The 143,048-nt window shown below is 46.7% G+C and overlaps 4 protein-coding genes across 10 annotated transcripts in view; 1 reads left to right on the plus strand and 3 right to left on the minus strand.

Annotated features, from left to right (window-relative positions):
• Window positions 1-5,439: 5,439 nt before the first annotated feature.
• GSG1L2 (GSG1 like 2) lies at window positions 5,440-24,971 on the minus strand. Its single transcript, XM_017950347.3, has 5 exons — window positions 24,389-24,971; window positions 14,804-14,851; window positions 13,125-13,277; window positions 11,791-11,902; window positions 5,440-6,632 (listed from the first exon to the last, which is right to left on the minus strand). The coding sequence occupies exons 1-5, from the start codon at window positions 24,696-24,698 to the stop codon at window positions 6,374-6,376; spliced, it is 882 nt and encodes a 293-aa protein (XP_017805836.2). The 5' UTR covers window positions 24,699-24,971; the 3' UTR covers window positions 5,440-6,373.
• A 2,926-nt stretch (window positions 24,972-27,897) lies between these two features.
• Window positions 27,898-94,838, plus strand: GLP2R (glucagon like peptide 2 receptor). Its single transcript, XM_031657223.1, is given in 14 exon segments — window positions 27,898-28,822; window positions 36,369-36,456; window positions 38,552-38,656; window positions 44,903-45,024; window positions 56,842-56,948; window positions 59,779-59,932; window positions 62,553-62,712; window positions 63,769-63,829; window positions 64,638-64,707; window positions 75,126-75,214; window positions 84,327-84,465; window positions 91,668-91,709; window positions 93,116-93,206; window positions 93,209-94,838. Coding segments are annotated over 14 exon segments (1,593 nt in total). The 5' UTR covers window positions 27,898-28,633; the 3' UTR covers window positions 93,385-94,838.
• Window positions 94,839-103,501: 8,663 nt separating this feature from the next.
• On the minus strand, window positions 103,502-114,726 carry RCVRN (recoverin). Its single transcript, XM_003912338.5, has 3 exons — window positions 113,166-114,726; window positions 106,988-107,099; window positions 103,502-103,967 (listed from the first exon to the last, which is right to left on the minus strand). The coding sequence occupies exons 1-3, from the start codon at window positions 113,544-113,546 to the stop codon at window positions 103,858-103,860; spliced, it is 603 nt and encodes a 200-aa protein (XP_003912387.1). The 5' UTR covers window positions 113,547-114,726; the 3' UTR covers window positions 103,502-103,857.
• A 4,297-nt stretch (window positions 114,727-119,023) lies between these two features.
• The window catches only part of GAS7 (growth arrest specific 7), a 284,928-nt gene continuing 260,903 nt past the window's right edge, over window positions 119,024-143,048 (minus strand). For 3 of the 7 annotated variants that reach the window (XM_021928735.2, XM_009189670.4, XM_017950348.3), the window contains exons 9-14: window positions 142,957-143,035; window positions 135,093-135,221; window positions 133,917-134,040; window positions 127,984-128,063; window positions 126,358-126,456; window positions 125,304-125,698 (exon numbers count right to left, since the gene is read on the minus strand). In XM_021928735.2, the coding sequence (XP_021784427.1) occupies window positions 125,585-125,698; window positions 126,358-126,456; window positions 127,984-128,063; window positions 133,917-134,040; window positions 135,093-135,221; window positions 142,957-143,035 (625 nt within the window). In that variant the 3' untranslated portion in view covers window positions 125,304-125,584. Of the gene's footprint in view, window positions 125,699-126,357; window positions 126,457-127,983; window positions 128,064-133,916; window positions 134,041-135,092; window positions 135,222-142,956; window positions 143,036-143,048 lie in introns of all 7 variants that reach the window. The other 4 variants (XM_003912340.5, XM_003912339.5, XM_031657376.1 and 1 more) reach the window with 3 other exon arrangements.

Here is a 143,048-nt window from a genome sequence, read left to right on the forward strand (position 1 = left end):
GCGTGTGCGTGTGTGTGTGTGCAGGGGGTAAGGAAGACTGTATTTCTTTCTTGGAAATTAGAAATAACCAGGAAAATTTAAAAAGTCTCAGCATTTTATTGACATTTAATATACATATTAGAAACACACACGTAAATGTAGAGCTTGGTGAATCTTCATAGACTGAACATATTCACGTGACCAGCACGCAGATCAAGAAACAGAACATTGCCGACATGCCCCACCATGTCTCTCTGCAGCCCTGAGGGTAGCTACTTCCTAACTTTTAAAAGCCTATATACAGTTTTGCCTGTATGTGCATTTTCTTTGCTCAAACAAACTCTTGTCTAAAGTTTTTCTTTCTTTTTTTTTTTTGAGAAGGAGTCTTGCTCTGTCACCAGGCTGAGGTGCAGTGGCACGATCTCGGCTCACTGCAACCTCCACTTCCTGGGTTCAAGTGATTCCCCTGCCTCAGCCTCCCGAATACCTGGGACTATAGGTGCCCACCACCACACCTGGCTAATTTTAGTATTTTAGTAGAGATGGGGTTTCATCATATTGGCCAGGATGATCTTGATCTCCTGACCTTGTGATCTGCCCACCTCGGCCTCCCAAAGTGCTGGGATTACAGGCATAAGCCACTGCACCTGGTCTCTTTTCTTTTTAAAAAGAGAGATCTGTGGCAGCTATGACAGTATTTACTTCTGTCATAATTTCCTTATATTAAATAGTTTTCTATATATTGAAATATTTCATAATTGAAAAGAAAAAACAAAATAGAGAGAGAACATTAGAAACAGATGGATCCTGGCATTCTTCCTATTTACCTGTCCTCCCAAATGCTCTTGTTTTTAAATTTCTTTCTCTTTCTTTCTCTCTTTCTTTCTTTCTCTCTCTCTCTTTCTCTCTCTTTCTTTCTTTCTTTCCTTTCTCTTTCTCTCTTTCTTTCTTTTCTCTCTTTCTCTCTTTCTCTCTTTCTTTCTTTCTTTCTTTCTTTCTTTCTTTCTTTCTTTCTTTCTTTCTTTCTCTCTCTCTCTCTCTCTCTTTCTTTCCTTCTTTCTTCTTTCTTTTTTTCTTTTTTTTGTTTTTGAGACAGAGTCTCACTCTATTGCCCAGACTGGAGTGCAGTGGCGTGATCTCGGTTCACTGCAACTTCCGCTTGCTGGGTTCAAGTGATTCTCCTGCCTCAGCCTCCCTAGTAGCTGGGACTACAGGCACGCGCCACCATGCTTGGCTAATGTTTGTATTTTTAGTAGAGACTGGGTTTCACCATGTTGGCCAGGCTGGTCTTGAACTCCTGACCTCAGGTGATCTGCTTGCCTCAGCCTCTCAAAGTGCTGGGATTACAGGCATGGACCACCGCGCCTAGCTAATTTTTGTATTTTTAGTAGAGACGGGGTTTCATTATGTTGGTCAGTCAAATCGCTCTTTTTCTTTTCTCCCAAATTTTCATTGTGTGGATGGTGTCTGCTTCCTGCATCACATGGCAACTCAAAAAGAAAACGAAAACAAAAACAAAAAAACACCTGATTTCCTCATGCCCCATCTTTATATTCTGTCTTTCAGATGCAATGCAGACTTAACACGAGTGACTGGCAATGCTGGTCAGCATCTACATGATTGAAATGTCCTTTAACCTTCAGATAATTTGGCAATTTTCTGATCTTCCCACAACCCCCCACCCCACCTCACCTGCCACACCACACTAACTTGTTTCTATAGCTGGCCCCTTGAGGTCAGGCAGAGCCTGTGTCTCCCGTGCCTCCCGCATCATGCTTTATATACACATATTCTTCAGACGCGTTTAATGAGTCAAAAATATTTACATGAGCAAACCTAATTCCTGTCTCATTAACTAGGCTAACTGATGTTTTCCTGGTCTTCAGAGAAGTCCCTATCAGCCCAGATGGTTCCAAGGGGGTTCACCAGAAAAGCAGTTATGCTGTCAGTGTTGTGCAGACTCTGAGCCAGTCTAACAAGTTTAGGGCTGAATTCGTGAATTCTGGAAAAATAGTTGGCTTCCTGGGGTCAGACTACCGCATTCTCAGTTCTTCCTCTGTGAATACCTTGTTCATTCCTGCCAAACCATCTTGAGTTAGCCGCCATCTTTCTTTGCTGCCTCGTAAGAGGGAACATGGACTCTTGCTCCTGAGTTCCCCAAACCTGGTTGGGGAAGATCACTGAGGACCAGAGCTGGCTCCATTTAATGATGTGTTTGTTGTTTAGAACAATGGACACCCTGGAGACGGCCTTGTCTGTGGGTGTAGTAAGTAGACCGTAGACCTGGACAGCTGACCTCAGCAGGCATTGTCTTTCCCAGAAATGAAAGGGGTTTTGATTCCTTCCTTCCAGGAGAAATGGCACAGTTCCCAGAACATTGTAAACACCTGATAAAATTCACTGACTGATTCTCTAAGGACCGATGACTTTCAGGCTAAAAATGATTGGCGGGTTTGCACTCACTTGATCCTGCCTTTCTCTCAGACACGGTTACTGAGCCTTTCACCAGTGCTTCCCCAACTCACTGACAAAGACTCAGACCCCGCAACATCTCTTTGTCACCCACAGGACCTAACAGTGCTTTGCATCCGGGAGATGCTAGCAGTGAATCTTTCCATTGTGCCTACTAAGTAAGTGCCAGGCATAATTCTCAGATCATAATTCTCTTCACATATACTAACACACTTAGTCCTCACAGCTCTTAAAATAGGAAGGAGGGCCAGGCGGGGTGGCTCAAACCTATAATCCCAGCACTTTGGGAGGCTGAGGCGGGGCGATCACCTGAGGTCAGGAGTTCAAGACCAGCCTGGCCAACATGGCGAAATCCCATTTCTACTAAAAATACAAAAATTAGCTGGACGTGGTGGCAGGCACCTGTAATCCTAGCTACTCAGGAGGTCTGAGGCAGGAGAATCATGTGAACCTGGTAGGTAGAGGTTGTGGTGAGCCGAGGTCGCGCCACTGCACTCTAGCCTGGGTGACAGAGCGAGACTCTGTCTCAGAAAAAAAAAAAAAAAAATAGGAGGATTGTTTTTACAGGTAACAAAACTGAGGTGTAGAGAGATTAAGTGGCTTGCTCAAGGTCAAAGTGAGGAACCAGGATGTATATGCAGATTGTCTGACTCCAGAGTCCATGCTCTCAATCATGAGCTATATTATTTCCCATATAAAGCTAAAAAGGAGGCCGGGTGTGGTGGCTCACACCTGTAATCCCAGCACTTTGGGAGACCGAGGCGAGCAGATCACCTGAGGTCAAGAGTTCGAGACCAGCCTGACCACCTGACCAACATGGTGAAACCTCATCTCTACTAAAAATACAAAAATTAGCCGGGCGTGGTGGCAGGATACTCGGGAGGCTGAGGCACGAGAATTGCTTGAACCCGGGAGGCGGGGGTTGCAGTGAGCCGAGATCGTGCCACTGCACTCCAGCCTGGGCGACAGACTGAGACTTTGTCTCAAAAATAAAATAAAATAAAATAGAAAGCTAAAAAGAGTCTATTTGACAGTGTCTGTGTGCATGTGTGTGTGTATACAAACATGCATATTCATATGCGTACATATACATATGAGTATATACAAATATAACCTTTTCCACTGCCAACCATAGATGCTGGGGGTACAGAGAACAGTTTTTGCATAGAAAAATGTAGCATGTGTGAGGGGGGAAAATGAAAAGAGATGATTTCATTATACCAAATGAAAATCCAACTGGGTGTGTATTGCAGCAAAGACAGATGAAATGAGGCGCCTTGGTTCTGTTTCTTGAGGTGGAGGGCGGATACCTGGGCGTGTTCACTTTCCAAACATTTATGAAGCTGTACACTTGTGATTTGTCTACTTTTCTCTCCGTGTGTTATACTTCGATAAAATTGATATTTAAAACATTTATAAGGAAGCAAAGTGCCTTGTGAGCTCAGAGGATGTAGCAAATAATGGTTTTTTGACTTAAGCCTCAGTGACCAGTCGCCTTCTGTCCCGCCCTGGTGTTTGATTGACCACTGGCTTTGTTCTCTAGGGGCCAAGTGTACCATCTGATGATGCCAGTTGCCCTCACATGGCTCCAAAAATTCCTTCCTTTCTCCATTCCTCCCTTCCTCCCTTCCTCCCTTCCTTCCTTCCTTCCTTCCTTCCTTCCTTCCTTCCTTCCTTCCTTCCTTCCTTCCTTCCTTCCTTCCTTCCTTCTTTCCTTTCTTCCTCTCTCTCTCTCTCTCTCTCTCTTTTTTTTGGAGTTTTCCTTTTGTTGCCCAGGCTGGAGTGCAGTGGCATGATCTTGACTCATTGCAACCTCCACCTCCTGGGTTCAACTGATTCTCCTGTCTCAGCCTCCCGAGTAGCTGGAATTACAGGCATCCGCCACCACGCCTGGCTAATTTTTTGTATTTTTAGTAGAGATGGGGTTTCACCATGTTGGCCAGGCTGGTCTCGAACTCCTGACCTCGGGTGATCCACCTGCCTGGGCCTCCCAAAGTGCTGGGATTACAGGCGTGAGCCACCGCGCCCAGCCAAAAATGTATTTCTTTACCCATGTAACAAACCTGCACATGTATCCCGCTCTGAACCTGAAATAAAAGTTGATGAAGAAAATAAATAAATAAAAACAAAAACTGGTCCAAATAGTTTTAAAAAATTCATTTCTTCCCTGGCATCCTCAGCCACAGTGTTCACAGGTGTTTTTCACAAGAGAGAATTCAGGGAAGTCTCTCTCCAGTGTATTTCCGTCCCTGTAAGATGAGACTTTGACTTGAGAATGTGACAGTCACACAGGACCTGCCTACATGAATACATAGGGACGAAAAACCATCTGAAAGTACATGCACCCTGCAAAGGGCAGAGGCTTGTGGGTATAAACTCTCCTGCTGTAGGTGAGCAAATGGCCCAGGGAACCCCAGCAGACATTCTCTGGGTTGGGTTTATTCCAGCAAGAATCCACTGTATTCATATATGCTTAGCGCAATGAAACACGAAATTCCACAGAACCAACGTTTGTCAGGCAGGTGCTCACGTTGAGCCCCAAACACACAAAGGTAGCTGGATTTTTTTTTTTTTTTCATTTATTTTAGGACAGTGTAAGTTCTACAGTTCAGCATCAACAGATTTTTATTGGATTTAATTTTCCCAGAAATGATGTTTATAAAACATATGAATATCATTTTTAAAATGGATCTGAGCAAGGACATATTGAAGGTTGTTAGTTTGTAGTCCCTTTCTTTTCTTTTCGAGACAGGGTCTCACTCTATTGCCCAGGCTGGAGTGCGGTAGCGCGATCTCTGCTCACTGCAACGTCCACCTCCCAGGTTCAAGTGATTCTCCTGCCTCAGGCTCTTGAGTAGCTGGGATTACAGACATGTGCCACCATGCTCAGCTATTTCTGTTTTGTTTGTTTGTTTGTTTGTTTTTTAGTAGAGACAGGGTTTCACCATGTTGGCCAGGCTGGTCTCGAACTCCTGACCTCAAGTGATCTGCCCACCTTGGTCTCACAAAATGCTGGGATTACAGGCATGAGCCACTATGCCCACCCCCCCCCCTTTTTTTTTCCAAAAAACCAAATTATATGTGGAACAAACTGTGGCCTGCATAACATGGTAGCAAGACATGGGATGAATTGACACAATATTGCAGCTGACCGGATTAGGAATCCTGCAGCCCACCACTGCCTCCAGCAAGACCTACATGTTTGGTAATGTTTATTTTTAGAAGCAAAAGTGGCTGGCGATTTAATTTAAGCAGAACAATTCAAACATGTGTTCCACTTAAACTAAGATAAGATGTCATTCCATTTGACTGTGTGTTCATTTCTATCATTCGACTGTCCTTCCAAACTGATTTTACGATAAGTAGAAACACAAAATTTCCAAGAAAAAATATTTTAAAAAATAACAGGAAACATATTTTGAAATTTCTGTCTTCTTGATTCAAATGAAAAAGAAAGTATGAATAGTCGCACGTACTTTATTGTGTGTGTCAACTAGGAGGAAACATTTTTCTGGATTTTTCTGTCAACAAACCTATGCAGGCAACACATTTTGCCTCCTTTGTAGTTAAAAAGACTTGCTTTCCCCTTTCTTCAACTCCTCTTCCCCTTAGTACTGGCATCCTCCCTCTTTCTTTGGTATCCTTATCAAATTCACTGTCATTAAGAAGCTCTCTTTTATACTAGAGTGTCAATGGTTGATATCTTCGGTAAGCAATATCGCACTTCAAGGTACTGGCATTTTAACAGGAATCAAAGGCTGAAGCCAAAGGTGTTTAGTAAAAGGTGAGATGTGGAGGGGTGGGGATGGAAGCTCTCCCTGGACAACAGTCTCCTGAAGTCCAACCCAGAGGCAGGGTGTACATTGTGAGTGTCAGCGCCTGGCTTGTTTGCCTGTGCAGATGTGGCAGCCATGGACACTGGCTAGCATATGGACACCTTGCCTGGGGCGCCTGATGGGAGATGCCCAGAAACATTCCTGAAGGCTTGTCCAGCAGGGCGAGGAGCAGCTCCTGTTTTCCAAACGCTCTCTGAAGCTTCGGGTTCCGGGAAGCTCTGTTGAGAGTGCTGACTGCCGTTCTGTGCGCGCTGCTTCTCGGTGAATTCCAGGCGGGCTGCCGTGAACCTGCTCATGGCCGTGACCGACACAGCCAGGCAGAGGGCGAAAGAACCCCAGGCGAGGCTGTCAACAGAAGGCACCGTTAGGAGAGGGCTGAGGGCTGTGATTCCGGGACTTCCTGCTGGGGGTCAATCTGGAGGAAAAAACAGCTCCTCGTTCTACTCAATTTGGACCTGCATTTTGGATCACAAATCCCAGAGTCTAGTCAACGTATTGTTTAGCCCAAGGGTTAAGAGAATGGATTCTGGCGTCATTGTGCTGGCTTTGCACTGTGGCCCCACCTCGTATTAACCGTATGACCTTGAGCTGGTTGCTTTACCTCTTTGAATCAGTTTCCTCATCTGCAAAACTGGAATAATATCAGTGCTGCCACCAGGGTGGCTGTGAGGAATTCAATGAGTGAATGCGTGGGACGTATTAATACTTAGTATGGCATCTGCTGCATAGAAGTTTACAAATTGTTGCTGTTGTTGGTTCTAACCCAGGACAGTGGCATTGGTGTCTTTCTTTTTTTTGACGGAGTCTCTGTCACCCAGACTGGAGTGCAATGGCATGATCTTGGCTCATTGCAACCTCTGCCTCCCGGTTCAAGCAATTCTCTTGCCTCAGCCTCCCGAGTAGCTGGGACTACAGGCGTGTGCCACCACATCTGGCTAATTTTTGGATTTTTAGTAGAGACGGGGTTTCACCATGTTGGCCAGGATGGTCTTGAACTCCCGACCTCAGGTGATCTGCCCGCCTTGGCCTCCCACAGTGCTGGGATGACAGACATGAGCCACCGCGCCCAACCAGCATCGTTATTCTTATATCCCCATCCAGACTGTAAGCCCGTTGCATACTGAGATGATGGGCTACACTTTTCATCCTTCATAGAACCCAGCACTGTGTTGGGAACATGGTAATTAGCATCTACTTTATACCAAAGGGTGTTCAAATGTTTGCATTATTATGAGATGAAGAGGTGGACAAAGAACCTAGAGAAGTAAAGCAAAATGTAGGGCTAACCAGAGACACTTCCCCATGGATAATAGTAAGATTAACAATAATAAATAGTCTTGCATGTATGCCAGATGCCGTGATGGGTACCGGGTTATCTAACTGAACACCTCAGAGCGACCCCCTGATGGGGGCACTGTAATAAGCTCCATTTTACAGATGAGGAAACTGAGACACAGAGAAGTTAAGCAACTTGTCCACGACCACCAGTTAGAAAGTGGGACATCCTGGATGCGGCTGCAAACGCTGTGAGTCCGGGTACTGCTGGCCAACTTGCGAGACGTTGCTGCCTCCTGATGCCGTGGGCTCGGTTAACCAGGGACACACGTCAGGGTTCTGGGGTGGGCCTGCCCTTGCTTCATCTTTTCTTTAAGTAGGTGATTATTTTGGTTTAAATGAGGGCAGAAACTCACTGCATCTCTCCACACCCCCACTGAAATGAGAGTAAAGGGATGTGTACTAGTGTGAACAGACAAGGACAAGGAGAATTGGAGAGGAGACACAAGAGGATGGAAACGGCTGGGAGAGGGATGACTAATTCATAGAGTGAGGGATGCGACACAGAAAGTGTCTGCAATGAGGGCCACCCACAAGACAAGAAGGATACCTGTTATATCAGCACCGCTGTATCCTTGAGAGGTGCAGAACCTTGAGGCACAAATACGGCACAAAAAATCCGGCCTTTTCCCCAGTCTCCTCCTTACCACAGACACTCTCCCCCACCTCCCTTTCCCCCAGGAGAGCAAAGTTTTATTCTCTGGAGAAGGTGAATGGAAGGAAAGCCTCCAGATTCAGAGACAGGAGGTCCAAAGGAAGGCAAGGAAGGGGGCTGATCTGAAAATGGGATTGTATGGAAATCTGCACAGGAGTGGGAAGCTGTCCAGCCCTTTCCTATGCCTAACCTCAGAAATGATCAGCCAGGCATACGAGTTCACTCCACTTCCTGCAGATATTGGATGATTCCCTTCTGAAGACACTGACAGGTTGCGGATGGAACCTCTACAAACTGATATATGTGTGTGTTTTTGTGGAGTGGAATTCCAAGATTAAATAGATGGTGCCATACCCAATCACATGCCAAAACAACAACAACAAAAGAGCCTACCAGTAGATAAATGCCAACCCTGCTCCAGAGCTTCCAATTATCCTTGACAATCAAGGATGCCAAGATTGTTGGGGGAAAGGTCCAACAACAAAGTGGGGAGGAGAAAGAATTCTCAAGGAAAGAGATAACACAAGGAACAAAAGAAAACAGCAACAAAAAACAAACCCTTTGGTTAATATCCTCAGAGGAACATGAGAAGAGAAGATGCTGTATCAATAAAACAAGATCAGGATATTATGAAAAAGGAACAGCTAGAAAACAAGGAAGAGCTTGGAAAATTAAAATAAGTGCAAAATAAGAATTCAATAGAAAGACTGGAAGACAAGTAAGGAAAATTTTTCAGAAAATATAATAAAAAGAGAAACAAAATATAAAGAAAGTAATAAGGTCCTTGAATAATAAACCCCAAAGACCTAATATCTAACTAACAAGAGTTTCCTAAAAGGAGAACAAAAAACTGAGGAAAGGAAACAATCAAAGGAATAATACAAATACAAAAATCACCATAATTCCAGGACACGAATATTCAGATTAAAGGCTCCCCGCCCCAACCCCAAGCACATAGATGAAGGATGAATGTGGAGAAAAGAGAATCCTCACCAAAGGATATCATCATGACATTTCAGAACATTGGTCATAAAGAGAAGAAAACAACAGGCCACCTACAAAGGCACATGAATCAGAATGGTGCTGGACTCTTGACAGAAACTATGAATGCTAGAAGAAAATGGAGTACGGCCATCAAAATTCTATGGGAAAATGATTTCTAACAGAGAATTCTGCACTGTGCCAAACGATCAATCAAATATGTAGTATTGAATTTCCAGGCATGCAAGGAGTAAAATAATTTATCTCTCATTGGATCCTTTCTTAGGAAGCTACTGAACGATGTACTCCCAGAAAAGGTAGATGTAAACTAAATAAGATAAGGCAATGGGACCTAAGAAACAGCATTCAAAGATAAGGGAGTGGTGCAGGGAAGTCTCATAACAGCTCTAGACAGTAACCAGCCTGGAATAGGGCTGGAAGTCTGAGGGCTTTGGGGGTTGGAAGTGAAACTGAGAAGCTAATCTGATTAGGTCCACCAAACCTAACCTGCCCTGCTTGCTTTCAGTTGCTTGCTTTTTTTCCTCCCCATGTAACTAAAAGCCACACCACTAAATTCTATAACTTAACCTTCACTGGCTTCCTTACAGATAACATTTATGATGTATATGTCACCATGGTAATGGTTGCTTGTTTTTCAGGAACTTGGGGTAGCTCCTATCCAGTTCAAACTGGTTGAGACCACCGATCCTTCAGCTGATCCTGTGCAAGTGCCTGAGAGGTGGCCTTTTGATGTCAGAAGGCCAAAAACTCTACCCTCAGAACATGCTAATGCTACCATTTCCTGAACATGGATCCTGTGAAAAGCCATGAACCCTGGCTATGCTTGCACAGATCACCAATAACTTTATTTTTCCCCACTGCCAATCACCTTTCCTCTTTGCCTTAGACCACCCCGCTTCTTTAACCCATAAATATCCCTAAGCCTTATCTTCAGGGAGGTGGATTTTAGAGCTGTTCTCCCACCTCCTTATCAGACTGCCCTGTGAATAAATGTTTTATCTGCCCTGTGAATAAATCTTTTGTAAGATCCATCGTCACAGTAACTGGTTTACTAAGCGCAAACAGAATGAACTTGGTGGGTATCAGAAGGGTGGCACAGGGAGAGAATGGAATCGATCGATTTTTATTCTTAGTGCTATTTGATTTTTAACGACCATTTACATACTTCTTTTGCTAAATATTAAGTAATTGAAAGTAATAGAAAGCAAAAACAAAACAAAATGATATTGGAAACAAACAGACCATTCTTCAGGCTCCTTTAGTGTTTGGAATTTGCTTCTATCCATAGCAAAAGGAGTGCAGTACAAATTGGCCAGAGTTGAGAATCCACCTACGATTCATCTGAGTTCTGCTGCAACTAAACTCTCAACTGTGTAAGGTGCCAGTGATAGCCCCTCAGAACCAACAGCCCTAATTCAAAGGGGGGCAGCTAAGTGACAAACAGGTGGAGGGACAGGTGCCCAGAGAAACAGTTGTAAAAATTAACATCTTCAGACTGGGAAGATGAAGACTAAGAAAAGTTCAGACTCTAACAACTCATGAAGCATATGGCTCACAGTAACACACATGCGTTCACTGAATCCGAGAATAGTAGGATGAGGGAGTGAGCCCTGAACGTGTTATGCGTTTTACAAAGAGGAAAGTAACATAAGAGGTTGTTATATAAGATGAAAATGTAAGTTATGTACATCTATTTTTAAGATACGACATGCTTCAGAGGTCCACATCAAAGAGAACCCCTGTGGTCTTGCAGAATGTGGTCGAGTCCGTTAGAGACAGAATTCCCATGTCATGACCTTGTCTTTGTATTAGAAACAGGGGCTGGATCTCCCCCCGTTGAAGTATTTATTAGGAGTTATAGATCAAGACACTTCCTCCCACATCATGTTTAAGAATTGAACATCAACAATGTCTCCATTTCTCGGGGACTTTACTAGTTGCAAAGAGTTTTATAAACATAATCTCTTTAAATCCCTATACAAATGTTTGAGGCAGGTATCCTCACTTTATAGATGAGGGAATTGGCTACAGATGGGTCACAGAATTCACCCAAAGTCACATACCGGCAGATGCCAGCACCATGACGAAGGTTGGTCATCCTATAAAACTTATGTTTGGCCGGGCGCGGTAGCTCACGCCTGTAATCCCAGCGCTTTGGGAGGCCGAGGCAGGCGGATCACAAGGTCAGGAGATCGAGACCATCTTGGCTAACATGGTGAAACCCTATCTCTACTAAAAAATACAAAAAAAAAAAAAAAAAAAATTAGCAGGGCGTGGTGGCAGGCGCCTGTAGTCCTAGCTACTCAGGAGGCTGAGTCAGGAGAATGGTGTGAACCTGGGAGGCGGAGCTTGCAGTGAGCCAAGACTGTGCCACTGCACTCCAGCCTGGGCGACAGAACAAGACTCCATCTCAAAACAAACAAACAAACAGACAAACAAAAACTTACGTTCATCTTTATGTGCATCTCTCCTGACCCTCCAGGACTTAAGCACCATGACCAAGCAACTTACCAATATGACCAGCCATAGTCCCAGGTCTGAGGCTTCCAATCTTCTGGTCCAAGGTTCACAGTGATTTGAAAAATGGTTGTGTACATCATGTGGGCCACCATGCCTAGGAGCCCTGCACAAGGAAAGCTCTGTGAGCCACAGTTAAGAACACACATGATGGAAGAACTCTATGCTGCATGTTTTGGCTGTAAGGAGCTCTCTAGCATTCATAAAGTCCTTTTGATGTATCTGCATATATTCATCCTTAAACATTCCGCTGGACATCTCTTTCCCACAATTGAAATTGAAGAGACATCCAGAAACACACAATCGAGGAGGACCTGTCAGAACCTGGGCAGGAGTCTCTATGGCCTGGTTCCTTCCTAAGAAGATCAGAAATTGGATTTTATCATCCCATTCGCTGAGGATAAGACTTGAGGGAGGTGGGCACGGTGGCATGCATCTGTAATCTCAGGTACTCGGGAGGCTGAGGAGGGAGGATTACTTAAGCTCAGGGGTTTGAAACCTCTGTGGGGGGACCTCATCCCAAAATAAATAAATAAGTAAAATAAAATAATGAAAAGGGACATTTAAAAAAAGGACTTAGAAAGATGCATTATACTTATCAGGCACAACAACAATGTACAAATTGGCCTGTTACATGATTAACTTAACATGAGTAACTTTTCGTATCCAGTTTGAGGACTAAAGGAAGTCATTCGTTCAGGGTTCTTTCTCCCTGGAAAGGCCCTCTTAGGAGACCCAACTAAGTGGCTTTAAAAGTTGCTTGGAGAACACAGAAGTAGAACTAAAAAAAAGGAGTTATTTATTTTAATGGAATATTTATGCCAAATGTGGATACTTTTTTTTAAACTACCATCTATTGAGTACTTTTTCTATATTAGGTGCACTCTTACTTAGTCATTGCCAAAGTGTTTTGAGATACATTATAGTGTTCTGTCTTAGAGAAGTTAAGTAACTTGCCTGAGGTCATACAACCGTTAAGGAGATGTCTGCACCTGGGCAGGATCCCTCCACAGACTCATGCCTAAGCACTGTTTTCAGTGAAGTGATGTCAGCTGTCAGAGCCAGGGCACCCTCTTCCCTGGTTGTGATAAAGATACACGGATAAATTTCACTTTCCATCTGTGCCTAGCCCCTTTTCCTCTGTCACCCTAGGAATATTGTCTCCATCCAGTGGAATTCATTGGTGACTGATCCAGTGGACCACCTGCCCTGCTCAAATGGCCATTGATGGGAAAGAGCCAGCCTGTTCTATGGCAATGAGCATGTCCAGCCCGACGCTCTGCTTTCCTTCTGGGGCAGCCTGTTCCAAGGATGCTGTTGGAAAGTACCTGCCAGTACCATGAAGATGGCTACCAAGGCATCCACCCTGAGGCAGTCAAACCCAGGGCTGCGACAACTCACTCTGGAGCCCAGGAGGATGGCGCTTGTCAGTATCAGAACGATATCCAGGACCTCACCCCCGATGGACAGCCACAAAACACCTGCCAAAGAAAAGGGATGTTGGAAACGCTGGGCATTTCTAATTCAGAAGTACTAAAATGTTCAGTCCTTTGATTTAGCTCATTTCTAAACAAAACATGAAAAACAGACATGCTGGAGTGAAAATCACAGATGCCTCTCTGCTGAATCTTAGAAAGCTGGCAATGGAAAGGCACTCCTCAGGGCTGAAAGAGACAGTTGTAGGGATTGCCCATAGCTGAGTGGAGGGGGGTAGAGTGGGGGAAACTAAGCAAAACCCTGCTGTGAGGGCATGAGTGGTGCTGCGGGTCTCCACGCCCTGGCTCAAAAACTACCATTGTGTCTGGAATTGGTTCCTGCCAGTGGGTTCATGGTCTCACTGACTGAAAGAACAAAGACACCGACCTTCGCAGTGAGTGTTACAGCTCTTAAAGGTGGCACAGACCCAAAGAGTGAGAGGTAGCAAGGTTTATTGTGAAGAGTGAAAGGACAAAGCTTCCAGACAGTGGAAGCGGACCTGAGAGCGTAGCCGCTGCCCGCTGGGGTGGCCAGATTTTTTATTCCCTTATTGGCCCCACCCATGTTCCATTTCTGTCCTATCAGAGTGCCCTTTTTTCAATCCTCCCCACGATTGGCTACTTTTAGAATTCTGCTGATTGGTGCATTTTACAGAGCACTGATTGGTGCGTTTTACAGAACGCTGATTGGTGTGTTTTACAAACCTCTTGTACGACAGAAAAGTTCCCCAAGTCCCCATTAGACCCAGGAAGTCCAGCTAGCCTCACCTCTCACCATGATGTTTTGATTTTACCAGGAGATATCATCTTTGCCTTTTGCAAGAAAAAGATGTACAAACATCGGGGCGGAGGGTCTGTGAGTTGGAAAGCCCTGCCTGCAGGTACCAAAACCTCATTTGTTTCTGTGGAAGTCACTTATTTACCTTCTGGAGAGGATCCCACCTGTGGCTTCAAGGAACTCTGTTGGCAGTGGAGGGCAGTGGAGAAAGGGGACAGAAAGGGAAACTCATCTTTGCAAAAGGACTCCGCTAAGGCAAGTTAGGTAATGAAGACACAGCAATGAATAGACGTGATCCATACCTTCACAAAACCTCTACTCCAGCTGGGAGAACAGACACTAAGAAAGTAATTACAAAGATACTGAGTGTTAGGGAGCTTTAGAGAGAAGAAAAACTGCTCTAGGCAGTGGTGTGCTGAAGCACATCTCACAGCTCTGCGTTCATCTTGCAACTGAGAGCTGTGTTCATCTTGCAATTGACATTGGCTGTGGTGGGAATATTTACACCGTGGAACATGGCCAATGCTGCCAATCAGGGCTTCCACTCACGCTACAAAGTAGGCTGTTAAACATTTGCTAGCACACCACTGGTTATAGGGCACAGGAAGAGAGCCTGTGGTTCTACCTTTTGGACTTGACTTCATGGAAAAATCATCAATGACTCCCTCATCATTTCCCCTATGCCCAATAAAACTATAAAAATAGTCTAAGCTATGAGGAGTGCTGGTGGGCAGAGCGTGAGTAAGGTATTTACCTTGTTCTTCAGCTGGCACTACGCTCTGGAAACTCCTACACTTTTCATCTGAAAGATAAAAATGCATCCAGAAGTGGGTTACCCTTCACAACCAGGGGGCAAAATGGTGTATTTCCAGCCCCTTAACTGGATGAGGAATGGGGAGTGTGCAGACTGCTTTACTTCACGTCAGGGACATGAGCTGCCCCTCTGTGTGGAAGCATGATATAATCCACCCTATTGGACTCTGGCTTGGCCACGTAACACTCTTTGACCAATGAACTGGGAGCAAAAATGAGATGGATCTGAGCAGCTTTAAGAGCCAATGTGTTTTCCCCTGGTTCTTGTTCCCTTGCTCTGTGATCCCAGAGGCCCATGTCAAGAGGGAGTCTCCATCAGCCCGGGTCCCTGAATAGCTACAATGAGGACAGACCCCTTGCCAACCTGAAAAGTCTATACAGAATGAGCTAAAAATAAATGTGTTGGCTTGAAGCACTGGAATTTGGGGGGTTGTTTGTTATTGCAGCCTAACCTAGCCTATCTGGACTAATACTGCAAGTCTTAGACCAGGGGTTCTCAGCTTTGGAAATAGCATTCATCATGATATGAATCTGAAATAATTGGCTTCTCGTTGAAGGGAAATGATCAAAGTTTGCAATTTATTTTTAAATGAGTGAGAGCAGATTCAGAGCCATGTCTGTTGCTAAGACTCTTAGCATGCGAGTCACACATTTGCTTGCATTTCTTCATGCTTTCTTGACTATGAAAGAAAGGGAGGAATCGTTGTGCATGTACCAGGTATTGGGCAGAACCCACCACCAGACTCATTTATATTTTCCAGAAGGACAAATATTATTTGTATGTGAGTGTCATCTGTCAGGTTGCACACATCAGGTGAAAAATCTTGAGTTACAGCCTTAGGTATGCAGTTCCCTTTAAAATTCGAAGTCCATGGATATCCACTTGGTGTGAAGATGTCACCAAATTCTGGTTTTGGGGGTGACAGATGGAGGATTGAGACCATGGCAAGTCACCCTCTGAGGTCCTGTCCCAGCTGAGTGTCCTGCTCTCTCTCTACTAACACGTCGGCCCAAAATAGAATCATGGACTGTTGAGTGGGAGCAGCCTGGGAAATCCTCTGGTTCATGCCCACACAGTTTAGAGCAGTGCATTCAAGGGCCTCTGAGGGAAAGTGACTTACTCAAGACAGCGCAGGTAGAGGCAGTTTCCTTGTTAGATCTCAGGGCTGCAGAGCCCGGGCCCAGTGCTGTCCCGCTACATCACTGACTTAATGCAATCAAGGAAAGGTGCCGGGGGTGCAAAGTTGCCTGAGACAAGGGAGCCGCCCCCAGTCTGACCCTGGTGGGAGCTAAAGCAGAGCACGGCGTGAAAGCTATGAGGCATTTCCCATGGACTCGTCAAAGCAATGGCATTCTTATCACCAGAATAGATCCAGTAGTCCCCACCTTAGCCTTGCTTTGAAGATTACATGAAACCATACTTAGGAAAGCTTCTACCACAGTTCATATGCATTTAAACCTTATTAGAATAAAATGAGTTCTATTAGAGTATTTTTGCGGTGGTTAGCATGAACCATTTATTTATTTCCAGACTCTAAGCAACCCCAAGGGCAAGCTACCGTTGCTGGAAGATTCCAGAAACAGAGGAAGTTTAGGGAGCATCTGTAGACTTCAAGAATTTTTTTTTTCTTTCATGGGAGAGAAAATCCCAAGTAATTTAATTTTCCTATTCAAGAACTCTCCATAGCCCCCTATTTCCCCTCTAGCATCAAGTCTAAATTCCTCCTGTTAGCTTTTATGTCCTCTCTCCATCAACCTGACTTCCCAACACAGAGCCCATCTTTTTGCCTCCCCAGCACCACCCAGCATTCACCTTCCACCTCCTCAGGGTCCGGTAGTGTCTTAGTCCTGTAACAAATTACCATAGACGGGGTTGTTTATCAACAACAGGAACAGCTTTTCAGATCTGGAGCCTGGAAGTCTGAGATGCCTGCATGGTTGGGTTCTGGTGAGGGCCCTCTTCCAGGTTGCAGAGAGCTTCTTTTATTTTTTTTTTATTTTTTGAGACAGGGCCTTGCTCTGTCACCCAGGCTGGAATGCAATGGATCACAGCTCACTGCAGCCAAAATCTCCTGGGCTCAAATGATCCTTCCATCTCAGCCTCCCAAGTAGCTAAGACCAGAGGTGCACGCCACCACACCTGGCTAATTTTTTTTTTTTTTTTGTAGAGATGGAGCCTCACTATGTTGAGCCAAGGCTGGTCTCAAACTCCTGGGTTCAAGCAATTTGCCCACCTCAGCCTCCCAAAGTGTTAGGATAATAGGCAAGGGCCACCATGCCTGGCCAGCAGACAGCTTCTTGTAGTAACCTCGCATGGTGGAAAGAGATCTGGCTAGCTCTCTAGCCTCCTCTTATAAGGGCACTAACTCCATCCGTGAGGGCTCCACCCTCATGACCTAATCACCACCCAAAGGCCCCCACCTCCTAATACCATTACACTGGGGTTAGGGTTTCAGCATATGAACCTGGGGAGGGGACACAAATATCCAGTCATAGCACATGGGAAGGATGATATGTGTGCAAGCATACGCTTCTGGCAGTGCATGTCTAATCCTTATAAACCTTAACATTTGCTGTGCCCATCCTCGTGAAACTCCAAGTACCTATGGGCCTCATTCCTTCACACTCCCGCACCGCCCCTCCGCTGAGCTATAGGGAGAAGAGAAACCCAGGTTGGGGTGATGATGGAACCATTTCCTGGAGCTTCTCCACTGGGACGCTTTCTGACTCAAATGTGCAGCCAGGGATTCGTGTGTCACATGATTGTCCATCCCAGGGGCCCCGAGGGAGAATATTTACACAGCCTGGGGTTGACGGCAACAGGATCGAGGACCTGTCAGTCCGTGGGCAGCCACAGTGGCGTCCGCAACATTAGAATTAAGTCACTTCGGATTAACGTGATTGGACATTTCTCCTGGTTGATTCTCTGATGTCAGCAGCAGTACCATGGTCACCGAGGAAATAATTCATCTGAGCCTCCCCAGTTATACCAAGGAGGTCACCAAAGCACTGGCAGCACCTCAGTCGTCACACCCCGTTCTCTCTCGGAGAACTTGGGGGCTGATGCAGAGCCTTCTTTCACGTCGCCTCATCCAGTCCTAACCATACCCTGGCGAGTCAGGTCAGCAGGTTGGCAGCAGAAGGATACCACAGGCAATGTGTGCCATTTACATCCACAAGGCCTGGCATCTCTGCATGGTCCTGCCATGGCCAGTCATCGTCGCAAGTTTCCTGGCCTCTCTGAGCCTCACTTTCCTCATCTGCAAAATGGGTCTAATAAAAGGACTCTGATGAGAAATTTGTGAAAGTATTTTGTGAACTGCATTCCACAGTTATTATTTATTTATTTATTTATTTATTGACGGAGTCCCACTCTGTTGCCAGGGCTGGAGTGCAGTGGCACGATATCACTGCAACCTCTGCCTCCTGGGTTCAAGCGATTCTCCTGCCTCAGCCTCCAGAGTAGCTGGGATTACAGGCACCCGCCACTATGCCCAGCTACTTTTTTGTGTTTTTTAGTAGAGACAGAGTTTCACCATGTTGACCAGGCTGATCTCAAACTCCTGACCTCGTGATCCGCCCGCCTCGGCCTCCCAAAGTGCTGGGATTACAAGCGTGAGCCACCGCTCCTGGCCTTTCCACGGTTTTGAGTGTTGGGTTATTAATAAAGGCAAGTACAATGATCTCGATTTTATGGACCTGGAGGAGACCAGGCTCACACGAGTTGGTAGAGTCAAGAATTAAAAACCGGAGTTTCTCACCTAAGACCTCAGAGGCCTTTACTGAATCGCTTCTTGTCTTTCTACCTAATGCACCGAGGAGTGAAGGTCTAACTTGTCCTTTAAAGAGAACTGCCTTTCCCACCAGGAATAGAGATGAGGCCAGCACAGAGCAAGGGCTGGGCAAAGAGAAGGTGGAGGCCAGCCAAGGAGATTAAGAGAATTCAGAATGGCTTAGACGGGTGAGTTTAGCTTGGGCCCAGAGTCAGAGCCTAGTGACCCCTTTGATGAATACGAATCCTCAGAAATGGGGTTCCTTTTGAATAAAGCCAGCAGGATTAAAAGAAAAAATCTGTATAAATCCCATGAAGCCGGGGAGGGAGGCGGGTGTTACATAGCTCGAGTGCTTCAGCAGCCAAGCAGGACAGCAAGCCAACCGAGGAAGTGGCGTCCAATCCCTCCGTGCCTGACTCTGACATCCTCTGTCAGTGTGTTCTCCTCCGACCCCCACTCCGCCCCTGTCCTTTCTGAGATGCCTGGGTCCCTCTGCCCTGAACTTTTTGAGTTTAGCAGAACAGCATAGAATCTAAAATCCACGCATTTTGTCGATGCACAGACTCGCCTAAGGAAAAGAACATTTCATGTAAGTACCGCCTGGGCCAGGAATGTTTGCCGCAAATTTTCATTTCAGAGTGTGGGATCAAAGGTGTGGGTTCCCTTTAAAGACATTCTAGGCACTGGGGAGAAAGGATAGAGTTCTTGGGGGTGGCTTGGGCAGAGGAGGTCTTAAAATGGCACTTCAGGTGGCCGGACGCAGTGGCTCACGCCTGTAATCCCAGCACTTTGGGAGGCCGAGGTGGGTGGATCACGAGGTCAGGAGAATGACACCATCCTGGCCAACACGGTGAGACCCCGTCTCTACTAAAAATACAAAAAAAAAAAAAAAAAAAACTAGCTGGGTGTGGTGGCGGGCGCCTGTAATCCCAGCTACTCAGGAGGCTGAGGCAGGAGAATTGCTTGAACCTGGGAGGAGGAGGTTGCAGTGAGCAGAGATTGCGCTGCCACTGCACTCCAGCCTGGGCGACAGAGTGAGACTCCGTAACAAACAAACAAACAGACAAACAAAAAAAAGCACTCCAGGTAAGGGCTTCCTGGAGGGTCAACTTTTAGGGACACGGAGCCCATTCAGAAGGAAAACACACAGGGAGACCCCACGGGGCAGCAGAGCTGGGGCAGTCAGACGCCCAGAAACCGCTTTCCTGGACTTGTTTAGGGCCGAGGCACATCCTCCCAGGATTGGAGCTCTGCTCTCCTCACCCCTCCTGACCCTCTCTCCAAAGGACTGTTTGGGCTCCAGCCCGTTTCCCTCCAGTTTGAGCCCTTTTCTTTCTTATGCCCCAAATCTCCTAAGTACTGCGACAAATCAGACTAAATGGCAGATGCCTTTGTGCTGTAGTCACCAGTTGGGAGCCCCAGCCACACTGTGCAGCACACATAATTTTTTTGGCTCATGCCATTTTTTAAAGATATTTTAAAATTCAGAAATTGGACAAAGAAATCCAAACATCTTGCTTCCCTTGAAGAATCAGAGCATCTGATAACACCGTAGCGGGCTTACAAGTGCACACGAGCATGAAGCTCATGGGAGCGAGAGGCTGCTGCTTTAGCTGAGGTATGGAGGTTCAAGGTCACCGGCATTCCCGTAGCCCAGCTCCACGCACTTTTGCTAGGACCTCCTATAAGCATTTGAGTTTGTAACTCCTTGATGTGTAGCTTTTGTTTTGTCCTCTAACATGTTTGGTATTACTTTATTCATTATGGACTAAAAATAATTAGTTAATTATTAATTCATTCTAAACTTTTTTGCTTTAGAAAAACAAGTAGGAGTGGCGGAGATGATCGGGGGAAGATGTCCTTCTTTCTTCCTTCTTAATAAAGTGACGACAATATTTAGAGACCCAGGTGTACCTGGATGACCTTAGTATATCAAGAAATATGTAAAATGTGAGCAGAGGTGTTTTGTGTGTTTGTGTGTGTTTGTTTTCCTTCCGCTTTTAAGTTCCGGGGCACATAGGCAGGATGTGCAGGTTTGTTACATAGGTAAACGTGTGCCTTGGTGATTGAGTAGAGATTTTTTGTTTTTAAATGATAGGCACAACATTGTTCATCAATAATTATAAGAGTTGTTGCCCTTCAGTTAAGGTGTGTGCATTGTGGGGTAACAGGCAAAGTCAGGGCTAAGTGTTATGCAATTTGAGTTCCAAGCCCAGCTCCTTCAGCTCCTACCTGTGCACTCTTCCGTGGGTCATGGGTCACTCACATCTCTAGAACTCAGTCTTCTCATCTGTAAAATGGCTCTAGTGTTCCAGGTCAGCCTTTCCCAAAGTGCGTTCCACTGAACAATCGTCTTATAGAATATTAATCCTTATTAGACATAAAAAGCCTCTTCTATGCACCATAAATTTGGGGAAACACTGGAATATATAACGTTAAACAAGTTTCTGTATCGGGGGACTTCTCAGAGATTTTGATGTGCTAATGTGTGTCGTGAATTTTCAAGAAGAAAATGTAATGTAATGTGGAATCTTTTCCAATTTGTTGGATTTCCAGACACTTTTTGTTTACTTTCACAAGGAGCATCTCAAAAGGCATCTCTGTGGAGTAATCTTTGAGGACATCCGGTGAGATACTTATGAAGAGCTCTTTCTGTCCTGATGCAAGAGTATAGTCACATGTAAGTCAGAAAGAAGTTGCTGTGGTTTGAATGTCCCCTCCCAAACTCATGTTGAAATTTCACCCCTGGTGTAGCAGTATTGAGAGGTGGGAGCCTTAAGAGCTGCTTGGGTCATGAGGGCTGTGCTCACGCGAATGGATTAATCCATTCATGAATTAATGGGTTCTCATGAGAAGTGGGACTAGTGGCTTTGTAAGAAGAGGAGGAGAGGGCCGAGCGAGAATGTTAGCACGCTCAGCACCCTCGCCATGGGCTGCCCTGCACCTCCCTGGGTCTCTGCGAAGAGTCCTCCCCAGCAAGAAGGCTCTCTCACCAGATGTGCTCCCTTGACCGTGGATTTCCCAGCTTCCGTAATTCTCAGTAATACATTTCTTTTCTTTATAAATTACCTAGTTTCTGGTATTCTGTTCTAAGCAACAGAGAATGGACGAAGACAGAAGTCAAGAAATGCATCCTTTATTTCCGCTTACTGTTGTCCATGAATCACGGAGAACACTAACCCTCTTTAGATTCAGTGTGTGCTCCTGACAACATAGGAAAAACCCTTCAGTGGTGTGTGTGATCCAGGAAAATGTGCACGTGCATGTGTGTCTCTGTGTGTGTGCGTGTGTGTCTGTGTGTGCGTGTGTGTGCGTGTCTATGTGTGTGCGTGTCTGTGTGTGTGTGCGTGTGTGTATCTGTGTGTGTGCATGTGTCTATGTGTGTGTGCGTGTCTGTGTGTGTGTGCGTGTGTGTATCTGTGTGTGTGCATGTGTCTGTGTGTGTGTGTGAAGTAAACACTCTGGGTTTGCAGAAGTGCCAAGCAGACCTTCCTCTAGAGGAAGGAAACTGAAACAGCCTCACACATCTCTTACTCCTGCTTTCAGCTCGTTTTAGGCTGAGAAGATGCCACCACTACCACCACCACTACCACCACCACCACCACCGCCACCACCGCCACCACCACCACCATCACACACACGCTGAGTTACACACACCAAGCTCTTGTTGCCCAAGCTGGAGTGCAGTGGTGCAGTCTCAGCTCACTGCAACCTCTGCCTCCCGGGCTCAGGCGATTCTCCCGCCTCAGCCTCCCTAGTAGCTGGGATTACAGGCACGCATCACTACACCCAGCTATTTTTCGTATTTTTAGCAGAGATGGAGTTTCACCATGTTGACTGGTCTCCAGCTCCTGACCTCAGGTGATCCGCCCGCCTCAGCTTTCCAAAGTGCTGGGATTATAGGCGTGAGCCACCACGCCTAGCCTGTATTCTTTTTCTTTAAAAAAAAGTTTCGGCAGGGCACAGTGACTCATGCCTGTAATCTCAGCTACTGGGGAAGCTGAGGCAGGATAATCGCTTAAAACCCGGGAGGTGGAGGTTGCAGTGAGCTGAGATTGTGCCGTTGCAATCCAGCCTGGGCAACAAGAGGGAAATTCTGTCTCAAAATAAATAAAATAAAATAAAGAATACAGACCTCTAGACTCCACCCTGGTTCTCTTAAATTAGAACCTCTAGGACTGGGTGCCTGGATTTACAATCTCCTTGGGTGATACATTTGATAACTGGTGTGACGCCTATATAGAGCTGTGGAAACAGAAGTACTATAGGCAGTCTTCATACGAGAGCTTGGAATGGAGGTGGAATTTCCCAAGTGATTTGCCTATAAGTATGGTGAATACAGTTTCCACACCAAAATTCTGGAACTGTCTTGGAAATCCTCCAGGACGCAGGGTCCTGAGACTTTTGCATCTGTCCATGAAGGTAGAGAAGAGACTCAGGAAGATAGCACTCCCTGAGAAGAGAGGAACTGGGAAGGTCCCTAAATAGCCTTAGCTCCAGGCGCTATGGCAGTGTCTGTACCACAGTTAAAGCACAAGACACAGGCACTGACCCGGATACATGGTAGGGTCAGTCAGGCTGGGGACTGCCCCACAGTGGCCACCGTGGGGAGAGAGGGTGGTGGGGAGGAACATACAGCATCTCAGAGTGTTTTTTTTTTTTTTTAGACAGGGTCTCGCTCTATCATTCAGGCTGGAGTGCGGTCACACGATCATGACTCACTGCAGCCTCAACCTCCTAGGCTCAAGAGATTCTCCCAGAATAGCTGGGACCACAGGCACACCCCACCATGCCCAGCTAATTTCTTTTAAACAAAGCTTTTGTAAAGAGAGGTCTCACTATGTTGCCTACGTTGCCAGGCTGGTCTCTAACTCCTGGTCTCAAGCAATTCTCCTGTCTCAGCTTCCCAAAGTGCTAGGATTACAGGAATGAGCCACTATGCTGGGCCTCAGGGGGTGCATTCTTGTTGCCTTTTACTTAAGCCTCAGGAATAAAAAACAAATGCTATGAGAATGGAAAAAGAAAAGGCAATAAGAAACTCCAGGAAAAGTACAAAGCTGCACAAGAAATTTACTGTAATAAGCTGAGGTCAGGAGAGAAATGGGGATGGGAGGAGGATTCCTCCTTTTTCTGCCTTGGAGGTTTTGCTTCCCAAGCAGAAAGGGGGGAGTATTCTGTCCCTGAGCATGGGTTTACAGCCAGGCTGCCTAATATAGAAGAGTCAAATTCCTCCCTCCTGAATTCTTGGAGAGGTAAAAACACTCTTCTTCTTTTAAAGATTTACTCCAAGATCATTCCAAGTGCAGGAGAAATAACAGGGACGCACCTCTGAGTTGGGTCAGGGCCACCTTTCATTCCCAAATAATTTTAAATACCAGGGATTGGGTGACAAGAGCAAATGAGAAAAGCTAATTTTAATAAACACTTGGAATGTGCCAGGCCCTATTGCAAGCACCGTATGTGAATCTGGTCATTTCATCTTTGCAATCACTCTTGGAGGTAAGTACTGCTATTATTCCCATTTTATAGATGAGAAAACCGAGGCTCAGAGAGGTGAAGGGACTTACTCAAGGATACCTAGACAGTCAGTGGAGATGCAGGATTTAAACCCAGACAGCCTGGCTTCAGAGCCCCTGCACCATCCCACACCTGTCACCCCCAGAATCTGCAGGATTCAAACCCAGACAGCCTGGCTCCAGAGCCCCGGCCCCATCCTGCACCTGTCACCCCCAGAATCTACAGGTTTCGCTCACCTTCACCATTGAGGCTCTCCTCGCAGGACTGCCAGAGCCCCACGTGGAACCCACGCTGAATGAACTTGTCATCGCCCAGCTCCCAAATGTACAGGACAGCCTGGCTGTCGTTGTCCATCCTGCCATTGCTGCTGTTGTCCGGTTTGAAGTGAATGCAGTGCTGCCCTCCCGGCTGGTCCTGGCACAGCGGCTTCACCACCCGCCGGATCCCCTCACACCAGTGGCTGCTGACCACGGCCGTGAGGGAGAAGGCGAAGGCGAGGCAGATGGGGAGGAGGAGCAGTGCCTGCTGCTGCCTGGTCCTGTCCATGGCTGAGTGAGGTGTGTGGGGCAGGATGAGCTGTGAGGCCCTCTCCTCCCGCCTCGTCGCAGTACCTGCCCCTCAGCTCTGCCATCTGGCATCCTCACACAGCCTCCTCTCACGTCCCCCTGGGGAGTTGCATGTGCTGCCACACCACATCCAGAGGCACGGAGCCGGGGCACGGTCCTGTCAAGGGTGCTGGCCCTGCCATTCTCCCCAGGAGGTAGGTGTGCAGGAGGGCATTGTTTTTTGTCGGTTTGCTTTATTTTATTTTATTTTATTTTTTGAGACGGAGTTTCGCTCTTGTTGCCCAGGCTGGAGTGCAGTGGCATGATCTTGGCTCACCTCAACCTCTGCCTCCCAGGTTCAAGCGATTCCCCTGCCTCAGCCTCCCAAGTAGCTGGGACCACAGGTGCATGCCACCATGCTGGGATAATTTTTTTGTATTTTAGTACAGATGGGGTTTCACCATGTTGCCCAGGATGGTCTCGATCTCCTGACCTCGTGATCTACCCGTTTCGGCCTCCCGAAGTGCTGGGATTACAGGCGTGAGCCACCGCGCCCCGCCAGAGGGCATTGTTTTTAATTGTGGTAAAACACACATAACGTGAAATTAACCATCTCAACCATTTTTTTTTTTTCTCTTTTTGAGACAGAGTTTCATTCTGTTGCCCAGGCTGGAGTGCAGTGACACGATCTTGGCTCACTGCAACCTCCACTTCCTGAGTTCAAGTGATTCTCCTACCTCAGCCTCCCAAGTAGCTGGAATTACAGGCGCCCACCACCATGCCCGGCTAATTTTTGTATTTTTAGTAGAGACGGGGTTTCACCATGTTGGCCAGGCTGTTCTCGAACTCCTGACCTCAGGTGATCCACCCACCTCTGCCTCCCAGAGTGCTGGAATTACAGGTGTGAGCCAACACACTGGGCCATCTCAACCTTTTTTTTTTTTTTTGAAGTGGAGTCTCGCTCTGTTGCCCAGGCTGGGGTGCAGTGGTGCGATCTTGGCTCCCTGCAGCCTCTGCCTCCGGAGTTCAAGCGATTCTCCTGCCTCACCCTCTCGAGTAGCTGGGATTACAGGCATGTGCCACCATGCCCGGCTAATTTTTGTATTTTTAGTAGAGACGGGGTTTCCCCATGTTGGTCAGGCTGGCGTCTCAACCATTTTTAAATGCAAAGTTTAGTGGCATTAACTACGCTCGCAGTGTTGTGCAACTATCACCACCATCCACCTCCAGAACTCTTTTCATCTTGCATCATCTGTACCCGTCACATAACTCCCATTGCCCTTCCTCCCCCGCTTGGCAGCCACCATTCTTCTCTCTGTCTCTATTAATTTGACTACTCTAGGTGCCTCCTGTAGGTGGATCATACAGTGTCCATCCCTCTGTGACTTGCTTACTTCACTCAGCATCATGTCCTCAAGCTTCATGCATGTCATAGCATGTGTCAGAATGTCCTTCCTTTTTCAAGGCAGAATAATATTCCCTGTGTTTATTGAATCACATTTTTTTCATCTATTCGGACACCTGTGTTGCTTCCACCTTTTGGCTGTTGTGGAGGGTGCTGATTTTGATGGAAGACCAGGGGCTGTGTGGGTGGCTGTCTTGGTGAGACAGCCTCACCCTTGCCTTTTGCATGGAGCAGGGTCCTCAGTGTTGGATTCTGGAATCAAGTAATCCCGAGGACCTCACAGGACTGTTTCTTGTTCAGTTCTATGTAGAGAAGGACTACAGAAAACAGATGCTGGTTCCAGGGACCCTGGGCAATGCGAGGCACAGGCAGGCTGCCTCAGGGCCGAGGTGCTGTGCAGAATGGGGAGGGCGGCATGCATCCCACTTGGGTGCAGAGTTCTGAGGCCAGGGGCCTCAGATGCTAGAAGACAGAACCCTGGGCACCATCTCTCAGGCCCTCACTGAAGGGGGCACTGGCAGGAGCAGTGACGCTGAAGATTTTTAGGGAGCTCCTTGGGCAGAGGACACTGATGAAGGAGTGAGGGCAGGAGAAGATTCTGCAGAGCATCCTGAAAACACACAGGCTCTTGATGACGTGTTAGACACCTCCTGAATACCCCCAGACAGAATCTGGAATCTATGTGCCTGGGCTAGACAGTGATACTGAGTTAATATCACTCCATCTATACTTTGCCACTGGCCAAGTCTGAGCACCTGTGTCCTGCTCTCTCACTGGCCTGGTGGGGTCCCCAGTCTCGAGGGAAGAGGCCTTACCACGTTTCATCGCTAGAGGGCACCCGCCCAATGGGTGGGGAAGTCAGGTGCGGCCCCCAACCTTCATCCTTTCAGAAATAAAGGATGTTTTTGAGAAAAAGTTGCAAGAGATGAGACAGAATATTCTTGCAAAGCAGGTATTTTCTTTCAAGACAGACCATCTTCCAGCATGCATCTTGGAAGATGATCTTTCATGAGCACTCACAGAACAGAGTTGCAGCCACATTCAATAACCAAAGTCCATCCCTTTGGTACTTTCTCCCTCTGGGTCTCTCTGCCGTCCCAGAGAGATGACACGTCGATTCCAGAGGTGACACCACCCTGAGTCCATTTCTAGGGCCTTTGTTCTAGTTGAGCGTTTCATTGTTAAGGTCTAAAATCTTGCCACATGGAGCTTTTAAGATTTCTAGGGATTTCTATTAAGAAAAGCACGGCTGCTTTTCCCAACTGTTCAGAATTCATCCAGTTGAAAAGTTACCCAGGAGGAGCCCCTATGTTTGACTTGAAGAGGGAAGGAAAAAATAAAACAAAACCAAAACCAAAAACGAAGTGAAAACACGTTCTTCTTGCCTCTTGCTAACTCACTGTTCCATCCAATCAAGATACCTTCCACCTGGGCCTCCAATTTGGGACGCTGGGAGCTGGCCTGGGAGAGGTGGGGTAAGAAGTTCCAAAGCAGAGCCTTTCGGAGGCACGGCGATGAGCCTGCTAAGAACTCACTGGAGAGGGCAGGGGCAGGACAGGGTACCTTCCCAAGTAGCTCTGCTCAGGCACCTCTGGTCAGAAGACCTGCCTAGTACTTGCTGTGTGGCTTTGGGCAAGCCATCCAACCTCTCTGAGCCTCAATGTTTCTCAGCTGTCAGATGAAGAGCTCATCGTATCCTCACGGGGTTATTATCAGGCTGAGTGAAATAAGATGGTGGATTAAAAGATGTTGCCAATGCGAGTTGCGGGGAGAGCGTACACCTGTGCTGGATCTATCATCAACTCCATAAAAGGGTTGTCAGGTGGGCTGAGCCACGTGTGCTTAGAACAAGTAGGCATTCAAGACGAGTGAATGTTGGACTTTTCAACACGTTTTGCTATTGTGTAGGCATAACGTAAGCCGCTGATTGGGTTTTTGCTTCACGGCCTGGGTTGGGAGCTGTACTCTCCTGAGCTGAGCAACCATCTCTCCTGCAGTCTCTGCATAAACAGGACCCAAGGAGATTCTGCCTTTGTGGTTAGTCTCAGCCCAGCCTGGACAAGCTTAATGCTCTAGAAAGAAATACCCTGCCTCAAAAAGACACCTGCCTCTAAACTGGCTCGAGGCCCATCGCCTTCTACCAGCCATTCCTCTGCAGCTCGGACCCCAGCCTGTCTCAGCCCAGCCTTGTGCATTGAGCAGAACCTTCAGGGTGGAGCCCGCTGACCGCCTTGTTCTTTCTCCTTGGCCTGTCGAGGAAGTCTCAGAAAGCACAGCTGACTTAGGGAAGGTCTGGGAAAAATCTCCCTGCTTTTGGGGGGGTAGGGGCGGGGGATGAGCCAGGGCTGAGGAGGAACTCTGAAGACTTTGTAGATTGCTCTCGACCGCCTCAGACACTCTCGGCACGGCGTGGAGAGGATTTGTGCAAACATTTCCTCTTTGGACCAGGAGGAATGCAAGAGGAGACAGCCTGCGGTGCATCTTGGACTGCTAGAGAGATGTACCCTCACTTGTGAAGGTGCACGAGGAAGATGAAGCTGGGATCAAGCAGGGCAGGGCCTGGGAGAGGAAACGCGGGACTCCTGCCTGGCGTCCCCCAGCTGCCCATGGGCATCCCTGCTCCCTGGGGGACCAGTCCTCTCTCCTTACACAGGAAGTGCTCTCTCTGGGCCCCTGGGAGGCCCTTCCTCACCCTGGTCCTGCTGGTTTCCATCAAGCAAGTAAGAGCAGTTCATTATTATTGTTATTATTATTATCGGTTGTGTGTGTTTCCTGATTTTTTTTTTTTAAAGAAGCAATTTAGGCCTCATGTAAGCAATCTGGAAAAGAGAAAACAGTATTAAGAATATAATGAGCCACCATAATCCTAGCATTCAAAATCACTGTTTATATTTGGCATATTGTCCTCAAATATTTTCTCTATGCTTTTTTTTTTCTTCTTTTTTTAACAACAGCTGGTATTAGGTAGTATAAAACACATTGTATCCTGGTCCCCCCCCCCCACACCCCACATCATATTATAAGCATTTCCCCACATCAATGTGAATTCTGCAAACAGCATTTACAATTGCCACATATATCCTTCTGTTTGTCTTCAGTATTCTCCCAGGTTTGAGTATTTAGGTTGAGCAAATCCATTTTTCTTTTTCCTTTCCTTTCCTTTCCTTTCCTTTTCCTTTTCCTTTTCCTTTTCTTTCATTTCCCTTCCGTTTCCTTTTCCCTTTCCATTACAAAAATATAGAATGCTAATTGTTTTTTTAAAAATATGATTCAAAGAAGTGAAATGAAAACTACAAATCACTCTACTTCCAACAGCTAGAGATCACCCTCATTCACACTTGGGGGCTTGTACTTCCAGACATTTTTCTACCATCGTTTATGTACAGTTTTTTGTTTGTTTTTTGAGATGGGGTCTCGCTCTGTTGCCCAGGCTGGAGTGCAGTGGTGCAGTCTTGACTGACTGCAACCCCCACCTCCCAGGTTCAAGTGATTTTCCTGCCTCAGCCTCCTGAGTATCTGGGATTACAATCACCCATCACCACCTGGCTATTTTTTGTATTTTAATAGAGACGGGGTTGGCCAGGCTGGTCTTGAACTCCTGACCTCAATTGATCTACCCGCCTTGGCCTCCCAAAGTGCTGCGATTACAGGCGTGAGCTGCCGTACCAGGTCTCCATACAGTTTTTTCTTTTCTTTTTTTTTTTTTTTTCCAAAAAAAACCAAACACAGGCACATACTGTAAATATTATTTTGTAATCTGCTTTCTTCGTAACAAAATACACTAATAACACAACTGACATTATTATGGAGCACTTGCTCTGCACTGGTTTGAGTGCCAGGTGCCCTCCATTCCTCATATTATCTCCTTCTGTGTTCTCAGCAACCCTGTAGTCGGAGGTTCTCTTGTTAATCCCCTTTTACAGATGAGTAAACTGAGTCTCGGAGAAGTTGAGCAACATTCTTCCATGTCAGTAGATGTAGATCTGTGGTATGATATTTAAGGGCTTTAAGGATTTGTTGTAATGTATTTAACTATCCTCTATAGTTGGGCATGCTGGTAGCTTGCTTTATTCTATCCAAGAAGATTAGACCTTCGTCCTCTTTCCAAGTTTCCATTTGGATACCGGGCTATGGGCAGTATAAAAGGATGACGGGAAGGAACCCCAGTTCCACTCGTCTGAGTAAAGAAAGTAGCCTAAGGAATGGCTCAGGCCGGGCACGGTAGCTCACGCCTGTAACTCCAGCACTTTGGGAAGCTGAGGCAGGCAGATCACAAGGTCAGGAGTTCAAGTCCAGCCTGGCCAACATGGTGAAACCCCATGTCTACTAAAAAATGCAAAAATTAGCTGGGCATGGTGGCACGCACCTGTCATGCCAGCGACTCGGGAGGCTGAGGCAGGAGAATTGCTTGAACCAGGAGGTGGAGGTTGCAGTGAGCCTAGATCACACCATTGCACTCCAGCCAGGGCAGTAGAGTGAGGATCTGTCTAAAAAAAAAAAGGAATGGCTGTCTTCCTCCTTTGTTCCATGGGCAGGGTGAGTCCCTGTTCATGGTCTTGGAATTCTAAACCCCTCCAGCCCCCATGTAGGGCAGGCTGTGGTACCAGGTCTCATGAGGGTTCACCTCAGGCTTTCTTTGCTGCAAGCCTGGGGCTACAGACACAGATAACCCCTGCCAGATTTCCTACATCCAGGATCCCCTAGAGGCTGCCTTCAAGCCCTCATGGATTGTAAATGTGAGCCCAATGAATGGTTTCATGGAATTCTTACCATCATGGCAGCCTCTCCCCTAGTGATCAGAACATCCTTAAGGCAGGTGGCCCTGGCCTGCCTCTGGTCCCAGGACTTCAGTCTGTTAGTGGTGGGGCCAGTGGTGGGAGACTTGATTCAGAACCTTTATCCTTGCTTCCATTCTCTGGATATCTCATATCAACACTGAGTGAGCACACCCAGCTTATCGTGTAGTTTTGTTCACAAATGTGAACAATGGCCGACCACATGCCGAGCCCTGAGACTGCACTCGGGATATTATCATAACATGCTTCCTCACACCTCATCTTACTTAATCCTCAACACAAGCCTCTGAGACCCATGTTATTACTGAGCCCCTTTTACAGATGGGCAAACTAAGCTTCAGAGGAGTTAAATGGTTGCCTGCAATGCTGTAGCTCCTAAGTACTGGAGCCGCTGTGCCTACCCGGGGTGTTTGAAGCCCTGTGAGTTTTCTTCTGTAGCGTTCTTGGGAGTTGTTGATGTATGAATATTTATGTTACAACAGCGGAATCTGCAGAGCCTCAGGCCGGCTTACCAGGCTGAGAAAGCCACACCTTGGCCCTTTCACTCTGGTATTTTTATAATCAGTAACATGCCCGCTGGCAGCGTCTGCTTCTACTCTCTGCCACCCAGTCTGCGTTTTCAGAGCCTTTCTGGCTGGCTGTCCTCTGCGTGTGTCTGTAATTCTGATAGCCTTACTCTTGGTTCTCCATCTTAACCCCGTATTCCTTTTCTAGATGTTTCTATTACAAGGCTTTGGGAAGACTTTGATGATGAATTCTGCTCATAGCCTCTTTCCCTGCATGGAATATAAATGACTGTGGTGTGTGTTTTGGCAGGAAGTCTTCAAAAAATTCACTTAATGAGAAATTCTCAGGGATAGTTTAGTTTCTAAATTCAAGCAGGGAAGTAGTGTTATCCCCCACGCCATCCTCTCCCACACTCATTTATTTAGCAGTTGCTTTGGCATCAAAAACACAAACAAAGGATTTTTGAGAAGCACATTGTGGCCCTTTTATACATGGATGGCAGGAGGGTAAAATGGTGCATATTTAAAATTTTAAATTTTTTTTTTTTTTTTTTTTTTTTGGCGAGGGTAGACAGTTTGACAATCAAAAACCTTTAAAACTATGTGTATTCTGTGACCCAGAAATTCAAATTCAAAGAATTTCTAAGAAAATAAAGATGTGCTCTCAAATGTTCAACTATGAGGATTTTAATTACAGCATCATTTATATCAGTAAACATCTTAAAACAACATAGACATTCAATGCTAGAGGATTTAAAAACTAAATTATATCACATTTTTTTTCATAGAATATTATGCAGCTGTTAAAAGGATGCTTTACTTCATTTATCATTTATTTCTTGAAATGGAAATATATTCACGATATGGGTCTTCTAATGAAACATAAAAGGCTTTGAAACAATATTATTCCCTTTGAAGTTACAAAAGAAAAGAAAGAATGAATGTGTACAGAGAGAAGAATCTGGAAGTAGATGGTAATTTCTGAGTAATGAGATGATAATTCCACCTTCTCCCCTTTTTGCAGAGCTGTGACTTCTATTTCATCTACAGTGAAGTGTATTCCTTCTCTAACAAAGAAAAACAGATTTATTTAAAGAGAGTCAGTACAAGGATTTCTCTTTCCTTTTCCTCAATCCCTTATGGCCAAGTTCGTTGCTGATGCTGGTTGCCTATGCAAGGGAAGAGAAACCAAGGTCAAGCTGGACTTCTCCAGTTGGAAAAAAAATCACCCGTATATCTTCTTTCCTCGTGACTTTGGGAATCTGGCTGTGATTGAACTTGGATGTACCTCTTGTGTTTTTTATATCTTTAGGGCAAGGACTGGGAAGACAGTCTGAGTTTGTCCAGCTCCCCTAGACTGACAAAATTCCGTACTTTTTAGTTTTAGTTTGTTTTTCTGCTTTTGGTTATGGCTATTGGCCATGGCAAAGAATGGAGGATAGGGGAACATTACACCAGAGACTGATTTTATTGTCTCTTCCTTAATCAGGTCCCGGGGAGGTCCCTGGGGCCATAAATAGTACCGTGTCCCCCAGTGGATCTTACATTGATGACCTGAAGGATTCTAGAGGCTAATTATTTGTTTGGCAACTCATCTGCTAAATTTGTAAAAATGATTTAGAGTCAGTTACGGTGCCATTAAAGATGTTTACATCTTTAAACAATATGTTAATAACTTACACGCTTCCTCTTGGGCCATAACTCAGAGAGATATATTAATAGAGATTCCAAACTCATAGGAAACGGAAATCAAGGGATAAATGCCAATTATTGTACCATTATTATTACTTATTGGATAATTGCATGGTTCTCAAACTGTGTGCTTGTATAGCCGAGGGCACCACTGTGAACTCACAGGGGTGCTATGAGATACTTTAATTTTTCAAGGGAAGTACAGTGATATGTAGCATTTTCCAGACACCATGCAAACTACTAGCTCAAGGTATTCATGGTGTTAATATTAGATCTCACCTCCTCCCTTTTGATGATGCCGTTTCTTTGCAAAGCTGGGTTTTCCACAGGTCCTGTGATTAAAAACCAAGTAGTGCACAAAAATCAGTGTGGAACAGGAAATAAAGGTGGTGGCATCCGATCTGATCCTAAAGCTTGAGAAGTTGTGCAATGCACAGCAGGCACTAAGCTGTTAAGGCATAAATATTTATTAAGTTGTTTGGACTGACTTACTTAATGAGTGGGGCTTTAGATATCTCTTTTGGCCTGGAAGTACTGTGGAAAAATTACTGAGTCAATAAGTTTGGGAACTGCTGGTCTAATGACCACACTAGCTCTTCTTCAAAAAGTTGGCTGTGTGATTGCTGCTGCACTCCCTACTGGTATACCAGTTCTACCTCATTCTTTTGGGATAACCCTAAGTCTACCTGGCCCTAGAAAGCATTTGAGTTTGTTGCCCCTTGTGAGAAGAGAGAAAACCTTAAAGCCAACTGCTTAACTGGGCGATCTTAGCCCAGATCATTTATTGAACCCTTCCTCATCCTCCATCCCACAACTGAGCCTCTGAAAATGGACAGTAAGAGCATTAACTCCTGCCCTGTGCTGGGGGCTTGTATTCAGAGATGAAAGACACATCTCAGTCCTCAAGGAGCTTATGCAGTAGGGAGGAAGATGGATAAGTGGCCCACCAATGACACTGCAGTGTGATGGGCCATAGGGATCGGTCATGCAGGGGAAGGGTGACAAGTTCAAGACTCAGGGAGACAGGTGGTTAAGTATGGCCAAGGGTCTCTGGGCTTGAGTTGGGCTTTGAAGGATGAATAGGAGTTCACCAGGTGAAAATGAGGGCAGAAGCGAGTGCCAGTGGGAAGTACAAGGATGAGAAGTCATGAAGGAGCACGACTTGGGACAAGGATGGCTGAGAGGCTAAATCCTGAGGCCACAGGCCTTAAGTAAAAGACTGTAGGCAGGAGAGCCCTGGGCTTAGCTCTGTCCTGTTCTCCTGTCACTGTGGAACAGTGTGTAGGGTGGATGGTGGCCCCAGGCCAGAGGAGGAAAGGAAAGACAGGGTTGGACAGGAGAGACGTTAAGGAGGTGGGATCGATGGAACCTGGACAAGGGAAAGGAAATTGCTGTGGACGACTCCTAGTTTCAGGTTTGTAATGGAGAGAACTGAGCCACACAGGGCAGAAGCTCGTAGGGAAGCCAAGGACAACAGACCAGAATGCCCTTGGCCTTGTATGCCAGCCAGTTATATAGCTGCCATCTCTGAAACAGATTCTAAGTCCTTTTTAGGGCAGGGGCTGTGTCTCCCTCATCTTTGTATCCTAATTCCTCCTTAACACAAGGCCTGGCGCACAATAGGTGCCTGATGAAAAACAGAAGAGAAAGTCCTTTTTAAAATCAAAGGCCAGGCATGGTGGCCTTTGAGAGGCCAAGGCAGGAGGATCATTTGAGCCCAGGAATTTGAGACCAGCCTGGGAAATGTAGCGAAATCCTCTTTCTACAAAAAATACAAAAATTAGGGCCGGGCGTGGTGGCTCATGCCTGTAATCCCAGCACTTTGGGAGGCCGAGGAGGGCAGATCACAAGGTCAGGCGTTCGAGACCAGCCTGACCAACATGGTGAAACCCTGTCTCTACTAAAAATACAAAAATTAGCCGAGTGTGGTGGTGCATGCCTGTAATTCACCTACTCAGGAGGTGAGGCAGGAGAATCCCTTGAACCCAGGAGGCGGAGGTTGCAGTGAGCCGAGATCACGCCACTGCACTCCAGCCTGGGCGACAGAGGGAGACTCCATCTAAACAACAACAAAAATTAGCCGAGCATGGTGGCATGTGCCTGTAGTCCCAGCTACTCAGGGTGCTGAGATGCAAGGATCACTTGAGCCTGGGAGGCAAGGGTTGCAGTGAGCCGAGATTGTCCTACCACACTCCAGCCTGGGCAACAGAGTGAGGAGACCCTGTCTCAAAAAAGTAAATAAATAAAAGTGAAATAAAAAGAAGTGGTACAGGTACACAAGTAGAAGCTGTGACACAGCCCAGTCATCTGGAAAGCCCAAAACGTGCTGTATTTCCAAGATTCAATGGCATGAAATAGTTAATGTCAGAAAGGAAAAAATCCCAAGTCCTCAGTAGCTTGAGTAAGTCTCTCAGACTTCTCTTTGTACTGAACCCACTTCCAAATTGACTTCTCAAGAATAGATACGGGCCAGGTGTGGTTGCTCGTGCCTGTAATCCCAGCACTTTGGGAGTTAGGCAGGCAGATCATGAGGTCAGGAGATCGAGCTCATCCTGGCCAACATGGCGAAACCCCATCTCTACTAAAAATATGAAAAAAATTAGCTGAGCATGGTGGTGTGCACCTGTAGTCCCAACTACTCGGGGAGGCTGAGGCAGGAGAACCGCTTGAACCCAGAGGGCAGAGGTTGCAGTGAGTCAAGATCGCGCCACTGCACTCCAGCCTGGTAACAGATTGAGACTCCATCTAAAAAAAAAAGAAAAAAGAAAAGATCCTATAATCTGAGCAGAAAAAATCATGGTCACCTCCAGAGCAGAGAATCTGTCTACTCAGAACCTTTGACTTTGCACCTGCAGACACCTGGGTGATGCAGGTTCCAGCAATTATCTGGCCCTTCTGTCACATTGTTGCATCTTAGTGTGATGCGTCTCTCTTTGGGATCTACATAGTCTCAGAAGCATGCAACTATTCATGTGGGAGGATGCAAAAGTTTAGGATAAGAATATTGTGTACTCTTGAAATGTCAACTTCACTTAAAGGTTTTTAAATTTTTTTCACATTTGTATTAAAGTCAATATGATTAAATTATGGAGTGAATGTAAAATTTGTATGTACTCTTAAGATAGAATATAAGATGCCGAAGAAAGGCTGTTTCTTTGCTGTGGGCCACTGTGGGCACTTCAGTGGGAAGGTTGGAGAATCATAGTGTGAGGTGACAACAAGGCCACATCTGTACTTGGTCACTGGGGGTGACCATGTTTTTGTTTGCTCAGGTTACAGGATCCCTCCTTGAGGAAACGACTCGGAAGTGGGCTCAGTACAAACAGGCGTGTCTGAGAGACTTACTCAAGGAACCTTCTGGTAAGCATGTGTATTAGTTATCCGTGGCTGTGTAACAAATTGTCCCAAAGCTTAGTGGTTCAAAACAGGAACCAGTCATTTATTACCTCTCATAGTTTCTGTGGGTGAGGAATTTAGACAGGGCACACTGGGGATGGCTTGTTTCTGCTCTATAATGTCTGGAGTTTAGCTGGAAGACTCCCATGGCCTCTACACTTGACCAGGGCTTCCATACAGCATGATGGTGGGGTCTTAAGGGCCTGCCTAACCAAAGACTTTCATGCCTTGGCCTTGAAAGTCATACAAGATCACTTCGGCCATGTTCAACTGGTCAGACAGCTACAAAGCTCTACCCAGGGTAAAGGAGCAGAAACACAGACCCCATGCCCCATTGTAAGGAAACATAAGAAACCAGATGTATGTGGATGTGACCATCTTTGATAAAAGCCATCTGCCATGGCACACTCATCACCTGATCACATGACATGATTAGCTGCCGTATATTAGCCTGGGAATCTGTTAAAGGAATGGGGGTGGGGGATGCCCCATCTCCCAGGGCGTTAACTAAATCTGAAGAGTAACATTTCTCTTATCCAAGGCGACACTAAGTTCAGAACATTCTAGCAAATATGTAATAGTTGTCTGCAGGCTGACTCTTTGGGTGCAGCCACGTGCACCATGCCATCTCCAAAGGAAAAAAAGAAGAAAGTATCTTGGCCCATTGCCTCTGAGCCCACTGAGGACAATCCCCAGCTCTGGCTTCTTTCAGATCATTTAATTCAGAGGCCTTAAGATTGACAGGACACTGAACTCTCCCTTTCTTTCTTCACCCAAAGGCAGTCCCAGGCTTCAAGCCCTTGTCAGCTCCCTCTGAAGACCTCATGGGTCCGGGCAGGTTGTAGTCAAACCTTGAGGTCAGCTGCAGGAACCACCTCTCGTTTTGGAGAACGCTGCTTTCTGAGGTCCAGGTAAGGCAGGCCTTCATCCAGAGCCATGCCATGCACAGCTCAGGTGAGCACTGCCTTACCAGGTGCTGACACCTGGCAGCCAGGTCGATACAGTGTCCCAAGCCAGCTCATAACACCATGGTGTTTCTCGGGCTTCAATGCCAGGAAGCTGGCCTTCTGTTTTTTTTTGAGACGGAGTATCGCTCTGTCGCCCAGGCTGGAGTGCGGTAGCGCGATCTCAGCTCACTGCAACCTCCAACTCCCGGGTTCAAGCGATTCTCCTGCCTCAGCCTCCCGAGTAGCTGGGATTACAGGCACACGCCACCACGCCCGGCTAATTTTTGTATTTTTAGTAGAGATGGGGTTTCACCATGTTGGCCAGGATGGTCTTGATCCCCTGACCTCGTGATCTGGAAACCTGGCCATTTTAGCCTAATAGGGAGCAGATGGTGGGGAATGGTGCTCAGCTTCCGGGACGTCAGGAGCTTACAATATTAGAAGTTTGGGACCTAGTCTGAAATACTTCCATTTGATTCCGGGAGGCCCATAATGCAGAGTTTTAAGATTGTTGCTTCCTGTTGCCAAACGCCAGGGGTAAATCATCCCTTGAGATGGTCCAAGTATCTAATAATGATCATTGAATTAGTGCTCAAATGGAGAGAGATGACTATACAGTACTTGTATTGGATCTGTGTGACCAAGGACCTTGAGTGGGTAGATCCCCTCATTCTCCTGGTCTTTTTGTACATTCACAGAGTAAATGTATCCTGGGATCTAACTGGTGAAGGTTTGATGATTATTTAGCTGATTGTGGAACATAAGGGACCGGCTGAGCCTCCAAGTGTCCTCCTGTCCCCAAGTTTCTGTGAAAGTTTAGTTCATGTCAAATAAAGTAAAATCGGTATCATGTGTACATTGACGTAATTGATCAGAAGTCAAGTTGGGCAGACAAATGCACGTTGTTTGGGGCTGCATTCAGCATTCCTGTGGTCCCCAAATCATTCCCCATCCTTGACTCATCTAGAGAGTGGGCCACCCATGCTGGTTTCTGCACAGGTTACAACAGCTTCCAGTGCCAGGAAGGTGGGCTCCCATGGTGCCTCTGCCTCCATCAGTGGCATCCCTGTGCTGAAACACCGATGTTCATCAGACCCTTCTTCTCTCTATAGGCGTATTTTGTAATGGGACGTTTGATCAGTACGTATGTTGGCCTCATTCTTCTCCTGGAAATGTCTCTGTACCCTGCCCTTCATACTTACCTTGGTGGAGTGAAGGTAATAAGTCTTGTTTTTATCAATTTTCCCCAACCAAGTGCTTTTCTCAAATCCTCTTTCCCCACACACAGTCCCTGTCTAAGCTCTCAGGAATACATCTTCCTTCTCCTCTTCTGTAATTCTTCTATTCTGGATGTTCCATTTATTTTTATGTATGTATGTATGTATGTATATATTTTTGTGGTTACATAGTAGGTGTATATATTTGTGGGGTACATGAGATGTTTTGTTACAGGCATGCAATGTGAATAGGCATGGAGAATGGGGTATCCATCTCCTCAAGCATTTATCTTTTCAGTTACAAACAATCCAATTACACTCCTTAAGTTATTTAAAAATGTACGATTAAGTTATTATTATTATTACATATATATTTTTTGAGATGGAGTCTCGCTCTGTTGCCCAGGCTACAGTGAAGTGGCACAATCTTAGCTCATTGCAACCTTCGCCTCCCAAATTCAAGCCATTCTCCTGCCTCACCCTCCCGAGTAGCTGGGACTACAGGCGCCTGCACTCAGCTAATTTTTTTGTATTTTTAGTAGAGACGGGATTTCACCGTGTTAGCCAGGCTGATCTCAATCTCCTGACCTCAGGTGATCCGCCTGCCTCGGCCTCCCAAATTGCTGGGATTACAGGCATGAGCACCGTGCCTGGCCAATGAAGTTACTATTGATGATCGTAACCAGTTGTGCTATCAAATAGTAGGTCTTATTCATTCTTTCTATTTTTTGTACCCCTTATCCCTCCCAGCCACCCACTACCCTTCCCAACCTCTGGCAACCATCCTTCTACTCTCTATGTCCATGAGTTCAATTGTTTTGATTTTTAGATCTTACAAATAAGTAGCTCTCCTACTTCAAAGCTTCTAGAGTACAGATCCAACAGCCACTAAATTTGGCTTCTGTTGGGGTAAGAATGGCCACTGTCATGGAGAGGAGAAACAGGTGAGGGAGAAAGATTGGGATGCTAACCTCCACACAATTTTTGACTTGTTCGATGGGGAGGAAGGATTTTCAAAGTACCCTCTGCATTCACATCGAAAGGAGGTGCCAATGGGTTAGTGCTTTTAACTCCCATGGGACTTGGATGGAGAATGTAACCACTTAGCTTGCTCTGATCCTGTTTCAAGGAAATAAACATGACTTAGATACCCCAGATAACATCCCATCCCTACCAGCCCCAGAAGCCCGACCTCTTCGTTATTTTATTCCGGAAGAGGAGGGAGGTGATTCCTGGTTAGATTCCTGTTGCCTTTGACCACAGACCACCGGCAAATATAAGGACAACTAAAAGTGTTCTCAGGAAACGTAAGTGGTTACAAAGCTCCAGGCAAAACGAGGTGAGAACCAGCTTCTGAGAGGGTGAGATGTATTTTCATATTTAATTTCAGCCCCATTAATCATCCCATCGTGCAACTTTGGTTTCAATGTTTTGAGCCTCTGGAGCAGAGAGAGAGAGTGTTTAGAAGGAAGATCCATTTCTGGGTGGGAGAGTTACTGACCTATTTTATGGAAGTGTTCTCTGATGAAATCCAGTGGCAATCAGCCCAAGAAGCATGAGAATGTGAGATTTTAGGGAGGTTGGAAGAGATAGCTCGCTGGATCGGAGGGCTCTGAATGACTCAGGCACAGTGCCCCTGGGAACAGCTGAGTGAGGGGAAAGAGCACTGGGTGTGGAGTCAGGAGCCCCGAGGTCAGACCCAGTCCCTCTATTTTACACTTTTGGAGACTTTGGGCAAATTCCCACAGCCCTCTGAGCTTCCGCTTCCTCATCTATGAAAGGAAGGAGACTTGCTAATTCTGAAGGTCACTCTGAGGAGTAAACGAGAAGGCACTCACAGGGCGCGTCGCAGAGCCGCCGCTCGGTCCGTGGGAGCTGAAGCTGAGTCCAGGAAGGAGCCCCTTGGATTCCTTCAAGTCTTGAGGCCCCAAACACCCAGACTCTTCAGTAGCACGTGGAGCCGATCCCCACTTCTCTGCTCACTGTCTACCTGTCCCTTTCCAAGAGCTAAAAACACAGATCCATTCCACTGTAAGAGAAAATCAAGTGTTCAAAAAGCACTGTAACATTTACAAAGAAGTTAAATTAAAGGCTCTTTAAAAAAAAATAGGTTGTGGGCTTCTGGAATGTGAAGGCAGTGTGATTTGCAAAAGGTAGGAAGTTACTCTTCCACCTGCCATTCTGTGCACTAAATCTTTAGAATCCAAACGGATCCCTGCAGCGAAAAGAGAATGTGGAGACCATGGAAGGGCGCAGAGAAGCACTTGTGCAAATGCACAGAGTGGAGGAGAGAGTCCTTGTGAGATGGGAGAGAGAAATGAGCATGGTCATATCAGAAGAGGGAGCGCCTGGCCTGTAGTCCCAGCTACTCGGGAGGCTGAGGCAGGAGGATGGCGTGAACCCGGGAGGCGGAGCTTGCAGTGAGATGAGATTGGCCACTGAGTGCCTGATGGCAAACAGAAGCTGTAACTGATGACTGAGGCTGGGGGCTGATGACGAAGGAAACTGGGTGTTAGTCACTAGGGTTTCAAACTCTTTTCTGTAGAGGAGGATTATGTGGAGCCCCAGAAGGTGTTAAGGCATAAAAATGGAGCTCAAGTTGTAGTCTGGGAGAATGACGTTGAGCGCATGTAGCTATTGGACCGAGAAATGGAGGAAGCAGGGAGGAGAGTGGCGAGACTACTATAGTGTCCCAGAAAACATCATGCTAAGGGTGTGGATTCGGCCAAGGGCAAGAGGGCGGAGAGAAGGAGAAAGATTAAAGAAAAGTGTTGGAGGTGGAATGCTCAAGACTTGTCATCAATTGGAGTAGAAACTGAGGGACAGACAGGAGTAGAAAATGGAGGAGAGGAAAACAAACTCCTCTTCCTTCTCCTCCTCCCCGTCTCTTCCCCATCTAAGGAATGGTCTCAGGGTCCACCTGGCCCCACCCAAGCCCACATCTCAACCAGTGGGTAGCCAGGTCCTCTGGCTCCTCCTTTCCTCCATCCCTCACTGCTGTGGGTTCACCAGCACCCTCTGCTGCTTTTCCATGGCCTCCTCATGAGTCCTTGCCTCACATCTGGCCCCCTCTAGGCACCTTTGGAAAAGCTTTCTACAATATCATTCATATTCTGTCTCCCCCTCGCATACAAGACCCCCTGCTGCCTGACCCCGCAGACCTCGTTAGCACTCTCCCCCACATTCAGGATTCTCTGCACTTCAGCCCAATGAGCAACGCCCAGGCTCTGCACCTGGTCCAGCTCTTGCCACTCAGTACCTCGGCTCGCACACCTGCCCAGGAGGCCTCCTCACAGGCTCTGGCCATGCTCCTCTGCCTAGAAAGCCCCTTGCAATTCTCAGCTCCATCCTTTCCTCCTTCTAGAAGGTTTTTCAGACCTCACCCCTCAACTACAGACCTCTCCTCTCTGCGGCCTCTTTTTTTTTTTTTTTTTTTTTTGAGACAGAGTCTTGCTCTGTTGCCCAGGCTGAGTGCGCCAGTCTTGACTCACTGCAACCTCTGCCTCCTGGGTTCAAACAGTTCTCCTGACTCAGCCTCCCCAGTAGCTGGGATTATAGGTGTGTGCCACCGTACCCAGCTAATCTGTGTATTTTTAATAGAGACAGGGTTTCACTATGTTGGCCAGGCTGGTCTCAAACTCCTGACCTCGTGATCCTCCTGCCTTGGCCTCCCAAAGTGCTGGGAATACAGGCGTGAGCCACCACGCCCGGCCTCTGAGGCCTTTTCTATACCTGTGCAGTCTTCTGTCTTAGCATTTATAATCGTTTATGGCGATTTTTCTTTGCACTCCCCCAGCCAGAGCTGAGCCCTCTTCATATGTTTGCATTCCCAGCACAAAGCATTATGGCTAGCACAGACAATGCAAGTGGCAAGAGACATTCTTGCCATTCACTCATTCAACTAATATGTATTAAGCACCTGTTGTATGCCATGCATTATTTTTAAGTGCTTGGGATATATTAGTGACAAAAACCAAGTAAGATCTCCTCGTGGGGCTCACATTCTCGCAGGAGAGACAGACAGTTATCAATAAGCATCATAAATAAGTGCAGACGATGTTTGAATGTGATCTGTGTTAAACAAGATGGGGAAGGGATGGGAAGGTTGGAGTGGGGTGATGAGTCGCAGCTGTAAACTGGATAGTTAAGGAAGTCTTCGATGGCAAGGTGACGTTTTGGTGAAGATGTAAAGAAGGTAAAGGTTTTAGAAGAAGCGTGTTCAGGATGGAAGGAGACAGCAGGTCAATGGCTCTATATGGGGACCATGGCTGGCCTGTTGCATGAAGAGAAGGAGGCAGACGTGGCTGTGGTGAAGAGGGGAGAGAAGCAACAGGTTATGGCAGAGAGTTACGGGCCAGGTCTTAGGGGGCTTTGTGAAAGGCCGGAAGAGTTTTTTTCAGAAAGCCCTTGGAAGATCTGGAGAGAAGTGTGACGTGATATGGCTGATTTTTTTTTTTTTTTTTTTTTTGAGACAGAGTCTCCCTCTGTCACCTGGGCTAGAGTGCAGCGGCGCGATCTCAGCTCACTGTAACCTCTGCCTTCCGGGTTCAAGTGATTCTCCTGCCTCAGCCTCCCGAGTAGCTGGGATTACAGGCATGTGCCACCACACCTGGCTAATTTTTTTTTTTTGTATTTTTAGTAGAGACGGGGTTTCACCACACTGGGCAGGCTGGTCTCGAACTCCTGACCTCACGTGATCCACCCGCCTTGGCCTCCCAAATTGCTAGGGTTACAGGCATGAGCCACCGCACCCGGCCTATGTGGCTGGTATTTTATTCAGCTTGCTCTGACTGCTGGGTTGCCCACAGATGTGAGGGGCAGGACTGTCAGAGAAGTCCCATCTCCCGGTGAGAGATGATAGTTCCACGGGATGGGAGCAGGAAGTGAAAGTGGCAGTCAGATTCCATGTACAGAAGAAGGCCGGGATGACAGATTAGCTAGAGGACCTAAGGAGGGCTATGAGAGACAGAAGGGGAGGGTGAGTCTGAGGTTTAGGGCCAGGGGACTGGAAGGATGGGTTTGCCATCCACTGAGGTGGTAAAATAGGTGGGTGGAACAAATTTTGAAAAGAAGAAAAAGAGTTTGGTTTGGAGTGTGTTGTTTGAGATGTCAGTGAGACACCCTACCTAGCAAAGCTGTCAGGGGAGCAGGGGGCTGTACCCTTTGGTTGTCCATTCATTAAATTCAGCAGATGGTTACTGTTGGCCCATGATGTGCAGGGCCAGGACTAGGAAGGACCAACAGATTTTGACTTTTCGTTTGCAAGCCCAGCCTCTAATCCTCCAGGTGGGAGGACCTTCTGGGACAGATGTGACTGAGTCACAATGGCAGTCTGTCTGGGCACAGGGATTTTTCTCATCGTTTTCACACACCCTTTCATTTCTTCCCAAATCCTTCCCAAATCATGGAGAGTTGGTAGTAATTATTATCCCCAGTTCCTGATGAAAACGCAGGAAGGTGGCCGGGCGCGGTGGCTCATGCCTGTAATCCCAGCACTTTGGGAGGCTGAGGTGGGCGGATCACGAGGTCAGGAGATCGAGACCATCCCGGCTAACACGGTGAAAACCCGTCTCTACTAAAATTGCAAAAAATTAGCCGGGCGTGGCGACGGGCGCCTGTAGTCCCAGCTACTCGGGAGGCTGAGGCAGGAGAATGGCGTGAACCCGGGAGGCGGAGCTTGCAGTGAGCTGAGATCGCGCCCCTGCACTCCAGCCTGGGCGACAGAGAGAGACCCCGTCTCAAAAAAAAAAAAAAAAAAAAAAAAAAAAAGAAAACGCAGGAAAGCTTAGAGGTTTAGGAGAGCTAGGCCCAGGACACACTCATGCATGGATGGTGCATCCGGCGTCAGTCCCGGTCTGTCAGCCACGTGCCCACCACTTTCTCTTCTTCATGGCATGAGTCTCAGGAAGAGATGCCCCACCTAGCAAGCATCGGGAACGCAGATTGGCGTCTCCCAGCTGGGCTGAACCTTGGAGGGCTTGTAACATCTCTGAGTCACCAGAGGCTGTTCGAATTCCAGAGACTTTGGGTAAACACAGCAGACATTAGCAGACCATGGTGTGTTACAAAATTGAGAAGCTTCCATGTTTTTCCCTTCCATCCCAAATAAACAGTGAGGATGTTAATGAGCCCCCAAAAGGGGAAGTGAAAATCCCTTGTCCCTGGGATTTTCCGCAGCTCTGTGGCATGCTCAGGGGAACGGGCTGTGCATTCTGACCTTTCCTCCGGAGCTTTGTTTACTTTCAGAGAGCTCAGGAAGGGCCTACAGGCACTGTTTGGCTCAGGGGACTTGGCAGACGATAGAGAACGCCACGGATATTTGGCAGGATGACTCCGAATGCTCCGAGAACCACAGCTTCAAGCAAAACGTGAGTTTGCTCAGCTCAGTGAGGAGGCATCCTGGGTCCAAACCACCCTCCTCCGGGACACCCCAGTGGCCTGCTGGCTCCAGGGGCCACACAAAGAGGCTTCTCCCAGCGCCTCTCCCCGGGGAAGCTAAGGAAGGTCCTGCAAAGCAGCAACCCTCTTGGCGGCCGTGGAATTTCTTCCACGACTAGGCTGACTTGCAAAATCCTAAGAGAAGTCAGTCTTCCAGGGTCGATCCTGGCATTTGCGCTTGCTGTCCCCCGTCCTGGAGCACCTGTCTGAGCTCCACTGTGGCCGGTTCCTTCTCACCATCCAGGGTTCAGTCCAAATGTCTCCTTCATAGAGAGATCTTCCAGGATCCACCTGATCCAGAGGGTGCCCTCTGTGGTTGCTTTCCTACCACATCCCCCCAACCCACCACCCACAACTTTGACCCCTTTATGGCGCCTGCCCCTCCCTGAAATTCTCACATGTTGCCTATTTGTTATCTAGCCCTCTCACCCCAATGTAGCTCCACTGGTGACAGAGGACTTGCTGCCTCGAGGGAGTGGCATGGCACAGGGTCTTTAGGGTCAGCCAGTCCTATTTGCATTTCAAATAGTAAGAAAGTTAATGAGCCCCCAAAAGGGAAAACGAAACGTCGCTTATCCCTGGGATTTTCCACAGCTCTGTGGCATGCTCAGGGGAACCGTCCGTGTATTCATATCCAGACTCTGCTCTTCCTGGCTGTGAACCTGGTGCAAGTTGCCTCATCAACTTGGGCCTCTGCTTCCTCATTCATGCCACAGGGGTCATGTTTGCTGCATGTGACGCTGTGAGGATTTAGTCATCAGACATCAGTTTCTTAGGAGAAAACCCGATACACGGTCAGCACGGTCTATGCAGGCATTCCTGCCCCATCCCCAGGGTCTACCACGGTAGCTGGTCCGCAAATCCCCGTGGCTTCCCAGGAAAGGTTCTTTGGATGAACAAACAAATCCATGCTTCAGACTTCTCTCCACGTGTGTTCTTTCCAGGGTCCTTCTGCACCGTGCTTTCTCATTGGGCTCTTGCTCTTCTCCCTGAGGACCTCCTGTTTGTCCAACATCTGCTCACTTTCCTTCAAGGCGTAGTGCAACAGGCTGCGCAAAGCAGAGGAACGGGTGTTTGGGGATCAGACAGATATCTACAGCCACACCTTGGTTTCTTTCGTTCAGATGGTCAGGCCACACACAGTAATGAAACATCTATGATGGGTTAGGTTTTTGCACCAGGCACTGGGAATAAACAGGGTATAGCACGCGGATATTGCCTCCAGGGAGCTCAGAGTCTCGTGAGGTATAGGGACAGTGTGATCGTTGCTGGGAGGGAAGTGCCAGATGCCCAGGGTCAGGGAGGAGGGGGAAGCTAATGTAGACGGGGGGCCAGGAAGAGTGCTTAAGCCTTGCTCTGCAGGGCTGGAAGGAGATGGCCATAGGAAGAGAGAGAGCAAGAGGGAGAAACGCACCTAGGGTCAAAGAACACGCAGGGCTCTGGGACCACTTTGAGTGCTGCTGGGCAGGTGAGGTAGGGCCTGAGGAGGACACAGGTGAAGGTGGAAGCCTCAGGAGAGGTAGGTGATGCAGGCCTCCTGTGCCCGGTGAAGGACTTAGGACTTTGCGTGTTGAAGTAGGGGAGGGACATTACTAACTCATGTGTTGACAGGTTCGCTTTGGCAGATTGGAGAGGGGTGAGCCTGTCAACACATGGGTTAGTTATGGAGATTGGAGACTGGGGCCATGCTGGAGGCAGAAGGCAGGGAGAATAGGCAGGAACTGTGGCAGCAACTCAGGCCAGATGGGAAGAGAGCGCCCACGGGGTGGAAGAAGTGGGAGGGTGAACTCACAGGTTTGCCAAGGAGCAAAACAGTAGGACCTGGCTAGTGCTGGCGGCTGTGAGAGGGTAGAGTCAAGGACAAGATCGCAGGCTTCTGGCTTGGACCCTTGAAGAGACTTAAAAATGCCCCTCCCTGAGAAGAAGGATACAGGGAGAGGCCTTGCCCTTTGGGTTCTCAATATTTTGCTACATAATTCTTTTTTTTTTTTTTTTTTTTGAGACAGAGTCTCGCTCTGTCACCCAGGCTGGAGTGCAGTGGTATGATCTCAGCTCACTGCAACCTCTGCCTCCCGGGTTCAAGCAATTCTCCTGCCTCAGCCTCCCGAGTAGCTGGGACTACAGGTGCACGCCACCACGCCTGGCTAATTTTTGTATCTTTAGTAGATATGGGATTTCACCATGTTGTCCAGGCTGGTCTCGGACTCCTGACCTCAGGTGATCCACCTGCCTTGGCCTCCCAAAGTGTTGGGATTACAGGCGGGAGCCACCGCACCTGCTCTTTGCTACCTAATTCTGTGCCCTAATCTGAACCTGTAAAACACCCCCACTCTCCGCCACCCCCAAAATTGTGGTTTTTTTCCTGAGATAGAATCTGCCTCTGTTCTCTGGGATGGAGTGCAGTGACACGATCATGGCCCACTGCAGCCTCAACCTTCCAGGCTCAAGTGATCCTCCCTGAGTAGCTGGGACTACAGGTGTACACCACCACATCTGGTATTTTTTGTAGAGACAGGGTTTCACCATATTGCCCAGGCTGAATTGTGGCTTTATTTCATGATTTAGTTGGAATTCTTTAGCTTTCTAAAGTCATTTAAATATTCTCCCATTAAACGTTAAAGATATTTTATATAGTTTAAAGTCTGGGGATGGGAAAGGCAAGGAGTTCAGTTTTAGAAACACTATCCATGTCGCTTGTGCAACCTAGCCTCTCTGCAGGCATCTGTAAGATGGGGTTGAAAATACCCGCTTTGCAGGCCTAGTTGTGAGGTTTCAGAGGGTAATGAATGTGGAGTGATTCATCCACCTCCTGGCACACAGTAGGCCTTTGATAATTGTGATTATTGCGTTTCTTTTCTTTTCGGAGTATCTTCCCTGGACCCTACAAACACTTCTCTCCCTCCCTAGCCTCTCTGGTTCAGTCCTAAGGCTGTGATCATAGTTTACTTGACATTGTGAGTTTTTTTGGTGTCTGTGATGGTAGCTTTTCTGCATTGGCTACTTGGTTGGATTGGTGTGTGTGTGTGTGTGTGTGTAATATTTCATTTGACTTTCAAAACCCAAAAACCTAACTTTTTGTTAATTTATTAAGGTCAACTCTATTTTATACAGTTTATTATTCTATTTATACATCTAGTAAGTAAAGCTACTTTCGTAGAGGTCCCCGATTAATTGTTGTTGACACAAACTAGTTATTTACATATCCTTTTACATTTTAAGCTGTGTTATTACATTTGATATGCCTTAGACGTTTAAACTATGTTAAATAATTGTTATAACAAGAAAATCTTTCTTGTTTTTAAATAATTCTGGTTCACTGAATACATCAAATTTATATGATGAGTGTTAAATTTTCCTAAATATGTCAATACTCTTTTCATCACAGTTTCAACTTAAAGTTGAAAATCAGGTACCCTTCGATGTATTTCATATTGGAATCTTAATACTAACCTATTAGATCCTCTAATACATCGTATTTTCTAAATAATACCAATTACATATAGATTGTGCAAGTAATTTAAAAAACCGCTCTATGAGGGATAGACCGAGGGGCAGCTATGTGACGATACCACATAAAGTTTAATGTTTGTTAGAGGCTGGGTGCAGTGGCTCAGGCCTGTAATCCCAGCACTTTGGGAAGCCGAAGTGGGAGGATTGCTGGAGCCCAGGAGTTTGAGACCAGCCTGGGCAACATGGCAAAATCCCGTCTCTCTTTTAAAAAAAAAAAAAAAAATACAAAAATGAGCTGGGCATGGTTGTGTGCACCTGTAGTCTCAGCTACTTGGGAGGCTGAGGTGGGAGGATCACTTAAACCCCAGGAGGTTGAGACTGTAAGGAGCCATGATTGTGCCACTGCACTCCAGCCTGGGTGACAGAGCGAGACTCTGTCTCAAAAAACAAACAAACAAACAAATAGTTTAATGTTAGAATCTAACTGGTGGATATACAGATGTTCTTCATAAAGTTTCTTTAACTTTGGTATATGTTTAAAATTTTCATAATAAATATTGAGGAAAAATAAGAAAAAACTATACATGAATTTAACGCAAAACATTCACAAATATAGTGGTGTGATCAAACTTTGCCAAGATTGAGACACAAAACAAAAACTTTCATGCTAAGGAGACAACCTGGCCCAAGAAAGGAGGGGTTTCCATCTCAGGAGACATGGTTGCCTATAGACCAAGATTGATTTGTTCTGATTATCAATACCAGTGGTGCAGGTGTGTTAGTAAATGTTAGCAACAGGCTCCCTGCTTCCACCCCTGAAGAAAGAAAGGCTATGATTTGTTAACACCTGCCAATTTCGGTGGCATTAATGACCCCCCCATGGTCAATTTCAAGCTACCAGTGTGACCACAGAGTATGCACAGTAGCGCAGCGTTAGACATGTTTCTCCTCATGCAGATACAACAGCAAAAATAACCCCAGTAGCACTGAACATGGACGTGTAGAAATGTAATTAGGAAGTGATTTTGAGTATTTATTGCTTTTATTCTGAATATAATTTACTCATTGCAAATTTACATCATTTAATTTTTTTTTTTTTTGAGATGGAGTTTCGCCCTTGTTGCCCAGGCTGGAGTGCAGTGGCATAATCTCGGCTCACTGCAACCTCCGCCTTCTGGTTTCAAGTGATTCTCCTGCCTCCGCCTCCCAAGTCACTGGGACTACAGGCGCCCACCACCATACCCAGCTAATTTTTGTATTTTTAGTAGAGAAGGGGTTTTACCATGTTGGCCAGTCTGGTCTCAAACTCCTGACCTCATGATCTGCCCGCCTCGGCCTCCCAAAGTGCTGGGATTACTGGGCGTGAGCCACCACGCCCGGCCATCATTTAATTTTTAAGATTATCAATACCAGCTCGTGTTTTACAACTGGTTCCCTGAAAATTTGCCAATCGGTTCTCACAAGCCAGGATGACCACACCACGGGGTCTACCAGGGTGATTGTATTCACTCTTGCCAACAAGTTGAGCCCCAGGTTCACGTCTGTTAGAGGAGGCTGATCGTATTCAGGTTCAACACGTTTCATAACCTAGCTATTTGCTCTAACGGGAGCCACCTGGCTGGGGCTCTGTTCCTTCAGAACCTCGTGGGTGTTGGCATGTCCTTGGTTCCCTTAAGTGTATCCTAATCTTCCATCAAGGCTCAGTGGCTCATAACTATAATCCCAGTGCGTTGGGAGGCTGAGATGGGAGGGCTACTTGAGGCCAGGAGTTTGAGACCGGCCTGCACAACACAGCAAGATTCTATGTCTAATCTTGCATCAGACATGAGAAACCTTCAAATGGATCCTCCATGTCCTCGGGGAATTCTTTCTAACCCTCTTACTTTCCTACTGGATGTGAGTTAACAGAATTCTGTGATCCTTATACGGCTTTACTGTGTGAGAGGTCACACCTCTGAAAGGGATCAGAAGGACACCTGTAGTTGGATTGGATCCGGTTTATCTCAAGAATTTGACTTTTTTTCACACCAAAGTTATGCTAATGGCAGGCCTTGAATTAGGCAAATTGTGTATATATTTTTTTTCTCCTGGGCTGCAAACTGTTTGAGAACAACGACAAAGTCATAGTCATATTTGAATATCACCCCTAAACCTCTGACCTAGTACTGGGGTGCACAGTGGCCTTTGCATACAGTAGGCACTTAATACATACTGCATGAATGGCTTCACAAATTCTGAGTCAATTGGTCTGTGGTGGGGCCTAGCTATCAATACTAGTTGCGAAGTTCCCCAGATGATTCTAATATGCAGCCAGGGTTGAGGACCACGAGTGTGCGGACACAGTAGCACCATTCCCAAGTCAGCAAATGGGGAGCACTAAGCAAGGTTTGAAAACTGCACTTTTTTCAAAGACAGGAAGGAAAGATTCTCTCTTTGGAAAAGTGAGGACAAGGGCATTGCCTCCTCCCCTCTGCAAATGGCCACATTTCCAAGAATTCAAATACTTAACAACAAAAAAAAACAACTTCTGGCCATGTTTACCTGTGTTTCTAATAGAGGGTTGAAATTTTGCCCAAAAAAGGCCAGTGTTAGTAAATCTTTGCCCTTCAGAGTTTTAGCAAACAAAATATGTTATGTTCTTCCAACTAACGAGATGCTGGGGGTCCTTATGCATATTAAATGGCACTGTTAAAGGAGATTTTGTGTGTGTGTGTGTGTGCACGCATAAGCATTAACAAGTGTGTTTAGATGACTTAGTATGGAATCGTGTTTAATGGAATGAAAATAAATGATTATGCCTTATGTTGTCCTTTAAAAAGTACTTTTTATTCTTAAATACATAATTTAATTAATACATATGAATTGATATATCTGTATATAATTTTAATATATGGTATATAATTTTAATACATTTTAATTTTCAATATAATTTATAATAGAGCCATTGATTATATATTTTCCAACATTTTATTTTGAACTATTGAAACATAGAAAAATTAAAAATAATATAGTAGACACTCATATACCCACTATTTAGATTCAAAATGTAATAACATTTTGCCACATTTGCTTTCTGTTTCTCTCTTTCTGAAATATTTAAAACTAATTTGTAGACATCATGAGATTTCACCCCCAAATTCACTGGGTACCTCCTAAAATTAAGGACATCATTCTACACAACTACATTACCATTATTTCAACCAAGTAAAATTAACAGTGATTTTTATCACATGGCCTATTTCATCCGTATTTAATATTTTTTCCAATTGCTTTCCCAAACTTTTATAGCTTTTCTGCACTGTAAATATTTATCTCTCTTTTTTACAGCTGCATAGTATTTCACTTAGCATATCCACCAGTTTGTTCAGCCACTGTCCTATGGCCATCTGGGTTATTTCCAATATATATATATTTTTGGTGGAGGACAGAGTCTTGATCTGTTGCCCAGGCCGGAGTGCAGTGGCGTGATCTCGGCTTACTGCAAGCTCCGCCACCCGGGTTCATGCCATTCTGCTGCCTCAGCCTCCCGAGTAGCTGGAACTACAGGCACCCACCACCACACCCGGCTAATTTTTTGTATTTTTAGTAGAGACGGGGTTTCACCGTGTCAGCCAGGATGGCCTCGATCTCCTGACCTTGTGATCTGCTCACCTCAGCCTCCCAAAGTGCTGGGATTACAGGCGTGAGCCACCGTACCCGGCTAATTTCCAATCTTTTGTTCCTAAAAACGCCACAGTGAAAAACCTCAGATGTGTGTGTAGACTACTATTTGTGGCAGTATATCTTTTGGAAGATTTCTAGAAGTGGGATCGCTGGATTAAAGGTAGATGCATATATAATTTTGTTAGATATTGCCATCGGGGTTATACATTTGTCCTCCCTTCAGCTATGTACGAGAGTACCTGTTTCCTCATTGGGTGTGTATCACATATTGGTTAGGAAGTTTCTCATAAGGGTGTCTAAGTGACATAACGTTCACCTGTTGGTACTAAGAGTGAGCTGGAGACCTGATGCTTTGGAGCCTCTAGGAAAGTAGCCAGGTTTTGTTAGAGACCTTAATGTAGAGGACAGTTGAAGAAAATCCTCTAAAGAAGTACAATGAAACCAACTGTAGCAGGTGCTTTTGGTGCCCTGCCCACATCCCCTCACCCTAATTAATTCAGTACACAGCTGCTTAACTTCTCACCGCGAGTGCATGCATTTCTTTGCTGGTTCTCTGGTTCCTGAAGCCCACTTGTTTGTTGAAATTCAGGCCATAAGTGCCATGGAATTAATGTGCCTTGGAAGCCACCTTCAATCAATGGCTGGCAAGATTTGGTATGTTTCCACACCAACTCCCTTGGTCTTGGGGTTAGTTGACTCTGAGGATTCCCAGAGCTTCCCCAGTGGGATTAAGCTGCAGCTTCCCACCATAGTAGCTGGCTTGATAACTCACCCTTTATTTGTCCTGACTAATGATTTTTTTTCACTTTTTTTTTTTTTTTTTTGGAGGCAAAGTCTCTCTCTTGCCCAGGCTGGAGTGCAATGGCTCAATCTTGGCTCACTGCAACCTCCACCTCCAGGGTTCACGCGATTCTCCTGCCTCAGCCTCCCAAGTAGCTGGGATTACAGGCGCCTGCCACCATGCCCAGCTAATTTTTGTATTTTTAGTAGAGACGGGGTTTTGCCATATTGGCCAGGGTGGTCTCGAACTCCTGACCTCAGGTGATCCGCCTGCCTGGGCTTCCCGAAGTGCTGGGATTACAGGCGCGTGAGGCGCCGTGCCCAGCCAGTTTTTTTCACTTCCTATGCAAACTGCCTGCATTCCAATTCCTGTCTCAGGATCTGCTTCTTGGAAACCCAAACTAATTAGGACACAGATGGAAAAAAAAAAAAAAAAAAGACATTTCCCCTAATTTGTTCCTAGAAAGCATAAAACAAACACGTTTTAAAAATAAATAATTAGGTTATTTAATTAAATGTGTTAGCCTCATATCTCCAATAAAATAAATCATGCTCAATGACCCAGTAACGTCTTGATGTGCCACAGAAATAGTTTAAAGAAACTACACCGCTCTGTGTGCAGAAGCACAAAACACTTCTTTACTTTCAAGGTGTTTCATAGTCTATCTGGAGAGACAAGATAAATGTAAGCAAAGCATTAATGAATAATACAACTGACACCCCTATTTGTGAAGCAAACCACAAGTACGTTGACAATAAGAGTTGACAATAAGCAGAGAGGCATTTGAGGAGGATTTCTTATAGGGGGTAGGTTTGTGCTGGTCTTAGAAGGAAAGATTTAGTTTCAAGGAGAGGCAAACAAGCGCAACCGGAGGTTGACAAGATTATAGGGATCTTGATGAAGTCCATAGAGAATAATTTTAGAGAGAAACGTGGTTGGGATTGATCTGGAAGAGCTCAAAGGTTACACTGAGAGTTCTGCCTCCAGACCACCACTGCAAAAAATGTTAACAGAGAAAGAAAAAAACATACCACGTAGACATTTTCATCTACATAAAGGAATGAAGAGCACTAGAAATCGTACATATAAAGATACATGTTTTATCTCATTTAAAAAATATTATTTAAAGAGATTTAGTTTTTAAAACTACAAAATATATTAGAAATCAGTAACAGTAAGATGTCTGGAAAAAGCCCTAAATATTTTTTTAAAATAACAATATACTTCTAAATAACCCATAAGTCAAGTAAAAAAGTATAAGATAAATTAGTAAATATTTTAACTAAATAAAAATGAAAATATATCAATAATTTTGTGATGCAACCAAAGCAGTCATGGAGAGAAATGTATAACATTATTATTATTATTTACTTTAAGTTCTGGGATACACGTGCAGAACGGGCAGGTTTGTTACGTAGGTATACATGTGCCATGGTGGTTTGCTGTACCTATCAACCCGTCATCTAGGTTTTAAGTCCTGTATGCTTAGGTATTTGTTAGCCTCATATCGCCAATAAAATAATGCCTATATCTCCAATAAAGTAATGATTAATTACATTAATTCCCTCCCCTTGCCCCCCACTCCCTGACAGGCCCCCGTGTGTGACGTTCCCTTCCCTGTGTCCATGTGTTCTCATTGTTTAACTCCCACTTAGGGGTGACAGCGTGTGGTGTTTGGTTTTCTGTTACTGTGTTAGTTTGCTGAGAATGATGGCTTCCGGCTTCATCCATGTCCCTGCAAAGGACATGACCTCATTCTTTTTTATGGCTGCATAGTATTCCATGGTGTATATGTGCCACCTTTTCTTTATCCAGTCTATAGCATTCTTATATTAGAAAATCATAAAAATATCAAGTTAGTGGTCCAACTTCCACCTTAAGAAACTAGGAAAAAAACCTCAGCAAATTAAAGTCAAAGTAAGCAAAAGAAAAGAATTAGAAAGTATGAATAGAATTTAATTAAATGGGAGGCAGAAAAATAATAGGAAAATAAATAAATAAAACCCAAACTTAGTTGTTTAATCTTGGTGTTGATGGTTTTGAGTCTTTCCCATTCTGGTTTGATTTTTGTGCATTTTTGGCTGGAGTATCTCATAGATTTCTTCACTGGTGCTTTTTCTTCAGTTTCCTCATCATCAAAATCATCATCATCTTCTTCAGCAGCATCATCTTCATCACCACCATCTTCTTCATCAGCCACAAGTTTTAATTTTTTCTGTGGAATCTTGCTACCACCTCCAGGGGCAAATTGTTTTCCAGATTATACTTAAGGGTTTCACATTCTCCTCCTCTTCATCTGCTGACTCTGCATCTTCCTCCCCAGCTACTAAGTGCTGTCCACTAATCAGCCCTGAACCACGCTTCAACTGTAAGGCCATGTGTGGTGTGATTTGAAAGCCCCCAACAGAAACCATTGGCTGTACAGACATTTTCAAAGTTGCCAGGGTTACTCTAATTGGACTGCCTTCGTATTTCATTGTCTCTGCATCAGCAATGTGCAATCATCCTTTGCACCAGCCCCTAAACTGACCGTTCTTAAAGATAAGTGGTGTTCCTTTTCATCATTTTCTACCTTAAAGGGATCATCTTTGTTGCTCTTTAGTTCACAACCGAAAAGATAGTTCTGGGGCCTCAGGGGGCTCATGTCCAGTCCGTTGAGTCCTTCATGGGATGGTGGCATGTACTTAGGTGGGAGAGAAGACGGACAGAGGTAAATGATCACTGCTCCAGGGAACAGTTGGGCAGGACAGAATCACACCAGCCAAACTTGGTTATTTAAGAAGATCAATAAATTTGGTAAACCTCTAGAAAAATGAACCTTAAAAAGGGAAAGAATTAAAGATAAGAGAGAGAGAGAAAGTGAGAGAGAGGTCATGAATTACATTAAGCGAGATGGGACATCACTACTGATACTTTATAGACATTAAAAGGATAATAAGAGATTTTTATGAATGCTTTTCTATCAATAATTTCTACATGTTGGATACAATGGATACATTTTTAAAAGAAACAAGCACAATTTCACTAAAGATGGACTAGATAACTAGAATAGTCCTATATCTATTATTAAAATTGCCTTGTAGTTAAAACTCTCTCACAGAGAAAACTTCGGACCTGTGTAACTCCAATATGTAAAGAAAAAATAATGCCAATGCTACATGAACTCTCCAGAAAATTGAAAAGGAGGAACTACTTCCCAACTCAGCTATGTGGCCATCGTTAAACAGATGCCAAGACCAGACAAACACATTACAAGAAAATAAAACTACAGACTAAAATCTCTCATGAACATAGAACAAAAATCACATTTAATAACACAGAATTTCCAGTAAATTATCCTTTGTTCACAATCAGGCTACCTGGGACTCAGAGAAAATATTGCAATGTTTCATTGAGTCTTCCTCCAAGAGGTCATCTATGAAGACTTATTTTAGAAAGAAAATATTCACACAGAAATCTGGCCCTGTCCTCCAGAAGGAAGGACCCATAGACCCTAGGGACAGTGCTCCCAAGGGCAAAGAGCCTGTCTTCATTCCCAAGGCACCCTCTTGTTCTGAACACAATTCCTTTATGATATTGTGGCTTTTGGTGTATCAGTGCTGGGCTGTGGGACCGGTCACAGGGGTGAGACCCACCGTGGGCTCTTCACTTGTTAAGGCTCCTTGGCCTCTGAGATGTACCAGAGAGCAGTCTAAACTACGCTATTTGGGTGTCAACAAGGATTGGGAAGGAAAAGTTTAAAAAAATGTTGGGAGTCCATGCCTAGGCCCTTGGTGGCCCTGGGTGTGGAGCTGGGGGTTGTGGCCATAGTCTCATGGCTTGGTGGTCATGTCTGCTCTTCCTCTGTGTTCAGGTGGATCATTATGCCTTGCTGTCAACCTTGCAGCTGATGTACACCGTGGGATACTCTGTCTCTCTTATCTCCCTCTTCCTGGCTCTCACCCTCCTCTTGTTTCTTCGGTGAGTAGAACTTCTGCAGACATGTGTTCAGGCAGGTGTAGTAGTCCTCCTTCATCTACAAGGGATATGTTCTAAGAGTTCCAGTAGATGCCTGAAACCAGAGGTAGAACCAAACATAGTGTTCAAACCAGGGATAGAACCAACCCTATGTTTGGTTCTATCCCCATGTTTTTTCCTATACATACATACCTCTGATAAAGTTTAATTTATAAATTAGACACAGTGAGAGATTAACAATAACAATATTAAAATAGAACAATTATAATGCTATACTATAATAAGAGTTATGTGAATGTGGCCTCTCTCAAAATATCTTATTGCACTATGTTCACCCTTCTTTTTGTGATGATCAAAGGATGGAGCTGGTCAGTGTTTGATTTCATCACTTAGAATGGCACATAATGTAAAACTAATGAACTATTTATTTAATTATTTATGTCTGGAAGGTTTTTGTTTAATATTTTTGAGCTGCAGTGCACCATGATTGACCGCAGGTAACTAAAACAGTGGAAAGCAAAAGTGTGGATAATGGGGGAATTATGGTATTGTGTCATTTGCTCACTGGCTACCTCTAGAAGGCGCTGGAAGACTGGGCTGGATGTGTCATGAATCATCAAAGCTGGAAATGACCTGAGAGAGGATGAGGCCCATCCCTCCCATTCTGCAGATGAAGGGGAAGAAAGGGATGGCAATGTCCCAATCAGAGGCATTGAGTCGCCTCTGGCCATAAAGCCAGTTGGCTACACAGCTAGAACTTGAACCCAAGACTCCTGATAGCTTTACCTCCTTTGGATTAGACACCTGCTGTGTGCCCGGCTCTGGTGTAAATCCCTAATCACGCCCGTTACCACCACAGCCCATTCCCACCACAACTCAATCAGAGGCATTCTTTTTACAGAAGAGATTAAGAATCTTCCCCAAGGCAAACAAGTGGGTGGAAGAGCTGGGATTTTAATTCAGGGCCCTGGGACTCCAATTAGCTATCAAATTTAAGTTCTTACTCCTAAATGCATTACATGCATTAGGTCGTTAAATGTCATCCCTAATTCAAATTAGGATTCATTCTATTCCTAGGAGCTTAGCATTATTATTATCCCCACTTTATACGTGAGTTAATTGAAATATGGAGAGACGAAGTAACTTGCCCAAGATCGCCAGCTGGTGGGTAATGAAGCCAGGATCACAAGCAGGCAGTCCAGGATCTGAGCACTTTCCCTCCCTAAACTTTCAGCATTCCAAAGCCTGAGTGCCTTTTACTAAATCATGTTTTTAGAAATCACCCAAGTGAGACATTTATGGACCCACTAGAAAGCTCTCCAAAGCTGTCTCTTGTCTCAGGAATGTAAGCGGATATAATGTGGCAGAAGGAGCATTTGACATAAGTGTAGGAGATCTGGATACCAGCTCCAGAGCACCTCTCCACCTGGGCTCTGCTAGCCCTAGGTTGGGCCTCATGTGACTCCTCAATCCTGAGATGTTCTGGAGCTCCTAGGGTAGAGTCATGACCATCTATCCCACTGGGAGAACCATGCTTGAGCTACGGGAGAACTCTGCAACTTGTACCCACTGATTATCTGTGACCTCCTTCCTCCATGCCCTGTCCCAAAGTTCCAGCACCAAGCCAGGAGAAAATAACTGCCCAGCCCTGCAGAAAGTCACTTCAGCCAAGCCTGGGACAACCAAGTGTCAGTTCTGCCTAAGGCTTGGGGAAAAGTGAGGTCCAGTCACTGCCCTCAAATAGCCCGCAATCTAGTTAGAAGAATGCATAAATCCTAAGACAGAAGAATCTGCCTCAAGTTCTTTTTGGAAATTAAAAATGTAACAATAGCTCTAAAGCAAAACAGGACAGGGTATGTGCTGCCCAGGGAGCACAGTGGGGGAAGAGTTCTTTCCTCTGGCGACAGCAAGGATAAATGTCACATCACACACAAAGAGCCTGCAGGAGACTCCAGGTGTGTAAGGAAGAGGTGATGAGCACTAACAATTTTCTGGACACTTACTTATGTGCACAGATTAACGGATTTAATCATCCCACAACCCCTGGAGGTAAGTGCTCTTGTTCTCAGAGGCAGAAGAATCTGGGAGACCTATACTTTGGCCTGAGAGTTTCTGTGTCTGAATCTCAGCTCTACGACTTGCTGCTCTGGGACTTTGGACAGATGACTTCATCCTTCTGCTTTAATTCTTTCATTTATAAAATCAGGGTAATAATGGTGCCTATACCTCCAGTGGTGGTAAGGAGTAAGATACTCAAAAGTAGCTGCGTATGTAAATAATTTCGAACACGGTTGGCATGTTGAAGATGCTTTGTAGGTGATAGCTATTTTTTTTTTTTTTTTTTTTTTTTGAGGCAGAGTCTCGCTCTGTCACCAGGCTGGAGTGCAGTGGCACGATCTCAGCTCACTGCAACCTCTGACTCCCTGGTTCAAGCGATTCTCCTGCCTCAGCCTCCCAAGTAGCTGGGATTACAGGCACACGCCACCACACCCAGCTATTTTTTATATTTTTAGTAGAGACAGGGTTTCACCATGTTGGCTAGGGTGGTCTCAATCTCCTGACCTCATGATCTGCGCATCTTGGTCTCCCAAAGTGCTGGGATTACAGGCATGAGTCACTGCACCTGGCCAGTGATAACTATTATTACTCCCATTTTACAAATGAGGAAAATGAGGCAGAGAGATTTAAGGTCACATAATCCAGTAGTCCAGCTCTGCAGGCTATACTATGACCCTCTGTCTTTAGTGAGAGATACACAGACATAAAAGGCATAGGCCTGTTGGTCAGAGCCATTCTTTCCTGAGGGAAGGCATTTGGTTTTCTCCTTGCACAGAAAACTCCACTGCACACGCAACTACATCCACATGAACTTGTTTGCTTCTTTCATCCTGAGAACCCTGGCTGTACTGGTGAAGGACGTCGTCTTCTACAACTCTTACTCCAAGAGGCCTGACAATGAGAATGGGTGGATGTCCTATCTGTCAGAGGTAATTCCCTTCCCCACTGTTTAAAGTGGGCTCCCCACCTGATGGGTCACTACTAGGAATCAGAAGGCAGGCAGGTGGGACTAGGGAGGGGCAGGGGGAGATAAGAGGATTTCCAAGACCTTCTGGCTAGAGAAGCAGTACGTGACTTAACAAAACCACCACCTGCCCAGGTGAAGGAAACCACAAGCAGAAGGGTTCACCATGGCTGCTGTGTGTCTTTGGGTGGGAATTTCTTCATGTGCAAACAAAAGAATTGGACTAGATCAACGCATTTTACAATTATAGCTGGCTGTCTGTATCCGTGAGTTCTGCATTCATGAATTTAACCAACTAGGGATAGAAGGTTTTGGGAACAAAAAGGAAGATTGTGTCTGAACTGAATATGTACGGACCTTTTTCCTTGTCATTATTCCCTAAACAATACAGTATAACAACTATTCACATAGCATTACATTGTATTAAGTATTACAAGCAATCTAGCTATGATTTAAAGTATATGAAAGGATGTGCATAGGTTATAGGCAAATACTCCACCATTTTATAGAAGGGACTTGAGCATCTGTGGATTTTGGTGTCCACAGGGGATCCTAGAAACAATCCCTTAAGGATATTGAGGGACAATTTTACTATTTTCTTAAAGCAGCAATGCTTTTCCACATTGAAATCTGCATCTATTGAGATGGTTTTTCCTTTATCCTGCTAATGATGCAGTAACCTATTAAACTAACCTTGCATTCCTGGAATAAATCCAACAAGGTTTTGACATATTATTTTCTTTCTCCTAAGTTGCTGTCTTTAGTTTGCTAATACTGTGTTTTGTTGAGTATTTCCTTGTTGACATTCATGAGAAAGATTGGCCTGTAATGCCTTTGTCAGGCTGGGGATCAAGTTTGTGCTATCCTCCTAAAACAAATTAGAACTTGTTTCCTCTTTCACTATTCTCTGGAAGAATTTATTAAAGATAAGTGTTATTTCTTCCTTAAATGTTTGATTGATTGTGCCAGTGAAGCATTTTGGACCCAGAGGTTTCTTTATTGGAAAGTTATTTATTTATTTTGAGATGGAGTCTTGCTCTGTCACCCAGGCTGGAGTGCAGTGGTGTGATCTCAGCTCACTGCAAGCTCTGCCTCCCAGGTTCACACCATTCTCCTGCCTCAGCCTCCCGAGTAACTGGGACTACAGGTGCCTGCCACCACACCCAGCTAATTTTTTGTATTTTTAGTAGACACAGGATTTCACTATGTTAGGATGGTCTTGATCTCCTGACCTTGTGATCTGCCTGCCTCGAGCTCCCAAAATGCTGGGATTACAGGCGTGAGCCACCGCGCCCGGCCCTGGAAGGTTTTAAACTATGGATTAATTATGAATCTTATATCCAGATTCTATTTCTTCTGTCAGCTGTAGTAAATGAGTTTTCCTAGGAATTTGTCTATTTCATCTAACTGTTCAAATTTATTGGCATAATATTGTTCATGATATTCTCTTCAGATCTTTTTCAAGTCCATTGGATCTGTAAGAGTGTTGTCATTTTCATTCCTGATATTGATAATTTTATCTTTGCTCTTTTTCCTACCCTTTGATCATCTTGGCAACAAGTTTCTCAATTGGACTTTTCAAAGAATAAACTTTCGGCATTGTTGATTATCTTTATTTCATGTTTTCTATTTCATTAACTTCTGCTTTTATTATTTCCTCCCATGTACTTTCTTGGGCTTAATTTGCTATGCTTTTTCTAACTTTTTTTTTTACATGATCCTTAAAATAATTGATATTCAGCTTTTTTCTTTTTTAAAAAATGCACTTAAGGCTATAAGTTTTATTAGATAAGGTTTGGTATTAACCATATACTGTAAGTTCGTGCAATATTTTGTTTCATTTGGTTAAGAAATACTTTCTAATTTCTGTTTTATTTTTTTTCTTTGATCCATGGATTACTTAGAAGTCTATTTTCTAATTTCCAATCATGAAAATTTTTTAATTATTGATTTTAGTTTAATTGAACTGAGGTTAGAGAACATACTCTTCAGTGTTTCCATTAGGGCAATTGCTGATGGTGAATTTTCTACATTTTTGTTTGTCTGAAAATGTCTAGAACGTTAAAGAGGAGGCTGGCCTTGAAAACCTACATGAAGCCCTCCTTCCTTCACGTTTTGATATTATTGCCAACCTCCCTGAAATGGTCAGCAAGGGTCTGGGAGAGACCAGAGCAAAGAAGGAGGGTGCTGGGCATGGTGGCTCGCACCTGTAATCCCAGCATTTTGGGAGGCCAAGGCAGGTGGATCACAAGGTCAGGAGATCAAGACCATCCTGGTCAACATGGTGAAACACCATCTCTACTAAAAAAATACAAAAATTAGCTGGGTGTGGTGGCACGCGCCTGTAATCCCAGCTACTCAGGAGGCTGATGCAGGAGAATCACTTGAACCAGGGAGTTGGAAGTTGCAGTGTGAGCCCAGATCACACCACTACACTCCAGCCTGGTGACACAGTGAGACTCCATCTCAAAAAAAAAAAAAAAAAAAAAAAAAAAGGGGTTGTCCCTGGGAGGTCCTTCTCCCCCTGACTTGGAGTCAGATGCAGGGGAGCCTGGACTCACCCTCAGGTGTTTTGTCTTCTGCAGATGTCCACCTCCTGCCGCTCAGTCCAGGTTCTCTTGCACTACTCTGTGGGTGCCAATTACTTATGGCTACTGGTTGAAGGCCTCTACCTCCATGCGCTGCTGGAACCCACAGTGCTTCCTGAGAGGCGGCTGTGGCCCAGATACCTGCTGTTAGGTTGGGGTAAGTGACCTGACCACCAGCCTCCTCTCTTGGGGATCCATCAAAATATGGGAGCCCAATAAAGACTTTAGTTGGACTTAGAAACCTAACTGGAGGTTGCTTCCGGGACATATAAATCCTCAAGGACAGGAAGCCTTGAAGAGGGATGTGTGTGTGTGTGTGTGTGTGTGTGTGCACAAATGTGCATATATGCACAGGTGCTACAGGCCCAACAGCCCAATGGACACATTCAAAAATTGAGAAAGTCTGGTGGAATCTGATGATATTCCTCCTACCCTGTCCCCAACTGTATTAGTCTGCTTGTAATGTCAAAACAAAATACCAGTGTAGTTTAAACAACAGACATTGATTTCTTATGGTTCTGCAGGCTGGGAAGTTCAGCATGCTTGGGTTCTAGTGAGGGCTCTCTTCCCGTCTTGCAGTCAGCTGCCTTCTTCCTGTATTCTCATATGGTGAGGAGAGAGAGAAAGCAAGCTCTCTGGTCTCTTTTTATAAGGGCACTAATCCTGTCATAAGGACCCCACCCTCATGACCTCAGCTAAACCTAAGTACTCACCACCAAAGGCCCTGTCTCCAAGTTCCATCGCATCGGGGGTAGTGCTTTAACATATGACTTTTGGGAGGACACCTATATTTAGTTCATAATACCAGGTCTTCAAGAAGAGGTTTTCTGATTAAAAGTAATACGACCAAGAGTATCCAGATTTGGACCCCCTACCTCCACAAACCCTTTGGAGAATTTGGTGCTGCAGGATTCAGAGGAAATAACCTGGGCCAGTCATTCAGGAGATTTGGGTTAATACCCTTGGATTTATTCTCAGCTGCTTTGTGACAAGTATCAAGTCACTTTCCCTCTCTGGGCCCTGGTTTCTTGGGTGGTAAAACAATGGATCGGCCCTGTGCTACTCTGGGTCTCTCCAGCTCTCACAGTCCACAACTCCATGATGTTAGGTTTGATGTTTTAACCACCTGTGATTAGCCCCATCAGCTGTGGTGTGAGGCAGGCAGGTTTGGCCAACCAACTCCTAACTACATTTCCCTGTGTTTTCTCCCCAGCCTTCCCTGTGCTATTTGTTGTGCCCTGGGGTTTTGCCCGTGCACACCTGGAGAACACGGGGTAGGTAATTTACCGGATTTTACTCTTTCATGAGCCAGTAATTCCCAGGCATGCCTAAATACAAAGAATTACATCATTTTACCAAAGAAAATATCCATCCCTTCTCATTTTGGCCATCTAGAATATTCTTAGGAATGGGAGATAAGATAATCAAAGATCTTATAGCAATTAGTTTATTCATTTAGTTACGCATGCAAATTAGCTCAAAGATGCTGTGTAGGTTAGCTGCAGCCCTGGGTATGTAAGGACAAAAATACAAGAATGATTATTGCAGCATTGTTCATAGTGAGGAAAAAAAAAATAGAAAAACCAAACAAACAAAAAACCACTGAATGCTGGTCAACATGGGAATCATTGAACAAACTGTAATATACCTATATTGCAGGATATTATGAGACTACTTAAAGAAAAACAAGTTAGTTTTGATGGGAACTTTTAGGCACTGATTCTCAACAGCCTATTTTAAGCCTATTGCTGAAACGTATATCGTGTGATCCCATTTTATAGCACACACACACAAAAACTACGTATTTAGGAATTTATGTTTGTATGAACATGGAGGAAAATTTTGGAAAGATTTACACACTAGGCTGTTACCACTGAAGAGCAATTTAATGTTAAGGAAAGTAAACGGTACCAGTGCTAACAGGAAGGGATTTTAGTTCTCTCTTCTGCAGCTCCCACCCCTCGGGGGAATGATTGGTGGGAAGTAGGGCTTGAGTGCAAGCATCCTTCTAGACAGCATGAGACTTTGACTTTCAACCTCCTCTTGTTTTTAAGTCGTCTTTTGCCTGCTCTTTGACCTTAGGTGCTGGACAACAAATGGGAATAAGAAAATCTGGTGGATCATCCGAGGACCCATGCTGCTCTGTGTAACGGTAAGGACCATTCCATCCACCTCTTTGTCTCTGACCCTAGCAGCTGTGGGAAATCCCCCACCCCACCCCACTCCTGTCCCCCAGATTCTCTGATCCCTTGAGAGAGAGAAGCTGAACTATGAGCATTTTCTGCTGAATGAGAAGTTAGAAGTTTCTTGCTCTGGTTCAGGACCTCAATTTGGAGTTACGTTGTAAGCCTCCTTCTCTCTGGGTCTTCAGACTATGTAAAGAGACCTGCAGTCAGCTCTGTGGTCCTGTATTGAAGGGCTGAGATGTGTGCAAGGCTCTGTGGATACCGATGCCTTTAGTCACGGAGGAGCCCGGGATAGCAGAGGTATCGGCTTATATCCATCCACAGGAGGGAGGAAGAGACTAAGGGAACGTCTTTTAGAGGAGGAAAATACACAATTAATATTAACCCAAAATTGTGATGCAGATTAGAATCAAGACATAGATGCTACTCTGAGACTTTAGGGAGGAAGGACCTTTAATCATAGTGGCCCGGAATATTTGGGATGGAAAAGGACGGCCAACCCAGAGTCAAAAATTCCTTTAGATAGTAGAGTATGAGAATGAGATCTGTCAAATCTCATTCTAGCAGGAAGGGGCGGGAAGTTAGCAAACACTGGGAAGGGTTAGCAAGATCCCAGAGGGAGGCAGAGAGTATTTCTGCCTAGACACAGCATCGTCATCTCCGGGTGCCCACCAGGCGTCGAACACTGTTCTCTGCCCACCCTGTTCCCCAAGGCGTTGCTGGATGATCTGTTTTTGCCATTTTATGTAAATAATCTGGCATTCGTGGTACCATGAAAGAAAAGGCTAGTTTTTATAGGGGAGTGTCAAAACTTGTCAATAATAGAAGGCAACTCTCTGTCTAGACCTGGGTGTGACCTGGAGGGAAAAATGTTCCTAGAAGTGGTAGGAAAACAGAGTGTGAACAGGCCTGTGTCACTTCTAGTCTATGAGGTGGCACGAATGCTGCAGTACCTTCCCTCCCGTCACTGGACCCACAGCTGATAGTGTCCCAGATGAGGTCTGGACATACACACCCCACACATGGCGTGCTTAGCCCTGCCACATTCCCCCGCCCTCCACAAGCCTCTCTCCAGCCACACTGCCCAGCTGGGGTCCTGTCTGGACACCTCCACCACTGTCTCAGGAACATTTATTAAGCACCTCTGCATGCCAGCTCCATGTGTAAGTGCTTTGTGTATGAGTGTAGGAACTCATGTAATCTTCTCAACCAATCTATGAGGATGTGCCATTCTTAGGTTTATTTTACTGGTGAGCACACTGAGATGAGACATTGCTTGCCTAAAGTCATAGAGCCAGTCAATGGAAAATTGGATCTCAGCGCAAAGGGGTGACAGCTGGTACTTTTAACCAAACACTGTGTAGCTCAAAAACTATTTACTGCCTCCAGCCCCCATGCCTGCCATACTGAATGCTGCAGGCTCTTTTGCATCTCAGTACCTTGGTTCAGACTCTCCTGTGGTTCCAACTCCTTCCCTCGCCATCTTCTCCACCTGGTGATCTGTTCCTCATCTTTCAAGTCTTGGGTCAGGGATCCGTCTCTCTGTGCCGCTCTACCTGGATGCACACCTCACAAAGTAGGAATGGCCACACCCTCCTTTGTTCCTTCCCAGATCCTGTGCAGGCTTCTGCTCCAGCCCTCGCCCACACCATTTCAAGTGTCTCTTTAAAACCTGTTTTCTGCCACTGTAAGCCCCATGTTCTGATCATCCTGGCAGCCAGCCCAAGCATAAGGTGGATTCTTGATAAACATGCTCAGTGGACACTCACGGCCTGCACTCTGGACCCTGGAAGGTTCTTGCTAACCAGGCAGAACAAAGCAGGATGGAAGGCAGAAGCCATCCCTAGGAGAGCGTTCAGGCATGGTCCAGCTGGATCCCTAGTGTTTACTTGCAGTCTTCTAGAAGCTGCACCAATGATTCTCAAACTGGGTTCCTCTTGGAATCCCCTGGGTGTCTTTACAAATTCTTTTTGCCTGAGTCCCACCCCCAGACATTTATGTTTCATTGATCTCAGGAGTGACCTGAGTTGAAAAGCATGTTGCTACACCCTTGCTTTTCAAAGGATGGTCCTCAGACCGGATAGCACCAGCATCACCTTAGTGCTTGTTATAAATTCAGGTTCTTCAGCCACATCTCCCAGGCCTACTGAATCCGAATCTGCATTGTAACAAGCTCGCCAGGCTTTGGATGCACAGTAAAGTTTGTGAACCTCTTTGTCTATAACTGGAGATGATTTGATTGATTTGACTGATTTGATAAACGAATGCGCATGGCATGCACGCGCATATTGCTGGCACGTGCGTTTCTCCTCTTTTTCTTTTCTGTCTTCGCTGACAGAGGCCTGCTTCTAAGTTTCTGCCCAGGCTGGAGCACAGCAGGCAGGAACCTGGCTCATCACTGCAACCCTGCTTCCTTCCGGTTGGAAGGGACTCTTGTGCTCTCAGCCTCCCAGGCTGCTGGGACTACAGGCGTCCACCGGCTCCTGCCCTGCCACTTATTTTAGTAGGAGTGGGTGCTTCTACTGGATGCTGTCAGCTCAGCCCTGGACCCTGACCTTGTGGATCCACCTGCCTCAGCCTCCCAAATTGCTACTGGGATAGCTTTGTTTCAAATCAAAGACTCCGGCCCACTCCTCCTGTAGTCTTAAAAATCCCAAAACGATCCCAGTGACAGGTGGGCTGGAACTACTGCTTTGGACCTTGCTTTCTATTCTCTGGTTGATTGACCCACGCAAGAAGTTTCCCCTTTGGTGCCTTAGCTGGACAAGAGAACATGTTTCAGTTCTCACTTTGTAAATGACTTTTACATGTTGCTTCTATGCGACTCCTAGTCATGGTTGGCCTTTACAATAGCCGGCGACCTCTTAGTTCATGGACTCCTTATCTTCCCATTCAGACCTCTCCTCTTCCTGCTCACTCTACCCAGAAAATGGCTCCACAACCCACCTACCCAGGCACCCAAGCTGGAAAGCTTGGTGTTCTCCTAATTTCTGTCCTGCTTCTCCCTGCAACATCTATTCAGACTTCAAGTCTTGTCAATTCTTCTACTAAAGATCTCTCCAAGCCATTTCCTTCTCCTTAATCCCTTGGTCTCTGCTCTTCTTCAGCCAGTTGTGATTTTGTTTGTTTGTTTGTTTTTGTGTAGACCTCTGCAAAAACCTCCTTTTTGATCTCTCTTCTTCATTCTTGCTCCTGACAATCCATCCTCTTGTTGCAGCCCGAGTGATCTTTTTGGAGTAAAATCTGATTACGTCTCTGTTCTACTCGTCTGTTTAATGGGTCACTATTTCCCTCTGATCTCGTTCTAAACTCCTTAGAGTAGAGTCATTCCCTCTCTACTCACCTAACCAGAAGTGCCCTCTGCACTACTTGTATGGATACATTTAAAGTTCTCCAAATCCACCATGGTGTTTCCCTCCTCCCATGCACACATAGGCCTCAAGTGCCTATTGGATGGCCCCAGGTCTGCCTGATAAACTCTCTTTCTCCTTGGAAATTGAGTCCTTTATTAATCTCTCTCTCCCCCACCCCACAACACCCTGCAATTAAAAGAGCTCAACAGGCATGCCTAGAAGGGAATCTTTCACAGTCACCCTCAGCTCTTAGAGAGGACATTGCTTAACTATCGTTGTCTGTGTCTACAGGGACTTGGACAAGAGGAAATGGGCTTGAAGAGAAATAGGAACATTCCCCTTGGTCGCAAGGAAGATATTTAACCATGAACTTGTAAAACACTGACATAGTCCCCAGAAAAAGGCATTAGATCTTCATCTCTATCAGTTTCCAAGAAGATAATCTGTCCTGAACAATAAGGAGCTAAACCTGCTGCCCTCCCAACCTGCACAGCTCTAGGATTCTAGGATTCTGTGCATTGGTTCTAGGGCTCCCTGGAGAGTGGAATTTATGTGTTCCACCAGACATGGAAGGGAAAAGAAAGGCCATGCAGAAAGAAGTGAAAGAGCCAGGCTAGGAGTCAGGAGTCTGGGCTCTCTGACTGACTTGTGATGTGTCCTTTAGCCAAGTGAGTTGGTCTCTCTGTGCCTCTGTTTCTTCATCTATAAAATCAGTCTTGAATTAGACCAGTGGTTTTCAACCAGAGGAGATTCTGACCCCTGGGGACATTTGGCTATGTCTGGAGACATTTTTAATTGTCATAAATTAGGGATGGGGGTAGGAGGAGAGTGTTGCTACTGGCATCTAGTGGGTGGAGGTCAGGGATGCTGCTCAACACCCTACAACACAAAGAACCACACCCAGAACAAATAATTATCCTGCCCCAAATATTAAGAGTGCTGACATTGAAAAACCATGGACTAGACAGTAGCTACACATTAAAACAACCTGGGGAGGATTAAAAAAATACCCAGCCTGGACTTACCCAAACTGATGGAATCAAATCTCCTGCCGTGTAGAGCTTCCTTAGCGCTGGAATCTCATTCAGCCACTCTTGTATCTTCCTTTAGTGTTCATTGAGCACTTTCACTGGGCTTGGCTGGGTGCTAGGTTATCTCAGAGTTTCTATCCTCTGGGAACTCAGAATTTAATAGGTATAATTCTGAGACTCATCAGACTATGACTGAACCAATATCTACCTTCATTTTTGGTCACATGACCACATATTACAATTTTCCACTGATCTGAGTAGACATAACCCCAACTCTAAAAGAGAATTCCTTAAATCACAATGTGGAAGGAACCTGGATTCCTGAATGACTGTATGGAGCAGAGCTCCCTCCACTGTACTAGACTGTGACATAATAAATAAAATATAAAATAAATCTTTATTGTATTAAGAAAAAAATAATAATTCTTTGGCCCCCACATATATCCTATTTAAACTGAAAAAGAGTAGCAATAATCAAGACTGAGCTAGTAGCACTTGGCATTTCTAGGTACTTAACAATTTTCTTTCAACTTGGTCAAATTTGAGCCTGGGCTGTATTTTGGGGAACATGGATCAGAGGCTTCTGAGGAAAAGCCAACTGTGCATGGTGAACAAAGCACTGGGACCAAGGAGAGTTTCCCATCCCAGGGTCCGGCTCTGTGGTGAACATCCCTGGTTATCATAGTTGGATCTTTCCCACCATCCCCTAGACTGGGTCTGCATTTGCTGACCAGCATCTGGGTTGACGTGAGTGTACAACATGCTGGAAATCCAGATGCGTCAACAAACTTCATTTACTGCTTTGTCGGTACAAGGTTGCCTGTGTTTCAGAAATGACCATAATGTGGCAACCTGAAGAATCCAGATGCCCTTTGGGTCTCTTGCCAGACAGAAATTTACAATTCCCACCTCTTTTCTTTGTATCAGACTTCACTACTTCACCTGTCATCTAAAGTGTACATTTAGAGTTGAATCATCTTGAAACCCGGCATATTCTTACAGCCTAGCCTCCCTGGCCCTCAGTAGAATATTGGTAAAGCCTTGATCAGTCCTGTTCCAGGATAGCCTTACATAATAATTACATTACGCAAGGTCATTCTATCCATACCCTGCTCCCTGCACTTAACAGACCCAGTGAAATGGCTGTTTTTAGCTCACAAATTGAATGAACCATCTGTTGACTTTATGAAGTCATAAAGTCAAAAGCCTGCATTTGCTATTGTTGAATCTTCTGTGGTAGCCTCAGAACTTGGCAAAGCCGATACACTGGTAAACTTCATCTTCACTGGCCTTGTCCCTCTTTAGGTCCTCTGCCCCACCAGGAAGCCAGGGGCTTTCTGTGACTTCAGGCTTCCCAAGACATTTCCTCATTCCTGTTCTCTCCTCTTCTAAAGACTCCAAGTGGGAATCTTGCTGTACTCTGGGTTTTCCCACCCCATCAAAACTTACATTTGGTACACCCCATCTTCTGCTTTAAGTGGTGATAATAGGCCAGATCCTAGGTATTACCGAAGTCTTCATTGTTGCAAAAATGAATGAATGAATGAATGAATGAAGAAAGGGCTTCCTTCCTCCTCTCCCAGTGATTCCTTAGCTTCAGTGGGATGTGTGCCTTTCAGCAGGGCTCTTGGGGAAAGAGTGTTTTGACTCACAAGAGTAGTTCTACAGGATAAGCATTTTAGTCCACAGAGCAGGCCAGAGGAGGAGGGGTTTGGGGGTAGATGAGGGCCTACCCCTGAGTTCCCGCCATACTGGCAATCACCTCTGCCAACCTGTAGACCCAGACCTGTGCACAGAAGCTGGGGTACCAAGAAAGTGTCACCAAGGATGCATCTTGGTGATGTCTGGGAATGCATCTGTATTTTCCAGAATCTAGCAGAGATCCTTACATATTTGGGTCCTTAGTACCCACCCCCATCTGGTCACAGAATCCTGGAGGAGTTGGCTAAGTTCTTAGAAAAGGTCCTCACTCAGCCCCTTTCCTGCTTGTGTGCAAATGAAGAACAGCACCATCCAATAGTACCTGCTGACTCTTGTCTTCTTGGAAGCCTAGATGAACAGAGGCTCCATGGTACCCCCAGCTAGGGTTTCATCCTATGGCAGTGAGGAAGAGCCTTCTTCGTATGGCCCCTGGGTTGATGCCCATTTTCTCATGTCTGGTCTCTGGAAAACACAGAGAACAGTGAATCAACGTGCTTCTCATTATAACCCTTCATTGCCTAGTAGACAGTCCTGATTGAAATTAATTTGCAGGGCCGGGTGTGGTGGCTCACGCCTGTAATCCCAGCACTTTGGGAGGCTGAGGTGGGCAGATCAGGAGGTCAGGAGATCGAGACCATCCTAGCTAACATGGTGAAACCCCATCTCTACTAAAAATACAAAACATTAGCCGGACATGGTGGCGGGCGCCTGTAGTTCCAGCCGATCGAGAGGCTGAGGCAAGAGAATGGCGTGAACCCGGGAGGCGGAGCTTGCAGTGAGCCGAGATCACGCTACTGCATTCCAGTCTGGGTGACAGAGTGAGACTCCATCTCAAAAAAAAAAAAAAGGAAATTAATTTGCTGAAATATATGCCTTTCTGCTGTTAAGCTTGCTTTGTAAGAAAAATGCCTATGTTCAACAAATCACTAAGCCAAGAACACGTTTTCTCTTTATGATGAGAGGCAAGTATCCCATTAAAAGAAATACATGACTTGGTTACATTTAGCTTGTATTTAAATTCTCTGTTCCTAACTATTTTTGTCTGGGAACCTCCATCATTCCTGCTGGCTTCAGGATTAGCTTCTTGCCTGAAACTCTAGTCTTTTAGCACTGAGCATTGATTCTCCTGAGGACAATAAAAACAAATAATAACTGACACATACTGAATTCTATAGCTTGCATTTCAATATGTAGCTAAAGGATTTTATTTCTAGGAAGAGACATGAGTACTATGCTGACTCAATGTCTAGAGACTTTGTTGCTTTAATTGTTGCCTGATCACCCTTTCTGTCAGTTCTTTCTATATTGCATAAAGCCATTTTTAGGTCTTTTTAATTTTTTTTTTTTTTTTTTCGAGATAGAGTCTCGCTCTGTTGCCCAGGCTGGAGTGCAGCGGGGCAATCTCAGCTCACCATAACCTCCACCTCCCTGGTTCAAGTGACTCTCCTGCCTCAGCCTCCTGAGTAGCTGGGACTACAGGCGTGCACCACCATGCCAGACTAATTTTTGTATTTGTAGTACAGATGGGGTTTCACTATATTGACCAGGCTGATCTCGAACTCTTGACCTCATGATCTGCCCACCTCAGCCTCCCAAAGTGCTGGGATTACAGGTGTGAGCCACTGTGCCCGGCGTGGTCTTTTTAATCTTAAAAACGGTTGCAACCAAAAACCTCTTCCAGCCCTACAAATAAAACCAAGGAGACGTTACCTCATTGTGTATCCCTTGTCAACTACTGTTTGAACGCCCTGCTTCCCTTCACAGCCAAGCCTCTTGAATGTTGTCTATGCTGCCTCTGCTCTTCCCATTTCATCCACAAAAGCAAGCACTGGAATCCGTCTTGTGATCCCACCTCTACACGGCAGCTTCTCTTAGTGACCTCCTTGTAGCTAAATGCAGTCTTATTTTGCTTAAGTTCTATGTAGCATTTAAACCTTCTTAAAATCATCCTTTTGGGGGCTTCCAGGATGCCCTTTCTGTGTCATTTATTCTAACCTCCCTAGCTATTCTTTCTTCATTACCTTTGCTATCTCCACTTTCTCCGTTTTTCCCTTCACTACGGGGCAATTCTCTTAACCCTCTTTCTCTCCCAGCTACACAGTCTCCCTGGATAATCTTGTCTACTCCAATGGCTTCATGCTCTGGCTGGGACCTCTCTGCTGAGATTCAGACATAAATATCTAACTGCCTAGGAACATCTCTTGTGTTCAAAACTACTGGAGTCCTCATCCACCCTCTACTTTCCACCCAGTGCTCTTCCTTCCCCCCACGTGATTCCTTTATTGGAGAATGGCAGTACCGCACATTTGAGATCTACCACCAAATGTCAGGGTCATACCCTCACATCCAATCAATAACAAAGATCATTTGACTCACACTTCTTCATCATTTCAAATTGATCCCTTCCTCCCCATCACTGAAGCACCAGGACTGCTGCTGACTTCACCTCTCCATCACCATCCTCCAGGAACTCTGAAACTACTTCCCAACTGGTCTCCAGCCTTACCCTCACCCAATCCATTCTCCACACTGCCACTGAAATTATCTTTCTGAAATGCAGTAGTACAAATCTGATCAGGTCACTTGCCTGCTTAAATTCTGTTACCGGCTCTTCATTGCTTTCAGAAGAAAACCCAAACTCCTCGCCTAGCACGGCAGTGAAAGACCCTGCAGACACTGACCCTCCCTCCCTCTCCAGTCTCACTTCTCACAAACCCTGTTCTCATTCTCCAAGCTCTACCCAAACCCAGCCACTTGCTTTTCACCACTTCCAGGGGGCTCTTGATCTCTCCTGAGGCTGCAGCCAAGACATCGGCCAGAGGTGCAGCCATCTGAAGGCTTGGCTGGGGCTGGAGGATCAGCTCCAAGGGGGCGCACACATGCAGCTGGTGGTGGGTGGTGCTGGTTTTTGGCCTGAGAACTCAGTTACCCCATGTGGATCTGCCAATAGGCTGCTTGAGTGTCCTCACAAAATGGTGGCTGACTTCCCCTGGAGTGAGAAACCTGAGGGGGGGCGGTGGGGAAATTTGCAGGCGTATTTTAAAATTTCTTTAAGGGCTGACAATGAAGGGCTGGATTTTCCCAGCCCATGACAGTCATGGAATGTATTCTAGGGAGTAGAGAGCATATGCTGTCCGAGAATTCCATAGCAGCAACAGGATCTCAGGTTAGACACCAATACGGATGGAGTTCTTTACAGAAGAGAGGCAGACTAGTGTTCTGTTTAAGTGAAGGGAGGGTTATAATCCGATGAATCTGGGTTTAATTACAGGCTTAGTCACTGACTAGCCGTGCAACCTGGGAATTACACTTATTTCTCTATGCCTCTGTTTTCTCATTGTATTATGAGGATAAAAATAGTTGTGGCTACCTTAGCAGAGAGTTGTAAAAATTAGATAAAAGAATGCCTGATCCCAGCACTTTGGGAGGCCTAGACGGGCGGATCACGAGGTCAGGAGATGGAGACCATCCTGGCTAATACGGTGAAACCCCGTCTCTACTAAAAATACAAAAAAAATTAGCCGGGCGCAGTGGCGGGCACCTGTAGTCCCAGCTACACGGGAGGCTGAGGCAGGAGAATGGCGTGAACCCGGGAGGTGGAGCTTGCAGTGAGTGGAGATCACGCCACTGCACTCCAGCCTGGGTGACAGAGCAAGACTCCGTCTCAAAAAAAAAAAAAAAGAATGCCTGGACCATTCTTAGCCCAAAGCCTGGCATGATGCTAAGTACTAAGTGATAAGTACTAAGTACTTAGTGCTAAGTACTCAATAAGTACTCAGTATGTGCTAGTTAATAATAATAACAGTAATAGTAATAATAATGTGAATGTTCACCTGCCTTTCTAGATGGCCTTAATGATGGTTAATAATAATAATAATAACAGTAATAGTAATAATAATAATGTGAATGTTCACCTGCCTTTCTAGATGGCCTTAATGATGGCTAATAATAATAATAATAATAATAACAGTAATAGTAATAATAATAATGTGACTGTCCACCTGCCTTTCTAGATGGCCTTAATGATGGGCCTCCTTAAGGCAGAATAATAAACTAAATCACTTTCTAAAATTCCTTCCAGACTTTCAGTTCAGATGACCTTTGGGACTTTGGAGATTCAGATGGCCTTTGGGCCAGTGGAGATCACAGCTAAGCATTTACTACCTGACCAGCTAACGGCTACATTGCCCCTGGTTTACATTGAACTGATGGAACTGATGGCCAAGCCCAGCCTGACCTTGAAATTCACAGCTATGCGGAGTTCATCATTTACTTACCCAACTCTGCTTTTTTTTTCAGGTCAATTTCTTCATCTTCCTGAAAATTCTCAAGCTTCTCATTTCTAAGCTCAAAGCGAATCAAATGTGCTTCAGAGACTATAAATACAGGTGAGTGGCTTGAGGTTGGTCCCCAGCAGTCCAAGGTTATTGTAAGTCCTCTGGGTGTTCTGCCTAATGTCTTGGGAAGGACATTTATCTCCTAAGGCCAGGGTATCAGAAACAGCAGTTCTGGAAAGATGCTATAGGATCAAGTGAGGCTTTTGTCAACGGTGAGGACCTTCTAAGACGATGCAGCAGATGGTGAGTAGTCAAAGGCATTCACATCCCCCGGCAGAAAACTGTTAAAACGCCCCTAAGAGGCCAGGAGTGATGTCTCAGACCTGTAATCCCAGGACTTTGGGAGACTGGGGCAAGAGGATCGCTTGAGGCCATGAGTTCGAGAACAGCCTGGATGACATGGTGAAACCCCGTTTCTACCAAAAATACAAAAGTTAGCCAGGCGTGGTGCTTGCCTGTAGTCCCAGGCTGAGGTGAGGGGATTGCTTGAGCCCAGAAGGTCGAGGCTGCAGCGAGCCATGATTGTGCCACTGCACTCCAGCTTGGGTGACAGAGTGAGACCCTGTCTCAAAAAAAAAAAAAAAAAAAAAGTTTCTAAGAATAGGTGGTTGTGGGAAAAGGACAGTCTTGTATGAAGAGAAGTTTGGCCGTTGCCTTCCTTGGGGGGAAGGATTTGAAGAGGTTATTTGGGTGTTTTTGAGAACCTTGAGAAAACAGACCACAAACTTTTAGGGTCTAAGGAAAGACATCCTTCCACAGGCATCCTTTATTTGTGACTCGTCATCGCTGCACCTCACCTTCCTCTTGTTGAGATGACAGCAGTCCTCATTCCTAGTAAGTCAGATCATAGGTTTTTACTGGATCTGCATTGTTGTAAAAGCAAATGAATGAATGATAAAGAGTTTTCTCCCTCTTTCCTAGTTATTCTTTACTTTTTTTTTTTTTTTAGACAGAGTCTTGCTCTTGTCACCCAGGCTGGAGTGCAGTGACGCAATCTCAGCTCGCTGCAACCTCCGCCTCCCGGGTTCAAGCCGTTCTCCTGTCTCAGTCTCCTGAGTAGCTGGGATTACAGGCACCTGCCACCATGTCCGGCTAATTTTTGTATTTTTAGTAGAGATGGGGTTTCACCATGTTGGCCAGGCTGACCTCGAACTCCTGACCTCGTGATCCACCAGCCTTGGGCTCCCAAAGTGTTGGGATTACAGGCGTAAGCCACTGCACCTGGCCTATTCTTTGCTTTCTATGTGGCATAGGCATTCAGCAGGGCTCTGGAATGAGAGTGTTTTAACCCACAGATTAGCTCTAAGAGTAGGAATTCCAGTCCACACAGGAGGCCAGAGGAAGTGGGCACGAGTGAAGATGGCCCTAGCCTGTTTCTCGCCCCTTTTTAAGGTCTGACCCAGGTGCTGGGAAGGGAGTTTTTCCTTTTATCTGACAAATATTTAATAGATGCCTACAATGTGCCTGGTACTGTGCTTGGAATAAAAGGTAGACACGAGGCTGGGCATGGTGACTCACACCTGTAATCCCAGCACTTTGGGAGGCCAAGGCGAGCAGATCACCTGAGGTCAGGAGTTCGAGACTAGCCTGGCCAACGTGGCAAAACCCTGTCTCTACTAAAAATACAAAAAGTAGCTGGGTGTGGTGGTGTCCACCTGTAATCCCAGCTACTCAGGAGGCTGAGGCAGGAGAATCACTTGAATCCGGGAGGTGGAGGTTGCAGTAAGCCGAGATCATGCCATTGTACTCTGGCCTGGGTGGCGACAAGAGCAAAACTCCATCTCAAAAGCAAACAAACAAACAAAAATGGTGGACATGATGTAGACCCTGCATTTGAGGAGCATGCGTTCTACTTTGCTAAGGACTAGGATGTTGGCATGGAGCGGGAGGTGGAAGGGAGGGAGCTGGCCATGACCCTAGACTTGCCTACTGGCCTTAGGCAAGTGCCTTGGCCCCTTTGGCCTGCTTTCTGGTCTGTAAAAATGGGAGTATCACTGCATACTCATCTCCTGCTTATTCTGAGGATTCAAGTAGGCTGTAGATGTGGTTATAAATATGGGTGGCCACTCTACCCTCCCTCCAGGAGGTCTAGAAGGATAAACATACCCGGCTCAATAATGGGCAGACATACTATAGTTGCTAGTTGGAGCTTTGGTCCAAACATTTTGCAAGAAACCCATAGCCCTGGGGAACTGGCCTGGCCTGGGCTCCAGGGAGCCACGCTGTCTCTCTTGGCGCCTCCAGTCGAGGCTCCAAGTGGCCACGCAGTCTCTTTGGCCCCCTTCCCAAAGGCTTAGCTTCTCTCACCACTCTTTGAGGGTGGAGCTTCAAGGCCCGCTCTAGTCCTCCCTGCTGGGTGTGCTCAGGGAGGACAGTTCTCTCAATAAACAGGTGCCAGGAAAACCAGGGTGCCCCAGAAACTGGACAGAGGCTAGTGTTTCTGCGAGACAGAAATGGTGCAGTTGACCCCCAGGGGACTCAGAGCTGACACCCTGCTGCTTTGTGCCCCCAAAGCCTACCATGGGCCACTGGTACCTCCCCCATGCCCAGGACCCACAGCAACCCCTACATAGTTTTTCGTCATAGCTGCTCATTAGCATCCCCGGAGAGTCGGCCAGAAGTGCAGCCTTGTGAGCCCTACCACTGGGTGCTCTGGCTCCATAAGTGTGGGATAGAACCTCACAGAGCAGCCGTGTCCAACCCTTAGAATGCAAGGACTTTTTTGCTTTTCTGTGGTGGCGGATATCACAAAAATTATGCATGGCATTTTTTTTGTTTTTGTTTGTTTGTTTTGTTTTGTTTTAGCTCATCAGCTATTGTTAGCGTTAGTTTATTTTACACGGGGCCCAGGACAGCTCTTCTTCTTCCAACGTGGCCCAGGGAAGCCAAAAGGTTGGACGCCCCCACTACAGAGTCTCCCAGGAGATTCTGATACACAGGCAGCGTGGAGGACTGCTGGGCCAGATGTTCTAGTGAAAGAACATATGGAATATTGTGGTCAGGCCATTACGGACGTCATGTAGCCTCAATGTTCTCTTTTCCAGGGTCCCCTCTAGAGTTATCCAAGGCAGTGGTTTTCAAACTTTTCTGATCACGTGTCTCTGTCAGTAAAGAAATTCTGAGCATGTCCCTCCTCATGTATATGCGTGGTTGCCTGAGCTAATGTATGTATTATAAGATAGACCAAAAAAAAGAAAATGTAAGAGGATAGATAAAAATTAATATATACACAACGCCTATTATCCTCTATTATAATATTTTCTTCCAATATCAAATAGATTGCCTGGCATGGCCCTGGAGGGTGTGTACCCACCAGGAGCCATTGGTCTGGGAAAGGGTAAATCAAGATACTGGGGAGACCCTCCTGGCTGAGCGATGATCCAGGGTGACTGCTTTGTGGGGAGAAAGAATAACCCTGCCTGACATATGCGGTCTATTTGGAAATTCCTTTTTTTCCTCTCCCCTGCCTTTATTCAAAGAAAAAGCTCAAGAAGAACTTGGGACTGGGTGCGGTGGCTCATGCCTGTAATCCCAGCACTTTGGGAGCCTAAGGGGAAGGGATCCTGTGAGACTGGGAGTCTAGACTAGCCTGAGCCACAGAGTGAGATCCTTTTCCTTTTTAATAATAATAATAAAGAAGAAGAACCTGGGTATATGTCTACCCAAAGTCCTCCCACAGTGAAGTGCCTCACCTTGGTGAGTTTGCCACCACCTGGATATGGTACAAGGAATCCATCTATATTCCTGAGTGGCTGAGACTTTGGGAGGCTGACGGACCCCAGCTGAGCTCCCAATGTATATAAACTAGAACATTGTTCATTTTTAATGTCTGTGGAAGGTGGGGGTAGGGGTAGAGTATTCCTTTCTTGGGCCCATGCGCCTCCCAAAATTTCCTAATTGCAACACCAGAAGATTCAGGAATCCAGAGAGTCACCGGAACGTTACTGGTACTCACGTCATCAAAGCAGAGTCTTGCTGTTGAAGGATCCTGAGGGTAGCCTGAAAAATCACCACCTGCCCACAGCGCCACCTACCTGTTGGGAAGGAGGCTCATTCCCCAGATCCAGTGTGCCCTCCACAGACTAAGGTGGGATAGGTACTGAGAACGTCCTCCCTCTGTGCTTTCCCTGCCATTTTCGTTGGCCACCTTTCTGTTTACTTGTTCTTTGTGTAGAGTGCAATCGAGTTGATTAATACTCATTAGCAAAAAGGCAGGGACCGATCTCTCAGGACACACCTAAACCACCTTATTTAACTCCCTGGGCTGGCAAATCCTGCAGCATCTTGTGCTCTTAGAAAGCAGTGCTAATTCTCTCATTTTCAAGTTCTGGGAGAGGGCTGTTCACTGTAACCCCAGCGGGGCATTGGCACCCCTCATCTCCTCAGCTCACACTGCCCTCTTCCATGTCAGAAAGTCGTTCCTCTTCCTCATCCCCTTCCACGTCTGTTTTCCCTTAAAGACTTCTGGTGGGGTAAGGAAGAGGGGGTGACAGGGCCCAGCATATTTTATCCAAACTCTTGTAGGTACAGGCTGCCTCCAACTCTTGAAGATTTTGAGAACTTTTAGAATGTAACCCTGATCTGGCCTCCCTCCAGGATTTTATTTTAGGAAAGTTTAAATTAAACACGTTTAGGCCCTGCCAAAGAGGCAAGTTGCTAGGAGCTGGAGAACCTTCTGTAGTCTTAGCCCTTGTCCCTGGGCTTCCACCATCAAGCAAAGGAAATAAAAAAAATGGTCCATCTGTCTGGCTTGGAGAAAGAGAACTGAGCCAAGTGTGAAGGAGGAACTCTGGGGCTGTAAACAGGGTAAGCAATGCCCTAGGAATGCGGACAGAGTTCAGCAGACCCTCAGCTCGGCTGGAGTTCTCTGTTCTTTGTGGTTCCCACAGAGGATGGGATCCCACAGAGGTGTGGTTCTCAGAGGCAGCTCTCTTCCCCTCAATAAAGGGCCTTAACTCTCCATGGGATGCACCTGGGCAGAGCTCTTGATTCATTTATAAAGGAGAAGAATTTCTTTCTTTCTTTTCTTTTCTTTTTTTTTTTTTGAGATGGAGTTTCACTCTTGTTGCCCATGCTGCAATGCAATGGCACGATCTTGGCCCAGTGCAACCTCCGTCTCCCAGGTTCAAGCGATCCTCCTGCCCCAGCCTCTGAAGTAGTTGGGATTACAGACATACGCCACCATGCCCGGCTAATTTTGTATTTTTAGTAGAGACAGAGTTTCTCCATGTTGGTCAGGCTGGTCTCAAACTCCCGACCTCAGGTGATTCGCCCACCTCGGCCTCCCAAAGTGCTGGGATTATAGGTGTGAGCCACTGCACCCGGCCCGACAAGCATTTCTTAACATGCTAAACCCCAGTTCTTTCTGAAAGGACTTTCTGATAGGCAAGGTAGGAAGCAAAAGCTTTTCCTCAACCCTCTTAGGGTCCCTGGCTGGGTCTGAAAATTAGACAAAGACAAATTAACAGGAGAAAAAGCATGCAAGTTTATTTCGTAAGTTTTATATGACGTAGGAGACTTCATAGGGAAAGGAAGACCCAAAGAAATGGTCAAATGTGCGTATTTTTATGCTAGGTTTGATGCAAAGTGGACAGTCATGGGAGAAGTATGATTGAACAAAGGAGATCTAATGGTCATAAACTGGGGGAAATTTAACAAGCCCTGTTTGTACAGATTCTTGTGTCATTGTGTCTTCAGAAATAGGGACATTCCTTTCCTCCACCTCTCACATGAGGGCCTTGTGATCCGCTTCAGGAGAAGGTCAGAAAATCCTTCCTAGGTTTCATGACGTGTTTCAGGGGAGAAGGGTGGGAGGTGACAGAGACTTTCCTGCTCCTGCAGTTTTCTCAAATTCTTTCAGCTTAAAATGCTCAGTATGTCAAGGTGCCATATTTTGGAGTACCACATTCTGAACCCCATCAGCAACCAAAGAATAAAAATGTTACAAATTCAAGTAAAGTTGATAAAAAATATTGAAGTTATAAGCAACTGAAGGTCAGGGATGGCTTCTTTAAAAATAGTAATAACTAAAATGTATTGATCATTGATCATGTGTCAGATACCATTTATTCTGAGGGTTTACCCTATGCTATTTGTTTAATCCTTATGACAGCCCTGTCAGGTAGATGCTATTACTATTATAATCCTCCTTTTACAGATGAGGAAACTAATAGATAGAGAGGTTAAATGATTTGCCTACAGTCATAGCACTAATAATTGGCAACACTGAGATTTGAACTCAGGCCCAGATACTCTTCCTGTACCCTGCTGCCTTTAACTACAACTCCTTCTTTCCCACCATATTCACTCATGTGCCATAAGCAGATGCTCAATAAATATTTGTTGGATAGTTAAATGATTGCAATAAATGGGACCATTTAAATAAACAAATGGTTATGGATGAAAATGAGCATAAACACAGTCTGTAAGAGTAAACCACTATTGCTATTTATGGATTTTCTTCTGGACAGGGACACAAATAGTACTTTGTCTAAGGAGAAGTTAGAATAAGGTGAAGGGTAGATAATCCCTTCATGTCTCCATCCAGAAGGGTGAGTGACCCAAAACTGTATTAAAAAATTGTTGTTCTTTACAGATCATTCCGTACTAAACGAAATGTGGGATCAGGGAACAGGAAAAGGACTGTAGTGGGAAATCCACATAAACTCCGAACTTTAGTTACTAGTAATGTACCGTGTTGGTTTCTTAGTTTTGACAAATGGGCACGGTTATGTAGTATGTGAACATTAGGGGAAACTGAGTGAAGAGACGTAGGAACTCTCTGTACTGCCTTTGCTAATTTTCTGTAAATCTAAAATTATTCCAAAATTAAAAGTTTATTTTAAAAAACCATAACACTGTAACATGGCATCAGAATAAGCTGATGATAAGACACAGGTCTGCTTGTAGGCATAGAAGTCTGTGTCGTGAAAACCCAGACCACCCAGAGCAAGGGTCACAAATTCAGACTCTTACAAGGGTCAAACAAGTAACACAATTGAGTAGTACAAGCCGGGTGGGGGCTGGAGGCCACAGACTCCCTCTAAAGGGACAGCCATTGCCCGGCTGTAACCAACGATTGCCAAGCAAGAATTTGAGCCCAGTGTTGCCAGCTCTCCTCATTTTTCAAAAGAAGCCAGAAACCTGGACACTTTTGCTGGAAATATTATTATTGAAAGATGACTCCAATAACAAACATTGCTCTGTGGCCTAAGCAAAAGTTGTCTGCAGGTCAGTTACCATCCGTGGTCACCACTTTGTAACCTCTGGGCCAGAGGGCTTTAAAAACACTCCTGGAAATACAAAACCCTTGAAATGTTGTCTCATGGGGACCATATTAATGTTGCCTAGTGAAGTGACTTCTGTAGGGGTGGGTGTTGGAGTGGGAGTCGATCTGAGCTCAGCTCAAGAGAACCACATAGCCAAGGCCCATGATTCCATCTCTCTGCTCATCAGCGTTTCCTGACAGTCAAGGCTCTGGTTCACACAGTCACATGGCCAGGTGGAGTCCTTCCATCCTGGAGGCTCCTGCACTGCTTTAGATCCTTTGGGGGCACAAAGGTGAGGTTGCTTGTTTCATTGATAACGTTGCATTTGAATGGCCCTTGCAGACACAGGATTCACAGTAAGCTCTTGCTCTTGGACAGAGTTAATGCTTCCTTAAGAAACTCCCCCATGAACTGCTAACGCCACCCTGTTTTTCTACACCTTTAATTCCACGGGATCTGAGGGGAAGTTCCTCCTAGTCTGGCCCCTTTACAAGAAGTGACCTAAGCTGAAAAAAAAAAAATCATTACAATTACGCTCCTCTTTCCCAATGTGGATAAGACAGTAGCTTTGTTCGTACCCCGAATATGAGTCATCTCTGCTAATGTAGTTAGTTTTAAATTAAGAAGCAGCTCAACAGTAAAGAGCAGTTATTTCCAAACCTGTCTACTTCTCAGGATCCATGGGGGAGTTCCTTAAAAAGTCCACATCCGGCCAGGTGCAGTGGTTTGCACCTGTAATCCCAACACTTCGGGACACTGAGGCAGAAGTGGTATATCACTTGAGGCTAGGAGTTTGAGACCAGCCTGGGCAACAACGTATAAGACCCTATCTCAATAAAATAAAACAAAATTAAATTAAATTAAAATAAAATAATAAAATAAAAATTATCCAGGCACAGTGGTGCACACCTATAGTCACAGCAACTCTGGAGTCTGAAACAGGAGGATTGCTTGAGCCCAGGAGTTCAAGGCTGCAGTGAGCTAGAATTGTGCTACTGTACTCCAGCGTGGGTGACACAGGGAGACCCTGTCTCTTAAAAAATATTAATTTTCTAGGACCCAACCTCCAGAGGTGTGGATTCAGGGAGTTGACATTGAGGCCCAGGAAACTATATGTATATATTTTAAGAACTCTGTAAGGAATTTTAATAGTTAGCCACGTTTGGGAACCACCAGTATGCAGCATTTGGGCCCCAGCTGTGCACTTTACACGTGGGTGGCACAAGGAATGTTTGTCTTTTTCGTGTAGACTATATACAACAGCGAACCTCCCCGCAGCACTTTTTATGAGGAGGATCAGTTTTTCATTTCCTGCAGCCCTCACTATCACCAGGGTTAAGGGGCAGCATGAGGGCTGATAGCAAAGTCCAGAAAGGAGTCTGCAGGTCAGAACTGAAGGTCAGATGCCCCACATCCATCCTGAGGTTTACTGCCTAGTGTCTGTGTGACCCTGGGCAACTCATTTTCTCTCCCTTCTCATGGTAATACTGGAAATACTGATGTTGAAAGTCCTGAGTAAAGAAAGATAGAGGAAACTGCTACCCAGGCGGTAGGAAACTTAACAAACCTGGTAGCGGTGGAGTGTCCCAAGGTGGTAGTCACTTGTATGGAAATCTGTCCATCAGGCAAAACATTAAGAGTTGCAAATATATGATAATGTATCCGGGGGAATTCATTCATGTTTTCTGAGCATCCGCCATGCATCAAGTGTAGGAACACAACAGTAAACAAGACCACGATGGCCCTGAAGCATTAAATGTTGTAGTCAAGGAGACCATCTGGGAAACAATGATCGATATGGTAAGAGCTGCAACAAAGGCATGGCACAGAAGTGCAGGAAATGTTGCCTGTTCCCCATGTGGCCCTCATGACTGCTATTTGGTTGTCATTTACAGATTGGCAAAATCAACACTGGTCCTCATTCCTTTATTGGGCGTTCATGAGATCCTCTTCTCTTTCATCACCGATGATCAAGTCGAAGGATTTGCAAAACTTATACGACTTTTCATTCAGTTGACACTGAGCTCCTTTCATGTAAGTAGGAATCTGAACCAAGATGACTTGACTTTGGAGAAAACAAAATGCATGTGGCCCAAACAGGCTCAGAATTAAGGAGCCCATGGATGAAAATAGAATTGTAGCGTCAGCAGCCTTTATCAGTAAGGGCCCTTGGCATTAGAAGGGCATGCAGATGGGGAGGTATTGCGTTGATCCTGCCAGCATGATTCAGTGACTAAGAAGGGGGAAATGGTCTCTTTCCTGGGTGGTAATAGTTGGTGTGACTCATGATCATATTAACTGTGAATGTCAATGTGAAGCCTTTTATTAAGTGCCTATTTTTGCTGGGTTCTCTGCAGAGCATTGTGCAAAGTGAACATTGTCTGTGCTTCAGGTGACATGTACACAGAATGCAACACAAATTGGGTAGGGACTAATGAGTTAAGACCAGGAGGCTATTGAACCTTGACAGATGTGTGGGAGCTGAAACGAGGAACAAGAGGCCAACTGTGGTTGTTACCTGGAAATCTCTTGCTAGTCTATTGCTTAAATTATTATCTATTCCTTAGTGTCTTAAGAAGGCAATCTTTTTAAAATTATTTTTCATGATTCTGGGAGTTAGGAATCTAGGCAGGACCCAGTAGGGGTGACTAACTTCTGCTTCTGTGATGCCTACTGGGGCTGGAACTACCAAGACGTCTTCTCCACTCACATGACTGGTGCCTAAGTTGGGTGGCTCAAATAGCTGAGGCTAATTTTATTTGGGTCACATTTCTGAGGCCTCATTTCTCAGTGTCCATGACATTCCTTAGACATGCCATGTGTTTTCTACTTGTGGTTTCTCCACAGGATAGGGCAATTCAGGGCTCCCAAGAGTATAAAAGCAGGAGCTGCCAGACATTTTAAATGCCTATGCCTGGAACTGGCACAGTGATGCTTCTTCTGCATTCTGTCATTTAAAGCAAGTCACAGACCCAGCCTAGATTGAAGGGGGAGGACCCTGCACAAAGGCATGAAGGCTGGGAGATGTGGCTCATTAGTGAAGGCCACTAATGCCACAGATTACCGCTAACAGCACAGACACAGCCAGGGTCTTCATAGAGTAGTAATTTGAAAATGAATCATCTTTAAATGTTGGTGTGGGGACAGGACTTCTGGGATGAAGGAGACAGGCTCTAGCAAATCTTTTCCTCAAAAAGCAATGATAAAATTGGACAATTGTCAATAGCAACCATTTTGGGACCATCCTTGGGCATTGCCAGATACAGTAGTCATCTTGGTGACAAAGGAACAGGGAAGGTCAATGTTAAAGCCTGAAGTTATCATTCTCTCTGGGGTGAAAAAACATACTGATGGGCTAGCCAGAAATTTAACAGGAAGATTTGGGAAATGAGACAGCCACAGTGGGCCTTGATGAGCCCCCATATATTTCTCAGGTTGACTGGAAGGTTGTGTACATGCATAAGGTTGCATACACACTCAAGAAGGACCAGAAAGGACATTCACACACTTCTGGCTGAAGATGAGTTTCTGCACACATATAGAGGAAACATGAGGGGGTCTGGTGGAAAGTAAAAGCCAGGGGAGGCTTTAAACTGAACTTTGAATGTGTTCTCCAAGTGACACCTGGATCCATTGGCAAAGGGTATGGAAGCCTTATGGGCTTGAGGTGTTTGCAAACAACTTCTGATCAATCATTGGCTGATTATTAAGTTATTGTAAACAGCCTCAGAAGACCAGACTTAAAAATAAATACCAAAAATTTTTAAATGAGCATAGACATCACTGGCTATATACCACAGAAGAGACAGATCCCACAGAACTAGTAGTCCAGACAATTTTCGAAACAAATAACCACCACCACTCCAGGGATGGGAACTGGGGAATCAGAATCCTGAGTTATTATAACATATTATCTAAAACTTCGTTTTGTACAAAAATATATGAGATCTGCAAAGAAACAGAAAAGTGTGACCCATACTCAGGACAAAAAAAAAAGCAGTCATTAGAAACTTTCTGGGTGGGGTGGGGGATATCCAGATATTGGACTTATCAGACAAAGACTTCAAAGAAGCTATTATAAACATGTTCAGATAATTAAATAAAAAGTTGTTGAAATAATTAAAGGAATTCAATTATCTCAATTCAATAGAGAACAATTATAAAATAAGAACCAAATGGAAATTCTGAAGTTGAAAACTACAATAACTGATATGAAAATCTTACTAGGAAAGCTTAGATTTAAGATTGCAGTATAAATAACCCATGAACTTGAAGACAGGTCAATTAGGTTATCCAGTCTGTGGAACAGAAAGAAAAAAGAATGAAGAAAAATAATAGAGCTTCAGAGATCTATGGAATGCCATCAAGCATACCAGCATACACATATAAGAGTCCCAGAAGGAGAGTAAAGATAGAAATGGTAGAATAAATATTTGGATAAATAATGATTGAAAACTTCCCAAATTTGGAGAAAAATGTTAATCTACACATCCAGGAAGCTCGATGGACTCCAAAAAGCATAAAACAAAGAGATTCATGCCTAGAAACATTACAAACTGCTGAAAGCCAAAAATAAAGAGAAAATATTGAAAGCAACAAGAGAAAAATGATTCATTACATATAGGGACCAATGATACAATTAACAGCTGACTACTCATCAGAACAATGGAGGCCAGGAGCCAGAGGTATAAAATATTCAGAATGCCGAAAGAAAAAATTTGTCAATCAAGAATTCTAAATCCAGCAAAAGTATGTTTCAAGATAAAGGTGAAAATGAGAACACTTGGACACAGGAAGCGGAACATCACACATGGGGGCCTGTTGTGGGGTGGGGAAGTGGGGAGGGATAGCATTAGGAGATATTCCTAATGTAAATGACGAGTTAATGGGTGCAGCACACCAACATGGCACATGTATACATATGTAACAAACCTGCATGTTGTGCACATGTACCCTAGAACTTAAAGTATAATAAAAAAAATTTTTTAAAGACATTATCATAAAAACAAAGACTGAGAGAAATCATTATTGGCAAACACCCCTTTCAAGAAATATCAAAGGAAGTACTTCATGCTAGCAGGGAATCACAAGAGACAGCAACTCAAATCCACATGAAGAAATAAAAAACAGTGGAAAAGGTAGATACATAGGTAAATCTGAAAGGCTATATGTAGATTTTTTTCTCATAATTTAAAAATACAAGATTGTATAAAATAATAACTGTAAGTTGCATTATTGGGTTTATAACATACAAAGATCTAATATATATGACAAGAATATCACAAGAGAAGAATGAGTAAATGGAGATATATAGGAGAACATTTCTATTTGTTACCAGGATTAGGTTAGTGTTAATATGAAATAGATTGTGTTAAGATGCATGTTGTAATCCCTGGAATAAACACTAAGAAAATAACCTTAAAAATGTATTTAAAATATTAGCAAAGGAATTAAAATGGTACACTGGAAAGTATCTATTTAACATGAAACACTTTCAGCCTCATGGGATTCGCATAATATCCCTGTGAAGGATAAATTACTATACCTATTTTAAAGATGAAAGAACTGAGGCTCAGGGGACTTTCACATGCTGACATGTATCAGACATGAGGTTTTTATTCAGAGGTTAAGTCCCTGACTGTAGCCACTATCCATAGTGCCTCTCAGGGACCTTGTGAAGATTAGAACCAGGAGACACCGAGTTCCCTATACCAGTCTTAAAGGTCAAGTCCTGTGTGATATATTGGAGCAATATACCAGACAGGGTGAAGTGCTGAGATTTTGTACACAGCAGAGAAAACGTGTCCACCCACCGCATGTTCACCAAAGGCCAAGGAGCCAGAGCCTGAAGTGTGGTATGAGCAGTCGGACAGTATGTTTTTCCCTCCCGTTGCAGTTGAATTCTTTGTGGCTTCGAATCAAGACAGAGGATCCATAAGCAATTTTTTTTCCATTATGAAAACATGTTTAATTTATTTCAGTCGTTTGGGGAATTTCAAAAGATAAGGTTTAGTAATTTGGGGTTTTTGTGTTCCTTGGCCGTAATCTTCTTTAAAAGGTAATCCTAAATTAGAGGGGAAAAAAAAACTCTGCAGCTGTTATGTCGTAATATTTGGTGGACTTTTTTCTCCTGAGGGTACGGTCGGGCAATGTGAGCCCGTGATCGCCTGATCCCACTCACCCAAGGCCAGGTAAAGACCAGTTATTTTTGTGGAGCTATGTGAGGCAGATTTCTGAGAAAGAATCTGAGCCTATCAGACTCTTCTGCCTTGGGAGGATGTGTTGGTCATCTGATTCTGTGTAATAAACCACACCAAAACTTTATGGCTTAAAACAGTAACCGTTATTATTATCATCATTTTGAGATGGAGTTTTGCTCTTGTTGCCCAGGCTGGAGTGCAGTGGTGCAATCTTGGCTCACCCCAACCTCCGCCTCCTGGGTTCAAGCCATTCTCCTGCCTCAGCCTCCCGAGTGGTTGGGATTACAGGCATGAGCCACCACGACCAGCTAATTTTTTTTTTTTGTATTTTTAGTAGAGATGGGGTTTCTCCATGTTGGTCAGGCTAGTCTCGAATTCCCAACCTTAGGTGATTCACCCACCTCAGCTTCCCAAAATACTGGGATTACAGGCATAAGCCACCACACCTGGCCCCATTTTAATATTTTTAATGATTCAGTAGACTGGGCTGCTTGGGCTCAGGGTAAATAGTTCTTTTGATACATGTAATTTTTATCTGGGGCTGCAAACGTCTGAAGGCCCAATTGGGGTGGCACATCCAAGATGATTCATTCACATGACTAGACATTGATGCTAGCTGTTGAACAGGACCTCAGCTAAGACTATATAGCTCAGGGGGCCTCAGTTCTCCTCCATGTGGCCTCTCCATGTATCCTGGATATCTCACAGCATGGCGGCTGGACTCTCAGGGCATCCTGAGAGCAAACGTTCTAAGACGGAGGAAGGAGAAACCTCCAGCCCTCTTAAGACATAGGCACAGAAGTCCCAGAATGTCACTTTTACGACATTGTATCAGTAAAAGGAGTCACAAGGTCATCCCAGATTCGAGGGCCGAGAAAACTTGGTCTACTTTTTGATGTGAAGAGCATCCTGAGCCCACAGAAAGAAGAGGAACCATTGGGGCCATCTCTGGAGACTAGCTACCAGCATGGAAGATTTGTTCCTGAAGCCAGCCAGCGCTCTGCTCATCACCCTGCACTGCTGAGGAACGTGAGGAATCAAAGTGACTCTGCAGGGTGTTTTGTACCAGGACTGAGCCAGAAAACACACTTAGAGGGCTTGTGTGTGAGCAGAGACCTCCCATCTTCTGAATACTCCTGCCATGCTTCCCTGCATCCCACCAGGCAGAGGCAAGAGCACGGGTGAGCAGATGTTGGGAGAGCTACATTTGGTGGATCATTTTAGAGACTCCACCATGGAAATTGGCAAGAACAGGCATCAGCCCTAACAGCTTCCTTTTCTTGCTGCTCTGGAGGGTCCTTTACTCTTCCAAGAGCCTACTGCTTAGAGAGTTCCACCAGCCTCCTGCAATCAGTGGAGCTTTGGAGAGACTGCCAAACAGCGGTGACATATGAAGTAAGACCCATGTGTTCTGTGGAACCCACTCCCTTCACACTTGCTTAATCTAGAATGAGAACCAGACCCTAGGATGTTCCTAAAACTGTGAAGCAAGCACCCGAGGAAGTGAAAAAACACATTTGTCATGTGGAATCCTATTTTAGCCAACTTGTTTGTGAGAATCCTGGCACCCTGAAAGCCAGATCCTCCGATATCATGTGCCTGGAGGCAAATATTACCTGTCCCACCAACCACAGAGGGCAGCTGTGAACCTCTGACCAGATTGCATGTGTGAAAATGGTTAACTGGTAACACTATGCCCCTGCTATGGAAGCTATCGCCATGGAATATCTAGGTGCGTAAGAGAAGGGAAATTCCACATTCATGGCCAGAATCCAAGCATTTGGTTGATGTCGTGATTGTCAATGTGGAGATCCTGGTCTGGCTCCAGAAGGGACATGCTGAACAAGGCTTACATAAGGAAGAGCAGAAAAGCCTTCCCCAGTGCCACATTTCATTATCATCAAGAGATATAAGAGGAGTCAGCCTGCCATCGGGACCTTCACCCTGTAGTTGGAAATGCATCCTTTCCTTGTGAGTTCTGGCATTTTATAAGAGTCTTTCTATAAACTTGCAAGTACTTGGACCATGTGCACACATCCAGCTCCAATATATCAGACACACTGCCTAAATGCCACAGACCCTCGCTTCAGTTAGGGACAGCGAGGATATATAAGTAATCACAGTGATTGTCTGACAAATCAGGATGTGTAGGAGCCTGATAAAGACAATGGAAACAAGCATTAACTGGAGCACTTTTGATTCCAGCCCATTTGGGCTGAGTATTGTGGCGATGGTCATCCTGGAACATGGGAACCACATGACTGACAACGCTGCCAGAAGCTCAGAGAGTAGGGAGGGTCAGGGACTGAAAAGAAAGAATGCAAGTCAGGCAAAAAAAAAAAAAAAAAAAAAAAGGCCAGGTGCAATGGCTCATGACTATAATCCCCGCACTTTGGGAGGCCAAAGCAGGTGGGTCACCTGAGGTCAGGAGTTCAAGACCAGCCTGCCCAATATGGCGAAACCCTGTCTCTACTAAAAATACAAAAAATTAGCCGGGCGTGGTGGCGTGTGCCTGTAATCCCAGCTACGCGGGAGGCTGAGGCAGGAAAATTGCTTGAACTCGGGAGGCGAAGGTTGCAGTGAGCCGAGATCATGCCACTGCACTCCAACCTAGTGACAAGGGTGAAACTCCATCACAAACAAACAAACACACACACATTAACCAGTGCCCACTATGAGCAAGTAGAGGGGCAACAGTGACCTTGCCCAATATTTGTATAATTGAATGAATGACACAAGGTCTTGGGGGTTTAATCATCATTGATCCATGTGCACCTGTGAACACCTAAGCAAACACCTAGGGTGATATGTGGGTGCGGCGGGGGTGGGGATGGCACTGAATGTCAAAGTAAGAGCAGATGCCCTGGAAATCCAAGTTAACATAACCAGTATGACTAACTCTAGTTATTGCAAGCCATGCAGTTGCATGCCTTTTCTGGGGACTCCTACGACCTGTGCAGGGCTTTGGATGTTGCCAGTAACTCTCAGACACATCTCCGGAGTCAGATTTTATGCCGTGTCCTCCTTTCGTTTCAGGGGTTCCTGGTGGCCTTGCAGTATGGTTTTGCCAGTGGAGAGGTATGATTTCTACGTTGCCATCCTGGTTGCGTGTGAGGCTGGGGCTGCAATCCTGCCACCTCTGGAGGTTGCTGTGGATGTGATGGTGCTCTGGGGGAATGTGCAGTGACCAGCTTGTGTGGGGACAAATTTGTATTGTGAGCTTCCAGTAGAGAGAGCAGGGGGCAGCTTAGACAAATGGAAAAAAAGGTGTCGGATGAGTATAAAGGAGTTTAGACCCCAGCACTGGCCCTGCTGAGATGCAAGGAATATTCAAGTGTGACACAGGAAACAAGCTTGAACCTCGGAGTCCAAAAATCTGGATTCACATCTTGGTTCACCCTTAGGAGCTCTGTGAGTTAGCTGGGTTGCTGCACTTCGTTTAGCCTCACTTTCCTGATCAGTAACATGGAAGTAACAATCATCCCTGCTTTGTAGTCTTGTCCTGGGTATGCTGAGCACATAGTAAATGCTCAACACCTAGAAACTATGATTACATTTTTTAAAAAAATAGTTTTTTTTTTTTTTTTTTTTGAGACAGAGTCTCACTCTGTTGCCCAGGCTGGAATGTAGTGGCATGATACCTGCTCACTGCAACCTCTGCCTCCCAGATTCTAGCAATTCTCATGCCTCAGCCTCCTGAGTAGCTGGGATTACAGGTGCCCACCACCATGCTCAGCTAACTTTTATATTTTTAGTAGAGATGGGGTTTCGCCATGTTGGGCAGGCTGGTCTTGAACTCCTGACCTCAAGTAATCCACTCACTTCAGCCTTCCACAGTGCTGGGATGACAGGCATGAGCCATGGAGCCTGGCCTATTATTACTTTTAGTTATTTATATTATTGCATAGCCCAACCAGCTCTCTGCTTCCCTGGGAAAAGGTTTGATAGTGGGAGGGGCAGAGGCCAGTGTTTTCTCCTGTCTTTAGGAGTTGGTAGAGTTTCCAGTCCCCTTTCAACCTCCTCTTGCCCTACTACAAGTATAAATATTTATTTCTATCTCCTCCTACTAGAATGTAAGCTTCTTGACAGCAAAACCATCTTCTGTTTTGTTCACCGCTGCTGCTTCTGTATCTTCACGGAGGGGGCTCCTTACCCGTCAAGCAGGTTTCAGCTCACATGCCACCCTGGCAGAGTCCTTTCCTGAACACCACATCTTAAGTTTTTGTTTCTTTACCACATTGTCCTGCTTAATACTCTCTCAGTGTCATTACCACCTGATATATTTATGTATCTTTGTTTCTCCTTGTGTCCCCCAGTTACAAGGTAAATTTCCCAAGGGTGGCACAGAGTAGCTTCTCAATTAATATTTGCTAAATGGACACATGGCTAAATGACTCCAAGACGGTAACCTCTCGCCATCTCCACCCGACGGAATTGAAGGCTGACCTCGCGAAATACTGGGGTCCGGCTTCTGCTAATATCACGCAGGCTGCAGAGCCTGTGTCCTGGGGAAGAACTTCCGGTTCCTGGGAAAATGTCCCAAGAAGCTCTCGGAAGGAGATGGCGCTGAGAAGCTTGGACTGGCCTAAGCAGTGGGGTTCTACACCTAGCCGCCACGAGGTCACCAGGGGCTGGGCTCGGCCCCAACCTGGAGACCACCTGTTTCCGGGGCAGCAGCCTGTCTGAGTGCAGCGAGGGGGATGTCACCATGGCCAACACCATGGAGGAGATTCTGGAAGAGAGTGAGATCTAGGCTGGAGTTCCACCACGCTGGCTCTGCTGCCAGGGACTCTCGAGAGGGCCCAAGAAGAGGAAGCAAAGCGGACACACGTTGCTGGGCACGGACTCATTCTCGTTCCATTCGCCATGCCACTTTGATGTGAAGGCTATCACAAGGTTCTTCAAGCTCTGTATGAAAGAGGCTGTGTGTCATGCTCACAGCCTCTGCCGGCTCAATAACCCCCACGAGTGTGTTCCAGAATGCCCACCAGACCCTAGAACCAGGCTCTAAATTCAAGCCAATGAAGCGCCACCATGAAGAGAGATCTCCTGTTACATAGAAACCAGCCAGTATCTCTTCCTTTACCCCTCAGGATGCATGCTTTCCATCTGAGGTTGGGTTTAGGGTGCATGAGAACCTTCCTAGGAAGCTTTTAAAATGCAGAATCCTAGACTTGTGGCTAAGATTCTAAGACAGTGAGTCTGGGACAATGGCGAGGAATTGGAGCTGTTGAATAAGCATCCCAGGTAATTCTGCTGCAAGCCCACCCTTGGCGAACACTGGACAGGGTGGGAGGGAGCTAGAAGCACCCCCATGTGGCCATGGTAGGATGCTGCAAGAGACGTTCTGCTCTCCCAGCTCAGCTGGGGTGTGCCTGCCCTCCCTGGACAGTGTGTAACCCCATGTCACCCGCGGGAGTGCCGCTCCTCTCTGCTCTTCCTCTCCTATTGAGTTTTGCCTCTCTCTTGCCTGGGGACCCTCTGAATGTCGTCTTTGGTCCATTCCTCTCCTTTCTGGCTCTATCTACCTTTCTGAGGTTGGCTTCTACCAGCCTGATTTACACTACCATCCTCCTGGGGCAAGGAACGCCCCCACCATTTTTGGTTTGCCATTGATGCATTGATGGTCACACCTGTTGTCCCAGGAGGTTGACCTATAACTCTCCATGGCCAGAGTCCCTGCTGATCAGAATTCTGTTTGCCCAGTGGGAATAAATGCTGAAAGCAGGAGGGTCCAGATAAAGCAATAGGACTCTGGCTGGATCTGGACATGCCCAGGGCAGCACTGAGAGATCTAGGACTTCACATCCACCAGCCTGTGGGACCTTTCCTGCCTACTGTGACCCATGGAGGCTGAGGAGGGCCCAGGCAGTTGGGGTCAGGCTCAGTGACTGAAAGTATAAGGCAAGAGGCTGTAGGAAGATCAAGGGAGGGACATCCTTTGGAAACAGTGTGTTAACGCACAGGAGTGTCGCTTTCATGGTATGTAAAATGCATGTGTACGTGGGCGGGGTATGTTGCTATGGGACTAAATACCACCTTATCTTTGGGGGAGTCAGTATGATACTCCTCAAGCAGGGCTGCCATATTTAGCAAACAAAAACATGATACTCAATTAAATTTGAATTTCAGACAAATCGTCTTCTTGTATAAGTATATCCCATGGGCATTTTAAAAAAAATTTTTATTATTATACTTTAAGTTCTAGGGTACATGTGTGCACCAACGCATGCAGGTTTGTTAGCAATAATATACTTGTGCCATGTTGGCGTGCAGCACCCATCAACTCGTCATTTATCTTGGGTATAACTCCCCAATGCAATCCCTCCCCCCCTCCCCCCTCCCATGATGGGCCACAGTGGCCTTGATGTTCCCCTTCACGAGTCAAGTGATCTCAGTTCCACCTATGAGTGAGAACATCTGCGGTGTTGGTTTTCCACCTTCTTCTGCGATGGTTTACTGAGAATGATGGTTTTCCAGCTCGTCCATGTCCTACAAGGACACAAACTCATCGTTTTATGGCTGCATAATTCCATGGTGTAACCATTTTCCCAATCCAGTCTGTCACCGTGGACATTTAGTTCCCGATTCAGTCTTTGCTATTGTGAATAGTGCCACAATAAACATACATGTGCGTAATGTAATAACTGGCATGAATTATAATCCTTTGGGTATATACCCGGTAATGGGATGGCTGGGTCTTATGGTACTTCTAGTTCTAGATCCTTAGGGGCCATGCATTACTGTTTTTCCACATAATAGTTTGAACTAGTTTACAATCCCAACAGTGTAAAAGTGTTCCTTCTCACATCCTCTCTCAGCACCTGTTGTTTCCCTGACTTTTTAATGATTGCCATTCCTAACTTTGGTGTGAGATGGTATCTCATTGTGGTTTGATTTGCATTTCTCTGATGGCAGTGATGAGCATTTTCATGTGTCTGTTACGAGAACGTATGAATGTCTTCTTTTGAGAACTGTCTGTTCATATCCTTTGCCCGCCTTTGATGGGGTTGTTTTTTTTTCTCAATAGAATTTGTTTGAGTTCTTTGTAGGTTCTGGATATTAGCCCTTTGTCATATGAGTAGATTGCAAAAATTTTCTCTCCCATTCTGTAGGTTGCCTGTTCACTCAGATGGTGTTTCTTTGCTGTGCAAAAACTCTTTAGTTAATTAGATCCCTTTGAATTTTGGCTTTTATTTGCCGTTGCTTTTGGTGTTTTGGGCAGAGTCCTTGCCCATGCCTATGTCCTGAATGGTATTACCTAGGTTTTCTTCTAGGGTTTTGTAATTTATTAGGTCTAGCGACACAGTCTCTAATCCATCTTAGATTAATTTTAAGTATAAGGGTAAAAGGAGGGATTCACAGTTTCCAGCTTTCTACTTATGGCTATGTTACCAGCACCATTTTATTAAATAGGGAATCCTTTCCCCATTTCTTGTATTTCTCTCAGGTTTGTCAAAGATCAGATGTGGTCATGTGGTATTATTTCCTGGCGAGGACTCTGTTCATTCCATTGGTCTATATCTCTGTTTTAATTTTTGGTACCATGCTGTTTTGGTTACTGTAGGCATGGTATGGTTTGAAGTCAGGTGATGCCTCCAGCTTTGTTCTTTGACTTTAGGATTGTCTTGGCAATGCAGGCTCTTTTGGTTCCATATGAACTTCGCTGAAGCAGTTTTTCCAATTCTGTGAAGAAACTCATTGGTAGCTTGATGGGGATGGCATTGAATCATAAATTACGCTGAGGCAGTATGGCCATTTCATGATCTGATTCTTCCTATCCATGACATGGTATGTTCTTTCCATTTGTTTGTATCCCTCTTTTATTTCCACTGAGCAATTGGTTTGTAGTTCTCCTTCGGAAGTCCTTTTACATCCCTTGTAAAGTTGGATTCTAGGTATTTTATTCTCTTTGAAGTGGCAGTAGATGAGTTTATGTTCCACATGATTTAGCTCTGTGTTTGTCTGTTAATGGTATAAGAATACTTGTGATTTTTTGCACATTAATTTTGTATCCTGAGACTGCTGAAGTTTCTTATCAGCTTAAAGGAGATTTTGGGCTGAGACAATGAAGTTTCTAAATATACAATCATGTCATCTGCAAACAAGGGACAATTTGACATCTTCTTTTTCTAACTATACCCAGCAGGCATATTTACATGAATTGGAATTTAATCAGGTGTCTTGTCTTTCACTGTAGCACATCTGTTTTCCAAGACAAATAATCAATCAGTGTCATCATGTGAAATTTGATTGGAACCAGGGCAGGAAGGGATGAGGCAGAGGAGGCCCATCTCACTGCAAATTACGGAAAACTCTCTGGTCCTGACTTTCAAATGTCTATCAGGGCCAGTTTTTTTTTTTTTTTTTTTTTGAGACGGAGTCTCGCTCTGTCGCCCAGGCTGGAGTGCAGTGGCGCAATATCAACTCACTGCCAGCTCCGCCTCCCGGGTTCATGCCATTCTCCTGCCTCAGCCTCCCGAGTAGCTGGGACTACAGGCTCCCGCCACCACGCCCGGCTAATTTTTTGTATTTTTAGTAGACATGGGGTTTCACCGTGTTAGCCAGGATGGTCTCCATCTCCTGACCTCGTGATCTGCCCGCCTCGGCCTCCCAAAGTGCTGGGATTACAGGTGTGAGCTACCACGCCCAGCCTAATGTGAATTTTTATTTTTAAACAATTGCATTAAAATATTATTTATATTGACTATGGGGACTTTTGGAATCCCCTTAAATTTTGCACTTGAAGTGGGAGCCCCACTTGTGTCACTCATAGTCCAGCCCCGATTTTAGGATGGGGATGGAGGCAAAGGCATCAGGCAAGTAATGAAGCAAAGGTTTATTTTTTGGTGTCCAGATTATCCATAGCTCATTCATGAAAATCGATGTCTACTTTTCTCCTGTCTGCAAATGTCCCTGTCTTGGCTTATCAGCCAATTAGCTCCTAGAAAGCTGGGGTCATCTCGTATTCCCAGCAAGTACCCAGCACAGTGCCGGTTAAGAGCAGGTGTTCCACACACATTCCTGGAATGAGACGGCACAGAAATGGCTCTTGGGAGCCTCAGATGCTGCTGGGAGTAAGTGATCCAGGACCTTACCACTAAAAGGAGAAACTTTTTCTCAAAGCATTTATAAATACTCCCTCCACCCCTCAGTCTACAAATGGGGTGATCAACATGTAATTGCTTGCTCTTGTTCTGCTAATGATTAAAACAAGTGTATTTAATTTGATTTGCATTTTGTTGATTCTTTTACATTTGTTTTTCACTGGAGCTGACGATCTCTCCCACCTGTGAAGAATGTGATGCACTATTCCTGGCCAGAAGTGAGGAGAAGGGCTGTGGTGTTTAGCCGGGGACCTGAGTGCTCCAGTATCTTAAATTTGGTCTTAGGGACCAGAAGAGTGGACAGAGGCGCCGGGACCAGAAGCAATGGTCAGAGTGGAAGGAGAGTGTCTCTCCTTTTATAGACCACTCCCTTGGTCTCTCAGCGTGCGTGTTGCTTTGAAGACCTAGTCTAGTGGTTCTCAATGCTGGCATTACAATTCCTTGGGAAGCTTTTTATTTATTTTTATTTATTTATTTGAGACCGAGTCTCACTCTGTTTCCGAGGCTGGAGTGCAGTGGCTTGATCTCCGCTCACTGCAACCCCTGCCTCCTGGGTTCAAGCAATTCTCATGCCTCAGCCTCCAGAGTAGCTGGGACTACAAGCATGAGCCACCATGCCTGGCTAATTTTTTTTTATTTTATTTTTAGTAGAGATGGGGTTTCACCATGTTGGCCAGGTTGGTCTTGAACTCCTGACCTCAGGTGATCACCTGCCTCGGCCTCCCAAATTGCTGGGATTACAAGCATAAGCCACCACGCCCAGTCCCCTGGGAAGCTTTTTAAAAAGGCCAATGACAGGGTCTGACCCCAGAGATTCTGATTGAAATGGTCTTAATAGCCCTGGGCATTGGGATTTTTATAAGTTCCTGAGTGATCTTTTTAAAATTGTGGCAAAATATATGTAACATAAAAGTAACCATTGTCGCCATTTTTTTTTCTTTTTGTTTTTTGAGACGGAGTCTTGCTCTGTTGCCAGGCTGGCGTGCAGTGGCATGATCTCGGGCTCATTGCAACCTCCACCTCCCAGGTTCAGGCAATTCTTCTGTTTCAGCCTCCCGAGTAGCTGGCACTACAGGCGCACGCCACCATTCCCGGCTAATTTTTGTATTTTTAGTAGAGACGGGGTTTCACCATATTGGTCAGTCTGGTCTTGAACTCCTGACCTCAGGTGATCCACCCGCCTCGGCCTCCCAAAGTGCTGGGATTACAGGCGTGAGCTACCACGCCCAGCCAGCCATTATTAAGTATACAGTTCAGTGGCATGAAGTACATTCTTACTGTTGTGCAGCCGTCACCACCATCCATCTCCAGAACTCTTTCATCTTCCCGAACTGAAACTCTATATCCATTAAAAAATAGCCTCCCATTCGTCCCTCCCCAAACCCCGGCAACTTCTACGTTCTGTCTCTGTGAATTTGCTTATTCTAGATACAGCAGATATAAGTGGAACTGTATAGTATGTATCCTTTTGTGATCGGCTTATTTCACTCACCATAATGCCCTCAAGGATCATCTACCTTGTAGTGTGTGTCAGAATTTCCTTTTTTTAAATGCTGAATAATATTCCATGCATACCACATTTTGTCTATCTGTTCATCCATTGATGGACACTTGGATTGTTTCCATGTTTTGGCTGTTGTGAATAATGCTACTGTTGGTAGGGATGTTTAAACATCTAGTTTCTGCTTTTAAAATTTGAGTATACCTACAAGTGGAACTGCTGAATCATATGGTGATTCTATATTTTCCCCAACAGCTGTGCCATTTTATATTCCCACCAGCAATGCATGAGGGTTCCAAATGCTCCATGGCCTTGCCGACATTTATTTTCCATTTTTTTTATGAAAACCATTCCGAATGGCTGTGAAATGGTATCTCATTGTGGTTTTGATTTGCGTTTCCAGAAAGACTAATGATGTTGAGCATCTTTTTATGTGCTTGCTGGTTAGTCCTTTGTAAGTCTTGTTTAGAAAAATGTCTATTCAATTCTTAGCCCATTTTTCAATTGGATTGTTTGGTTTTTGTTGTTGAGTTGTAGGAATTCTTTATGCATTCTGGATATTGATACCTTATCAGATATATTATTTGCAAATATTTTCTCTCATTCTGCAGATTGTCTTTTCGCTCTCTTGATAGGGCTCCTTTATGTAGAGAAGTTTTAAATTTTGATGAAGTCCAATGTTTCTATTTTTTTTTCTTTCGCTGCCCGTGCTTTGGCGTCAACGCCACCTGCGTGACTTTAATACGGGACCAAGGTTGAGAATATTGGCTGAGGCAGAGGGGAGGGAGGTGAACCCTTCTTTGGAAAGTGACAATACCTTGCTGAAGTCCAAATAAACTGAGCCTTTCTCCCATGTAGCATTTAGAGCTCAGAAATTCTTCCACAAGCACAGACTCAACTGACTCTCACAACTCTCAAGTGATAGGCAGTGTAGGTGTGGTTGGCCCAGTTTCATGGTTATTTTAAGGGGTGGTCATCCCAGCTGGAGCCTGACAGCCTAAGACACAGACATATCTGGGCTTGTCTGATGAGTTTATATGACCATTAAGGGACAAAAATGGGGATAGAGGTGGACACAGCATGCTGGCTGATCCCACCTGGCTCCATGGTCAGAATCTGAGCCTGGTGAGAGAAGAGAAGCTCCAGACAAAAGCTAGAAGAGCTGTTTCCAGGAGGCAATGACAAAAGCTGTTTCCATGACACATGCTACTTCCCATGGGGCTGTTCTGATGGACGCTAACCTAGAAGGTTCCTCAGCAGATCAGCACACAGCTTGGGCACATTAGGAGCACTGTGGCCTCACCCATGATTAGGAACGTGGTACTTGGGGGCAGCAATGGCACCTGGCACTAAGGGACCTATTGGTGAATCTGTGCGGGACACCTCCTGGAGATGCTAAAAATGCCGTAGAGGCACTGCACAAGGGGCTGGGATCTTATGTGGGCAGGTGGCAACAGAAACTGGGGCAGTTTGGATTATTGTTCCTAATGAGACCCATTTCTGCCCTTGAATTTACATGTACTTGAGTCAGGGATCTAGAGATGGGAAATGACTTCCCCAAGGTCTCTATAGTAGACATCTATTTTTAGAATCCGCCCTCTTTATAGTACCCCAATTTTCCTTTTGGAAAAACCACTCATCTCCTACTCTCAGTCCATGGAACTTGAGTTGTCCTGACTCTACCCTCAGTTCAAGGACGGGCATAAAAATCTGCTGGCCGGGCAGAGCAGCACATCCTTCTGGCATCAGATGTTGAGCCAGGCTGGGCATATAACTAACCAGAAACAGTGAGAAGCAATCCTAACACTTTGGCTGGGACTCTTAAGAAAAAGCATTTTCTCTTTTCTGCTGAAATTGGAACCATGAAGAAGGCAACCTGGATCTGCCGGTGACCATCCTGCCAGCATGAGAAGAATCTGAGAATGGTGGTGACAGCAGAAAGCAGAACCAGGAGAGGGAGAAATGAACCCTGAGACATCTTTGGAGCCCCTGGATTAAGCCAGACTGGAAGCTAGCCCTACTCCTAGAATTTCAGTTATGAGAGCCAATCAATTTCTATTTGTGCCACAACAATTTGTGCCAGGTCATCTACCTTTTGCATCTGGAAGTCTTGATGACATAGCTCATCACTATCTCCACCTCCTCTTCCCTTAAGCCAAGTTGAACTTCATGCTTTATTTCCCACAGAGTGTCATAGAGCTGTACAGAATCCCAGCCCAAGTGGTCCTTCTGCCCTAAGCTAAAAAACAGAGCTGCTAATTAAGTTTTCACTCTTTGGTTCTCCACTGGCCACCGGAAGCTCCAGGGCCCCCTTTATGTCTCTCATTGAACCATAAACCAGCAAGGACCTGATTATGTAGTGTCTGTCCTTTTAGACTCAAGTGACAATGATAGCCTGACCTCAGAGAGAAGTGAGAAGCCCCAGCCTCATCTTCCAAGCAACCAGATTCATTCATGGAGTGTGGCGGAAAGAGTATTGGAGTAAGACATTGAGCCCTTTGGTTATATTCCTGGAACACTCTGGACTGGACCCACAGGGTCCTTTATCTCCCACTGAACAAGCTCCTATATATAGCCCACTATGTCTACATGGGAGAAGTGTCTTGGGCCAATGATTCTAATAATAATCCTTCTCCTCCCGGAACCTCTGGGCTCGTGCCTTGTAGCCTCCCTCCCCTTTCCAGCTCTGACACTGTGCTATCCTAGAGTTCTCTGTCCTGCTGTGTCCAGGTCAAAACTATTGGAGAAACCTGGTGTAATCAAAAGGACTGCAGTTCAAGTACCAACTCCTACTCACACTTCCTGGCCTCAGTATCGTCATCCGTACTATGGAGACAACAACATCTCCATCAATGAAATAATGACGGCAGAGTCTAGCATGGTGCACGGCTCATAAGTGTTTATTCTCATGTTTGCTCTCCACACAGAGGAGTGCTCTCTGGCAGAGGTGATTGTGTCATCTCTGTGGCTAAAGTGGGGTCTGGAGGCATCACCACAACACTAGCAACTGGAGACTCCCCAGCCTCGAGAGGTTGCAGACAGGTCAGTCAAGAATCCAGGGCATCCATGCATTTTTCTGACCTCATCTTGGAACTTGAGGCTGGAGAATAAATGGACCTTCAAAGCAACAAACCCAGGGATCTTGGAGAACCCACTGATGGAGTTCCTGGGTATCCCAGGCCCTGGAGCTTTGAGGAGGCAGTGGGGAGCTGGTGGGTAGCCCTGACCTGACCTCAGAACCTCAGCTGGCCACCCCTGAGCAAGCTGCTTCCTGTCATTGGGACTCCTTTTCTTTATCTCTAAAACAAGGGGCTTTAGGGCCATCTGTGGCTCTGCCTTCCCCTCTTACTATATTGAAGCTGAACTCATCATTGTTCCCTGAAACCTCAAAGGTTCCCTGTATTTCTCATCTCCATAGATGGCGTTGCTATTCACCCACTGCCCCAGCTACAGACCTGGCTGCCATTACTGCCCTCCCTCCTCCCCACCGCTCAGCCAGCCAGGTGGATGCTACCTCCTAAATGTATCTTTATTGGGTCTGGTCCTCTCCATCCCATTGCCTTTCCCCTGGCCCAGGCCATCTGGGTGGCTGCAAAAGCTTATTCATCAGGCTCCCTGCCCCTAAGGAGCCCCCAGTCGCTCCCCTCTGACTTATTTTAGCCTGCTGGGGACTTCTCTTACAAACATAAAACCCTCCTACTTCCAACTCCACAGTGGCACCGCCGCCCCCATGGTGAGCCCCCAAGTGCTTACCACGGGCTGCAGGGAGGGTTTTGCATGGTCCAGTCCCCACCTACCTTTTAGGCTCAGCTCACACTTTGCTGTCCCTCCTCCTCCTACCCTCCAGCCACCCTGACCTTCTCCTGGAACTTGAGATGGTCGTTCGTGCCTCAGCGGCTCTGTGTCGGTCGCCTTCTGTTTGAGACTTCCCCACCCTGACCCCGTCCCCCACCTTGTGTGCAGTGGGTCTGAATGTAAATCTCCCTTCATCACCCTGATCCCCCCTGACCAGTCAGCCCCTTCCACTGTGTCCTCCCCTGCTGCTCTGCACGTTTCCATGGTAACCTGGGCCACTGGTCACGGCCTCCTTCCAGCTCCATTGTCCCCTCTGGACCGTGAGCTCCACGAGAGCAGGACTGCGTCAGGCTCATTTGGCACCAGAGCAGCCCAGCCTAGGGCTGCCATCGCAACACAACCTTGTCTTTGAGGTATGGCCGACAGAAATCATTTCCTTTCCAGGTGAAGGATGACCAGCAGCCACGTGCCCAGCTCAGCTTACATTTATTGGAAACTGCTTACCCAGCACTCCACAAAGGAGCTTACAGCGGGGTGACACTTAGGACTCCTATGGCCTAATCCTGGGATTAGCACAGGCCCATGGGCTGGTGGGCAGAGGGAGGGGTGGGACCGGGGATGATGGGAGGGACGCTGAAGACCCAGGAAGAAGGAACCAGTGGGTCACTACAGATGCTTCAGTTTGGCAGGGAGCTGCGCTGTGGGCTTGTGTGCAGGCCTTTCTCTTGGCCCTGGGGTGGGTGTGTGCATGTGTGTGCGTGCACACGCGCTCACGGGTGTCGTGTGAGTGGTGGGTGGAGGGAGGACAACTGAACAGTTGGCATCAGGCATTCTTTATCTTTTCCTTCACTTTTTGAGGCTCAAACTGGATCAGTCGCAGAATTTCCTTATTGGCCAGGGTCCCCTCGATGAATTCTTTCTCCGTAAGTTTATCTGTGCATTGGGAAAAAATATATACATACATAAAACAGCCAGGATTGATAGCCAAGCAAGCTGCGATGAGGCTGACATCCAGCCAGTATCCCCATTGTGACTGTATCTATTATGAAAATATTGAATATTCAGTGGCCCTGAGTATTCAATATTCTCCCACCCTAATCCAGATACCCACCTCCTTTCCCATGACCCTTAGAGCTCCCTGGGGACCAGCAAAGGGAGGTGAATGACTGGCACTGGAGGGGGCCCCGAGGTGCCAATCTTGTGCTATGTGCCTCTTCCGATTGGCCGGTGCCCCTGCCTTGCTGGCTATTAAATACTTCAATAATGAATAACTATTGTTATTCTATTTTCTGTATTAGCTCAAGTTTCTAAGATCAAGTTCAGGAGGAGCTTCTGGGGGTCTGAGCATAGCCAAACAATCTGGGTGTCAGGCTCAGAGTCTCAGCTGAGAAGCAGGGAACAACGTCCCCACAGACATAGGAGTGAGAGGTGAGGGGCCCAATGACATCATGCCAGGGGGAGTGTGGCTTGCAGAGAGGTCTCTTTGGCACCTGTAGCACACAGGCAGCTCCGTGATTCCTGACTGACAACTCCGCCATGACCCCTTCCTATGCATCCATCCCTGCATCCCCCAGTCTCATCTGCCTCCTTATTTGGGATCAGGACTGAGATAGCCTTGTTGCAGCCACACCCGGTTTTCTGGTGTTTTTATCAGGTGGTTTACTGTATTCAGATCAATCCAGTTAAATGCATGGTCCTGAGCCTAGATGCTACTGTGCTTGGAGCCAAGGTCCCTGCAGGGAGCGGAGGTGGGGTGTACAATAGAAGAGCGTGAGATGAAGTCCCTCCCTGGGAAACTGTTGATCTGGGGGAGAAGGCAGTCACACACACAAATACCTCTTGCGTGAGACAGATGCTCCTTTCTGTTGTATGTTCATAGTGCCTAGCACAGTGTCCTTGCTCAACAAAGCTTTGCTGAACTGGATGTGACTTCTGACTTATGCTCTGGGCGTTTTTGGATACCCTTAATCCCTTCTGGGTTAGGATCCAGGATGGCTTCCTGTACAAGTCTTGGGTTTTAACATCCCAGCCACCCCACAGAGAGCTTGAAACTCCCACTATCAAAGCCTGACTCTGCCGTGAGGCATTGTCTCCCGATGGGCCATGTGGAAACACATAGAGCATGTCATGAACAGGAGTAACACGTCAGCCTCTGACATCATGCCCTCCTGGGGTGTTCACTGGGGCGGTTTCCAGTGAACACCCCAGGAGCAGAACACAGGGCTCAACACATGAACAGACCCAGAGGGAGGTCAGGAAGCCAATCAAGGAGCCAGTGGGCGAAGTGCCGAAAGAAGGCATCTTGGCAGCCAATGTCTGTGCAAGGAGGTGAAAGTGCTCAAAGGAGAGGTGGGTAAAGTACCAAGGCCTGAATTTAAGGAGGCACTCACTTTCAGGTCCTGTGAGTGCATTGTTGACCCTGAGAACGAGCACCTCCTTAAATTCTGTGTCCTACGTCCCTCCTACCCCAATGACCTTCGTGCTTCTCTTATTTCATCATTTGTTGGCAGATTAAGAGGGGCAGGATCATTTATCTCTGCCCTTATTTAGCATCCTGCTCAGGTTTTTATTCCTGACCCTGGTAGGAGACTGCCTCCAGAGGTCACCAAAGGGGTTAACACAGGACCCTTGGATGTGTTTGGGCCACGCTGTGTTTTATCAATTGAGAAACACTGCATTTTTTAAATCTCCATGGCTGGCTTCTCTTAAAAAAAAAAATCAGATGATGTCTCAACCATGGGTTCCATATTCCCACATGGAATATGCTGGACGCCATCAGACCCGAGGTGCACCCTGTGCTGTTTGCCAATCCGCACTGCTTATAGATTACTGTCCACATGACTTGTTTTCATCATTCCTGCCCCTCCAGCCACATGTGTTTGCAGCCCCAGCCTAATACCAGCTCCTTTACCGCATCCTTCTTGTGTTGGCCATGAGCATTACAGACACACAGCCCCAGCAGCCGAGGGCTGGAGTCCATCACTGCCTACAATGCAGGATCATGCTTCCTGAGGACTGCTTCCTGCCACTGACTGACAGGGCAGGAGCACCAAGACTGACAGGGGCACCGAGGACACCCCATCGACTCTGTCAACACTTCCTCAGAATGCACTGTCTCGGGCATTACTTACCTAACCTTCCTTTCTTTCCTTTTTTTTTTTTTTTTTTTTTTGAGACGGAGTCTTGCTCTGTCGCCCAGGCTGGAGTGCAGTGGCGCGACCTCGGCTCACTGCAAGCTCCACCTCCCGGGTTCATGCCATTCTCCTGCCTCAGCCTCCGAGTAGCTGGGACTACAGGCGCCCGCCACCACGCCCGGCTAGTTTTTTGTATTTTTAGTAGAGACGGGGTTTCACCATGTTAGCCAGGATAGTCTCGATCTCCTGACCTCGTGATCCACCCGCCTCGGCCTCCCAAAGTGCTGGGATTACAGGCTTGAGCCACCGCGCCCGGCCACCTTCCTTTCTTTCCTAACCTTCCTTTCTTCCCCTCTCTCCCTGCCAGGGGTCAGATCTTCTTGGCAGTCTGATGGCTTTCCCAGCCTTCTCTCGATCCCTGCCTGTTTTCCTTCATCAGCCTTTCCTCCCACAAATCTCTTGCAATCTCATTTAAATCTAATCCTATCTTGGTGGTGTTTCTCAGAGGACCCAAACCAACTTCCCGAAGTAAAACCATAGCAATTTAGATCCCACTGACTTGGGACTTGAAATTAATTCAAAGGTAAGGTGAGCTGAAGTTTGCTCTTGTTCTAATTGTACAGAAAACAGTTTTGGCTCCCGCTCACCCTTAAGGCCATTCCCCTGTCGAACCCTTCAGACAGTTCTAAAAATATACAGTGGAATGAGGTGTCCCCGTCCTGCCTGGACGCTGTGACTCAGAAGAATAAATCTTGCTGGGGTTCCCAGCGAATAGCCCATGGTTGAAAAATCAAAGGCAATGAAGGAAAAGGAATTCACCATCATCCCTCTTTCCGAAGTACTTCCAGATCTTCTCAGCTCGCTTCTCCGGCGTGTTCTCATCCTCTGGAAGGAGCTTCACGTCCTCAGGAGTGATCATTTTGAAAATAGCCTGTACCAAACAGAAAGAAAGAACTCGTTAGGAGGAACTTTAAGGGGTTGGCAACCCCGGAAAATCCACATCTTACACTGTACACAAAAATCTACTCAAAATGGATTAAAGACTTAAACATAAGACCTCAGACGGTCAAACTGCTGGAGGAAAATAGGGGAAAAGCTTCTTGATGCTGGTCTTGATGATGATTTTTTGGATATGACACCAAAAGCGCAGGCAACATAAACCAAAATGAACAAGCGGGAGGACATCACACTAAAGAGCTTCTCCACGTCAGAGGAAACAGTGAACAAAATCAAAAGGTAACTTATGGAATGGGGGAAAACATTTGCAAACCAGGTATCTTATAAGGGGTTAATATCAAAAATACATAAGGGGCCAGGTGCAGTGGCTCATGTCTGTCATCCCAGCGCTTTGGAAGGACGAGGCAGGAGGATCACTTGAGGGCAGGAATTTGAGACCAGCCTGGGCAACAAAGTGAGACTCCATCTCTATAAGAGAAAATTAATTAGCAGAGGTGGTGGGCATGCCTACAGTCCCAGCTACACGGGAGGATGAGGATTGCTTGAGCCCAGGAGTTCTAGGCTGCAGTGAGCCGTTTTTGCACCTTTGAACTCTAGCCTAGGTGACAGAGCAAGACCCTGTCTCTCTCTATATATAATATACACATTGTATATAATATATAAGGAACTCCTACAACTCAATACCAAAAGAACAAATAACACAATTGAAAAATGGGCAAAGGAGGCTGGGCACGGTGGCTCACGCCTGTAAATCCCAGCACTTTGGGAGGCTGAGGCGGGTGGATCACCTGAGGTAAGGAGTTCAAGACCAGCCTGGCCAACATGGTGAAACCCCGTCTTTATTAAAGACACAAAATTAGCTGGGTGTGGTGGTGCATGCCTGTAGTCCCAGCTACTCGGGAGGCTGAGGCAGGAGAATTGCTTGAACCTGGGAGGCGGAGGTTGCAGTGAGCCAAGATCACGCGATTGCACTCCAGCCTGGGTGACAAGAGCAAACTCTATCTAAAAAAAAAAAAAAAAGAAAGAAAGAAAGAAAATGGGCAAAGGACCCAAACAGACATTTCTCCAAAGAAGACGTACAAGTGGCCAGCAAGTATCAAGAAACCCATCACTGATCACCAGGGAAACATAAATCAATACCACAATGAGATATCACCTCACGCCTGTTAGAATGGCTGTAATAAAAAAGACAAGAAATAACGGCGTTGGCAAGGGTGTGGTGACAAGGGAACCCTGGTCCACTGTTGCTGGGAATGTAAAATGGTACAAATATTATGGAAGACACATCAGGGACTTTGGGTCACCTCCATCACGATGTCCCTCTCTCAGTGCCCGACCAGCCCGTGGGAGCAGATAGCAGTTATAATACAGATGTACAGGCCCCCACCTGATCTACTGAATCAAAATTCCTGGGCGTAGGACCTGGGCATCTGTATTTTTGAGGCCCTCATAAGGGACAGGGAATTCAGGGAAGAGACAAAGAAGCCTTTCGCTTCTTATTTTGTACCTTTCTGTACTGTGATTTTCTAACTATGTAAACATATTAACTTCACTTATTTAAAAAAATGAAAATAAGAAAGAAAAAGCTTCCTGATGCAAATATGACGGCAGTCCTGAGGTTGGAGTTTGGGAATCACTACCTCAGACCCTACTGCCTAGAGGTTTTAGAAGAGTAAACCTCTTCCTCTAGATTCATACTGTACCTCAGTTGCTCAGTAAGACTGACTTATGGCAATAACGGCTAACATTTGTTGAGTACTTAATAGGTGTCACTCTCTTTTCTTCTTTTCTTTTTCCAGATGGGGTCTTGCTCTGTCACCCAGGCTAGAGTGCAGTGGTACAATCATGGCTCACTGCAGCCTCGACATGCTGGGCTCAAGCAATCCTCCCACTTCGGCCTCCTGAGTAGCTGGGACTATGGTGTGCACCACCATGCTCAGCAAGTTCCTTTGAATTTTTTGTAGAGACAGGGTCTCACTATGTTGCCCAGACTGGTCTCAAACTCCTGAGCTCAAGCAATCCTTTCACCTTGGCCCCACAAAGTGCTGGGATTACTGCCTGGCCTAGGTGTCACTTTTCTAAACATTTTTTACACCTAGTCTTCACAATAACCGTATGAAGAAGGTATGATTGGCCCCATTTTATGGATGAAAAAACTGAGACAACTAACTTGCTGGAAGTCACCCAGCTAGAAGGAGAAGAGTGGAGATTTGAATCCAGGCATTTTGATTCTAGAATTGGTATCCTTGTGTTACGCTATAGCCTACTCACCTCCTTATCACTGGAAGGTCTTGGAGAGCGTTGGGCAAGGCTGGGGGGGAGGAGGGAGAGGCATCAACAAGAACTTTTCAGAGGTCTTCCCATGGTACAGCAAGACCCTCATTTAACCTTCTGCTCAAGGACGGATTCAGTGAAAGGCTTAGCTTTGGGCTCAAGGATCCCATCCTTCTCACCTCCCTCCCCTCTAATAAAGCAGTTGGTTATGCAATGTAGGGAAAGCAGGAAGTGCCCCCAGACCTGTGAGATCAGGGAAAGGGACAAGGGGGCTCCATGCACCCTTCCAGCTCCAAGTTTCCAGGATTCCACTGGCTCAGGAACACCAGTGCCAGCTGGGTCCTGAAGGGACACCCAAGGTTGTAGGTCCTTGGATGCTGAGGGCAGGCAGGTATGTTGGGTGGCAGCTGGGAGGTTACTGGCTCTGGCCAGAGCCTTCTGCCTCCCTGGAGACACTTGTGAGCAGGGCAGGCAGGGGCAATAATGGCTGTGAAATTATCCTGGAGGGAAGGTCGATAGCTTTGAGAAGTTCCCCTTCAGCCTCCTAGTGCTGGAAAAAGGAGCAAGGAGACCAAAGCCAGCAGCCCAGGGCAGCGGCCTCACTGGCAGCACTCAGAGCTCTGAGCTGGACGCAAGTGTAGGTGGTTCCTACACTCCTATCCATCTGTGCAGGGCCTTGGGTACCATGTACAGGTGTGCCAGCCAGAAGCTGGGAGTGACTGCCTGCCCACCCCACTTCCAACACAGAGGGACAGACCTTCAGGGCCTCGGGAAAGGCTGCAAAAATAATCAAATCCTCACCCTGGGCCCAGGAAGGTAAAATGGTTTTCCCACAGCAACACCGCTAGTTGGAGTCAGAGCTGGGACTAGAACGCTTCACTTGTGACTCCCCCAGTCAGTGCTCTGCCCATGAACTTGTAATCTGGTGAACAGTAGAGCCTTCTGCCACCTTGTACAGCCCCAGCTATTGATGGCCTCTCCCTTCCTCCCTTTCCTTTCTTCTTTCTTCCTTTCTCTCCTCCTTTCCTTCCTTCTTTCCTTCCCCTTGCTTCCCCCTCCTTCCTTCCTGACTTCCACCTTCTCTCTCTCCCTCCCTCATTTCCCCCTCCTCCCTTTCCTCCTACTTTTCTTCAAGGAGTATCCATTTGTAGGCTTCTGCTGGGTCCCACATTGTTTATGTGGCTCTGAAGACTTAGTCCCTGTCCCAGGCCAGAGACCCCACAGCCAATTCGAGGGAGCTTTCTCTGCAGACTGTGCCAAGATAACAATGAGGGAGACACACGCCTGCCGGAACGGGAGGCCTGAGCTGAGCACTGAGGATAAGCCCATGGACCACAAGCTGCATGCTTTGCTGTTTTATTTATGGTTTCTGCTAATAAGGGTGGAAAATTTTTGTGCATTTGTAATCATGCAAATGAAGGCATGATTACAAATGCATAACATCTGAACAACAGTCTCTACTAACACGAATGGAATTAGAATAATAAAGCAAGTGGCAGGGGCAGGGGGATTGAAAAAGAATAAGTAAAAAAAAAAAAATCAAATGAAGGAAATTAGAACTGGTATAATAGGAGAGAAATGGAAACAACCTAATGTCCAAAAACATAGGAATGTTCAATAATTTCCACATTTCCATAAGCCAGAATTCCAAGCAGCTATTAAAAGCGTTCTGGAAGAGATTGGGTGCAGAAGCTCACACCTGTAATCCCAGCACTTCGGGAGGCCGAGGTGGGCAGATCACCTGAGGTCAGGAGTTTGAGACCAGCCTGGCCAGCATGGCGAAACCCTGTCTCTACTAAAATACGAAAATTAGCTGGGCGTGGTGGCGGGTGCCTGTAATCCCAGCTACCTGCGAGGGTGAGGCAGGAGAACTGCTCAAACCTGGGAGGTAGAAGTGGCAGTGAGCTGAGATCACGCCACCGCACTCCAGCCTGGGCGACAAGAGTGAAACTGTCTGAACAACAACAACAAAAAACTGTTTTGGAAGAATATGTAATGATATGGAAAGCACTCATGATAAAAGAGTAACTGAAAAATGTATGATAAAAATCGTACGTGAGTATGTCATAGCTTTAACATTGTTTAAAATTATATACGTAAAACACTGAAAAGGTATATACCGATATACTAAGAAAAGTTTTCCTTGGATGAGGCAATTTTTAATCTCTTTTGCCTAGGTTTCTAAATTTCATGAGTTACTTATACATTAGATAAAACATTTTCAAGACACCTACGAGGTTGGTGGAAAAGTAATTGTGGTTTTTGCCATTACTTTCACAACAAAGGATCTGACACGAGGACAGTATGGACGGGGGAGAAGGTGTGTTGGGAACCATGTGGAAGCGTGTACGCCTCACAGGGAACCTGTCAGGAGCCGGGGAGCCACGCCGTGCATGGCAAGTGCGGGCTCAAGGGTGGTACAGGCGATCTGCCCCAAGCTGGGGAGAACATGAGAACTAGAACTCAGAGTTCATGCCCCCAACTTTGACCTCTTTCTACTTTATATTTGAAGCATAGTGTGTTTAGAATGAATAGCGATTCAAGTTGAATGTGTACTGCCGAAAATTTCAAAGGGTATTTTAATAAAGGAAGGAAGAAACAAAGGATGGAGAGAAAGAAAAAAATGTAAATATAGTCATGTGTCGCTCAGAGACAGGAATACATTCCGAGAAACACATCTTTAGGCAATTTCCATGTGGGAATGTCATAGACAGTCCTCGCACAAACCCAGATGGTAGAGCCTACTACATCCCTGGGCTCCATGGTCCAGCCTTTTGCTCCTATGCTACAAACCTGTGCAGCATATGACTGTCCTGAGTGCTGCAGGCAGTTGTCACACGATGGTAAGTATCTGTACATCTAAACATAGCTAAACATGTGGTAAAAATACAGTATAAAGATAAAAAATGGGCCAGGCACTGTGGCTCATGCCTGTAAATCCCAGCACTTTGGGAGGCTGAGGTGGGTGGATTGCCTGAGGTCAGGAGTTCGAGACCAGCCTGACCAACATGGTGAAACCCCGTCTCTACTAAAAATACAAAAATTAGCCAGGCGTGGTGGTGTGTGCCTGTAATCCCAGCTACTCGGAAGGCTGAGGCAGGAGAATTGCTTGAACCCGGGAGGCAGAGGTTGCAGTGAGCCAAGATTGCACCGTTGTACTCCAGCTCTGGGCTACAGAGTGAGACTCCATCTCAAAAAACAACAACAACAAAAACAAAACAACAACAACAACAAAACACCAAGATACAAAATGGTAGAGCTGTCTAGGGCACTTACCATGAGTGGAGCTTGCAGGATTGGGAGTTGCTCTGGGTGAGTCAGTAAGCGAGTAGCGAGTGAATGTGAAGAACTAGGACATTACCGTACACTACTGCAGACTTTATAGATACACTTAGACTACACTAAATGCATTTAAAAAATAAAGTAACTGTGCTATGACATCACTAGGCAATAGGAATTTTTCAGCTCCATTACAAGCTTATGGGACCACAGTGGTATATATGGTCCATAGATGACCCAAACATCGTGAAGCAAAGCATAACATGGATGTATTAAGAAATATTCAGATTCTGCTTCAGGAAGACAACGAAGCTGTGGGTAAGTGCCCACCCGTCTATCAATATCAGCCTCTTGGAGCACCAGGCTCTCAGAGCCAGTGGCCTGAATCCCCCGCTCCACCCACAGCTCCACTCACTCTGCAGCAAGGGGACCCCAGCCCCAAGTGACCCCGGCGCCGCCCAGCCAGAAGGGGAGAGGGGAGACTGACCATGACGATCTCCAGCACTTCATTCTTGCTGATGGTCCCGTTACCGTCCACGTCGTAGAGGGAGAAGGCCCACTCCAGCTTCTGGTTGGTCTTGCCCGCGGTGGTCATATGCAGGGCGATGACGTACTCCTTGAAGTCCAGGGTGCCGTCGAGGTTGGAATCGAAGCTGCGGAACACATGCTGGGCGTAGGCCTTGGGGTCGGTGTCAGGGAAGAACTTGGCGTAGATGCTCTGGAACTGCTGCTGGGTGATGCGGCCGCTGGGGCAGTCCCTCAGGAAGGACTGGTACCAGGAGGACAGCTCCTCCTCTGAGAACTTGGTGTTCAGCTGCAGCTCCTCCAGGATCTCCTTGGACAGGGCCCCACTTTTGCTGTTCCCCATGGGTGAGGAAGAGTGGGCAGCGGCTGCGGAGTCGCTGGGTGGGTGGGACGTGCGTGGTCCCCTGGCCGCAGGCTGGCGCTCAGGGCTGGTGTGAGCTGAAGATGGAGATACTGGTGGCTTAGGAGGATTTGCGACCAGTTCTTCGCAATCCTTGAAGGGAGGAGGGGCCCAGGAGCTTTGTGGAGGTGGGTGGGTGCTCCCAGAACCCTACTGAGATTAAAATAAAGAGCCCAGGGCAGGCAGGCAATTCATCTCGGCCTCCTGGGAGGAGACTAGAATAGGACAGGAAGTTGGAACCTTCAGAGCTGGGGCCTCCTGCACCCCCAGCCCCAGCCCTCTAACGGCAGCCACGTTCCCTATTTCTCTTCCTCACTAACTCTGAGCATCTCAGGGCAGGGCTGGCAACTCACATCAAGCCCTAGAATGCAGTGGTTAGGAGCACAGGCTCTGGGGCCAGCATGGGTTCAAGTCCCAGCTTGGCTACTTAACTAGCTGTGTGGCCCCAGGCATGTTTCTTCACCTCTTTCCACCTGGGACACTCTTCTAACCCTTCACTGCAGTCACGTCTCCGCTTAAATGTCACCTGCTCAGCCAGGCCTATACTGACTATTTATAATAGCACCCCCCCCACCGTCTTTGGCACGCCCCATGTCCCCTCACCGGAATGAAAGCTCCAGGAAGGACAGGATTTTGTCTGTGTTGTTCCCAGATGCATTTCCATTTCCAGAACCTGATAGGCTTGGGCCCCCATTAAGCCTTTCTTGAATAAATGGGCATCATAGCATCTACCACACTGTCATTGTGAGGCTGATGTGAGTCAATATGGGCGACACACTTAGAACCTGGCACACGGCTAATGCTAAACACTCGTTTTGTTATTGCCCATCAGTCACAGGGAGAGAAGGTGAACTGCCTGCAGGGACCAACAGGGGGCAGCCAGGCCTGTGTCACCTCGGGAAGGGGCTGCCAGCGAACGTGGTCACATGGGAACGTGAGATTTTTTTTTTTTTTAAATTAGTCAAGAGAAATCCAGAAATCAGAATTTTCGATGCAATTTCCACACTTTTCAACTTTGGCAATTAATTTGAAATTTAAAAAAACACGGCTGGGCGCGATGGCTCACGCCGGCAATCCCAGCACTTTGGGAGACCGAGCAGGGTGGATCACTAGGTCAGGAGTTCGAGACCAGTCTGGCCAACATGGTGAAACCCTGTCTCTACTAAAAATACAAAAAATTAGTGGGGCGTGGTGGCGGGTGCCTGTCATCCTGGCTACTTGGGAGGCTGAGGCAGGAAAATCGCTTGAACCCGGGAGGCGGAGGTTGCAGTGAGCCGAGATCGCACTCTTGCACTCCAGCCTGGGCGACAGTGCAAGACTCCGTCTCAAAAAAACAAAAGAACAACACAAAAACAGAATCAAAAACAAAATCACAAAACATGGTGTGGGCCAAACAAAATCTATCTGCGGCTCCATGGCAGGCTGCAGGGTGTCCATCTGCAGCGGACTTGGAGTGAGCAGGCAAGAAAACGTGTTTGCTGAGTGAATGGGTAAATAACTGAGTGATCAGAGACAGGGAGCTGTGCAAAGGTGGGCTTCGCGTCCCTGCACCGCAGCGGGGAGTATCAAGCATGAGGAAGCACCCTAGTGAGGACGCTGCACACCTGGATTCTTGTCACCCAGAGGGAAGGGAGGGTGGGCGTGCACTTTCCTTAGCGGCGCGCAGTGCTGGAGGGGACACACTCAGAACCCCAGCCTTGCCGCCGTGGATGCAGAGTTGTCGTTTTTTGCCCTGGGGTACGAAGTATGAAGAATAAACCCCACAGTCTCCAGGCAGGTAAAGTGGTTTTTTTTTTTTTAGACAGTCTCTCTCTGTTGCCCAGGCTGGAGTACAGTTGCGCACTCTTGGCTCACTGCAACCTCCGCCTCTTGGTTTCAAGCAATTCTTCTGTCTCAGTCCCCTGAGAATCTGGGACTACAGGTGTCTGCCACTAGGCCCAGCTAATTTTTTTTTTTTTTTGTATTTTTAGTAGAATTGAGGTTTCACCATATTGGTCAGGCTGGTCTCACAAACTCCTGACCTCAGGTGATCCGCCTGCCTTGCATCTCAAAGTGCAAAGTAGGGATTTTAGCCTACTTACTAACAGGCTAGTGGCAGCGGAAGGTAGGTCCCTGCTGCTGGGAGAAAGCCACCGGCCAGGCCCACCTGATATCACTCTGGAAGGAGCGAGAGGTTCAGGCACCGAGGGGCAGACTCATCTCTTCCAGCCACTCTGCACACGACAGTTTCACAGACATCTCAGGAAACCTGCATGCTGGGGGGTGTGTGTGAACTTTCAAATTTTTTTCCATCACTTTGTGAGGTTTTTGGTTTTTTGCTTTTTGTTTTGTTTTTTGAGACAGAGCCTCGTTCTGTTGCCCAGGCTGGAGTGCAGTGGCACGATCTCGGCTCACTGCAACCTCCACCTCCCAGGTTCAAGCGATTCTCCTGCCTCAATCTCCTGAGTAGCTGGGATTACAGGCATGCACCACCACGCCCGGCTAATTTTTTTATTTTTAGCAGAGATGGGATTTCACCATGTTGGTCAGGCTGGTCTCGATCTCCTGACCTCATAATCTGCCCGCCTCGGCCTCCCAAAGTGCTGGGATTACAGGCGTGAGCCACTGCGCCCGGTGATAATATTACTTCTGAATAGGAGTCTCTAGGCTTTCACCATCCTGTAGTGTGCATTTATTCTCAAGAGCAGTTAGAAACAGGACAGTCACCAGCCTTCAAACAAACGAACGAACCAAGCAAGCCCAAGCCACACCTTGGAATCGCATTCTCGTCCAGAGCTTTCTTGCAGCCCTGAGGCAGCCCTGGGGATGGAGGGAGAGTGAGGTCAGAGGCCTTGGCCCCTTGCTCTGAGCCACTAGTAGGAGGTGACTAGAAGTGCCTCCTGGATCACACCCCTGTCCACATCAAGCCTGCAGCAGATGAGGCGAGGCCAGTGTTACAGGTGAGACATGGGGCCTCCCAAAGGCACGTCGCCAGCCTGGGGTCACATGGTTGCTAAATGGCAATGCCAGGAGGAAGGAAAGTCCAGGTCTGCCAGGCTCTTCGTTTAGGCTTCCTTTGTCTACATTACAGGAGGCCTGAGCCTAGAGGACAAGTAGGTGAGGATGTGGGGTTGCCATGGCAATGAAAGAGGCCCTGGGCGAGGCAGAAGGCAGCCAGAGCCCTCCAGTCTTTGCTGTCCTCTCCAGGCACAAGGAGGAAGGAGCTGGACCCAGGTCGGAAGCAGCCTGGTACAGTCCACATTCTCCAGGTTGCTGTGCCCAGGAGGGGCCTCAGGGGATCGCAAGCAGCTGTGTTGATGCTCAGAGCAAGGGGTCATGACCTGGAGGTTTGTTTGAAAACCTGCATAAACATCTTCTATCAGAGGGAGAGCTTATGCTCCTTAGCCAAACAAGCTGTTGGACATGATGTATTGTGAGACGATTTGTTAAGTCTGAGCTGGGGCCATAAGCTCTCCCAAACCCCAAAGTCTTCCCTAGAGAAGGCTTCATCTCCAGGCAGAGGATCCCAGTTTGCATCTCGCTCTCTTCGCTGCACTGAAAGATGCTTCCCAGAAGCCGGCCCTGTCCCCTCAAGCAGGAGCTCTATCTCGGCTGTTAGCTGGGACCCAGACCCCACCCTTTCCCCATTGCTCGACCTTGCCTTTTATGAGCTGAAGGCCAAGATGACCCTCCTGCCCTCTGGCCTGGAGTCAGCACCTGCAGAGAAGTCTGCATTGAGAGGGAAAAGGGGGTATGGAGGTGGTGGGGGAGACAGAGAATGGGGAAGGACCCTCCTCCCACAGCTGTCCCCATTGCAGAAAATGACAATCCATCCTTTTGATGACTTGGATTGAGGTTCTTGGAGTCATTCTCAGTGTTTCTCTTTCAGTCACAACCCTCTCCAATCTATCAAGAAATTATCTTGACTCTACCTTCAAGGTACAGCCAGAACCAGACCATTCTTCTTGCCTCCCTTGCACCTGCCTCATGCAGGCAGCATCACCTCTGCCTCCTAATAGCTCTTCCTGCTTCTGCTCTTGTCCCCTTACAGCCCTGCAGTGAGCCCCACAGCCATGAAATCAGGTCATGCACGATGGCTGCCCACTTCTCCCCATCAAAGCCAAAAGCCTGCAACAGGCAGCACTGGCCCTCATCCCACCATTTCTTGCAGGTGCCCTTTGGTACCCCCAAGAAGGGACGAAAAGGGGCGGGTGCCCTTTGTCTCTCTGCTAAGTCATCAGAGGTGAAATCATCACCAATCCCAAGAGCCTGGGGGGAACACCGAGACGGTCGTTCGAAGAATATGGCAGCCCTCCACATTCCTCATCTGCTCTTCCCTCCTCACTCCCTCCACTCCAGCCAGGCTGGCCTCAGATACATGAGCATCTCTTCTGCTTGGAACATTCTCCTCCGGTGACCTTCTACGGTCCCTCCCAGGTCTCCTTGTCTTTGATCAAATACCACCTTCTCAATGAGGCCACTCAAATGACCCTATTGAATACTGCAACATACCCACCCTCACCCTGTCCTGTTTTTCTTTTCCACAACACTTAACACCGTCCACACCCACATCACAGAACGTAGTAGGTCTATTATCTGCTAGAATGTAAGCTCCCTGAGAGCAGGGCTCTCCCTGATGTGTTCCCAGGACCTAGAGCAGTGTCTGGTATATACCAGATGCTCAGTAATTATTGAATGAATAAATGGATGGGCTGGACTTGGTGGCTCACACCTATAATCCCAAGACTTTGGGAGGCCGAGGCGGACGGCTCACCTAAGGTCAGAAGTTCGAGACCAGCCTGGCCAACATGGTGAAACCCTCTCTACAAAGAATATAAAAATTAGCCGGTCAAGGTGGGGCATGCCTGTAGTCCCAGCTACTCAGGAGGCTGAGGCAGGAGAATCACTTGAACCTGGGAGGCAGAGGTTGCAGTGAGCTGAGATCTCGCCACTGCACTCCAGCCTGGGTGATAGAGCGAGACTCTGTCTCCAAAAAAAAAAAAAAAAAAGAAAGAAAAATAGGATGGATGGATGAGAAAAGAAACAGCCAGGAGCTCTAGAGATGGGAGGGAAGCAGAGGGCTGGAACCCACAGAGACAGGAAGTCACCAGGGGGAGGGGCCTGAGGCCAGAAGCATAGCGTCCATTTGGGCGCCAGTATCCAGATGCCCTTTGTCTCCCACTAAGTCATCGGAGGTGAAATCACCACCAATCTCAAGAGCCTGGGAGGAATGCCAAGACAGGTCACATGAAGAATGTGGCAGCCCTCCAGGAAAGAGGGTCGCCTAGGGGGACCCAGTGTCTCTGGACAGTTTATTTTACATGGGATGAATCTAAGCATCTCGAGGATACACACGGAGCCAAAGAAGAAAAAATGAGATGGGATTTAACTTCCTGAAAACTCTTTATAATAATGCAGGACAACTGTATATAGCAAACGCCTTCAAAATTTAAACTCTTTAAACATTTAATTCTTCAGCGTTAATACACACAAATGCGATAACGGGTTGGAGGGGGGGCGGGGGCAGGTGGGTTACAGCCTTCACTGGGATCGGGGTTTCAACAGTGTTACTTATAAATTATATTACATCGATTTTATTTACTGATCTAGGCAGCCAGAGGGTGGAAGGATATACAATGTGGAGGACACACATTCATACCGGGGTGAGAAGTGCTGGCGGGAGACACAGCTCTTTAACATGAAAAATGTATAAAGTATTTAGCAAAAGTTACAGAAAACAGATCAAACAAGCAAGTTTATTTTGTTAGAAAATTCCACTCTCATAGGGTTTGCCGATGTGCTCGTGTCTGTGAAGGGGTTGTCTCTGGTCATCTCCTTCGTAAGGAAGGGAAGGGATGCTAAGTTGGGGCCCCTGTCACCAAGGATGGCTGGTGTCCCTTTGAGTGTCTGTCCCTGGGTCCACACAGCTGCCTGGAACCCACGACTCCTGACAGCCCGTCTAATGCAGGTGATGCTGGAAGGGAGGTATCCCCACTTGACAGAGATGAGTGCACGAAAGTCCCGACAGGGGATGTGACTTAACTTCAGGTTATGGGACAAAGAAGGCAGCAGAGCAGGGCCAGTCCTGTGCCCTCCCCCTGCATAGCAGGCTTTCCCTCTAGGTCTCCAAGTCACCCCACCCTGAGAGAGCACTCACGTGCCCTGACCTCTTTACATTCCACTGCAATCTCACTAAAGTTTCCCTCAAACACCAAGGAACAGTCCCGAACACCACACGCCATCTCCAAAGGCCATCACCCCAAGCTCACATCACCCCCAGAGACACCTCCCAGCAAAGCCTCCTGACAGCCATGTCCCAGCATTTAGAACGTGGGGAGAAGCGCACTGGTTTTTGCTGTCTGATTCTCGCTCTAACCTGCTGCAACGGGAATTGCTTCTTCACCTCCAGGAAACCCTCAAAAGAAATACTCCTGAGGGGAAGACAAGAGTCCTCCCGAGCAAAATTCCACCCAGCAGAGTCCTGGCAGCCTCCTGGGCTCCCTACCTTGAGGCCCCGGGGGCTCAGGCTTCCTGGCCCTCATCTTCACCTGCTCTGGATCCAGAAATGTCTCTGGTTCGCATAGAGAGGTACCCAACTGGTCTCGGGGCTCACCTTTCACTGAGCAGGGAGAATGAACAAGACATAGCTTAAAGGATTGTTTACCTCGGGGGTCACACTCAGCCCGGTCTGGCCTTAGCTGGATGTGGTCCTGTCCCTGCCACCACGTACCACCATCCAGTGGGCTGCAGGCACAGGCCAGGCTGTGTGACCACCAGCTGAGCAAGGCTCCAGCTGCGACAAAGACTCCATCTTCACACCTGTCCTGGTTCCTGGGGGCGTGGACTCCAGAATATACTATCAAAGGTTGGTGAAGGAGACCCAAACGGTCGTTACTTGCGCTTTCTTTGGGGGGTCCTAGGAGAAACTACCTCATTCTTAACAGCTCATAAAACTCTTAATTTTAGCTATTGGAAAAGTGCCAAGGCAACTCTCTCTCACCAGGACTTGAGGCAATTCTATGCACGACTGTGCAGGTGAGAGCCAGAGATGGCATGAACACGTGTACAGGGTACATCATTGGAAACGAGAAGCGGGGGAGGTACATGCAGTTGCCGGTGACCTGAGACACTCATCTAGAACACATACCCTCAGCTTGCAGATAAAGCAACAGATCTAGGAAAGCATCGTGATGAGCCCCAGGGCCAGCCCCAGCCTTCTTGTCCATGCTGCTGCTGCTCGCCTTTCAAAGCCCCCAACACCCCATACACGCCAAGGACCGTGTGACACTGAAGCCTGGGTCCCAGAAGGGAGCAGATCTATTGGCTGAGATGCAGGCTTTGGGTTGCAGCAGACGTGAGCAGCAATTGAGCACCCATCCATCCCTTCCCCTCCCATCCCATCCCTGGCTTCTTTCTGCACTACCAAAAACCTACCACGAGCCAAAAAGGCGAGTGTGAGTTCTAAGAACAGCTTGTGGGCACAGCTGGCATTTGGAGGAGGAGCCTGGGGAGCTGAAGGACGCAGCAAGCTGGAAGTGGTCGTGCAAACAAGTTGAAGACCCCGGGCCAAGAACTTCCAGGGCAAACGGCTCAGTGTAAAAATAAAGAAGCAGAGTAGTGCATCCATGCAATGAAATACTTCCTGGCAACGAGAAGGAACGAACCACGCACACATCGTGGATGACTCAAAAGCATTAAGCTGAGGGAAAGATGCCAGACTCAAAAGGCTACATCAGTGTGACTCCATTTATATGACATTCTAGAAAAGGCAAAATTAGAGGATCAGATAATCAATCAGGGTTGCCAGGAAAAGAGGGCAGGAGGAGGGAATTTTTTGGAGTGATAAAAACAGGTCGATCTTGGTGATGGTCACAAGACAATAAATTTGCCAAAATTCACAGAACTGTATATTTCCAAAGGGTGAATTTTACTGGATGTCAATCATACCTCAATAAACCTGGGAAAAGGTGGTGGCGGTGGGCCTTGTAGGGATGGAAGGATTATGGGGATAAGACGATATCCAGGCTATGTGGGCGGGCAGCCAATCTGTACCCCACTTAACATTAGAAGTGCTCTCTCCTACCTACACAAGGAGTACATCTCTAGCCTTCTGTTTAAACGCTCCTTGTCAAGACTACCTGCAGCTGGAAGTAAAATCACCTAAACAAGCCAAAGTCTCTCACGTCCTTCGAATTTTATGGCTTGTTTTTCCAAAAGGGACTTTGGCTCAGCCCAGATTTTTATGCATCCATCCACTCATCTAGTAATTGATTGGTTTTCACATAGGGTGAGGAAACAAAGCCCTGGTTGGTGAATTCATTGGTACACTGTTTCAGTGTGCCTGGCTGTTTATCAACCCTGACTGCGGAGCACTGCCTCCCACCGCAGAAATTCTCCTTGGCCAACAGGGCGCTGAGTGGAGCCAGAAAGGAGGCCCAGGATGGTCCCACTGACAGAATCTCAGGGCCACCGTCTCCACAGTCCAAGTGGCCTATGTGTTGCCACTGATGGAAAGCACTAGAAAGAATCGAGGGTAACAAGTGGCTCTTCCTGGAGGTTCTCATGGCAACCAACTTGGAACACCATTTGGCTTAAGGATTTTTTTTTTTTTTTCTTTTTAAATCAGGCTTTCACAAACAGATCTTGTGTATCAGTCTCTTGGGTGGAGGCAGGTAGAAGGGGCTGACTTGTTCTCAGAAATGGAATGGAGGTTCTCAAGAATAGCCCAGACTCACCCACTTTGAATAAACCCAGCTAAGTCCTCACCTAAGCACCAAGACATAAGCAAAACAAAACAACAACCCAGATAGCGTACTTGCCACTCCAAAGTGCAGTCTTTTATTTTCTCAGTTGCATCCTAATCTTGATTTCAACCAGAAAGGGGCCCCTGTTCATACGCACAGGGGTCTGGACTGTCGACTCCAGCCCTGCTCTTAATTCACTGGCCATTTCACAGCCTCACTGGGTACCCTTGGGCTTCACTTTCCTATTTGCAAAGAGTTATTTATTTTTAATTTTTTTTGAAATGGAGTCTTGCTCTGTCGCCCAAGCTGGAGTGCAGTGGCATGATCTCGGCTCACTGCAACCTCCACCTACCAGGTTCAAGCAATTCCAATTCTCCTGCCTCAGCCTCCCGAACAGTTGGGACTACAGGTACGCACCACCACACCTGGGCAATTTTTTGTATTTTTAGCAGAGATGGGATTTCACCGTGTTAGCCAGGATGGTCTCAATCTCCTGACTTCGTGATCCGTCCACCTTAGCCTCCCAAAGTGCTGGGATTACAGGCATGAGCCACCGTGCCCAGCCCTTATTTGTAAAGAGTTATTTAAAGCAAACAAATTTCTGAAATTCGAGTTGGATATGGGCCGTGAGGGTCTGGTGACCAGGTGATTAAAATCTTGTTGCTGTCTACCTTCCATCCAATAGGTAAATGCCTCACGACGGTAGTTTATATTTATAATAAAGAATCCCAGAGGGTTAAGTGTGGAGAGCGCACAATGCTCTTATTATACGCTTCCCCGTCAACATGGAGAATAGAGGAGAGCGGAGGAATGCCCATCTTACAACTACAGCGCCACTTCTCAGCACGCCTGGCTTGTCTTGAGCATTCACTGAACAAACGAATGTAGATTAATCAGCGCAACAGACTTACCTCTGAAAACTTGACTTCTGCAGAGTACCTATATATGAATGCCAAGGTTGCTGACCTGTAAGGCCCCTGAAAACGAGAGATCATGGGCTTCCCTGATGACAGGGCCATATGGTGTCCTCAGATTAGATCGTAGCCCAATGGCTTTAACTTGCTTGATGAATGAATAACAGAGGGAAGAAAGAAAGGAAGTACGTGAAGGGGGTAAAGAGAAGGAGGGGATGAGGGGGAAAGAGTGACCTCCAAAAACGGACTGGCCCAAACTGGGCCAACTTGAGCTACCCTGGAAGACGCAAGAGGGTTCACTCTATCCCAGGGATGAACAGAGGACTCTGGAATCCTCAGATGGAAATGGAAAAGTCAATGAGCCATATTGTACTCAAAATATCTTGTGAATAACAAGGCTATTGGCTTTGAATGTTTGGAAATCATCCACAAAGTAGTTTACTAAGCCACAAAGCAATTACCACTAGCACCCATTTTTCATAAAGAAACCAAGAAATAATATTCTAAAATCGGTAGCTGGTGTCATGACCCAACCCCAGATCCGGACTGAGTGGTTCTCTATCCCATGGACAGATCCTACCAGGAGGTCTTCATGTCGGTGAAGGCCTTTGCGTCGGCCTTTTTGGTTGCCATGCTTCAAGAACAAGAGAAAAGTAACAATGTTTGGTTTACTTTAGTATATTAGGCATTTTTCTAATGCGAACTATAAGAAAGCAATTCTCATTCAATGATAGAGGTGCCAAAAAATTAGAGATGAGTAAGTCATCGGTTTCTAGCACGTTAAGACTGAAAGACCAGTGAGCTGTGCTTCTTGAATTCTGCCCTCACTGCAGATGTGCAGGTCAAACCCAAAGTGGTCAATGGCAAAGAAGGAGAAAGATGGATTTCCAGGGTACGGGCTCCTGACTAGAATCTGTCCCTCGCTCACGCTTCTCCCGGCCCTTGGGGCTGAGTCTTTAGACTGACATGGTGGAGAATGTGTTTGCTGTGGTAGAGAAAGCAATGAGCTGGACCAAACAGCAGCACTGAAAGCTTCCCAAGTCACACTCAGACCAGACTTTTCCAGGGATTGGAAGACGGAGAGAGGGAAAGAAGGTGCCGTCACCAGGTGAGGGTTTGGTGCAGGGCTCTGGAACGTCCAGAAGAGCTGGAAGCAAAGGTGGCGGGACACTGTCTGAATGGCAACAACCCAGTGTGGCCACAAGAGAGTCTGCTATGCCTGTCCAGTGCCCACCAGTGACAGAAAACCATACAAGGGACAGCAGTCCCAGCCCTGCCATACACAAGAAGACAGAGCCATCTGGGCGATGACAAAGACTTGCCCTAACCCATCTCCCATGTAGGACTGACTCGGCCCCGTTAAGAGCCTGTGGTGGGCGGCCTGGGAGAGTGGGGGCCAGGGCAGCCCAAAGGTGCAGAGGGCAAAGTGGTGGACAGGCCCCAGCTTGCTGGCCTCTGAGACGAGCTGGTTTGTTTCCATCCCTGAAGCCTTTGGATGAGCTGGATGAGGTCTTGATAACTGAGAACTTTGGAAAGCTTCCTCTAATGAGACTGGGAAGGGGTGGCAGGGTGGGGGCAGGGGCCTCCCCGAGGAAGCAGCTGGGGGAAGGATGATTGGCATTTCCAGAGGAGACTTTACAGACGGCGCCTGATCTCATAGGACACATGAGGCAGCGCTCGATTTGGGGCTAATTTGCCGAATGAGGTAGTTCCATCCTGACCTCTCCAGGCATGGTGGGTCTGGGAAGACAGGAGCCAAGCCTTCCTCCTGAAACCCCTGGTGATGAACAGTGGCTGAGATAAGCCAGATGTGGACCCCCAGAATGCAATGTGAAAAAAATAAAGAAGGAGGGCTGCAAAGGATTCTGGGTGAGGCTGTGAACTGAATGGCACCTTCTACCCATGATGCTGATCCTTGACACCTGGCTTAGAGACAGAGACCTCCCTCCCCTGATCCTCCAAAGCCCTGGAGACAAGGGAGCCAGCTGGAGGAAGAGCCTTGGGGCTTCCAGGGCACAAGCATGTGACGGTGACCCCTACAAAACTCGGCAGGGACCACAAAGTTCCAGCCTCCGTTTGTTTCAGAGCGGCAAGCACAGCACGGAAATCAGGGGGTCTTTAGCCTCAGAGACAAGGGCAGGGCTGTGGGTCTGTCTTCTGGGCCTGGGAATACAGGGGAGCCCCCAGCTAGGCCGTCCGAGTCACCCTTCTGGAATCACCAGCTCTCTGCCCTCTCCTCAGTGGCCCCAGGAGAAAGGGTGGGGGGCATCCACTCAGCATGGGCCCCACGGTGGGAGCCCAGTCCCCCTCCCCAGCAGGACCCCCCGAAACTGCACAGGCCCATCTAGATCTCCATGTCCACAGGGCGTATGCTGCCCGTCTTGTGCTCTCTGACCCACAGCTCCCTGTCTTTGGCCGGGTCCACTTTTCGAAGCAGTTGATCCACGGGCTCGACTGTCTGCAAGAGACAGAGAATACGCGACATCGTCAGAGACAGCAGCCAAGCCGGGGAGAGCTCCTCTGAGACATGCTGTCCTCACCTTAGTGTCTCTCAGAGCAGCCTCTCTAGAGGGCTCCAGGGCCCCAGGGGAGGCCCATCTGAGGAACAGCACACGAAGAGGGCTGTGAACGGGGAAGCCCAGAACGCATCCGGACTCTGCTTCTCACCCTGCAGACTCCAGGCCTGGATAAGAGGCTGGGAGGGCCTGAAAGGCTGTCCTTCTCCCTTTCACCCCACATTCACCACCAGAGAACAGGACAAATAAAACTTGAGCTTTAGGTATTTTGAATATTTCTAGAAGTCGTTTTTTTTTTTTTTTGGTTTTGTTTTTTAAGAAATTTAATAATGTCTTCAGCTACTATAACTATTATGAGCTTCTTTCTTGGGGTAACAGCTCACAGGTGAGTCCACTTCACATGCCAGGGTCGGATTCACACGGACGTCCAGGACAATGCTGACAGGCCCAGCCCACGAGGCCACCCCCAGGCCACAGCACCTGCCCACTGCCCGCCTTTAGGATAGATTCACTTGCAGCAGCCACTTGGCCACGGCCTAGCACCAGGTGGCTCTCCCCAGGCCCCGTGTCACCCAGGAGTCCTGCTGGGCTGGAAACTCACGCTTTGGTTGAACATGTCTGTTTCATGCCGCAGCTGCGTGTACTGGCACAGGTGCTGCCGGATCATCTCTACCCTCTCCACCTCCAGCCGCTCTAGCTCCTGCAGAGAAAGTAAAGGCCGGAGAACTCTGAGCACGTCCCTTCCACTTGGGGGTCCTCCCACCAAGACGACAAAACGCAAGTCACTGGCTGTGGATATCCTGCCCCATCTGACTCCCTGGGGTCTGATGAGGAGCGTGCCCCGTTATCTCGGGTGAAGGTGAAGCTGATGACAGCAGCAGCTGCTGTTTTACTTCCTGAAAAGCCTGCTCCGCCAGGCACCGAGCTGACGGCTTTCCGTGCGTTCCTTAACTGTCCTCGTTACAATTTTAAGAGATCGTTTCTGTTATGATCCCCATTCTCCAAGCAAGGGAACTAACACCTAGAGAGGCAACAACACGGCTCACCCAAAGCAACACGGAATGATGGGGGAGACAGGATTTAAACCAGAGTCCATCGGGCTGTTACTCATGGCACCGCACCCACGCAGCCCGAGCCCTGGTGCCCTGGTGGGGTGCAGCAAGGGGACACATGTGGGAGCTCCATGCCACACATTCCTGGGACCTTGTCCCTGGGCCTCTGCTGAGCAGCCTCCCTTCCTCTGCCCACGCCCAGTGCTGCAGCCGCAATAGAGACCAGGCCAGGGAGGCAGACGGGGCTGCATGTGGCGCAGCTTTTGTCAAAGGGGAGAGGGGAAGGGGTTTGTCCTCTGGTTTCTAGACGGTTTTGTGTCTTTGGAATCTAGGGGATATCAGGCTGTTATTCTGCATCCAACTAGGTCACTGCCCAGGTGATTAACCAGAAAAGGGGGGTAAAGCAGGGGGCTTAATTAGGAGATTAACCAGGAGGAAAACTAGGCCACTGTCCCTGGTGGAGGCCTCTAATCTGCTCTGGTGGGTTGACACCTGGGGAAGGCAGCTGGTGAGTCCTGTGCTGGATGGACAGGGGTGGCTTTAGGCAGTGGGATGATCCGATGAGCACCTGGCATGATGCCTCCTGTCCCATCTGGCCCAAGCACCAACCACACTTCGCTGTCCACTCAGGCAGGTGCTGATCGATAAGGAGATGCTGCTCCTTTACAAGAAATACTCAGGAAAACATCATCGGCCCTGCCGCCTATTGTTCACCCTTGGTCAGAGGCCTCCCCCCACCCCCCGTGTAGCGCCAACCTCACCCATCCATTCACTTTGCAAGGATCTCCTATCAAGGACCTGCATCTCGTGTGTGTGTGTGTGTGGGGGGGGGGGTCCTGTCTTCCTATAGCTTGGCTATTTTTCCTAAAGAGGCCATTGTCCACTTAGTTGAGGAGAATTCTCAGTTGACCCTGACCTCTCAGGGGACAGCCCAAGAAGGATGTAGCCATATCCAACCCAACCCTGCCCACGTCCACACAGCTAGGAAGCGCTGGAGCAGAGATTTGAATCCACATAAGCTGGCTCAGATTGAGGTTTTGACCCCAACACTGAAGTAGGTTTGATGACCATCTCTAGGGTCACTCCACCCCATCACCCCCGTGCCCGCTAACCACCACCAGGGGCTGCTCTGCGTCAGCCTCTACCGTCATGTCCACACATCCCTGACCACTTACCAATGTGGTGGTCACCATCTCTTCAAACCACTTGGACTGGGCCTGGTTGTAGAGGTCCACACAGCGCATGAGGTCATCTCCTGGAAAAAAGACCACAGTCACCATCACGATGCATCCTGTCCCCACCATGACTCCGTGCCCCACCGCCAAGCCTTCTCCTCCCACTAGGGTCACGGTGGCCACTGGAAAGTTGGAAAAGGGATGGCAGTAGGAGTAGGAAGAAGAAAGCAGAGCCAAGGAAGGAAGGGGGCAACCCACTCCCATGAGAAACCAGCTCAGGTGTCCCCTTGAAGCCTGACGCCAGATACCAAGGATTCAGGATGGTGGTTCTCACTGTGTGTGTGTGTGTGTGTGTGTGTGTAGGGCATTCCTAGGACCCCCGATCCTATCATGAGCCCAAGAAATGCTTCCCCCCTCTCTAAAGATGGCAGTTTTATTTTACACTGGGGAGTCCAGATCGGTTAAAACATGTCACACACAATTTGGTACTAAGAAGAATTAAGGAAGATAAATTTGCAGATCACGTGTGTGTGTGTGTGTGTGTGTGTATGCATGAACACACTGCAAGATGTCCTTCTGAAGCACTAAAGAATGCATCTATAGTCCCAGTCTAAAACATGCACTGAAGCAGCACACACCAGCTTCAGGAGAGTGGCTACCTTGGGAAACAGAGAGAGGCCAAGTGGGCAGGAATCAGCGCCTCCCATCGCATTTTATGTCATCGCAGAAAGATCTGAGGCAAACGTAACTATCCAATATTGATGACTACTCTATTACTTTCTGTTATCATATGTACGTCTGGAACATTTTGTAATTAGAAAGGAAACGCACTGTGGAGTAATTGCAAACATTGCTAAGTGTATCAGCACCTTGGAAGCTTGCTACACAAATCACCGTCTGTGGGACAGTGGCACTTGTATCCCCCGGGGTCGGCTAGAAATTCAGAAACCTAGGACAGATCCGAGACCTACTGAATCAGAGACTGCGTGTTTACGAGAAGCTCTGGTAACGCGTGTGCACATGGCAGGCGGAGCAGCACAGCCCTCGTGCACAGCTTTGTCTCAGCGTAGCTTCCTGATCTGCTCAGGGCTCCAGCAAGAGGAAGGCATCATGGTCTTCACTCAAGATGGAAAATGCTCATGATGAACCCCAGAGTGAAGTAATTTTCTCTAGTAATTCTAGAAGCAGAATGCTAGCGTGGAACTTGGGAATCTGAGTAGAGTTCAAGTTACTCCTGTAGCATCATCCTTGTGGCTCATAGTACTCTGATAGGAAAGCCAGAGAGAATAGGGAAGGTTATGTCTCCATACCCAAGGCCAAGCTGCGAACCACACCACTAGCTGTGCCGCACGCCAGGGGCAAGTGTGCCTTGAGTAACAGAGCCCACACCGAGGCATTTATTCATTTTGTTCTTGGTCCAAGGCCAGTGACTGGACCCTTGATCCCAAGGGGCACTGACCCAGAGAGAAGAAAGTGGATACCACACTGTAAAATGTATTTTTTTTTTTTTTTTGAGATGGAGTCTGACTCTGTCACCCAGGCTGGAGTGCAGTGGTGCAATCTCAGCTCACTGCAACCTCCACCTCCTGGGTTCAAGTGATTCTTCTGCCTCAGCCTCCTGAGTAGCTGGTACTACAGGTGTGTGCGACCACCCCTGGCTAGTTTCTGTATTTTTAGTAGAGACGGGGTTTTACCGTATCGGCTAGGCTAGTCTCGAACTCCTGACCTTGTGATCTGCCCGCCTCGGCCTCCCAAATGCAAGTACATTTCCACCAAGAGCTCCTGCCTGGCCAAGGAGGAGGAGGGCGGCGTGCTGCTCTGTACACTGTGAAACTCCCTGAGCCCTGTGTGTCAATCCTGATTTTGAGAAAATGCTTCAAGAACTTCCACAGCATCGGGAAACAGAGTAGGTGAAGGGGGCTGTGCCTTCTCTCTTTGGTAGCCCAAGAGCTTGAAAGTGGACCTTTATGAACATCATTGGTTAAGACCATGGATTGTCGGACAAGAATGCCTTTGTTGTCACCCCAGTTCAACTACTTAGTAACTGTGTAATGGTAGACAAGTCAGTTAACCTGCCCTTGCCTCCGTGTCTTCATCTGTAAAACGGAGATAACGACTGTACCTTTACCAAGCTGTTACGAGGAATAAATATGTCCACATATGTAAAGCACTTAGAGATGGGCGTAGAGAGCCAAATATTAATATGGGCTATGGTGGTGATGAAGATGAAGATGATGATCATGATCCCTGAGGATCTGACGTCCTTCCTTCTAGAAGCCTTGGAAAAGATCAGGAGGAGGGAGGAAAGGAACAGAAGGAAAGAACAGGTGGCAGTTCCTAAGCAACAGGCTGTTCAGAAAAATGGTGACAAGTCAGGGTCTCTGGAATAAGAGGAGACTGAATTTTGGCTTCACCGCTCCACCACTGTGGAGCTCATGGAAGATTCTCACTTTCTCCGCCGTCAGTCTTCTCAGTTGTAAAGGGTATACATATACCTCCCTGCAGGGGGACTGTACTGATCCAAAGAGACAATGCTCTAAAGCATGGAGGCTGGCCACAGCGATCGCTCAGAAGAGGTGGCATTTTTCAGAGTTAGGTCTAAGGACTGTCACTTTCACCACAAAATGATTCCGAACTACAGGAATGAGAGACCGGATTATCTGATGATAATGCAATAAAACTATGTTTAAAAAAAAAAAAAAAAGCAAGATTAGAAAACAACAACAAGCCCTTGCTTGTAAACATGTAAAGATTTTCTTTGAAACAATTCTTGGCTCAGAGATTAAATGAAAACCCAAATAGCAAAACACATTGAAAACAGCAGAAATAAAAACACCACAAGTAAGAAACTGTGGAATATGGTTAGACCACCAGTGTAAGGAAAAAGAAATGTCTGGTGGGTTAAATATTTCACTGTTTTCTTTTGTTTTTTTTTTGAGATGGAGTCTTGCTCTGTGGCCCAGGCTGGAGTGCAGTGCTGTGATCTCGGCTCACTGCAATCTCTGCCTCCTGGGTTCAAGCGATTCTCCTGCCTTGGCCTCCCAAGTTGCTGGAATTACAGGCACACACCACCACACCCAGCTAAGTTTTGTATTTTTAGTAGACACAAGGTTTCACTATGTTGGCCAGGCTGGTCTCGAACTCCTGACCTCGTGATCTGCCCACCTGGGACTCCTTAAGTGCTGGTATTACAGGCATGAGCCACCGTGGCCAGCCTTCACTGTTTTAAAAACAAAAACAAAAACACCTGAAACAAAAAAAAAAAGTAAGAAAAAACCCTCTAGGTGATTAAAAAGAAAGATCTAAGTCAGCTCTGAAATCTAGGCTTCTTATGGGAAATATCACTGTACAGAAAAACGGCAAGAAAAAATAGACAAACAAACAACAACAACAAAAAAATTACAAAGAACAAAACTAAAAGACAAATGACAATCTAGGAAAAATATCTGCAATTAAAATGACAAACAGGCCACGTGCTGTGGCTCACGCCTGTAATTCCAGCACTTTGGGGGGCCGAGGCAGGCGGATCACGAGGTCAGGAAATCAAGACCATCCTGGCTAACACAGTGAAAACCTGTCTCTAATAAAAATACAAAACAATTAGCCGGGCATGGTGGTGGGCACCTGTAGTCCCAGCTACTCGGGAGGCTGAGGCAGGAGAATGGTGTGAACCCGGGAGGCGGAGCTTGCAGTGAGCCGAGATTGCGCCACTGGGTGAAACTCCATCTCAAAAAAAAAAAAAAAAAAAAAAGACAAATGGTTCATCTCCCTGATAGATAAAGAAACTATGGTCAATGGGGAAAGGATATAAAGGATATAAGTTAGTCAGTTCACAGAAAGTACAAAATGATTTATATGTACATTTTACATACTCAACCGGGGTTATGGAGAAAAGCAAATTAAAAACAAAATATCATTTTCCTCTCTCCCTAACGATTTCAAATCTTGGTGACACACAATGTTGATAAGCATTTAGAGAACAGGCATTATTCATAGATGCTGTTGATGGGTGCTCTCTCTGGAAAGCAATTTGGAAATATCCATCAAGATGAATAATACCCTTTGACTCAGCATCTATATTCTCTCTATATGCAGATCTGGTCTTAGGCACACACAAAGATGCAGGTACAAATAACAACAGCTTCACTGGCTGGCAAGCACTCTGAAACAGTCTGAGAGTCCTAAACTTCAATTAAGGGAATGATGAAATAAATTTGGGTACAACCATACAATCGGACACTGGCCAGCCATTAAAAAGTTTGATATGCATGAATGGAAGGGCAAAAAGATTTATAGAAATGAAAGAGAGGTATTTCCAAGAAGTTCAGAAGACAGACTGTATCATCAAATTTATATAAATTTAAATATTTAAAAATCAAAACACTAGGAAGAGATGGTGATTATTTCTGTGAAGAGCATTTTATATTCTTGTCTGCTGCTTAAAATATTTTGCCATGTACCAATACTGTTTTTGCAATATCTTTTTTTTTGAGGTGGAGTCTCTCTCTGTCACCCAGGCTGGCATGCAATGGTGTGATCATAGCTCACTGCAGCCTTAACCTCCCAGGTTCAAGCCATCCTCCACCTTAGCCTCCTGAGTGGCTGAGACTACAGGCATGCACCACCATGCCTAGCTAATTGTTTCAATTTTTTTTTTTTTTTTGTACAGATGAGGTACTATGTTGCCCAGGCTGGTCTCGAACTCCTGGGCTCAAATGATCCTCTTGCCTCTGCTTCTCAAATTGCTGGGATTACAGGTGTTAGTCACTGCACCTGGCCTACAATTTATTTTTTTAATAACTTAATAATTTAAACAGATCTCTTCCCCTTATGTGCCCCCTTTCTCTCTACCAATAAATATATTGTGCTTTCTATTTATGGATCCTGTAATTTATTTTTGTGCATTATAAGATCTGTATAAAAAATGTTATCCTTCTATTACATTATTTTTTATTGACCTATTTCTATCCTACCTTATGTAAGGTGAATGCTTTCTTCTATAATGAAGGATTGTGACAGGTTCACCAGAAATTGAGGTGAATAGTGTTAGACCAAACTCTAACACTATGGGACACAGTCTCATTCCAGAGGTAACATGTGTGTCCTCTCGTGCAGTAAAACATGGCTTGTAAGGTGAATGCTTTCTTCTATAATGAAGGAATTGTAACAGGTTCACCAGAAATTGAGGTGAATAGTGTTAGACCAAACTCTAACACTATGGGACACAGTCTCATTCCAGAGGTAACATGTGTGTCCTCTCGTGCAGTAAAACATGGCTTCCTACTTACTGAGGTTTTCACTGGTTTCTACCAGGCCTTCTCTTCCTCTGTGTATTAGCTAACGTTTACCACTAGGTGGAAGCAGAAACCAATTCATTGGGAGACTCCTTCCGGGAGACTGAAATCTGGTTATTTCTTTAAACAAAGTGTCAGCCTCTGTTCCCAGGGCAGGAGCCCATCCCCATAGGTGAACCTTGAAAGCATTGCTTCCTGGGGAGGTGGGCAGCTTGGGTGGGCTGTGCGCTTCTGTGGGCTCTGAACAGGGACAGGGCCCTGAGCTGTCAGCGCGTGAAGGAGTTTGTCCACCTCCTGGTCAGAGATCTGGGGCTTGGGCAAAAAAAAAAAAAAAAAAAAAGTAAAAAAAAATTAAAAAGCCATGATCAGGGAGAGAGTGAGAAGTCCAGCCTCTACCACGTCCCAGAACTAGCCCGGCCTGTCTCCTTCCTCTGATGCCCAAAGTCTCTTCCTTTGAGGTCTCTGGGTGTGGGTCAGAGAGGAGAGAAGAGGGGGTACCTCCTGGGAAACAAGGGAAGTCATTTCCCCACTGCAGTCTTGCAAAGGAGAGATGCACCCTCCCTGGTCACCCCATCTCCTAGCCCCATGCCCTCTCCTTCTGGGCGCACTGAGCAGGCCGGGAGGGTGCCCGGCACTCACCAGCCTGTGTGGACTTCCTCCGCGCCTTCTTGATGTCCTCCTCTGTCTTGTTGCTCAGCTTGATCTCCAGCTGCTGGGTCTTCATCTCCAGGTCTCTCTGCCGCTCTGTGAGGGCTTTCCGGGCCTGGGATCCAAGGACACAGAGAAGCTGCTCGTAAAGCTTGGAGCCAGTGGGCCTCCTGGGCCACGCAGCCTAGCTTCCCTTTAGAGCCCTTTTACCCCTTGTTTGTGTGGATGATGCCACAGTGGCCCAGAGAGGCGCAGCAGCCAGGGTGGCGCCACCCAGCTAGGTAGAGGCTACAACCTGGCTCTTTTCATCCTTGTCTCTTCCACTGACATCGGGGCTCAGCCTACATCAATCTCTCAAATCACGTTTTTTTCCCTTATGGAGCCTGTATACAGACTGGGGACCTAGGCAGTCCTAAAACCACATCCCCTGTGCCTGGAAGGGACCACAAAGGCCACCTGTGTCACCCCCCTGCCGTACTTCATAGGATGTAGCACCAGCCCTCCCGTTCCGGAGCTGGACACGCCTTGACCCTCTCATTCCCCTCACTCTACTGCCTTTCCTCCAGGCCACCACTGGCATCTCTGTGGCCCTTGGGTGGCGGCAGCTGACTGGGTCCAGGGTGTCCCAGTATTTTGAGCCCCCTTCTCCTCTCTAAGGCACCGGGGCTGGGAATCAGTCTCTGGGGCACGCTGTCTTCCCTCTAAGGCTGAACATCAGCTCCCTGGAGACGAGACCACCCAGGACTCTGCATCGTCCCTGAGCAGGAAGGAGAGCAGGAAGCGGGTGACTGAGTCAGGAGGACTCTGCCCAGTGAGGCTTAAACACGGGCCCCCACGTGAACCAGCACCAGCATTGCCAGTCTCGAGGTTTAATTGGTCGCCTACAGTCCCTCGACCGCCCACTGCTGCTGCAGCCTCTCCTCACACCCCTGGCCCTCTGGGTGGTCATTCGAGCATTTGAGCACCACGGGGAGGCAGCTCCATCTGCCCTTGGATGGATGGAGTGCTCAGGTGTGGGCACGAGGCTTGGACATCCCCCTATTCCCCTACCTGGGGACAAAGATTCCGCCTTGGCGTATGGAGCCACTGCTGGCTTCCCAGTCCCCCCCCCCACTTCCAGGCAGCCCCTGACGCGCCTGCCCCGGCCCAGCGTCCTGGGCCTCTCACCTTCTCCACCGAGGCATAGCGGCTGGCGAGCTGCTTGCGAAGGTCGGCAATGTGGTGGTCGCACTTTTTCATGTCTTTCTTGAAGTTCTCACGGAAGTTCATCAGGGGCTTCTCCACCTCGCTGTGAAGCTGTTGGGAGAGTGGAGAAGCACACTCAGGACCCAGGGTGTCAGCTGTAAGCCAGTGCAGGGAGGAGGGGTGGGAAGCGCGCCCCCATTTCCCCAGGCAGGTGAGGATGAGTGTGGGGCAGCGACCTGGCAGGAAGGTGAGAGACACGCCCTGACACGTGGCTGCCTATCAGGTCTGTTTATGCAGGTCACCTTAGCTCAGGAGGCCCCAGCTCATGTCTATAGGATAACTGGTTAGCAACTAGCGCCTTCTGATTTCCCCATCTGTTAACTCCTTTCTTCTGGCTTCTGCAGCTTTTACATTTTATTTTTAGAATTTTTTACTGCCTATATTTATGGTTTATAATATGCTGTTTTGAAATATGTATACATTGTGGAATGGCTAAATCAAGTTAATAATCAATGGGCCGGGCATGGTGGCTCATGCCTGTAATCCCAGCATTTTGGGAGGTCGAGGCAGGTGGATCACCTGAGGTCAGGAGTTCGAGACCAGCCTGGCCAACATGGTGAAACCCCATCTCCACTAAATACACACACACACAAGAAAAATTAGCTGGGAGTGGTGGTGGGCACCTGTAATCCCAGCTACTTGGGAGGCTGAGGCAGGAGAATCACTTGAACCTGAGAGATTGCAGGGAGCCGAGATCGTGCTGTTGCACTCCAGCCTGGGCGACAGAGTGAGACACGGTCTCAAAATAATAATAACCACCACCACCTCACATACTTATTTTATCCCACAGCTTCCTGCACGGCTTTGTTCTTGTGTCTGTCTCCCTTATTTTCCAAACTGAGAGCCTTCTGGGGACAGAAACCACATCAGCGTCTGTGTCTCCAAGCACTTAGCACAGTGACTGGGGTATGCAGCTCCAGTAGAGAACAGTCGAATGAATGCCATTCTAAATGCCATTCAATTAGAGGTCTCAGGTCAGTCCTGTTTATCCAACATCTACTCCATGGCAGGTGCTGAGAATACAAAGATGAGCTAGACAGGCTCCAAACTTCGAGGAACTGACGGTGGGAACTCCTCAAGGCCCGCTGGAAACACAGCGGCAACTCTTCCACGCTGCGCTCATGGAGTCATTCTCAGCTTGCTGGGCTGCCTGGGGCACAGGCACACAGGTTCCCACCAAAGGGAACCGCCCTGTATCCCAGGGGCCAGAGAAAAGGGTTTATGCTGCCAGAAGAGCTGGCTGGCATCAGGGTTTTAAGCTTTTTTCTTCTCTCTTATTCCTTCCCTCTTTCCCGCCCCACCCCCCTTTAAAAGAACTTCTCCTAAAAATTTGTTCTTTTTGGTTGTGAGCGTAACATTTATTTCATAAGAAAACAGATCAACGGGACCTGCTGTGGTCAAAGCCAGGTGGCACCCCAGCCCTGTGCACCCCTCCCACCCCACTGCCTGGAATCAGGCAACTCGCTTCAACCTATGCCCACTCCACCACCACCAATCCACCTCCACCTGTCTCAGAGGTGTCTCTAGGGGGCGCAGCTCAACTTCCCTGGACAGATGATATCCCAACGAGGGTTCTGTGACTTCTCTCCTCTCCCTCCTTGCCAGGTTTTTGGCTGTACAATATCCTTTTCTCTGGAGACCGACAGGACGTAGGTGTCCTTATTCTAAGTAACTGACTTACACGGGGCTGGGAGCACCAAGCGGGCAGGGGCCTGATCTAGCTTGAGCACAGCTGTGCCCAGTGTCTGACCTGGGCTGGTGCAGGGTGGGCGCCCCTTCTGTATTTGTAGAAAGAATGACAAACTCTTCAGAGCCCAATCCCCTGGGTGACAAGAAGACAGCTTTGTCGCTGGATGGCCTTCAAAGACTCACAGAGAACTGGCCATCCAAACACCTCTCTCCTCCTCGTGTTAGTTGTAAATATGTCCTACTATCTTTTTGAGCCCCTGGAACCTTCCTTGTGTAGGAAAACATCCCCATCTGGTGGCAGTTTGCAGGATGCTACAAACATCTTGAGAGCTTATGAGAATAAACAAATCCCCTTCCCATGTACATAGGTTTGGCATTGCTGAGTAGGAAGAGCTGTACGACTCCGGCAATCTGGGAGAGTCAGCTCAGCCTGCTGACTCAGAAACTCTGGGGTCTCTTTCTAAGGACGTGGAAAGCAAGTGATTTTCAGACTTTTATATGTCCAGGAATGACCAGGAAGAGTTTTCAACATTAAGGTTTCCTGGACCCCAGCCCCAGGTTCTGTGGTCTGGGGAAAAGCCCATGGACCTGCCAATATACCAAGAAGCTTTTCCCAAATTCAAATGACATCGTGGAAACGCGACGCTGCTATCACAAGTGATTTGATTCCATGGATGAGGATGCCCAGAATCTCCATCTCTCTACAGACATCTTTTTTTTTTTTTTTTTGAGACGGAATCTCGCTCTGTCACCCAGGCTGGAGGACAATGGTGCAATCTCGGCTCACTGCAAGCTCTGCCTCCCAGATTCAAGCAGTTCTCCTGCCTCAGCCTTCCGAGTAGCTGGGATTACAGGCACCCGCCACCACGCCCCGCTAATTTTTTTTGTATTTTTAGTAGAGACGGGGTTTCGCCGTCGTAGCCAGGGTGGTCTTGATCTCCTGACCTCGTGATCCGCCCGCCTCGGCCTCCCAAAGTGCTGGGATTACAGGCATGAGCCACTGCGCCCGGCCGATATTAAGTCCTTTTTAAAGACATAATTTTTTTTCCTTTAAAATGGTTAGGCTGGTATCTTTAGTACTCATTCTTAACTTTTAAGCGTCTCTGTTGAACCAGGAGTCAGAAGTCCTTCCTGGAAGTGTGTCCTTGCAGATCAGGCTGGCCTGTCATGGGCCCATCAGTTTTTCTTTCCAAAACTCTCGCTCTCTCTGCTTCCTTTTCATCTCACACATCAGAAGAGAATGAGAGAAATTCCAAGTTGGTAGGAATTTCAGACACTGTCTAGTCTGATATTTGTCAGACGGTGTGCGGCCGAGAGTTATGAAATCAATTTAATGGGCCGGGATCAGCTTTTTTGGTGAGAAGAGATCAGACTTGAACAGAAAATACCAGAGTACATTTCAAGTAGGAGGATAAATACTGTTTTATCAAACATTTGTTTCAGCTACGGATACGTGTCAATGTCTTGTGTGCAGATACCGGAGTGGATACCTACAGATGGGTTCCGAACACCCATGTAAAATGCATCATTGCTAAGACACTGTCAAATAAGTGTAAAGAGACTGATGTGGTCTGAATTCTTCATTTCATATGTGAAGAAATAAAACCCCAGGCAAGCTAAGTGACTTGCCCAAGGTCACAGAGCCTTGTTAGTGACAGTACTGAGACACAACTTATGTCTCCTCACTCCTGTCCCCTAAATCTTCTGATGGAACGCACAGCCTCTACTGCATGAGATTTTCTACCAGCAGAAGCAATTCTGCTATTCTCCCTTCTTCAGTAGGAGCCAGGTGTAACTTCCTTTGTATATAGCACTCTGATTTCTTTAGTAACCTGCTGCTGTTAGCAATGGCTTGAGCTAGTGGACCAGAAAAACCAGAAAAATTGCTGTAACAAAATTGCATTTCTTTTTTTTTTTTTCTTTTTTTTGAGACGGAGTCTCGCTCTGTCGCCCAGGCTGGAGTGCAGTGGCCGGATCTCAGCTCACTGCAATCTCTGCCTCCCGGGTTTACGCCATTCTCCTGCCTCAGCCTCCCGAGTAGCTGGGAGTACAGGCGCCCGCCACCTCGCCCGGCTAGTTTTTTGTATGTTTTAGTAGAGACGGGGTTTCACGGGGTAAGCCAGGATGGTCTCGATCTCCTGACCTCGTGATCCGCCCGTCACAGCCTCCCAAAGTGCTGGGATTACAGGCTGGAGCCAGCGCGCCCGGCCTGCATTTCTTAAAGAGTTTTTAACACTGACACAGAGCATTCGGAGCAGAATTTCAATAAGTCTTTTGGAGCAGACGTTAAAAAGGATTTTCAGCATATGGAGCTATATTATTCATGGCAGTCAAATAAATCCTTGGAGGCACTTTCTTCTCAAGGAATCTCCGTAAAACCACTAGGCTGCTGCGATGATCGCCTGAGGCCACCAACACTGACCGACAGGCTGGAAGCAGTCGAGAGCCTGTTGTAGCAAAGTCTGTTTTGCATGACGGGTCTTCATGAGCTTCCCGTCAGCTGAACGGTGAGGTCCACCCTGTGTCCTGAACACTAACTTAAAAATGCTCTGAGCATTTGGTTGTCCGGGGCCAGTCTGCACCAGCCCATTGGCAACTCCTGGAAAGGCAGAGGTTCAGGAAGAGGATGTGTCTTCAATGCCATTGGTCTGCCAAAGAGGGGGTGTTGCTGGAAGAAAAGCTCTGGGGACCAAGTCTCTCATTTGCTCAGTCCTCTCCTTTGCTTGCTCTGTGACTGAGCCCACCTGGCTGTGTGACCATGGGCTGTGATCTCACCCCACCTCTTCTCAGTGTGAAACGGGGATGCCATCTCGCACGGTGGTTGACGGCAATGAGTTAAATCCTGCACACAGCCATCCACACCACTTAACGTCACCACTACCCCGTCGGAGAGGGTTTTACCACCTGTTGAGTACTCTAAACAATCAAGAATCAGGGGTCCTGCTGATGGGGAGTAAATGCTACCAAGATTCCCGGGGACCCAGCAGGTGACCTTTCCAAAGCTCACAGCTCTGGCTCCCAGCCCCACCCCATCACAATGGCAGCCCGCCCAGGCATCTTGCCAGTCATTGGAAGTTTCCACCACAGCAGAGAATGGAGCTGCTGGGGGCTCCGACAGGAGAAGGGAGGCCTTGCGGGGAAAAGCTACTCATGATCTGCCACTGAAAAACAACTTGCTGTTTTGGATGCAACGCAGGAAAAAGACCCTTTCATGGAGTTCCCTTCTCTGCCAGGACTTGAGTAGCCATTTTCTTGTGAAGCGCTTGGAGTAGTGAGGTTAGTTAGTGTGCCTTCACTAGCTGGGAACTGTCACTCACATCTCGGTGTCAACTCAATCTTGGGGCACACTAAGCCACGGGGAGCTGTAGCAGCTCTGTTCCCTCTTCTCACCCAGCTCCTTAGAAAGTCCTCTCACGTGTCTCAGTCATCTGAGTCACTCATTCTGCCTTCTGCGTGCCAAGTACCATCATGGGGTACGTCGTATGGGATCCCAAAGCAGGGAATTGCAATTGCAGTGGGAACGGCACGAGGAAAGAGACAGGACCAGTGAGTGCTGAACGTGGAAGCCCCAGGAAGCAGCAACCATCTCTGAGGGATGCTACCTTCAAATGATCAAGGATGCGTTTAAAGAAGGGAGACTCAGAGTTTAGGCAGTTTACCCTGCTGTGTCCAACTAGTGATGATGGGAGGGCAGAGGGATGAGAAAGGAGGCCAGGGTCACTGGGATGGTGCACTCTGAGAGGTCCCTTTTTTTTTTTTTTTTTTTTTGAGACAGAGTCTCACTTTGTCACCACGCTGGAGTGCAGTGGCACGAACTCGGCTCACTGCAACTTCCGCCTCCAGGGTTCAAGAGATTCTCCTGCCTCAGCCTCCCGAGTAGCCGGGACTACAGGCGTGGGTCACCAAGCCCAGCTGATTTTTGTATTTTTTTTTTTTTTAGTAGAGATGGGGTTTCACCACGTTGGCCAGGATGGTCTCAGTCTCTTGACCTTGTGATCCACCTGCCTTGGCCTCCCAAAGTGCTAGGATTACCGGCATGAGTCACCACACCTGGCCCCTCTTTAAAAGGCAAGACTGTTAATGGGTGGCCCCACCAGTCACGTACACTTTAGAGTGGATTATTTCACTGACAGATTTAGTTTATTTTTCATCTAAAAATTAGCTGAGAGTCAGACAGAAAACCTGGAGATATGTGCCAGGAAGTGGGGAGGGGAGACTCACTTGGAAACATGAAGAAATCTTGAGAGAAAGGAGACCTGAAAAGACTGGGGGTGGAGCAGAGATAGTCAGAGGGCTCCGTTCACTCATGACTCAATAAGAAAATATTTATTAAGCATCTACTATGTGCAAGGCACCATCCTGAGCCCTGACGATAGGAATAGGACAGAAACACCCTGCCCTTGAGTCCTGGCGCTAGTATCTTCAGAACTAAATGAAAGAGGGACCCTTTACGGCCGGGTGTGGTGGCTCACGCCTCTAATCCCAGCATTCTGGGAGGCCGAGGGTGGATCACGAGGTCAGGAGTTCAAGACCAGCCTGGCTAACATGGTAAAACCCCATCTCTACTAAAAATACAAAAAATTAGCCAGGCGTGGTGGTGGGCACCTGTAGTCCCAACTACTCGGGAGGCTGACGCAGGAGAACCCAGGAGGCAGAGGTTGCAGTGAGCTGAGATCGTGTCATTGCACTCCAGCCTCGGTGACAGAGTGAGACTGAGGAGGAGAGGAGAGGAGAAGGGAGAGGAGAAGGGAGGGGAGGGGAGGGGGAGTGGGGAGAGGAAAGGAGGAAAGGAGGAAAGGCAGAGAGGGAAGGAGGGAGGAAAGGAGGAAAGGCAGGGAGGGAAGGAGGGAGGGAAGGAGGGAGAGAAGGAGGGAAGCAAGGAAAGAAGGAAGGAAGGAAAGAAGGAAGGAAAGAAGGAAGGAAGGAAGGAGGGAGGGAGGAAGGAAGGAGGGAGGAAGGAGGGAGGAAGGAGGGAGGGAGGGAAGGAAGGAAAGAAGGAAGGAAAGAAAGAAGGAAGGAAGGAAGGAAAGAAGGAAGGAAGGAAGGAAGGAAAGAAGGAAGGGAGGGAGGGAGGAAGGAAGGGAGGAAGGGAGGAAGGAAGGGAGGGAGGGAGGGAGGAAGGAAGGGAGGGAGGGAGGGAGGCAGGGAGGGAGGAAGGAAGGAAGGACTCTTTACTTGTTCTGAAATTTTGCAATCACCACAAATTAAAAAAAAAAAAATTCTCCCTTTGACATAACCTAGTATTTCCTGACACTAGGAAGAGACAGGACATGCTACGCCATCCCTCTGAAAGCCAGGCAAAAAGAAAGCAGGGCTTCATCATTCAAGGGCTGCCCTGAGAAACGGGGGGGTGTGCTAAGACCTGCTCCCAATGGCTCCCAAAAGCCAAATGTTAAATTTTCAGGAATTCTGTTTGCTGGTTGTTAAACACAGCCATTATCAAAAGGAAATGATATAAACTTATAATTCAATTAATTATATTAAAAACAAAGGCAATAGGCCAGGTATAGTGGCTCATGTCTGTAATCCCAGCATTTTGGGGGTTAGAGGCAGAAAGACTGCTTGAAGTCAGGAGTTCGAGACCAGCCTGGGGAAAACAGTGAGATACCATCTCTACAAAGAAATAAACAATCACCCAGGCGTGGCTGCATGCACCTGTTGTCCCAGCTACTTGGGAGGCTGAGGTGGGAGGATCGTTTGAGCCCAGGAGGCTGAGGTTGCAGTGAGCTATGATCATGTCACTATACTCCAGCCTGGGCAACAGAGTGAGACCTTGTCTTTTTAAAAATAACAAAAAATAAAAAACCAAGGCAATAAATACCCAGCACTTACCACCTCCTAACTACACTTTACTATTTTCCATGCTCCTGGTGGATATTGATGGTCGTTTGTGCTACTGTATCCGTATAAAAGCACCACTTCATGGTGAGCCACTGGGCATCTCTTCCCAACTCCGTATTCCGTGACTTCATGTGGATACTTTGAAATTTACACCAGGGAAAATGGCAAACAGGGCAAACTGGAGAGACCGTTGTTAACTATTTTTCAGTACCTCAGTGTGTAAGACCAAAGGAGAGCAGCTGCAGGGAGGGGTTACCTTGGCAGAGAACTTGAGGTGAACTTCTGCTTCGTCCGCCAGGCTCTTCTTCACCTGGGCCCACGCCTCGCCTAAGGAACTGCAACAAAAAG

This window comes from Papio anubis, chromosome 17, assembly GCF_008728515.1.
Source record: "Papio anubis isolate 15944 chromosome 17, Panubis1.0, whole genome shotgun sequence".
Taxonomy (NCBI): Eukaryota; Metazoa; Chordata; class Mammalia; order Primates; family Cercopithecidae; genus Papio; species Papio anubis.

Excerpts from the sequence above, each read along its gene's own strand:
- GSG1L2 (XM_017950347.3), bottom strand. The coding sequence starts at position 24,698 with ATGGACAGGACCAGGCAGCAGCAGGCACTGCTCCTCCTCCCCATCTGC. Across the intron at positions 11,903-13,124 it reads CATCTTCATGGTACTGGCAG|GGCTCCTAGGCATGGTGGCC; the intron begins GTACTTTCCAAC and ends TTCCTTGTGCAG. Across the intron at positions 6,633-11,790 it reads GACTATGGCTGGTCATATTG|CCTCGCCTGGGGTTCTTTCG; the intron begins GTAAGTTGCTTG and ends TTCTGTTGACAG.
- RCVRN (XM_003912338.5), bottom strand. The coding sequence starts at position 113,546 with ATGGGGAACAGCAAAAGTGGGGCCCTGTCCAAGGAGATCCTGGAGGAG. Across the intron at positions 107,100-113,165 it reads AAGTGCTGGAGATCGTCATG|GCTATTTTCAAAATGATCAC; the intron begins GTCAGTCTCCCC and ends TGTTTGGTACAG. Across the intron at positions 103,968-106,987 it reads CTTCGGAAAGAGGGATGATG|ATAAACTTACGGAGAAAGAA; the intron begins GTGAATTCCTTT and ends CCCAATGCACAG.